Source organism: Ursus maritimus, unplaced genomic scaffold (genome assembly GCF_017311325.1).
Source record: "Ursus maritimus isolate PB19 unplaced genomic scaffold, ASM1731132v1 scaffold_33, whole genome shotgun sequence".
NCBI lineage: Eukaryota > Metazoa > Chordata > Mammalia > Carnivora > Ursidae > Ursus > Ursus maritimus.
Window position 1 is genome coordinate 10,409,859 of NW_024425897.1, and position 141,439 is coordinate 10,551,297.

General features: G+C 49.2%; 4 protein-coding genes and 1 long non-coding RNA gene across 5 annotated transcripts; 3 read left to right on the forward strand and 2 right to left on the reverse strand.

Annotated features, from left to right (window-relative positions):
- The first annotated feature begins 6,505 nt into the window (after positions 1-6,505).
- TCN2 (transcobalamin 2) lies at positions 6,506-21,104 on the forward strand. The gene is made up of 9 exons (XM_008710611.2): positions 6,506-6,945; positions 10,970-11,162; positions 11,857-12,026; positions 13,039-13,200; positions 14,313-14,485; positions 14,604-14,790; positions 15,625-15,790; positions 18,111-18,226; positions 20,509-21,104. The coding sequence occupies exons 1-9, from the start codon at positions 6,882-6,884 to the stop codon at positions 20,568-20,570; spliced, it is 1,293 nt and encodes a 430-aa protein (XP_008708833.1). The 5' UTR covers positions 6,506-6,881; the 3' UTR covers positions 20,571-21,104.
- An 822-nt stretch (positions 21,105-21,926) lies between these two features.
- LOC103681096 lies at positions 21,927-25,081 on the reverse strand. The gene is made up of 3 exons (XR_573236.2): positions 24,955-25,081; positions 24,332-24,451; positions 21,927-22,192 (listed from the first exon to the last, which is right to left on the reverse strand). It is a non-coding gene; the product is annotated as an uncharacterized LOC103681096 (long non-coding RNA).
- Positions 25,082-25,304: 223 nt separating this feature from the next.
- SLC35E4 (solute carrier family 35 member E4) lies at positions 25,305-31,917 on the forward strand. Its single transcript, XM_040619744.1, has 2 exons — positions 25,305-26,559; positions 30,948-31,917. Exons 1-2 carry the CDS (start codon positions 25,941-25,943, stop codon positions 31,379-31,381), a joined length of 1,053 nt encoding a protein of 350 aa, XP_040475678.1. The 5' UTR covers positions 25,305-25,940; the 3' UTR covers positions 31,382-31,917.
- A 12,216-nt stretch (positions 31,918-44,133) lies between these two features.
- DUSP18 (dual specificity phosphatase 18) lies at positions 44,134-50,178 on the reverse strand. Its single transcript, XM_008710610.2, has 2 exons — positions 50,040-50,178; positions 44,134-47,400 (listed from the first exon to the last, which is right to left on the reverse strand). The coding sequence occupies exon 2, from the start codon at positions 47,330-47,332 to the stop codon at positions 46,766-46,768; it is 567 nt and encodes a 188-aa protein (XP_008708832.1). The 5' UTR covers positions 47,333-47,400; positions 50,040-50,178; the 3' UTR covers positions 44,134-46,765.
- Positions 50,179-50,182: 4 nt separating this feature from the next.
- On the forward strand, positions 50,183-101,999 carry LOC103681120. The gene is made up of 6 exons (XM_040619412.1): positions 50,183-50,985; positions 53,301-53,409; positions 56,247-56,406; positions 60,653-60,836; positions 69,981-70,688; positions 101,612-101,999. The coding sequence occupies exons 1-6, from the start codon at positions 50,183-50,185 to the stop codon at positions 101,997-101,999; spliced, it is 2,352 nt and encodes a 783-aa protein (XP_040475346.1).
- The last annotated feature ends 39,440 nt before the right edge of the window (positions 102,000-141,439 follow it).

The window sequence follows — 141,439 nt, forward strand, 5'->3', positions numbered from 1 at the left end:
GAGAGAGAGCGAGCACAAACAGGGGGAGCGGCAGGCAGAAGGAGAAACAGGCTCCTCACTGAGCAAGGAGCCCAATATGGGGCTCGATCCTGGGATCATGACCTGAGCCGAAGGCAGATTCTTAACCGACTGAGCCACCCAGGCACTCCTTTTTGCCGTTATTCTTCAGATCCCACTCATTTTCAAAGTTTCTTAGGTCAGCATCCTTTCCCCCACGCCTTCAGTTGTTATACATTGGTAATACAGATTAGATTGCTTGTCAAATTCTGCATTCTATCCTGGGATCTCCTGATCTCCTCAATGATTTTTTAAAATTTGCATGCATTAAGTTCACTCTATATGCTGTAAAATTCTATAGGTCTGGACAAATACATAGTATTACATATCCACCATCTTACTATCATACAGAATAGTTTTACCATGCTAAAAAAAAGTCCCCTTTCCCCCCAACCTCTGGCAACTACTGATCTTACTATCTCTATTGTTTTGCCTTTTCCAGGATGTCCTATAATTACAATCATATAGTAGACTTTTCAGACTCACTTCTTTCTTCACTCATCAATATGTATTTAAGTTTCAGAACGCCTGTCTTTGGCTCAGGTCATGATCCCAAGGTCCTGGAATCAAGTCCCGCATCAGGCTTCCTGCTCAGCTGGGAGAATGCCTCTTCTTCTGCCTGCTGTTACCCCCTGCTTGTGCTCTCTCTCTTTCTCTCTCTGACAAATAAATAAATAAAATATTTTAAAAATATGCACTTAGGTTTCATTCATGTCTCTTTGTGGCTTGATTTCCCATTTTTTAAAAAGATTTTACTTATTTGAGAGACAGAGCATGAGTGGGGTGGGGCAGAGGGAGAGGGAGAAGCAGCCTCCCCACTGAGCAGGGGGCTTAATCCCAGGACCTCAAGATCATGACCCGAGCTGAAGGCAGACACTTAACTGACTGAGCCACCCAGGCACCCCATTTTCCCTTATCTTTTGATTGTTTTTTTTTTTAAAGATTTTATTTATTTATTTGACAGAGAGAGAAACAGCCAGCGAGAGAGGGAACACAAGCAGGGGGAGTGGGAGAGGAAGAAGCAGGCTCATAGCGGAGGAGCCTGATGTGGGGCTCGATCCTGGAACGCCGGGATCACGCCCTGAGCCGAAGGCAGAGGCTTAACCGCTGTGCCACCCAGGCGCCCCTGATTGTTTTTTAAATTTTTACCATATTTCATTATATATATGTATCAGAATTAGTTTATCCATTCACCCTTTAAAGAATCTCTTGGTTGCTTCCAGTTTTTGGTAATTATGAATAAAGTTGTTATAAAGTTTTACATGCAGATTTTTGTATGGACCGCCAGTTGGGTAAATAGCTAGGAGTATGATTGTAGAATCTGATAGCAAGATTATGTTTTGCTTTGTAAGAAACTGCCAAACTATCTTCCCAAGTGACTGTCCTGTATTGCGTTCCCACCAACAATGAATGGTAGTTCCTGTTGACCTGCATGCTCACCAGCATTTGGTGTTGTCAGTGTTTTGAATTTTGACCATTCTTTCATTCATTCATTCATTCATTTATATTTTATTTTATTTTATTTATTATTTTTTTAGAGAAAGAGAGTGTGAGCACGTGGTGGGAGGAGGAGCAGAGGGAGAGGGAGAGAGAATCCCAAGCAGGCTCCATGCCCAGCAGAAAGTCCAGCATAGGGCTCAATCTCATGACCCTGAGATCATGACCTGAGCCAAAAACCAAGGGTGTAATGCTTAACCGACTGAGCCACCCAGGTGCCCCTTAGCAAAATTTTTAAAAATTTTATTTATTTATGGGGCACCTAGATGGCTCAGTGGGTTGAGCATCTGCTTTTGGCTTGGGTAATGACCCCGGAGTTCTGGGATCGAGTCCTGCATCAGGCTCCCTGCTCAGTGGAGAGTCTGCTTCTCCCTCTTTCTCTGTCCCTCACCCCATCCAAGTCTGCTTCTCCCTCTGCTCCTTACCCCACATGTGCTCTCTCTCTCTCAATAAATAAAATCTTTTAAAATTTTTATTTATGTATGTATGTATGTATGTATGTATGTAGGCTCCACGGTCAGTGTTGACCCAATGACACTTGGATTCATAACCCTAAGATCAAGACCTGAGCTGAGATCAAGAGTTGGATGCCCAACCAACTGAGCCACCCAGGTGCCCCGATTTTTACTATTCTAGTAAGTGTGTAGTGGTATCATTGTTGTTTTAATTTGCAGTTTCCTAATGACATATGATGTGTAGCATATTTTCATATGCTTATTTGCCACTTATATATCATCTTTGATGAGGTGTCTGTTCAGGTCTTTTGCCCATTTTTTAAATTGGGTTGCTTGTTTTCTTATTGTTGAGTTTTAAGGGTTCTTTGTATATTTTGGATTACAGTTTTTTTATCATGTCTTTGCCAAATATTTTCTCCCACTCAGTGGCTTGTCATTTTACTTTTTTTCGAGATTTTATTTATTTATTTGACAGAGAGAGTGCACAAGCAGGGGTAGTGGCAGGCAGAGGGAGAGGGAGAAGCAGGCTTTCTGCTGAGCGGGGACCCGAATGCAGGGCTCGATCCCAGGACCCTGGGATCATGATCTGAGCCAAAGGCGGATGCTTAACTGACTAAGCCACCCAGGCGCCCCTTGTCTTCTCATTTTTGACTGTGTCCTCAGCAGAGCAGTTTTTAATTTTAATGAAGCTTAGTTTATCAGTTATTTCTTTCACAGACCATGACTTTGATGTTGTATCTAAAAAGTCATAACCTGTTCTAGAAATTTTAAGTTTTGTAGCTTTGTGTCTTATGTTTATTTATTTTTATTTATTTATTTTAAAGATTTTATTTATTTATTTATTTGATGCAGAGAGAGAGAGAGCAAAGCAGGGGGAGTGGCAGGCAGAGGGAGAGGGAGAAACAGGCTTGCCAAGCAGGGAGCCCAATGCGGGGCTCGATCCCAGGACCCTGGGATCATGACCTGAGCTGAAGGCAGACGCTTAATGACCGAGCCACCCAGTCACCCCTGTATCTTATGTTTAGTTCTCACTTTTTCATGAGAAGTATAAGGTATATGTCCAAATAGACTTTTTTTCTCACTTTTTTTCTCACATATGTTCTTCCAGCACATTTGTTGGAATGACTATCCTTTCTCCATTGTCAATTTCCTTTGCTCCTTTGCCAATATATCAGTGGAAAATTTTTGTGTGCCTCCATTTCTAGGGTCTCTATTCTGTTCCATTGGTCAACCCATTGATTCTTTCACCAGTTCTACACTATCTTGATTACTATAGCTTTGTGTAAATCTTGAAATTAGGTAGTGTCAGTCCTCCAACTTTGCTCTTTTTCAGTATTTTGTTGATTATTCTAGGTCTTTTGCCTCTCCATATAAGCTTTAGAATCAGTTTATCAACATCCACAAAATAGCTTGCTGGGGTTTTGATATCTGTGTCACCATGACATCTTAACAACATTGAGTCTTCCAGTCCATGGACACAGAATATCTATTTACTTAGGTCTTCTTTGATTTCTTTTATCAGAATTTTAGAGTTTTCTGCATATAGATCCTATACATTTTTTTTAAGTAGGTTCTACACCCAAGGTGGGGCTTGTCCTCAAGACCCTGAGATCAAGAATTGCATGCTCCCCTGACTGAGCCAGTCAGGCGCCCCAACCCTATACATGTTTTGTTCAGTTTACTACTCACATTGTTTTATCTCTGCCTTTTAGAATTCTTTGAGGCCTAGGTTTGAAGAACATTCTTAAACAGCTACCATTTCCTTCTGCCACACACTGAGATGGTTTTCCAAGCCTGTTTCTTATAGAACAGGACTGTAATACTGTACTCATAGGTTTCTCATTAGGATCAAATGAAGATGCTTGTGAAATGCGTGGAACAGTCTTATTAATGACTAACCATCAAAATCCAGGCAAGAATGCTACAGGGAAGCATTAAATGTCCACTTAGTGAATTTCCAATTTCTTTTTTCTTTTTTTTCTTTTAAGATTTTATTTATTTATTTGACAGAGATAGAGACAGCCAGTGAGAGAGGGAACACAAGCAGGGGGAGTGGGAGAGGAAGAAGCAGGCTCATAGCAGAGGAGCCCGATGCGGGGCTCGATCCCATAACGCCAGGATCATGCCCTGAGCTGAAGGCAGACACCCAACCGCTGTGCCACCCAGGCGCCCCTGAATTTCCAATTTCTAAAGGTCTGGATTCCAGCTTAGTAAGAGAAAAGAGCCTTGCACATGACATAAGACTATTAAACTATCTTAATCCGTGCAGTGCTGGGACACAACAGACAGTCTGAGTAATCCTGTCTGACAGCCTTTCCTTATTTTCCCTGAACCTCCTCCATCCTCAAAGCCTGGTTGTCCTGACCAGGACCTCTGGAGGGAACACAATGGATCCCTGCTGGTGGGTCCCAGGAGAACTTCTCAGACAGATCCTTAGAACTGTTTTGAATCTATAGGCTCCTCAATGGAGCAGAGCAACTGTGGGGGTCTGACCACACAAATGAAGAGGTTATTAAAGCATTTGGCTAAAAGCTGGGTTAGGTGAAATGTAAACCAAGCAGTGCTTTAATAGGCTCAATGCATTGCAGGGCTGCGTGAGAGGGGTCAACTTCAGATCTGGACAGCAAAGTGGACCCAGAGTCCTGTTCCCTTGGAAGCTACAAAGATAGGTGTGTAATGTTGAGTCCAGAAACTCCTGCCCTGAGGCTGCTTCTCTGTGTCCAAGTGACTTAGCTCCTCCAGACATGTTTCTTTCTTAAGGATTATGATTTCAAACAGCAAATGTATGATTTGGGGGAGGGGGAGAAATCTCAGTAAAAAAGTAATAGTCACTCAAAGAACATGATTATTGGGGCACTTTACAGCTGTAACGTGACCTTGGGAAAAGTAATGTTTCCTGTTAACATTGCAGCTGACCTCATCAGTACCTCTCCTGATGCATGGACAGGCAGACTTTCACTTCCTCATTCCAAGCTAATTTTCACACCTAAATAGAAATCCTGAACCAAACATTTTAGTCATCTTTCCTTTTTACTTTTCCTGACAGTATCACCTAAAACAGCCCAGCTTTGTCCCCAGTCGTTCTCTTCCTGATAGCTGTGGGAAGTGCACTTCTTCCCTGGTGGGTCACCACAGTACCTTTGAGTCCATGGGAATCAGAGGTGACCCTCCTGAAGGAAGCTGCTTCTCAGAGGCTGGGGAATGGGGAGCCCCTCCACCGTGGTCACCTCCTCCAGGCAGCCCTCCCGGAGGCGGCAGGAACCAGAATCACCACATCTGCCACAGACAGAGGGTTGGGGGGCCAAAGCAGTGGTGTCCTGGATCAAGGCAGCTCCATTGCACACAAATTGCAGAGACTCCCCTGGAGGTCCGAACCTGAGAATCTGCAGAAGTTGGGCTTCCAGCTGGCCTCCCTCATTCTGCAGAACCTCACCCCAATGGGCCACACCCAGCCTTCTTGCACCAGACAATCTAATTGTAACTTGTAAAGTACTTCTGTAAACAGATGCCTGTATCTGTATTTGTCAATGTGAAGAGCTTGACTTGTGGTAAATCAGGCACAAAACCAGATTATCTTCAAAGAATGAACCTTGGCAATTAGCCACAATATGACTGCAATAAAAATATCTCATTAGAGGAAATGATTAGAGGTATTTTAAGATGATAAGATTTTCACAGGTTGAGCTGGAAGGGAACTTAGTTAGAATGGTCTTGTCCAGCCCTCTCATCTCACACAGGAGAAACTATTTGAAACTCAGGGAGGTTAAGTGACCTGGAGAAGGTCACACAGCACCGCCAGGCTTAACTCTTGGACCTGATTTTCCTGTGAGGTAAGGCAAGGGAGGAATCCTTTGTTCTCTCTTCTCCTTACAGATATATATATATATGTATGTATGTATGTATGTATATATATATATTTATATATTTGTATATATATATTTTTAAAAGATTTTATTTATTTATTCGACAGAGACAGCCAGCGAGAGAGGGAACACAAGCAGGGGGAGTGGGAGAGGAAGAAGCAGGCTCCCAGCGGAGGAGCCTGATGTGGGGCGCGATCCCATAACGCCGGGATCACGCCCTGAGCCGAAGGCAGACGCTTAACCGCTGTGCCACCCAGGCGCCCCTATATATATATTTTTTTAAGATTACTTTTCTAGTCCTAACAAGAAGCCCCGCTACCCAAGGCTTTGTGTCTCAAATGATTAAATCCTGTTCCCTTGTTTTGTTTTGTCTGCGGGAGGCCTCCCGCTTTCTGGTTGGTTGAGAAAACTGGCCGGTCTGGTCCGGGTCCAGCCCCTCCCACCCCTGACGCCGGGCGGGCTCCGGAGGACAGCTGACACCAGCAGTCGCTCACGTGATCACCACAGCTCTCCGTTCCGCTCCTCGTCCCAGGCCGGGCTGGGTACTTCCAGGGACTCCCTCTGTTGGGGGGCACCAGGTAGGCCCCCCAGCCCTGCCTGTCCACCGCTGGAGCAGTGAGGGGGATACGATGCAGGCGCAGGTGGACAGGCTTGGGCAGATCAGATGTCAGACCCTCTGTGCCTGCCCAGCGCTCTTTAGGCAGCGAGGACAGAATGTGGCTGGCCTCAAGAAGTCTCACACCATTCCTATTTGTCTTCCCCCACCCCCGCTCCCTACCTCCAGGAAAACGACTCTGCCCTTCCTTCCTCTGTTCTTTGGCCTTGCTTTTACCTCAGCTACAAATCTTTTCCGCTTTCTCTCTGCTGATTTAGCAGCATCCTGCTGGGGGCGTGGAGGGATTAATCAGTGACAGGAAGCTGCCTCTCTCAGAGCAGTGACCGGCTGTGCAAGACCAGCCCTAGGAGTCTGTTGCGCTTCCCGCCCGCTGCTCACCCATCCGCTCCTGCCATGGGGCACCTTGGGGCCCTCCTTTTCCTGCTTGGGAGCCTGGGGGCTCTCGCTGATATCTGTGGTGAGTAACCAGATCTACCCTGTGCCTCTTTCCTCCTGGGGCCTCAGCGGGGAGGTCTTGTCCAAACCTCTCATTATGTAGCTGGAGAAAGTGAGGCTTGGATGTGTGGGAGGGTACGATTTCTCTGCCCCTTTGGGCTTCCACAGCAGCTGGGACTTAGGTGGACCTCAGTGTTTGACACACCGTGTTGAGATTACTTACAGTTGACCCTCGAACAACGTGGGTTAAGGCTGCTGGCCCTCCACGCAGTCCCAAATCCATGCATAATTTTTGACTCCCCAGAATTTAACTACTAATAGCCTACTGTTGAGTGGAAGCCTTACTAATAAGATAAACAACACATATTTTGTATGTTATATGTATTGTATACTGTATTCTTATAAAGTCAGCTAAAAAAAGGAAAATGTTATTGAGGAAATCACAAGGAAAACAAAATAGACTTGGGACACCTGCGTGGCTCAGTTGGTTAAGTGTCTGCCTTCAGCTCAGGTCCTGATCAAGTCTGGGCTCCTCACCCTACTTGTGCTCTTTCTCTCTCTCTCAAATAAATAAAATCTTAAAAAAAAAAAAACATTTAAAGTACTGTGCTGTATCAAGAAAAATTCACATATGAGTGGACCCATGTAGTTCAAACACATGTTCGAGGGTCAACTCTATATGTCTAACAGCCCACCAGACAAAAATGCTCCCATTAAAACAGTCATTGTTAATTTACTCATTCATCATGCATTGACTGAGGCTTCTCTGAGCCAGTGCAGCGTTGGACTTTGGGGAGAGAACAAAGAGCAAGACCGGTCCCATCCCGGTCCTCCTAGTGCATCTGTTCTAGTAAAGGGGACAGACAAAAGAAGTCAAGAGGCTAATCGGTGCTGTATTTGGGGGCTGTGGGGAGGGCTAAAGTAAGCGAACCAGGCAGAGAGGTAGAGAGCTGGGGCCAGTGATTCAGGGAGAGAGTTCAGGGAAGGATTTCCGAGGACCAGGCATGACAGGGGGATTAAGACCCAGAGGAAGAAAAGGAGCTAACAAGAAGTGGGGGGCATCCCAGGCAGAGGGAAGTGAGTATGCGGGCACCCTTAATGGAGACGAGACGAGTCTGAGAGAAGCATAGGGGCAGGTTATGGCACGGCATTTGTTTTATATTGCACATACAGGAGGCTGGGTGCTTGGATCTGTGTCCCAGTGTCCCCAGGGGCCTTTTGGGACCTCTTGGGACCCATCTGGGAGCCGGAACGCAGGCCTGGGGCTATTTGTGCACTGGAGATAAGCAGAAAGCAGAAGGCAGGCAGGGAAACCTCTGTGCTCTAGGGTTACCCACCTCTCCTCCCTCCTTGTATTCTGCCCACGGCCTTACGTGCAATATGCTTTCAGTCCTGGGGTCTCTTGTTATCTTTGGAGAAACCGAGAGGCAGGTTCAGTTATGTCCAGGTGACAGATGAGTCAGTCAAAGGTTGGAGGAGCCAGATGACCTGCTAAGGCACTCCAGCTTTCCAGGGCTTTGCTGGACTCAGTTCTCAGAACTTCAGGCCATGGTCTTCCCTGGGCACCAGGGGCTCTTGGTTCCTGTCCAGACAGTCCCCAGGGAGACCTGGGACCCAGTCCTCACCCTCACTGGGCGTGAATCATTCCGTAGTTGGCCCATAGACCCAACAAAAGCCCTGGACGAGGTTTGGGGGTGCAACCCCCACAGCTGAGCCACTTAGCTGCCCAGGCCTCATTCCCTGCCTTCCTGCTTGGTGTGGTACGGGGGATCCCACAGCTTGAACTTTACCAGCTCATACGGGGGATCCCACAACTCGAACTTTACCAGTTCAAAGCTCTGCGCAGTTGTGAAATTGACAAGGATGCTGCCGAATGCTTTCCCAGGGTGGGCTCCTCTGTTTCCGAGTGTCAAGGCTAGTCAGCTGGCAGAGCTGCGTGGCCCTGTGAGCAAGAGGCTTCATGGGGGGAGCTTGCCCTGGGCCACTTTTATGACTGAGGTGAATTCGCCTGGCTCCTTCCTTTTAAGGAGGCTGAATTGTGGTTATTAGCCTCTCTTTATAGCTCTGGCTCCTCTTGTTATCACTCCTAATCCCAGGGCTGACTCACTTCCTGGAGGGCAGAGCCTGGGGTCGGGGTGAGGCTCCCCTACCAGTATGAAGAAAAGGGAGAGGGAAAGAGAGGTAGAGAGGGACAGATGACCAGGACAGGCTGAAAGAGGTAGAGACTGAGACGGATCCAGACAGATAGGGGGGAAATGCCTACAGAAATGGGAGGCAGCCCCAGAAAGGCACTGAGGAAGAGAATGGAAAGAAAAGAACCCCTGTCCCTGACCCCCACCCCCTCGGGCCCCTTCACAGGTAGCAACAAATACCTATGACTTTTGGGGGAAGCAGGCATAAGATGGTGGGTCCTGTGGGGTGCCTGGCTGGCTCAGTCCGCAGAGCATGCCAACTCTAGATCTCAGGGTCGTGAGTTCGAACCTCACATTGGGCGTAGAGATTACTTACAGAAAAAGAATGATGGTGGGACCCAGACTAAGAGGGATGGGCCTGTTATGAGAGGAACCCTGTGCCTTGTGCAGGTGAAGAGCTCTGGCGGCAGTTCCTGTGCTCAGTCTCCTGGGAGGGGCAGCCTGCCCAGCATCCTGGGACGCCGCATAGCTGCAGTGGAGGCAGCTGGAGCCCTGCAGATAACTGGGAGGCAGTAAATGGGGAAAAGTCCAAAGTGCCTCCCAGGCCACCCACTGTCCTCAGGCTCCTTCCCTAAGGGAGGCAGGCGGGGTCAGCTGGGCCTGGGAATGCCCCCAAGGCTTCCCAGTATTTCAGCATTTCAGCATTTTCGTGGTTCAGTTTTAGGCAAAACCCAAAGCACACAGAGAAATGGTTGCAAACGATAATGGCTTTCTACCGATTCACCCCTCAGTCTCAGGTCCTCTTCACCTAAGCAGATGTGGCAGGAAAAGCATTATTTTAAGATCTGCACAGAGGAAGCTCACCAGACAGCCCCAGTTAGCCATGGGCAGCCTACAGTGGGTTTTTTTGTTTGTTTTTTGTTTGTTTGTTTTGGTTTTTTTTAAGATTTATTTATTTACTTTAGAGAGAGTGCGGGGTGGGGTAGAGGGAGAGGGAAAGAGAGAAAATCCTCAAGCAGACTCCCCACTCAGTGGGGACCCCCCCCCACCTGCGCCACGCGGGGCTTCATCCCAGGATCCTGAGATCATGACCTGAGCCGAAATCAAGAGTTGGCCGCTTAACCAACTGAGCCACCCACACGCCCCAGCCAGCAGTGTTTTAAAATTGGGGGTGTGACATGTTCTGTGTGTGGGTTGCAGTCTCGGTAAATGGATTTGGCAGAGCATGGAAGAACAGGGGCTTTGCAGGCAGGCTCATCCTTGGTTCTATAGCCTGTGTAAGAGAAAACATGACTTTGAACGGTTGTGCAAAGTGATGATGACAGTACCGATGCCACAGGGCTGGAGACCTGTGAGGACCAAGTGAGGTCGGGTGCAGTGCCTGGGGCACATCACAAGGCTTGGCCTCCACTGTCCGTTACTCCTGGTGGCAGAGTGGTTGTCTGGTACCAGCTTCCTCTGCCCTCGGCCCACCAGCTCTCCCCGGCCCACTCCAAGTGCTCTTTTTTTTTTTTTTTTTTAAAGATTTTATTTATTTATTCGACAGAGATAGAGACAGCCAGCGAGAGAGGGAACACAAGCAGGGGGAGTGGGAGAGGAAGAAGCAGGCTCATAGCGGAGGAGCCTGATGTGGGGCTCGATCCCGGAACGCCGGGATCACGCCCTGAGCCGAAGGCAGACGCTTAACCGCTGTGCCACCCAGGCGCCCCCCAAGTGCTCTTTTGGGATACCTGCTTTCTCCTATTTACCTGCTGCCTTTCATTACAGCCATATTTTCCCATACAAGTAGGATGTGTGCTAGATGGAGACGGAGTAGAGATGTTTATTCCCTGGAGAAGGCTCTAGTTAGGTAAAAGCAGTTCCTTGCTGGTGGCCTGGCTCTGCAACCTCACTTGGCCTGTTCTCTTTCCAAAGAAATACCAGAGGTGGATAGGAAGCTGGTGGAGAGGCTAGGCCAACGCCTCTTGCCCTGGATGGACTGGCTGTCCCTGGACCACCTGAACCCCAGTATCTACGTGGGCCTCCGCCTCTCCAGCGTGCAGGCCGGGGCCAGGGAGGCCTTCTATCTGCACATCCTCAAGCTCAACTACCAGCAGAGCCTCCTGGGGTATCGCTGTTTGCTTTCTTCTCCTTTCCCCTTGTCTTGCTCTACCTCCTAAGAGAAAGCAGACCTATGTTCTGGTTTGGGCTGCCACTGCTTTGTGGGAGACTTTGGGCAGGTTCCGTCTCCTTTGGCACTTTCTCGATCTGTAGAATGGGGTTGGCTTGACTAGACTGGAGGCAGATATCACTGATCCATGACCACAACCCACCCCCCCACCCCCGAGCCCAGAAACAGCATCTAGTGGCATCTAACTCTGTGCTCCCTTTCCAGGGGGCATTAAGGGGAGGCCTGTTCTGAGGCTCAGTGTGGGAGTTTGAATGAGAGGTGAAGGATCGGGACCACCATGAAGCATCTCCTGCTTGGACTCCCTCTCAAGAAGCGGACACAGGGCAGGGAGGGGGAGGAAAGGAAGACTGTGTAGGCATAGTGTGATCAAAATGGTGGGGGCAAGCATAGGTCACTTGGACGTCAGAGCCCTCGGGGCTTGTCCTGGAGTCCAGTTTTTTATCTTTACGAAATATGTGTGGCATGCACCTTACACTGTGCAGAGCTGACTCCATCTACTTTTGGTAGTTTTAGCAAAGTTTCTAATTGTTAGGATTCTTTTCACTTTATGATGTTGGTTGGGGGTGTCTCAATGCAGGCTTACCAGGGTGGCATTTTCTTACAGAAGTGTTGTTTACTGGCTTTGTCCTAGGCTTGCCATCAACGATGACAACAGTAACAACAAGGCTAAGCCCTCCATGGGCCAGTTGGCCCTCTACCTGCTGGCTCTCAGGGCTAACTGTGAGTTTGTTGGAGGCCACAAGGGGGATAGGCTGGTCTCACAGCTGAAGCGGTTCCTGGAGGACGAGAAGAGGGCCATTGGTGAGAGGACATGGTCTGCCAAGTGTCGGGGTGGGGGCCTCACCAGATCACATTCTCTAGGGAAGCATCTAAGTCAGAACTTTGGGTTTTTTCCCCCAGGCCTCTTTCCCACCCTCCACTCTGCCTGTCTCACTATCCACCTAGAGGCTTGGGCCTGCTGCAGTCGCCATCCTTGATCAAGCCTTTCCTGTACCCCACATGCGCTCTGTTGGCAAGTTCTTCTCAGCCACCACGACTGAACTGACTGTCTACCTCTGGGACAACTGCATGGCCTCCATACTGCTTACTCCTCAGCCTCTCTCTGCTAACTGTCCTGATGCCTGATTTGACCCACTACATGACAGCCAGGGCAAGCATTTTAAATATAAATTTGATCTTGTTAGCCCTGCTCAAACCCTGCACAGGCTGCTCACTACTGTGTCCACGGCCCCTCAGGCCCATCTGCCCCTTTCTCCTCCTCAGGACCTGTTGGCCCACCCCTGGGCACCCACGCACCTGCCTTTCTGGCTCTGGCCATGTGATTTCTCAGCTTGCAGATCAGCATCTTCATATATGTTCTCTCTGTCTGGAAGGCTTCCTTCCCCTTCTAGCTTACTCCCGCTCCACCTTAGCTCCTTCCCACCCCGACCTCCCCAGCATCACTGCCTTTTAGAGAATCCTGCCATGATCCCCCAGCTCTTCCAAGACCTCTACTGTATGGCCCCAGAGACCTCGGTCCACGTTTCAGCTTTAATCATGTTGTTGTGGCCGAAGGTTGTTATTGTTGGAGGGCTGGCCGGTCACCACTGGCTCGGTCACCACTCTGAGCACAGCAGCCGACACAGAGTGGATCCTCAGCAGGAACGGGTTGAGGGACTGAAGGAATGGAGGATCCCATGACCCAGAGGAGGGTGTTGGGAAGTGTGGGCAGTGGGGTCCCATGTGCTGGCTAGGCTGGTTGCTGGGAGGGGGCAGAGAGGGAACCCCTCAGGCCCGGCATGAAGCCCCTGCCCCATGGTCTTCTCCCTCCCAGGGCCCCATCACAAGGGCCACCCCCACACCAGCTACTACCAGTATGGCCTGGGCATCCTGGCCCTGTGTGTCCACCAGAAGCGGCTCCATGACAGCGTGGTGGGCAGGCTCCTGTATGCCGTGGAACACAGCCATCGTCTCCGCCACGGCCACCTCTCTGTGGGTGAGTGAGCGAGGCCCTGCTAAAGCCAGGCTGGCACTCCACCAGTCCCCAGCCCCAGCTGAAGGCCTCCTCCCCCTGCCCCATGCTCACCTTTCCTCGGGCCCCTCCTTATGAGTCCCTGAGGAGTGAAATGGCGAGGGCTCGTGTGTGTGTGTGTGTGTGTGTGTGTGTGTGTGTGGTGTGTACGGTGGCCGTGTTGGAGAGGGCCTGGGACCCTGACCCCAGCTCTGTCACGCGTTTATTGTAGGCCACCCTGGGCAAGTTGGCTGGCCTTTCTGGTTCAGCTTCTCCTGTAAAATAACCTCCCAGCAGTATCTTGATAGAAGATGCCTTATAAGTCAAAGGCTTATCATAGTGCCTGCCATGGAGAAAGTTCTGGACACATAGCTATGATCTGGTCATCACATGAGCTGGGAAGCCTGAGACCTGGATTCTGGAACTGCTACCTCACTGTGTTACCTTGGGCCTCCAGTGCCCTTTCTTGTCATTGTGATTCAGGGTCTCTTGTCAGTCTGGCATTCTGTGAGTAAGTGTGTGTGCCTCGCATAGGGTGGGGGTAGTGAGGGGAGGAAGTACCCCAGAGAGAAGGCAGCAGGGAGCTTGCTCTGCCTGAGGCTTGTAGAAAAAACACTGTGGACCCAGTAAATCACCTCAGGGCAGGGACTGGGGGGCTTCAGAGCGTCCAGGGCCCAGGCATCTTCCTGGACCTATGAAATCAGATCACCTGGGGATGGACCCAGCCATTGGTTTGTTCCAGACTTCCCTGGTGATTCCAAAGTACAGGCAGGTTTGGGAATGAGCAGTGTGGGATAAAGTCCTCTTGGGCCTCCCTCCTCCTGGTCCTCTCCCTAACCTCTAACACCTAAACAGTACACAGGGGTAGGGTGACCAACCATTCTTATTTGCCTGGACCTAAGGGACTTCCCAGGACACCAGACTTACAGTGGCCAAAGCGGGAAAGTTCTGGACAAACTGGGCTGAGTTGGTCCCCCTCACTGGTGAAAACTTTCTAAAATGCTAATGTGGCCATGCCCCTTCTTCAAGCCTCTGGTGGCAGCCCATTGCCCCAGGGCTCTGCCTAGACTGACTCCGATTGGCTCTGTCCCTTGCAGACACAGTGGCCATGGCGGGCTTGGCCTTCACCTGTCTGGAGCACTCCAACCTCAACCCCAATCAGAGACACCGGATCACCGTGGCCATTAGGACAGCACGAGAGAAGATCCTGAAGGCCCAGACCCCTGAGGGCCACTTTGGGAATGTCTACAGCACCCCTCTGGCTCTGCAGGTAGGAAAGAGAGCTTGGGGCCATAGTCCGCCCCGGTGTTTGGTGGGCGGTGGCCTGGGAGACCTGGCTCCTCCATCCCAGCTGACCCACCTTCTCCTCTTCCCCATTCTGTCACCAGTTACTGATGAATTCCTTCATGCCTGGAGCGAAGCTGGGCACGGCATGCCTCAAGGCAAGGGCTGCTCTGTTGGCCAGTATGCAGGATGGGGCCTTCAAGAACGTTCTCGTAATTTCCCAGCTGCTGCCTGTCCTGAATGGCAAGAGCTATGTAGATCTCATCTCCCCAGACTGCGGGGCACCAAGAGGTAGCTGGGCCTTTCAATGGGAGCCCTGTTCTTTTCAGTCTGCAGAGTCCTCCCTGAAGTCTGCAAGTCCCAGGGAAGGGAGGTTGCCTGGTCCAGATTTGCTAAGTCAACAGGGGTTTGCAGGTCCATGTGGGACACACTGGCAGCAAAGATGCAGTCATAGCTTCCAGAAAGTCGCAGTGTGGGTAGAGAGATACCAAAGAGAGAGCTCTCGGTGGGCCATGAGTCTGCAGCCCCTTGCGCGGTACCCAGTCCAGAAATGTTCGAATGGATGAATGGGGAGAGACATTTTGGGTAGTGCTGATACATCCTAATGAGTCCCAATTAGCAGCTGGAATCAGGGCTTCATCTGGGAGGACTTGAGTTGGCGAGTGAGATTTGCCAGTGGGGAAGAGCAGTCGCAAGGGCAGGGCAGAGAGGGGGCAGCAGGAACGAAGGTGCCGAGGTGTTTTATACCTTTTAGGCTGAAATTGGGGGGGAGGGTCTTACTAGAGAGTGGGGTCTGGGAGAATGAGCTAGAGTTGCAGGCAGGAGAATGAAAAGGAGGGGAGACCCTCGGAGGTAATGGGGGCAGGGGTGATATGAACAGATGCATGTTCGAGAAAGAGCCCTCTGGGGTGCTATGTGGCAGATAGGTGGGAAGGGGGTACTGGAAGCAAAAAAAAAACCAGTGAGGGGCCCAACCTTGGGCAGCCGGGGGACATGGGGGTTAAAGACATGGCAGCTGGTGGTGATGCTGGCTGAGACAGGCCACAGTATCTTCGAGGGAAGAAGGGACTAACACCTGGCCCCCTGCCCTCACACCAGCTACCTCTTCCTCTCTCCCTGGCACAGTCCTGTTGCAGCCAGCTCTGGAAACTACTTCACAGACCCAAGAGCTCATCAGTGTCATGCTGAAGGTCCCCAGTGTCTTGCCACCATACAGACACCCCATCTCTGTCTCTGCTGGGTCCTCTTTGGAAGATGTCCTTAAGAAGGCCCGGGAGCTCGCAGGATTCACGTGAGACCCTCGCCTCCCAGTCCTCACCCCACCTGACCCCACATCCCTGATACAGGACATGATTGGGATGGGGATGGAAGAGGAGGTTCCTCTGGGAGAGTTGCCAGGCCAGGCTCTGCTTCTTCCTTCTCCACTCCTGAATGGCCCGGGCTGTAGTGGAAACAGACAGCTATGGGCCAGCATCGTCAATGGCTCTGAGAACATGTTCTGGGGGCAGAGGATCCACATTGGAATCCCAGCTCCACCACTCCCCCACTAGGACCCAGAACCAGTTATTTACCTGCAACCCAGTGAGAGCACCAGCCGGGCCGTGCTCCTCGCAGGGCCTGTGCAGGGAGTCCGGGAATTAGCGCACAAATAGGACGTGGCCCCCCGCACTTAGTAAGCTCAGTACAGGTTAGCTTTCGTAAGAGAGTTATTATCCTCAGATGATCTTGGCCTCATCCCTGTGATGAAGTACCCTGGGCAAGTCCTCTGTAGAATGTGGAGGTTGGGCAACCTCCTTAAACTTGCCTTTCACCCTGACAAGATTCAACACGTCTGGGGCCAAGCATTTCTGGAGCGCTGCTCTCTGCCCAGCCTTGTCTGTGCCTGAATAACATGGATGGGATTCTTATGTTACCAGTGGGGAATCTGAACCAGAGGACTTGAGTGCCTTCCACCGGGTCACTCCGACCCCAGATGTCTCTTCTAGAAAGAAATGCCTCAGTTTGAGAGGGCCCCGATTTCTGTGCCTACCTGAGGTTCCCAAAGGACAGCACCCTGCAGTCAGGGAGGGCCCACAGCAGGTGCCTCGCAGCTGTGCGTCCCAGGGTATTTCAGGCCAGAGATGTACAAAGAACAAAATTTCTGTTATACTATGACTTAGATGTGTACTATTATGTTTACTATTAAAAGTCCCTTCTCTTTCTGGCTCCAGACCTCTCTAAACCCTAAACAACTTTGCAAATTAGATATGAAGTGTAAAAAGAATAACATTCAAATAAGGACTATTTGCTGAGAAGCAGGTGTACTTGGCCAGACATGGGATGAGCCTGATGCTCTCAGCTGCTTGGACCTGAGCTGCTGTCAAGCCTGAGTTTGTCCAGGCAGCTGTGACGTCATAGGCCCTTCCCTGGCTCCGAACACTCCATTCACTACTAAGCCCACCTCAGTTCTCTTCCCAGTCGCCTGCCGCGCATACAGCAGCACTTATGGGTCCCAGACGGCCCCACACAGCCCCAGACGGCCACACACACTGAGCACCTTGGCAGGCTGCCGTCCAGCAGACACTGAGAGTACACAGAGCCTGCTGGCATTTGTGTCTGAGTAATGTCATCAAAATGAAAAAAATAGAACTTCCCATTCTAATTCAGAACTCCAGGACCTCTGAGAAGACATCAGGGATACTAATCAGGAAACCGTTCTGTCAGTGGAAGTGGGTACCTGAACCGGGTGCAGAGGCCAGGCAGGAAGGTTATGTCTGCAGGCACATGAATGCCCAGCAGAGAAAGCTGGACTGCAGAAAGAGAGATCCAGGGAGAAAGAGGAGAGAGAGAGAAACACGTGCTCCAAGCAGCCACATGGATCCACAGAGTTAGGGAATGACAGGGTAGAGGGGGCTGCTCCATGACACCCTCTCAAACAACAGTTTCCCTTTGACAAAGTCACCCTGAGTGGTTTTGTCTCTTAAAACTATACAAACCCTCCCTCTCTAAGACAGAAACTTTGATGAGCCTTTTGGAGAGAGGAAGAACATGACTATGGACCTTTAAGAGGATCCCTCTGGCAGCCGTGTCCACATGGTTTGGAGAAACGCACAATTGGAAACAAGGAACTCAGGGAGGGGTTGGTGTGAATAAGGAGTCTCTTGGTTGCAAAGGCCAGAAACGCAACCCCAACCCTCTCTGGAGCATGGGGTGTATAGAATCAAAGAGAAGACTGAGCCACCGAGCCCCAAGAAGAGGGGAGTGCCACGGAGCCACAGAAACTTCCAGAAGCAGAGACCCACTGCCACCACCAGGTGTCTCCATCTTCTGCTCCTCAGCCCTGCAATGTCAGCTCCTAGAGAGGGGGCAGCTGCTGAGCCAGTCATGTAATAGGTGCCCCTTCCTGTAGGCCATGGTCCTGGTCAGTGCAGAGGGGTGGAGTCCCCTGACTGGGCAGTGTCAGGAGGCGGCAGAGGAGGGGCGGAGGTGAGGCCCGTGGCCTGAAAAGGATTTGGCTAGCGCCGGCCCTGAGAGAGAAGCCAGGACTTCCCTGGTGGGGGTACTTCTGCCTCTGCCCTCGGTTCAGTGGAAGCAAAAGTCACCTCTTCTCTCTCTGCCTCTCTCTTTGGTAGGTATGATACACAGAACTCCTTGTCAGGCCCGTACCTGACCTCCGTGATGGGGAAAGAAGCTGGGGCACGTGAGTTCTGGCAGCTCCTCCGAGCCCCTGACACCCCACTGCTACAAGGTGAGTCTGGTGGCTGGCTGCCTCTGGAGATCTCCCCCAGCCAGCCTTGTTGCTGTGAGGCTTCCCCGGATCCCCTCGGTTTCCCCCTGAACCTTTCTGGGCCTCGGCCTCGGATAATCACTGACGCTCAAGGTGGCATCTAAGTTATTGAACTGAACGCTTAAGAATTTTTGTGTAAGTTATTGTGGCAACTCTAGGAAATCAGATAGGCAAACAAGAAGAAAATTAAAATCACCTATCATTTGCTCCCCAGAAATTGCTTCTTTTAACTGTTGGTGTCTTTTCTTCCAGCTAGTATTTTAAATATGTGAGTTTTTTCAGAAAATGCTCGGTAGCAATGCTGTCTGACTGAAACTAAATGTGAGGCACGTGTAATTCTAAATTTTCTAGATGGTGACACTAATATTATTGATATATTTTATTTAACCAAATATACAAAATATTAGTATTCCGAGATATAATCAGTGTGAAATTATGAATGACATTTTTGCCTGCTTTTTTTGTTCTACGACTTCAAGTGCACAATAGCTGTATGTGGCTAATGTGAGCATACTGGGTGGTACAGCTCTGTATACTGTTTTGCAACTTTTTTTAAAGAAATTCTCTTTTTTAAAAAAAGAAACATTTTATTTTATTTATTTATTTTTTAAAGTAAGCTCTGTGCCCATTGTGGGACTCGAACTCACGACCGTGAGATCAAGAGTGTCCTGCTCTACCAGCTGAGCTGGCCAGGCGCCCGGCAGCTTATTTTTTTCATTCTTAACGTTATGTTAAGACATCTTTCTATGTTGTTATATGTAGATCTTCCCCTTCCTTTGAAATAGCCATGTAGAATATATCACTCACAAGGGTGTTTGGGGCTGCAAGTAACAGGAAACACAGTGCAAACTAGCTTCCACTGTATGACATCTGTTGGCTTGAATGACCAGGGTCAAGAGGGAATGAGGACTTCAGGGCTGGTGTAACCTGGGCTCTAGCCCTGCTCCCCTGTGACTCCATACTCCTCTTTTCGTTGGCTTCCTCACCCTTCTTGTGTCTTCCCAGGGTAGCTCCCTTTTAAAAGTTTGCCCCAAGCAGACAGAGGTGGAATTGGGACACAGGCACATTCCTGGACTCATTTCCGTCGTTAGGAGAGGGCCCAGGTTCTGCACTCACCATCGGCTGGAGAACAAGGATTGCCACACAACTGGCATGGGCCAGTCAGGGCCTGCCTCGGCCTGGGTGCTGCAGTGGGGCGTGGAGTGAGATGGGGAGGCTGCAGCTTCTTGATTCCTGCTAGATATTTAGGGTTTTAACTCCTACACCTCAAGCTGTCATGAGCATCCTTGTGCATCAGACTCTGAAGGGTTATCTGTCCCTGCTCTTGCTACCTGGAGCTTCTCTTGGGCACCTGTCCTATGCCGGGCATTCGGCCAAGTTTTTTCCAGGGTGTGGGCCTTTCTGAGGGAGCCTAAGAAAAAGGATTCTTCTTCTCTGCCTGCTTCTGAACAGATTGAGAAGTAAAACAAAGAGGGGGCAGGTGGAGACCCCAGATCTGGCCTCTATTACTGAGAAAGCTGGGCTGGAGGGGGTAGTCTGGGGCAGGAGCCCGATGGCCTCAATCATGAGGCAGATGGGGATCATTGCATCCTCCACCTCCCACCCCCTCTGCCCCTGGTCCAGCAGGAAGCCCACTCCCATGGGGAAAAAGGAGCACCTGGTTGTTGATACCATTATTGCCCTCATTTCAGAAATGGGAATGCCAGCACTCACAAATGTGGAGCAACTTGCCCAGAGTCACACCACTGATGAGTGCAGAGCTGGGGCTTGACCCCAGGTGCCATGCTGGAGCCTTGACTGTCTCCAGTGAGTGGAGGCCGTCTCCAGTGAGTGGAGGCCGGCTCCAGCGGACTTCACTAGTGGTCTTGGTTCTCCCTCCAGACCACACTGAGCAAGTCCCCTTCCTGATGGCTCCTCAGGGGGCCCTGAAGACAGTGACCCTGCCCATCACGTTTTGTCAAAGGTCTCTGGTTCCTTTCACCCCCTGTTGGTTATCCAGAATGCTGTCCCGGGCCCCCTCCCTGGGCGCTCCCCCACTGTAAAATGAGCCTGTGGACCTCAGGAGCCCTGAGGTCACAGCTGATTTCAGTTTCCAGACTGGCTCTGGACAGCTCTCATTTTCCCACCGCCAAGCCCTGAGTGGATCTTATAGACCCTGGCCTCAGGGTGCTTGTCCCTAAGAAGAGGTGGAGGGGGTTGGGATTCTCTGCCCTGCTAACCCCCTGCTCAACCTGTTTCTGCAGGTATTGCTGACTATGCCCCCAAGGATGGAGAAACCATCGAGCTGAGGCTGGTTAGCTGGTAGCCCCTGGGCTCACCCACCCCAGCAGCCTGGCCCACGCCCTGGGCCTCTGCCTTCCCTCCAAACATCGCTGTAACAGATGCATGCCCAACCTGGCTGCTACCTCATGTGTACTTGGAGCAGTGTCCCCTGGATTACCCAGCTACCGCCCTCACAAAGGTCCTCAGCCACCATCCACCCTGGATCAGGGAACCACCCACCTTCCTGGGGAGGGCTGTCTGCTCAAGTCTGGCCCCGCCTGGCCACACAGGCATCCCTTGAAGGCCACTCATAGTCTGAAGGGTCTAAAGCATCTCAGACTCCTCAACACAAGGAGAAGTCACCGGCCACTGGTGTTGTGAGTACTGCCCCCTCTGGGATTGGGGTCCTGCAAGGAGACCTCTGTGACCCAGGGGCTGTGTCCCTGACCCCAGCTCTCTACTCTGGCCTTCAGGGCAGTGGCCCCGGTGCTGGCCTTGGCAGAGGGGCTGGTGGGGGCTCTGCAGAGCCGCTCGAAGCCTGCCGCTGAAATGATTAAAGTGTTGATTGTGCCCCTGCCCCCGGCGTCCTGATGCCTCAAGCTCATGACTGAGTACAGGGGGGCTGGAGGACAGAAGGAGGAGCTCCCCCTGGGGCAGCAGAGGAAGGTGCGGGGGGGGGGGCATTCTCCGGGGGGCTGGGAGGGAGCGATGCTGGTGGTGTCAACGCTGATTACAGTTTAGGGAACATATCCTTGCTAGACACTTTCTCGCACAACTCTCAGGTTGTGGATATTTTTGTTCTCATCCCTACTCTGCAGATAAGGAAATTGCTACTCAACAAGGGCGTGTGACTCAACCACAATGTCAGGCAGGCGACATGGCTGAGGAGACACAGGCCTGGCCTGGAGTGGCCTCCTGGCTCTTCCACTCAAGCACTGAAAATTGGGGAGCTTCCATGGATGTTGGGGTTACATGGCAGAACCCAAATGCAACTGGAGGTTCAGAAGCCTAGAGCTTTTTTTTTCTCCCAACACACAGGGTACCACCCCAGGCCTCAGTGGCCAGGGGCCAGGGACCTTGCCTGTTAGTGGGAGGGCCCTGAACTCTGTGCTGACCTCTGGGAAGTGGGGTTCAGGCCAGGGAGGCACCCCACGTGCCCCACCTCACTGAAGGGGGGCCCTCTGATAGACAGCCTGTTACATAGATGCCTCTTCCTAGAGCTCCAGTTTCAAATATTTGGGGTCTCGACAGGGAGGGGAAGTAGGTGATTTAAAAAAAAATTTTTTTTTTTTTAAAGATTTTATTTATTTGACAGAGAGCAAGAGAGGGAACAGAAACAGGGGTAGTGGGAGAGGGAGAAGCAGGCTTCCCGCCAAACAGGGAGCAGGATACAGGGCTTGATCCCAGGACCCTGGGATCATGACCTGAGCTGAAGGCAGACACTTAATGACTGAGCCACCCAGGCACCCCTAAAAAATTCTTACACTGAAAGAAACGTCAGAGTATCAGAAAGCCACATGAAGATGCCGCTTGTTTTGAAGGTGAACTGTCTGTGCCCGGAACCCCAGAGGGCTTGTTCACTTGTCCTTCCCTTCCTTGGTCACCATCAGAGGTGCTTCTCAGGGGATTCAGAACCTGCTCCATGTCTGTGGTTCTTTTACAGTCCTGCCAAAGAAGGGTGGAGGCTCAGAGAGGTCTGAGGCTTGCCTCAGTTCACAGAGCCCAGAGGTGGCAGAGCTCAGATCCTCCCGCATGGACCCCAGCCCCCAGGTTCTTGCCACCGCAGTACCCGGCTGTCTCCTCACCTGCTGGCCGAGAGACACCAAGTGAGGAAGCCACAGCCCCCCACCCCCCCAGAGAGGAGACTGGCAGTGAAAGTTCTCAGGCCAGGCTCGGGAACTACAGGATGCCCCTGCACTTGGCTTTCGAGAGTGCACGAACTGGGTGTGATCTACCCTCCAAAGGGAGTATTTTAGTTGGGGTATGTTTGGCTCTGAGGAGCAGGAAACTACTGAATCCTACTCAAATCAAAGGATATTTGCTGCAAAAAACCCAGCCCACCAAACTCAGGGGCAGCCAGGGGTGGTAGGGAAACAGAAGCTGGGGCTCAAATTTCTATCACCTCCACAATGCTCACTAATCTCTGTGTCTTTCCCCTGTCAGCTTCTTCTGAGTGTGGCCCCAGCAGTGACTCTGTCACTTTCCAGTTCAATTCCCCAGCCCCGTCTCACTTCCTCAGCCTATGTCCCAAAGCCTACAGAGGGGGTCTGCCCAGCCCAGCCCGCCTGTGGATTCTGGGCCAGGTGTCTAGTCTGGCACAATCTGCTGGGACCCTGAGAAGGGGTGTGGGTGAGAGCACAGCATGTCTGGTGCAGGGCCCCATAGTGAGAGTCTGATACATAGAGGCCCTCCCTGGGGATTGGGGACCAGGTTTGTGTCTAGCTTGCATTTAGATCTGTACACCTCCAGACAGACCACTTCCCCTCTCTTACAGCTGAAGATGGCGCCTGGGTTTGCTTAGCATGTTCATGCCTGTGAGCTCATCATGTCACAGATAGGGAAACTGAAGCCCTAGCAGTGAAATGATTTATCTAGGGACATGCGGTGATGAGAGGTCTGTCCCACCGCCTCTGCAGCCCCAGTTGCTAGAAATGGGTTCTTCTGCTTCTGATGACTCCCAGAGTCCCTCCCTGGATCACCTACTTCCAGATCGGGGCCCCAAAGAGCAGCAATCGGACCTGAGGGATTTGGGAGTCTGTGGGCAAAGGCAGGCTGCTCTGGGCTGCTTTGGGCTTTTGGATGGACCCCAAGGACAGCGAGGGAGCCCCCTGCTCCCATTTTTGCAGAAGGGAAAATCCTATGGAGAGTCTTGCTGTCTACAAGTCAAGGCAGGTTAAAAACTGGGGCTTTGGACCCAGACAGACCTAGCCTGAATCCTCCGCCAGCACTCGGGCTGCTCAACTCCTGCTTTGAGTTGTGCGCTCAGCCTCTCCCTTTCCCCCCACCGCAGTGTGGGCAGCTCTCTCCATTGCATCATGGCCCACTCAGGCCTCATCTTGATAATCCTCTAACCCACCCGTTATCAGGCAGGGCCGGCAGGAGCTGCTTTGTGGCAGTCTTGGAGGTGTTGTAAACAGTTCCGACCACTAGGGTGTTTACTAGTTTTTAAATTATTATTATTTTTAATTAAAGGAAACTTCCTGGAAAACTGACAAAATCTCAAAAAGAATGTAACCCTTAGGGGCACTGATTCCTCTTCTTCAGGAAGTATGGGAGCAGGGAGGTTGCCCCCTTGGCTGGCTCAGTTTCTCTCCCACAACCCCTCCTGGAGAAACCCTGTCTAAATACCCCCTTATTTTAGTCCTTGATGTGGAAATCCCTTGCTCTACAATTTGGGCTATTAAGCAGCTATTTGCAGGCTCCAGCAGGCATCGGAATCACCAGAGGTAAATGTAAAAATGAAGATTCCTGGGCCCACCGGAGAGCGTCTGATTCAGCAGGTCTCCGGTGAAGCTGGGGGCCGGTTTCGGGGGTGCGGAGGACCCAGACGGTGCTAATCCTCGTCCCGTGATTATGATAGGGCTTGGGAGACGCTTGTCATTCCGCCGTCTGACCACGAGGGGGCGCCGCGGACCGAGCTAAGTGGTTCCCCTTTGAGGTCTTGCTTCTCCCGACAGGCTGCTGTCCTCAGGACTTGCTGGTCAGACAACAGGCTAAGGGTGAGCCGTGTTCCGGTGGGCAGCTTCCGCAGGGAAGGAAGCCAGACGTCAGGAAAGAGGCTCGCAGCTGGCAGTGGGCACCTACCTGCGCCAGGCGTTCCACCTTGGTTCTTGGGCGCTTGGACTCCGGGGCTCAGAGAATCCGGGGTCCAGCCTGGAATCCGAATCAGCTTGTTCTGCTCTGGGGTGGGTGGTTTCCCCAACCCTGAGCAAAGAGAGCATCCGAAAGCAGAGACCCAGTCAGGGGCAAGGGCTTAGTGGCAGCTGCTCTGGCTCCCCGCCCACCCAGGTCTCTTTGTCCTGCTAGGGTTGGGGGCAGAGGGTGGACCCCAGGAAATCCAGCTATGAATCAGTTCTGAGTGCCCAGGGGACGGGACAGGGGCTGCTGGCCAGGGGTAGATGCTGGCTGGTACCCCGCTTCCACAAATGTGGGTGGCTTTGGTGATTCAGTTTCCCTGTGCCTGCCCAGAGGGGCCGGCCCTGGGCTGGGAGGGGGAGGAAGTGCTGGAAGTAGGGAGAGGCTATGGAGGGGCCTTAAGGGGCCCAGTGGTCCAACTCGTCTGGATGCTGAGGTCCCATGGAATAACTGTGACCAGAGATCGGGTGGTCCCGAGACTGGTCCTGGGGTGAAGGTCCCTGGGTGGGGGTCCTTGAAGATGCAGTCTCCTGTGAGGCTGGGGGTTTTATCGGACTCCCTCAGAAAGGCACCTCATTGTCTCCGCCCTGCGTTGGTCTCTATGAGGGGCTTGCCTTGGCGCTGGGTGTGGAGGGGTCTGATCTCCCACTGGTAGGGGAGGAGAGACAGGCAGCCTTGGCCACTCCAGCTGGGGGGCTCTCCCGGTGGAGGGACTGCTGGGCGGATGGAGGAGGGGCTGTGAGCGGGCGGCGTGGGGGAGGAGCGAGACATCCCTCCCGGCTCCGGGGGCGGGGCCTGGCCAGGGGCGGTGCTGGGGGCTCATTTCAACTTTCCGGGTGGGGCGCGGGTGGCGGCGGTGGAGGCGGGGCCTAAGAGCGCGGGGCCTCGCCCGCCGGGCCGGCGGGGGCTGAAGCCTGGCGGGAGCTGCTGCAGGAGTCGGAGCCGCAGCCGCAGCTGCAGCCGCAGCCGGAGCCCGAGCCGCCGGGAACCGGAGCCGCCGGGAGCCGGAGCCTAGCCGAGTCGAGCTCGTAGCCTGGCACCGCGGGCCGGTGTGTCAGCTAGCCGCTGGCTGGGCCTGGGCGCGCTGTTGGAGGGAGCGAGCCGCGACCACCGGCACCACCGGGAGCCGATGCCCGGATAGCCCCTGCCAGGCCTGGGCCCGACCTGAACAAGCAGTAGGTCGCGGGGTCTGGAGCGAAGAGAAAAAAGGACGAGAATTCCATCTAATCGTGGAGTGCGCTTAAAAGCGGGAAGAAGAGTGGAGACTTCACCTGGGACTGGGCAGAGGGGCCCGCAGCTTACTAGGCCAGGCTTGAGCACCGGGGAGCCTGGCATGCCAGCCGCTCGGCCTGGGTTCTGCCCTGCCCGAGCCGGGAGCACAGCATAGCTCCGGGACCTTGCCTAGCACAGGCCTGGCACAAGCAGCAGGGCCCTCACCTGTCTGAGACTGGGCCCAGGATCTGAGGAACTGCGTTCGGGCCTGGCCCAGAGTGGGACTCTGGTGGCCCAGAGCTGGTCACTGGAGAGCTGTCCTCCTGCCCCAGACCCACTGGTACGGATGTGTCGCTGCCCGCTGGAGCACCATGACGGCAGGATGACCTCAGCGGAGGCAGTGGCAGTGGCTAGTGGTGCTCGGGTGGCTGGGTCCCCCGAGTGGCCCCCCGACACCCCCCAGGCCCTTGGGCGGCCTGGCCGGGCCCGGGTGGCCGTGGCAGCACTGGTGTGGCTGCTGGCAGGAGCCAGCATGTCGAGCCTCAACAAGTGGATCTTCACTGTGCACGGCTTCGGGCGGCCCCTGCTGCTCTCGGCGATGCACATGCTGGCCGCGGCATTGGCGTGCCGCTGGGGGGCACAGCGCCCCATGCCCAGCCGGACCCGCCGCCAAGTGCTGCTGCTCAGCCTCACCTTCGGCACCTCGATGGCCTGTGGCAACGTGGGCCTGAGCGCCGTGCCCCTGGACCTGGCACAGCTGGCCACCACCACCACACCCCTGATCACGCTGGCCCTGTCAGCGCTGCTGCTCGGCCGGCGCCACCACCCGCTGCAGTTTGCCGCCATGGGCCCGCTCTGCCTGGGGGCTGCCTGCAGCCTGGCTGGTGAGCTGCGGACACCGCCTGCGGGCTGTGGCTTCCTGCTGGCTGCTACCTGCCTCCGCGGCCTCAAGTCCATCCAGCAGAGTGAGTGCCTGGGTCACTGGCGGAGAAGGTGGGGGGGTGTATGGCCCAGATGGCCCTGTGAGGGGTATGGCTGTTATCCCATTTTCCAGATGAAGAAACTGAGGTTCATGACTTTGGAAGAGGCAGAAACTGAGGTTCAGAAAGGACCGACAGCTCAGAGAATTCCAAGCCCCAAACTTAGGCTCTAGACCCCAGCCGATATTTAATACTAGTTGCCATTGATCTGTGTCTCATGTTTTGTCAAGCCCTTTATCTCATTGCATCTCCATGCTGCCCTGATGAAGGAAGTCACTATGTTGTCCCCACTGACAGGTAGAGACTTGCCCTGGGTCATGTGGCCAGTGAGAAGCCGAGGCAAGATCTGAACCCAGGCAGTCAGACTCTGTGCTGTCCGAGTGATGTGGCGTGAGGCTGTGGACCCCGAAGGAGGCCTGATGGTGGGGACCCAGGAGAGAGAAAGAGGCCGAGACCTTGAGTTGGGATTTGGAAGCTGAGGGGTTTGGCTAAGTCTGGGAAGGGCTGATGTTTACTGGGAGCTGCAGTGTAACAGGCTCCATGCTGGGTGTTGACCTTGAATTGCCATGGCAACCACCACCTTCCTTCTCTTTAGATAGCCCATGGAACTGAGACCTAGAGGTTCATGATTTGCCCCAGGTCACCTCACCTCACCTCTGAAGAAGGGAGACAGGGGGGTTTTGGGCAGAAGGGGAGGCCTAGACCCTGCTAAATCACTGTGTCTGAGGGTAGGAGACGCCTTCCTGTCTCTCTCACCAAGGGGCATCTGAGTCACAGTCCCCACCCTCTCTCAGCCTCAACCTAAGGGAGATGTGGGGTAGGGCAGGGTGCCCACTTGGGGTGGGGAGGCCTGGGATCCAGCCACGCCTTTGCTTGTTACTTGCTGGTCAACCTTGGGCAGATCTGGGTCTTATCTGGGCCTCAGTCTCCCTATCTATTCAGAAGAGGAGGGTTGGAGTTGATGAAGTCCCAGGGGCCTCTTGCTGTCTCCCCCTTCCAGCTCTGAGATCTGTGACCCAGGCCTGGGAGAAGGAGGAGGGGGCTTCAAGGGTGCTAGGCTGGGGCTGGGGGCAGCCTGCAGGCAAGGGAAGGTAGAAGTCAGAGCTCAGCCCTGCCCTGGCATCTTCTGAGGCAGGACTCAGAGGCCCTGTCCCCTTCCTCCCGGGCGCTGAGGCAGGGCCAAAGCTCCGTTCTATTTTTGCCCTCGGGTTACATGAGAGCTGGTGCCCGAGCTTGGGCCTGAGCTCTGGGTATGAGTTGGCAGTGGGAAACCTGACCTCTTGCCCCCCCACCCCACCCCTCCTCACCCTGGGAAAGGTCACAGGGCTGGGAAGGCCCCAGCCTTCAGGCCCACAGCACGCCTGCTTCTCACCCAGGCCTCAGGCACGGAACAGCAGGTGCCTGGCATTGGTCTGTTTCTTGGCTTCTGCCAGCTCCCCTCCTCTTCCAAGCGTCAACCGCCTGGCCCTCGAGGTGGGTTGGGTGCTTCCTCCAGTCTCCCACAGCACCCTCTGTTTCTGCTGTCACAGCTCTGAATGTCCTGTATTGTAGCCACTTGGTCACCTGTCTGCATCCCACCAGACAGGAGCTCTGAGAGGGCATGAACTGGCTTTGGGCATCTCCATGTCCCCCAGCACCTGGCCTGAGGCCTGGCACAGGCAAATACTCCTTCAGTGGTTGGGTTGGCTCTGACAGCAGAATTGCCAGACTGGTTACGGTACACGGTTCAGGGTACTAAGGAGGGAATTTAGGAGGTTGGAGGCCCCACCAACCAAGATGGGAGGCTGGCAGAGAAGGGGAGGAACAGACTGGAGCCAGGAAGTGAGGTGGGTTTTGGACAAGAGGAGGTTTCTACTTCCAGGGGTTTCAGATTCAGACTAGAGTATAAATGGCAGGCTGAGAGCAGACTGGATGGAGTAGGGGTGAGAGTCCAGGAAGAGGAGCACCCAGGCAGCCAGAGGAAGGGCCAGTCGCTTCCTTCCAATCTGGGCCACTTGCAGGCCCAGGGTGGGGCTATGGTCCAAGAAAGGCTGGGAAGTGGGGTGCCAGCTTGCTGAACTTGCTTTCAGCTGTACCCAGCTGCATCAGAGAGCAGCCTGACCTGATCCCTTCCCGAGCTCTCAGGCTGGTGGGGAGATGCACTCAGAGGCAGAAACTACAAGGGCAGGAGAAAAGTTATAGAGCCAAGGTGGGCACAGGTGTGGGAGACCAGAGGAGAGGCCATTCTGGGAGTGGGAAGCAGGCCTTGCCAGGGCCCGGTGGCAGCCAGCAGGAGCAGCATGGGGGATCGTGACAGCTGCCATGGTGAGCCGTCGCCAACGGGCACTGGGCCCTGAGCTCAGGACCTTGCACACTCATGTGAGGGGGGTGTTGTCACACACGAGGCGACTAGACCTAGAGTGACTTGTGTGATATCGCAGAGCTAGTGACTGAGCAAGATGGGATAAGCCAGCAGCCAGCAGCACAGAGGGTCTAGCACGCATGTTTGTCTGTCTGGCAGAAGCCTAGCTGTGTTCAGATGCTGAAACAAAATTGCCTTTAGAGAAGGAGAGGCTGAAATAGAGGGTTTTGTGGGGCTAGCAGGGGAGGGGTCATTAAGGAGGTGGGACCATAGGCTGGCATTTGGGGGCCCTGGGTGGGGTGAGTGGCCTGTGGTGGAGGACCACTGCTCTTTCCCTGGGCTGCAGGGAGGGCAGGCAGAGGGCTGCGTGGGATGCACGATGGGCACAAGGGGCAGGGGGTAGTGGGGAGGTTAGGACCTTCCTGCCTGGCTACCTCAGGGAGGTGAAATTCGCCAAAGGTGAAGTTCACCTAAACACCTTCCAACGATGAGACCTTTAACGTACAAACCACATGCTGCTTGTAATGGTGCTAAATTTGGAGTGAGCAAGCAGGAGGCATTCCAATTATCTGTTCATTTCTAGAAATGCTTGAGCTGGAGGGACTGTTGCCTAGAGAACAAAGCCAAAACATCAAAATGAAATCGAACGCAAACTACGGTTTTCCTCTTCTGCTATGAGTACGCACCCCTGCGGCTCTCTGGAAAGCGTGTGTCTGAAAATGCACAGAGGCCCTAAGAGCCCTGGGAGGGGCCTCGATCAGTTACTCATCTCTCTCCACTAAAGCTTGGAAAAGGCCCCAAAACATCGCCGCCGGTGTGCAAATGCTGTCATTTCCCCCGAGCGGTGTCTCACTTTGACGACGGGCACTGCTTCCTTTGTGAACAGCTGGGTAGTAACATGTTTAAGCATGGACACACACGTGCGCGCGCACACACGCACACAGGCACACACATGTAAGCTAGTAGGATCTCTCTCTCTTTGCAAAACTGAAAGGTTTCCTCTTAGTCCTGGATTCATCTCGACAAGCCTCAGTTGGTAGCAAAAGATGCTGATTATCAGTTATAAACAGTGAGTGACAGCCAAGTGCAAACGACGACTTTCTTGTTCTCCCGTCATCCCAGGGGTCATAAGTGAATGAAGCAATGAATGAACCCGCCCTTTGACTCCCAGTTTATTATTGTAAAACTCTGTGTGTGTGTGTGTGTGTGTGTTGGGAAGTGGCAGAGCTGGGACCTGCCGCTGGCCCGTCTGCAGCTATGGTGGTGCGCACTGCAGTGGGGTAGTGGGTGGCTGGGTAAGGACTGAGACCAGGAAAGGTGGGTCCGGTCCCTTGGCACAGGGCCTTCCGAGCTGGTTAAGAACTTAGGGTATTTCTTGCCAGGGCCCGGGGAGTCCCCGATGATTTTTTTTTTTTTTTTTTTTGAGCCACATTTCATGTTTATTGATCGTTTGGCTGTCGCAGCAGATTATTGTTCCAGCCTGTGGAAGGTGGTTTGAAGTGGATGATAACAGGCTTATTTACTTACCTTTTTTTTTTTAAGATTTTATTTATTTATTTGACAGAGAGAGCAGAAGTAGGCAGAGCAGCAGGCAGAGAGAGGGGGAGAAGCGGGCTCCCCGCTGAGCAGAGAGCCCAACGCAGGGCTCATGGGATCCTGACCTGAGCCGGAGGCAGTCGCCCAACCAACGGAGCCACCCAGGCGCCCGATTTATTTACCTTTTTACGTTTCATGAGCACTTACCTTACAAAGGCTTTATCAGTGTCGTCTGTTGTAATCTCCACAACAGTGCTGCGTGTGAGGTGCTATCCCCCGACTTTGCAGGTGATACAGAGGTTAAGTGCCAGGTCACAGCTGGTAAGGAGTGGACACAGGTCACAGCCCAGGTGGTGTGACTGGATTCTGGACCGTTGTGTTACGGAGCAGGAGCGACTAATTCTGCCTGAGGGATAGGGGCAGGCTTCCGGGGTGATGGGCCCCGGAGCCCCCGCCGGCCCGGCCAGGGTGCTGATGGCTGCTGTCCCGGTTGCAGGTGCCCTGTTGCAGGAGGAGAGGCTGGACGCGGTGACCCTGCTGTATGCCACCTCGCTGCCCAGCTTCTGCCTGCTGGCGGGCGCGGCCCTGGTGCTGGAGGCCGGCGTGGCCCCGCCGCCCGCTCCCGCCAGCTCCCACCTCTGGGCCTGCATTCTGCTCAGCTGCCTCCTGTCCGTGCTCTACAACCTGGCCAGCTTCTCCCTGCTGGCTCTCACCTCCGCCCTCACCGTCCACGTCCTGGGCAACCTCACCGTCGTGGGCAACCTCGTCCTGTCCCGACTCCTGTTTGGCAGCCGCCTCAGTGCCCTCAGCTATGTGGGTATTGCACTCACCCTTTCAGGAATGTTCCTTTACCACAACTGCGAGTTTGTGGCCTCCTGGGCTGTCCGCCGGGGCTTCTGGCGGAGGGGCCGGACTGGCAAAGGCCTTTGAGACCTAGGGGAGCACCTGGGCTCCCTGGGACAGACCCAGCCGGAATCCAACCTTGGCCAGTGACCATGGGAAAAGCAGAGAGCCGGCAGCCACTGGGGCCATGGAAGAGAGAGGGGGGCCTTCTGGAAGGGCCGCCTTGGAGGCTGGAATGGGGATTCCCGGAGAAGCACCTTCTGTCCCTTGCCTGCCTCTCATCACAGACCTCACTCACCACTGGATGGTGGGTCCAGACCTGGCACAGTTGCTGTGCCCGTGGGACTGATTATTATGACGAGCGTCAACCACTCCAAAAATTGCTGGCCAAACTTTGAAAACCTCACCATGTTCTGAGGACGACGATGATTCTTGGCGATTGCACAATCCTTCCTCCAGGAAGTGGGGGAGGCAGCTAGGGGGCCCAGGGGAGGGCTTCTTTGTTGCTGGGATCCCCTGGGAATTGGGGTCATCTATGCCAACTCCAGGCAGCTGCTGTAGCTTCACCCCTGGGCCCCCCAATTTTGGGTCTTCCATCTTCAAATAAACTATTTTTGCTTGTATACATGTGTCATTCCTCACAGTTACAGCTAAGGAAGCATAGGGAGAGCCCTGGGCCCGCTGGCTGCTAGCTGCCCCCCCAGAAACAAGGACCTCCTCCCTTACCCACCATGGCCTGTCTGGGTCCCCTTCTCTAACTGGCCACACTGCCGTTGCTCACATTCTGCATGGTGGCAGGGGCTTCCTCCCTGCTCTGCTCTGGCTTCTCTACTCCGCCTTCCACATAGCCCCAGAAGGTTCTTTCTGAAACACACACCTTCTGGGGCTCTATACTACCGGGACAAAGTCAGAACTTCCTGCTCCGGGCCACAAGACCATAAAGATCTGGACCTTGCGGCCTCACCAGGTCCTGTCTTGCTTCTCCTCTCCTTGGGTTCCACCTTCCATCCTTACCAACTTCCTTCGGGCACCTGGCCCGGGAAGGAGAGGCGCAGGGTTTCCTGGCCCTGGCCTCCACCCAGGCTGGCCTTTTGGAGGGGAAGTGGGCCCTGGCTGAGTCACTCACTACGCACCCTGCCTGTGACTCAGAGATGCCGCCGGCCCAGCCCTATCCCTGTGCAGCCTGGGCATTTCCAGCCTCCATCCTGGGGCTTGGCCAGACAGGACAGATTAGATGTCTCTGGGCGAGCAGAGCCTCATTGGTACTCAGGACCCTTTCTCTTTCCAGGGAGCCCCCTACCATAGCAGAAGCCTCCCTGCAGCACCCTCGCCCTGGCCTTTAGACCCCCAGGGAACTCTTGGCTGAAGGGTGAGCCTACCCCAACCCCCAAATCCCATCAGATCAGAGCCAGCCCTTGGTGGTTGTGGGGACAGGGCAGGGGTGAATTGGAGCCCTGTTTGACCTGGGGGCTGGCTTGTCACCAGACTCAGGACTATCCAGCATTAAGGAGATACCCCCTCAAGGTCATATTTAAATCCCTCCCTATCAGAAAACCTGGGTTTGTATCCTGGCCCGGTTTCTCACAGTGTGACCCGTTTGGTCTCCCCTGCTATCCGTGTCATTGGGAGTGGGCAGTGAGGATTGCTGGGATAACCGGCGGGAAGGGCTCAGCGGGTGGTTCCCATCACAGCCCGCTGCCCCTCTAGGCTCTGCCTCTCACTAGCTGATTGCCTCGGGGCAAGTCTCTCCACCTCTCCAAGCCTCCATCTTCCTGCCCAGTCCCTGCGGGGAAGCCTTGTCCTCGGGATAACAGATGTTACCTTCCTTGGGGAGCTCTTTCCTACCCCTATGGCTGCCCTGCTCCATGAAAAGCTGAGTCGAGAGCACTCAGGCGGGGTACTGAGCACATCGACTGTCAGAACTAGTGTTATCACTTCTCTTCTCCACCAGACTGGGCTCTGGAAGGGCCAAGACTGCTGTCACCGCTGTCTCCCCAGCACCAGCAGTGCCTGGCATAGAGTAGGTGAAAAAGAACACTAGTCACGAACAGGGGTCAGACCTGGGTCCAAACCCCAGCTCTGGCATGTCTAAGCTGTGTGACCCCAGGCAAGGGCCTTCTCCTCCTGTGCCTCTATGTGTTAAGTGGGGGCAGCAGTAGAACCGAACCCTGGCTAGCTCAAGGGGGCTGCACTGGGCTTATGTGTGGCAAGTGCTTAGCAATAGTTCCCGAAACCTAATAGGTCCTCAAGAAATGTTAGCAGACTGATTCACAACAGAACGAACAGGATTCCTAGTTCCTCCCCAAGGCTTTTCATACTAGCCACATCCCCCCTCCTGGCCTTCCAGTGCACGTTGAAAGCCCCCAGGGCTTGCTCTTAGAGCGCAGTGGGAGGGATGCCCCAGCTCCCACCCCCTTGCCCTGCTTTGGAGGAGGCCAGGATCTGGGTCTGTGCTGGGCATCCTGCCATTGTGGATTCAGAACAAAGCTGCTGCCTTGTCTTAGCCCCAGCTGCGAGGGGGGCCCCTCCCTGCGTCCCCAGGGGGCCCTTGGATTGTCATTCCAGGGGCCAGAGCAAACAAGGGCTCTTCTTGCTCTCTGCTCTGTTCCCAAATCAGCTCAGGGATGCCAGACACTCCACCATCGCACTGCCCCTGCTCACTGGCCAGTACTTCCTGGAAAGAACAGAAGATACAATGGAGAGCCATGGGAGGTTTTGAGCAGGCAAGAGCCATGATGTTCAACAGACATTTCTTGATAGTGGCCCTTTAGTTTGGTCTGGAGGGGAAATGGAAGGGGAAATTGACAGGAGGTAGAGAGATCAGGGAAGACGTATTGTGGTCCAGAGGATGGTGGGGACAGTGTTGTGGGCACAGCACAGAGGACCATCAGTTGTATAGATTTGGGGTAACAAATTATCCCCAAACATAACAGCTTAGAGCAACACACATGAATTATCTGACAGTTTCTGTGGATCGGGTATTGAGGAGTGGCTTAGTGGAATAGTTCTGGATGTCGCCCAGAGCTGCGGTCGTGTGAAGGCTTGACTGGGGCTGGAGGGTCCACTTCCAAGATGAGTCGCCCACATGGCCGTTGGCAGGAGGCTTTGGTTCCTTGCTGCGTGGGCTTCTCTCCAGGGCATCTTGAGTATCCTTATGACATGGTAGTTGGCTTCTCTCAAAGTGAGTGATGAAGAGAGCAAAAAGCCACAATGTCCTTTGTGACCCAATTTCAAAAGTCACACTCATTTCTCTAATATCTTCATGTATTATTTAACTCTACTACTGTCATTTCTCTGATATCTTAGGTCAACCCTCTTCCGTATGGGCTTTCCCACCCTGGCTACCCTAAAGGCACGAATACCAAGAGGAGGGGATTTCTGAGGTCAGCTCAGGCTGGCTACCACGTGAGTGAATGTTTGTTGCGTCAGTGATTGAGGAGGACACAGCTTGGGGCCAATGGGGAGTGAGTCCCGGAGTCTCCTGCTCCACGTGGGATTTTGTTGGCACAGCTCCGAGTCCTCCCGGATACGATACTATACGATCCTGCCCACAGGGGCACTCGGCAAATGTTTGCTCAGTGAGGGCTGGGGGCTGCTTTCTCTGCTCCCACTTGCAGACAGGAGGAGGTCTGGGCTCCCTGGTCTGGTGTTTGATGCCCTGGACGCTCTGCTGTCTCCAAGCCCACTCCCCGTGATTCTTCCAGCTTGATGAGGCCACCCTTGCTGCCTGTGCCTGATGGAACCTTCCAGTATCTAGGCCTCCTTCGGCCCGCTCCTGACAGCCGCAACCATCATGTGCCCCTCCTCTCAGCACTGCCAGCATCCCAGCTGGGTAGATTCTGGTGCAGCAGTCCCTGCTGCCCCGACTGGGCATTTCTCTTTGTATGTAAACTTTCTCTGGTGTAAGAACCCTGCCCGAGCACCTTATGCCGGAGCCCAAGCTGAGGCGCCTTAGCTGAGCGAGGAAACCTCTCAACCCTGAGACACCTCTGCTGAATTTCCCACGAGCCCCGTTTGAAAGCCACAAATCTAGTTCAATCCTTGTCATACATACGAGGAAACTGAAGCCCAAAGAGGAGGCAGGACCAAGATGACGAGCTTAGTCTGTTCAGGAGGCAGGACCAAGATGCCCCAGGATGGGTGGCTTATAAACAACAGAAATTTCTTTCTCACAGTTCTGGAGCCTGGAAGTCTGTGGTCAGGCTGCCAGCATGGTCAGGTGTGGGGCCTCTTCTGGGTCACTTTTTTGTATCCTTACATGGCAGATGGGGCAACTAGTTCTCTGGGGCCTCTTTCATAAGGACACTAATCCCATGCATGATGGGTACGCTCTCATGACCTCATGACCTCCCAAGGTCCTTACCTCCTAATACCATCATCTTGGGCATTAGGTTTTCAACATATGAATTTCAAATATTCGGACCACAGCAAAAATCTGATGCAAAAGGGGAACAGCAGGGCTAGGGCTTTATCTCCTAATTTGGGGAATTCCTGCCATTTCCTGCTCCTGGTCCAGAGAACAGAGCCAGGGTGTGAAGGTACGGAGGTATGTAGGGCCTGGCCCAGGCTTACAGAAGTTGCCAGCCGGGTACCCCCCAGCCCAGTCAGCAAAACATATTTTTTTTTCTTCAGGGGAAAAGCATTACAAATGTTTTGCCAAGGGGAAGTCTAGAAACATTTGTGGCAAGAGGCTTTTACGTGTTGAAAGCTTTCTGCTTTTGGGTGTCTCTTGGCACCTCTGAGAGGTGGGGAGGGTGGTGATTTACTCTGGGTCCTCTGAGAAGCAGACGCCAAGATGGAAAGAAAAGTGCAAGGGTTTTATGAAGGCAAACATTTGTGAGAGAAAATGGGAAGGGAGCTGGGAAGGCTGGGAGAGCTGTCAGACCATGATGTAAGTCAGACTCTGAGTGGAGGACAGAGGGGAGTAAGGTTGCGTGGAAGTGTTCCTGACCAAGCTGTGGTCTAAGGAAGGTTCGGCATGGTCATCAGAGCCCTTGAGCCACAGAAGACAACCAGTAGAGCCCCACTTCTCCCAGGAATCGGTCTGCCTCAGTCTCCCTGCTGTGCTCAGGAACTGGCTAGAAGGAGTCTGAGGGAAGTCTGGCCTGAGCATAAACATGGTGATAGATTTCACACGGCCCTTGGTTGGTTTTACTTTCTGTAATTGTAGGTCTGTGGGACACATCCTTAGGGTCACCACAGATGCCATCGTGACTCCCAGTTTACAGAGTTGGCAGAATTCCAGAAAAATTCCAGGGTCTGCCTGAGGTCATAAAACAGGTTGAAAATCCACCTTTCGACTCTCTTTCAGGCTTCATAAGTGACACAGATCCTAAATCTGCAGGTGGAGGTTGATGGATTCTTAGGGCATTTGGATGTAACATCCCGGGATATAGGTAAGCAGGGCTGTGCGCTTTAGGGATCGAGAGCTACCTGTCCTTGGGGCTTGTAATGAGATCACCATCTTCACAGAGCTTGTGCAGGAAAATCCCCAGGGCCACTAGCGTGTCACTATTTCTCTGACAGAGTATTATGAACTTCACAGAAACTTCTTAAACCATATGTAATTTTTTAATTCATCATAAAGAAAGAAAGTAATTCTGGACTTTCATAAAATCACAGAGACCTGGAATCCCTGCTCCAACCATCCAGGATGTTGGGCTGCGAGAATCATTTCATTCTTCCCTGTTACAGGATTACGTGAAAGCGCCAATATGACCTACTTTTCCTAGGTGGTTTGAGTAAAGGGTCACCCTACCGAGTCTCAAGGAACAGAGCGAACTCTTTGGGAAAAGGACTTAGACCCTCCCAAGAGCCCTCAATCTCAACCTCTTCCACTTAGTATATGAAATCTTGATCCTACCACGACCAATTAGGAAAATAAAAAGAATAATTTAAAAAGGATCCAAAATTATATCTCAACTATGAAAAAAAAATGCATGAAAGGAAATATACCACTATACCAAAATGTTGACTTGGTTATTGCTTCAAGATAGTATTGTAGATGGACCATATTTGTTTTCCTTTTTCTGCAAATGGGCATATATTTTTAAAAATAAATTTCTTAGGGTTCCAGTTCTGAGTAAGATAGAGTAAGCATCATCTGTCCTTCCCCCAAATGCAACTAAAAACACTGGACCGAATGGAGCTGCTCTCTGAGGATTCTGAAAACGAAATGGTAGCAGGTGGTTTGGGGAAGGGAATCAGAACTGGAGTATAAACAATCTGGCGGTGAGCTTCCTGTTTTGTTTTTTGTCCCTGTGTCTCCTGGCCTGGTCTCAAAGGCAGTGTGACTCCGGGAACTGTGCACTGGGCATGGAAGGAAAATCTCCAAGAAGCCCTGTCTTCCTGGTCTGAGGAGTAGAAAGGAGGGCACCTTCAGGACAAAGTAAGGGAAATCCTCCCCCCCCCCCCCGCCCCTTTTCTCTTCTTTTGCCCTGCCCCCAGGCAAGCCTCATACTTAAGTTAAAACTCAGGGCAGCAGCAATGGCAGTGGCTGCTGGGAAAGCACCTAAAATCCCGAGGGGAATCCTTCTCTCTGACCAAAAGAACTGTGGCCTGAAAAGTGTGTATGGAGTGAGGGAGTGTGGGGCAGACGAAGCAATTTCCATTGCCTTTTCTCTCTTCATGCTGTCCACTTGGCTCCACAGCAGACCCAATCACAGAAAGTGTGTGCAGAGCAGGGAGACCAAAGGTCTGGATTTCCAGCTGGAGGACCTGGGAATGGGTGGCTTGAAAACCTGAAAATGTGTGTGTGTGGGGGGGGATCATGGAGAGGAGGGAGCTTGAGAAATGGATCCCATAAAGTTGCATGTGAACTGCTAGGCTCCATGCATGGATCTGACTCTAAACAGTATTCCAGTGACTTTCAGAAGTAAGCTAGGTAGACCACCAGATTTCAGACTGGCCCCCGGGTGGCACAGACTCAGGACAGATCTCAAGTACATTGCCAAAGTTTTGAAAATGAACTGACATTGGAACTATGGCCCTTTTAAAGACTTTTTTTTTTTTTAAATTTTATTTCTTTCTTCATGAGAGACAGAGAGAGAATGAGAGGCAGAGGCACAGGGAGAAGCAGGCTCCCCACAGAGCAGGGAGCCCCATGTGGGACTCAATCCCAGGACTCCAGGATCAGGATCAGAGCTGAAGGCAGATGCTTAACCGACTGAGCCACCCAGGCACCAGAAGCCATGGCCCTTTTAAAACACAAAATTCAACTGTGTCGATTTTATTTTTTAATTTTAAAAAATTTTTAAAGATTTTATTTATTTATTTATTGAGAGAGAGTGTGAGAGGGCAAAAGCAGGGGGAGTAGCAGAGGGAGAGGGAGAAGCAAGCTCCCCGTTGAGCAGGGAGCTGGATTCAGGGCTCGATCCCAGGACCCTGAGATCATGAGCTGAAGGCAGATGCTTAACTGACTGAGCCACCCAGGTGCCCCAACTGTGTAGACTTTAAATATCTTAGTGGTTTATTCAGTGATTCATGAATCTAGCAGCATCCAATCTAGCAGGAAGAAAGGAGCTCCAAGGAGCTGCGCAAAATGAAAGACTTTTATAAGCAGAAAGGATTAGGTATAAGGAAGTTATTTTAGGCAAAAAAGTCGGTAGGTTATTTCAAAGTTATTTCTCTTTAGGGAATGGCAAGGATGTGTCAGGCAGATTACCTAACTAGGGCTGATCAGGCAACTCCATTTTTTTTTTCTTTAAAGATTTTATTTATTTATTTTTGAGAGAGAGAAAAAAAAGTGAAAGAGTGTGCATGAATGGGGATGGGGTTGGGGAGGGGCAGAGAGAGAAGCAGATTCCCTGCTAATCAGGGAGCCCGATGCGGGGCTCTATCCCAGGACCCTGGGATCAGGACCTGAGCCAAAGGCAGACGCTTAACTGACTGAGCCACCCAGGCGCCCTGATCAGGCAACTCCTGATCGACTGGTTTAAGATTCCATTTCTGGTGGGGCCAGAACTGTAATTAATTTAAGTTTCAGTTTGGAGGCATGAGGCTTAGCATAAATGACTCCATTTTGTGCTTGTAGTCTTGTTTTTAACAGTCCACAAGGGGCAGATCAGAACTGAACCTCAGTGGGTCAACTGTCTCCTAAAACAAAAACTCATCATTTTCCATAGGATTTAACCAAGACCTAGAGTCTCATAACCATAATATTCAAAATGTTCAGGATTCAATCCAAAATTACTCTACATACAAAGAACCAAGAAAGTCTGAACACTGAGATGACCTGGATGGAATTATTGGAAAAGAACTTTACAAATGAAGAGATAAAAAGACTTAGCAGAAAAATAGAAGATACAGAAAATAACCAAATAGAAAATTTTAAAACTAAGAAATTATATTCATCAAAACTTGCAAATATCCTGGATGGTCTTAGTAGCAGAATGGAGATGATAGAGGGAAGTCTGTGAACTTGAAGACAGATCAATAAAAATTAACTGTGATAGGCAGAATGCCCATTCTTTCCAAAGATGTCCCTGCCGTATTTCCTGGAAACAGTGAATGTTATTCTATATGACAAAAGGGACTTTGCAGATCTAATTGAGGTTACAGACTTTAAAATCAGGATTATCTGGATTATTGGGCGGGCCTAATCTAATCACACAAATCCTTAAAAGCAGAGAATTTTCTCTGGCTGAATTCAGAGACATGGAACAGAAGAAAAAGTCAGAGGTATTCAAAGTGTGAGAGGGACTCCACCCCTTGGATAGCATTTGAAGGAATGTGGGCAGTTTCGAGGAGAAAAGACCAGCCTCCAGCTGATAGTAAGGAAATGGGGTCCTTTGTCCTACAACTACAAGGAACTGAATTCAGTCAACAACCTCAATAAGCTTGGAAGCAGAACCCTGCCCAGAACCTCCAGTAAAACAACAACAACAACAACAACAAAAACCCGCACGTAATTTCGGCCTTATGAAACATCTTGATTTTGGCCTGTGAGACCCTAAGCAAAAGATTCAGTTAAGCCCAACCAGACTTCTGACCTACAGAAATTGTGAAATATTAACAGGTACTGTTTCAAGCCACTGAGCTTATAGTTATTTGTTATAGCAGCAAGAGAAAACTAATACAGTATCCACTGAACATCACGGGGAAGTGGTTAAGATATTAATTCTAAATAGATTCTGAAAAGTTGAGTAGGTATAATATATTCTCTAGTGTAATCTCTAAAAAAACTACATAAAATTAAAACAGAATACTTTAAAAATATTCAATAACCCAAAAGAAGGCAGGAGAAGGGAAACAAATGGAAAACAGAGGGCAAACAGAAAACAAAATGGTAGACCTAAATCCAAATATTGATAATTTTGGTCTAAACACACCAATTAAAAGACAGATTAGATATGTAAAAAAAGCCCCAACTATATGGTGTCTCAAGAAACCCATTTTCTTTTCTTTTTTTTAAAGATTTTATTTGTTTGTTTGTTTATTTATTTATTTATTGACAGACAGTGAGGGAGCACACAAGCAGGGGGAGTGGCAGAGGGAGAGGGAGAACCAGGCTCCTTGCTGAGCAGGGAGCCTGATGTGGGGCTCAGTCACAGGACCCTGGGATCATGACCTGAGCCAAAGACAGATGCTTAACCAATTGAGCCACCCAGGTGCCCCAAGAAACCCATTTAGGATGTAAAAAAAATATATCATGCAAAGATTACTTAAAACAAAGCTGGAGTGGCTACAGGCATATCAGACAAAGAGACTTCAAAAAATTAAGAAAGGTGAAGAGACATTGCATATTGAAAAAAAGGGTCAATTTACCATAAAGACATAACAATCCTAAATATATATGTACCTAACAACAAAGCTTCAAAATACATGAAACAAAAATTAATGGAATTGGGGCGCCTGGGTAGCGCAGTCGTTAAGGCGTCTGCCTTCGGCTCAGGGCGTGATCCCGGCGTACCGGGATCGAGTCCCACATCGGGCTCCTCCGCTATGGGCCTGCTTCTTCCTCTTCCACTCCTCCTGCTGTGTTCCCTCTCTCGCTGGCTGTTTCTCTGTCACATAAATAAATAAAAAAATCTTTAAAAAAAAAAAATTAATGGAATTGAAAGGAGGTGTAGGCAAATCCACAATTTTAGTTAAATACTTCCAACACTCTTCCCTCAGTAATCAATAGAACAAGTAAACAGAAAATCAGGACAAGTATAAAAGAATTGAAACCACCATCAATTATCATCGATCAATAAACTGACATTTATTGACCACTCTATCCAAAATGTTTTTTTTCCCTCAAGTGCACATGAGACATTCACCAAGATAGACCACATCCTACATGGTAAACAGTAACAAATTTGAAAAAAATAAAATCATACAACTTATGTCCTCTGATCATAATGGAATTAAATAGAAACCAGTAACAGAGAAATGGTGGTAGAATTTCTAATATTTAAAAATTAAACTATACACTTCTAAATAATACATGGGTAAAGAAGAACATTTCGAGAGAAATTAGAAAATATTTTGAGGGGTGCTTGGGTGGCTCCGTTGTTAAGTGTTTGCCTTCGGCTCAGGTCATGATCCCAGGGTCCTGGGATGGAGCCCTGCATCAGGCTCCCTACTCAGTGGGAAGCCTGCTTCTCCTTCTCCCACTCCCTCTGCTTGTGTTCCCTCTCTTGCTGCCTCTCTGTCAAATAAATAAATAAAATCTTTAAAAAAAGAAAAAAATATTTTCAAATGAACAAAAATGAAAATGCAGCATATTGAAATTTGTGGGATGCAGGTCTGAAATCAGTAATCTAAGTTTCTACCTTATGAAATTGGAAAAGAGAACAAGATAAATTTGAAAGAAGCAGAACTGTGGAAATAATAAAGAACAGAAATAATGAAGTAGGAAAGGGAAGAACAACAGAGAAAATAAAAAAACAAGGTAGGTAGTTGTTTAAAAAGATTTCAAAAATTGATAAACCTCTAGCCCGACTAACAAAGAAATAAAGAGAGAAGACAAATTATCAGCATGAAGAATGAAAAGGTGATATCTCTGTGGCCCCTGCAGATAATAAAGATACTAAGGAATATTACAAATAACTCTGCATAAATTTGATGACTTGGATGAAATGGAGCTATTTCTGAAAAATCACAAGCTACCAAAACTTACCCAAGATGAAATAGGTAACTCGAATAGTCCTTTAACCACTAAAAGAATTGAACTCATTGTTAAATCCTTCTGAAAAAGAAATCTCCAAGTCCAGATGGTTTCACTGGTGAATTCTACCAAATATTTATTAAAGAAGAAATAACACCAATTCACACATCTCTTTCAGTAAATAGAAGGAGAGAAAATACTTTCCTACTCTTCCCTAATTTCCTTACCTTAATAAAGGGCTTCCTTAACTACAAAAAGCCTATAGCTAACATCATAATTAATGGAAAAGACTGAACACTTTCTAAGATCAGAAACAAAGCAAGAATGTCCATTTTCATCACTCATAGTCATCATCATACTGGAAGTCATAGCCAGTGTAATAAAATAATAAATCAAAGGCATTCAGATTGGAAAGGAAGAAATAAATCTATTTCTATTTGTACATGACAAGATTGTCTACATGTAGATTGCCAAGGAATCTACAAAAATGCTTTTAGTAAGGTCACAGGATACAAAGTCAACACACAAAAATCAATTGTATCTCTATATAGTACCAACAATGAACAATTGGAAACCAACATTAAAATTTTTTTTTCACAATGCTCTCCCTCGAATGAAATACTTAGGTATAAATACAGTAAAATATGTAAGATTTGTGTGCTGAAAACCACAAAACACAGATGAAAGACATCAAAGACCTAACTCAATGGGGAGACATACTATATTCATGGATTGGAAGATTCAACAGAGTAAAGATGGTAATTCTCAGGGGGTGCCTGGGTGGCACAGCAGTTAAGCGTCTGCCTTCGGCTCAGGGCGTGATCCCAACGTTATGGGATCGAGCCCCACATCAGGCTCCTCCGCTATGAGCCTGCTTCTTCCTCTCCCACTCCCCCTGCTTGTGTTCCCTCTCTCGCTGGCTGTCTCTATCTCTGTCGAATAAATAAATAAAATCTATATAAAAAAAAAAAAGATGGTAATTCTCCCCCAAACTGGCTAAAAGATTTAACATACTTCGAATTGAAATCCCAGTAGGAGTTTATTATCGTTGTTGTTGATATAGACAAGTTGGTTCTAAAATTTATATGAAAGGCAAAGAAAGTAGAATAACCCAAACAATTTTTTTTTAAAAGAAAATTGGAGGACTCACACTATTTGACTTTAAAACTTACTATAAAGCTATAGTAATCAAGATAGTGTGGTACTGGTGAAGAGAAAAATGCATATATCACACAGAATAGAGTCCAAACAGACCTATACAAAGGAGCAAAGGCAGCTCAATATAGTTGAAACCACTAGATATCTACGTGAAAAAATATGAACCTCAAACTAATCTTCACACCTTATACCAAAGGATCATAAAAATAAGTGAAAAACTTAGACCCTCAAAACTTTAACATCGGAGAAAATCTTTGTGATCTGGGGTTAGGCAAAGAGTTCTTAGACATGACACCAAAACAACAGTCCATAAAAGGAAAAAAATTAGCAAATAGCACTTCATCAAAATTAAAAACTTTGCACTGTAAAAGATACTTCGAAGAGGGGCGCCTGGGTGGCTCAGTCGTTAAGCGTCTGCCTTCGGCCCAGGGCGGGATCCCAGGGTCCAGGAATCGAGCCCCACATCAGGCTCCCTGCTCCGCTGGGAAGCCTGCTTCTTCCTCTCCCACTCCCCCTGCTATGTTCCCTCTCTCGCTGGCTGTCTCTCTCTGTGTCAAATACATAAATAAAAAATCTTAAAAAAAAAAAGATACTTCTAAGAGAAATAAAAAGATAAGCTAGACTGGGAAAAAAAATTTACAGATCTATTATCTGAGAGAGGAGTTGTATCCAGAATATATAAAGTATTCTCAACACTCAAGAGTGAGAAAACAGCCCAATTTTAAAATGGGCGAAAGAGTTGAATAGACACTTCACCAAAGAGGGTATGTGGAAGGCCATGAAGCACATAAAAAGATGCTCCACATCATTAGCCATCAGGAAAATGCAAATTAAAACCACAAAGAGCGAATACCACACACCTGTCAGGGTGGCTAAAACAAAAAATATCGGCAGTACCAAAAACCAGGGAGAAAGTGGATCTCTCACAGTGGAACGCAAAACAGTGTAGCTACTCTGGAAGTCTGGTCGTTTTTCATAAAGTTAAACATAACCTTTATCATATAACTGATCGATCCCACTTTCTAGGTATATACCTTGATAAATGAAAACTTCTGTTCACATAAAAACCTAAATACAAATGTTCGTAGCAGTTTTACTCAAAATTACCCCAGACTGGAAACAACCCAAATATCCGTCAATGGGTGATTAAAACTGTGGTCACCCACAATGGAACATACTTAGCTATAAAAAGCAACATGGAATGAATCTCAAAGACACACTCAAAGAAGCTAGTCTCCAGAGGTTACATCCTCTATGATGCTATGTATGTGACATTCTAGAAAAGGCAGATCTATAGGAACGGAGAACAGATTGGTATGTGGCAGAGGCTGGGGCAGGGCGAAGGTCTGAATACAAAGGGTGGCATAAAGAATTTTGTGGGTGATGGAACTGCTCTGTGTCCTGATGGCAGAGGTAGTTACACAAATGTGTTAGAATTGTACATGCAAAAAAGTTAATTTTATGGCATGTTAATTCAAAAATTTTAAAAATGAAAATGAAATATGTCCCAATCAATTTCTCTTTAAAAAGGCTATGAAAGAAATTTTCCATCTGGGTTTCTTCCAGAAATGCTGCTTTGTGGGGGCTCTGCCACACCGGCCCTGGTGTTTGTGGGTCTGTTTATTCGCCTGTAAAACGAGAAGTCAGTCTAAAGCAGGAATTTTCCTTCTCTCCTGCACCCTAAAATTACACCCCTGGGCATGCCCTCAACGGAAGTGTGGGGGTGGGGTAGGTTTGGAAGGAGAAGGCGTTTGGCTTCCACTGGCCTCTGGAGTCACAGAGCACTTGTTCTTTTGTCTGTCTCATATATCGCTCGTCCGAAAACCTCTGGATTAGAATAGTTGGTCTTGAGTCAGATCCTCAGGCCCCTGGGGGTTTTGAACCATCCTGGATTTCAGGGCCTATAGGTGGGGCCCATTCATTTGTCCCCATGGACCCCAGTGGTTAGCCAGCATTGGCATTAATGGTCAGCAATCTAAACAAGGTCTTTTGGGAGAAGCTGAAAGTGTGCTCCTTGCTTTAGGACCCCTGGTCACACATGGATGAAACACAATGGGAACTCTGAAAAGGCTACGAGGTCTAGGCCTCTTCCAAGGTAGGGTCCGAAAGGCCTCAAACCACTTTTTCCCCCCACAGGATGACTTTCTGGAAGAGCACTTTGTAAACAGTGAAGGGCTGTGCACAGATGGGGGAAATGCCACCATGAGGATGACCGCGCTGATCCAGACCAGCGGGGCCAAAGCATCATTCGTGAGGAAAGTTGCTACCACAAGCACGTACCACGGGCCAGGAGCCATGTTAAGGAATCGTTGAATCTCCATGACAATGCTGTGAGGAAAGGGCTGTCATTGCTTGGACAGATGAGAAAGCTGAGGTGCCAAGAGTTCCGGATCACGTGGGGAGGAGGTGACAAGGCTAGATTCCGGTCTGCAGCTCCAGCCTTTCAAACTGAGACCTGTGAGAGGAACCCCTGACGCCCGATGTCAGGCCTGCTCTCCACATGTGCCCCCAAGAAGGAAACGAATGCCACCTTTCATCGAAGGCTGGCAGGGGACTGCCAAGGGTACTTGAGACAACAGCACTCAAAATCGAAAATATTTTTAAACATTTTATACTGTAGAATGCTTTCTTTGAAAACTATGTCATGTGTAAATCAAATCCAGAAAACCAGAGCTGGGCCCCTGTGGGTCGCAGGCGGAAGCAGAGTTGGCCTGGGCCCCCAGGACTCCCGGAGCACCACTTGCAGGCCACTCACCTAGTGGGCTGGCGCGCTTACTGTGAACAGCACAGGAGGCACAAAGATGCTTAAGGCTCTGGCTTTGGGTTTGAAAGAATTTAGTGGAATTGTGGCTGACTCATTCCTGGGTTAGTCGGTCTGGGGGAGGGCAGCAGGATTCCAGGCTTGCCAAACACTTTAGGCCATTTGACCTGGGCACGGGCCTCACTCTCCCCTCTGGCCAGCAGCCATGAGCCGTCACTTACCAGGGTAGGAAACCTCTCTGCACCATTGTACAGTTGGTGAATTAATCTTTGAAGATATAGATAATAAGGTTAAAACACCTTTAAGGTTTACAGCACCTTTCCTTTTTTTCTGGCCCTTATAAAAGGTATCATCTGTTTCTTCTGTATCAAGGAAAGTGGAACGTTTCAGTTCAGATCGTGGTGGAGGGTCCACAGCAGATCTGCCCCTCTGACCTGGGTGCGGGGGCTGGCAGGACGGCTCACAGTGGAATCATCAAATGGACCTCCTTCTCGTAGATGTCAGGGATCGCGCCCATAGGGGAGCTGACCATGTGCACCGTGTTCTTGCCAAACAGCTGGAATTCGTAGTGGATGAGCTGCTCCCAAAAGCCACTGTTGGGGCGGATGATGGGCCGGCATGACTTGGTCCACGTGTGGGCGTCCAGCAGGGACATGGCGTGGTACTTCATGAGGTAGGCGAGGCAGAGGGCAGCTGAGCGGCTCACACCAGCCGCGCAGTGCAGCAGCGTGCGGCCCTGCTTCATCTCTACGCTGTGGATGTGGTCAGCAATGGGGTCAAAGAAGTCACAGAGACGCGAGATCGGTGTGTCGGCCACAGGCACCTGTATGTACTGGATGTCCTCGTAGAAGGTATTCACCACTTCTACCGACACGTTGATGACCGTGGTGATCCGGTTGCTGGCGAGCATAGGCCTGTTGTTGGCCGCCACCCCACTGCTGAGGTACAGGCTGCTGGTGACCTGCGAGAGGCCGCTGGCCGAGGGCTGCCGGAACCGAGCCGGAAACGTACACGGGGGCGCGGTCATCAGGCCGGTGGGTCAGCGGCCAGGAGGCACAAGGGCTACATCTTTCTGTCGGCCTGTGCCATGGAAGACTACAAGGAGGGAGAGAATGTTTAGGACAGCAGGAGCCCAGCTGGGCCAGAGAGCCAACCCCAGGGGATTTCTGGGAAATGAATGGATGGGTCTGTAACAGGATCCCCAAGGTGGTCCTCTGACCATCACAGCAGAACTACCCAGAGAACTTAATCTCCAAGTCTGGAAGTCAAGGCCTCCCTTGAGGGGCTCCACATCTCTAGCTGGGCAGGCTGACTGTGTCCATCACCTGTGCCCTGGCCTCTCTGTCTAGGTTCACACAGCCTTCTTCTCCCTCTAAGCGGGAGCCACTTGCACAGTCTTGCTTCTGTTCTGACCTTATGCTCAAATCATGAGACTCTGAAGCAGTGACATGAGGAGTCACTGGTGGTATAAGAGAGAGGAGGGTCCTAGCATCCCCCCTCCAAGAATCCCTCTGAAGAGACAGGATGTGCCCCTGTGAAAGTGACATCAAATTAGAGTCCCACATCATTAACCAAGCTCCTGCACCTTGCCTCTAAGGAGAGTGCCTAGGGAAGAAGGCGTCTGAAGCTTCTTGGAGGCCAGCATGAGCGGCCCCATAGCAGCTCCCAGAGAAGCAGAGGGGCATCAGGTGGACGAGCTATACCAGCATGACGCTGTACACAGCAGGGCTATGGCATGCACCCCAGGGAGGGGCACACCCCTGCTTTCTCCTAGAAATCCCAGGCCCTTTACGCTCCCAGTCTTGAACAAAGCTGCAAAAACAGCACATTTTCACATGTTCTTCTGAAACAGGAGTACCGGAGTTAGAGCACACTTCTCGAGGCCAAATGGCAGTCTTCATCAGGCAGAGACAAACGAGGAGCAGAGTTCTGTTCCCCTGCTTAATATATTTCACTGGCTGCCCACTGTCGGGATGAGATGGAGCCCCTTGGTCTGACTGTCCAGGCCATCTGTGGTATGGCTCCTTCCCATCTCTAGCCTCTTTTCCTCCACCCTGAAGGGCCTTGGCTAGGCTGAGTCATTTGCAGTGCCAGATGGATACCAAGTCCTCCCTGGCCCAGGGCCTTTGCTTTTGCTGCTCTCTTGGCCCAGAACAAGTCTATCAGATCCTGGTCTGTTCCATTCAGCAGAGGACTTGGGATCTTAGCTAAGGGTCACTTTCTGAGGGAAACCTCTTGGAACCATACCCCTCCCCCAGCTTTAATCAAGTCCCTGCTCCAGGCTTTCTGAGCCTTATGTGCTCCTCTTCCTACCACTTCCTGAAGATGTGGTTTCGTCTTGATTTGTCTGTGAGTTCTACTGGGATTCACTGTAACTATCTTTACTCCTACTGTATCACCAGTGCTAAGTTCTGTGTCCATATAAGTAGGTGCTTGATACATATTTGTTGAATGAGGAATGACGCCAATAACCACGACTCTGCCAGCTCAGAGATCTTCTGGAAAGCATGAGTTTTCTGGCCTTGTTTGTCTAGAATTTGGGGGAAGAGCTTGGTGGAGGTGAGCGTGGTTCCTAAGCTGCTGGAGAGGAAGGCCAAAGGCTACACAGGAAATCCTACCAGCCAATGCCCTAGAGTCAAATGCATCAGGCTCACCCCAGGAAGGCCAGATGGGGCTGTTGGTGCCAAGGGTCATGTGGGGGCAGAGAAAAAGCTCCCTAAAACTCAGTTGAAAGCCTAAATGCTAAGGGATGTTCCATCACCCAAAATGATGGATCCTTATCACCCAAAAACCCAGAGAAATGTGGACTGAGGATTCCCAACATTAGTGCCCAGTGGGCAACAGGAATAGAGGAAACTGCTATTCATCACAGTGACAAAGTGTGCAGAGAAGACACTTCTCTTGAAGGTGAGGGTAGTGATGGGAGGAGACACTTTTACATGCTAGTCAAGAGATTCAATATCTGGGGATATTGAAATGTACAAGACAGTCATGACCCCTCCTCTCACAGAGCTCAGAGTCTTGTGGGAGAGACACACATTAAATAGGCAATTACAGGCACAACAGAGCTGGAAAATAGGGATAACAGTGCCTGTCTTAACAAGGATCTTCTGAGGATGAAATGAGATAACCCCAGGTAAAGTGTTTAACACAGGGCCTGACACAGACTAAGTCCTCTATAAATGGTAACTATTCTTGCTGCTGTTAGGGACATTGAAATGTAGGGCTTATGGGAATGAAGAATAAAGGGATTTATTTCAGGCTCGGGGCGAGGGAGTTGCAAAGATTGCCTCAAGAAATGACACAAAGATTTGAAGAACATTTAGCGTGAGGGGGAGGATGGTGGTGATTAGTTTCACCATTTTATAGCCTACAAAGCCTTTGGCTTCCTTCATCTGGTTCGATCTTCAAGCCAACATAATAGGTGTCTGTAGTTAGTATCTCCATTTTACACACGGGAAAGTGAAGTAGAGAGGAGAAAAGGGCCTGTCTAGGGTCACAGAGCAAGGTCCGAAAGCTGGTCTTTCTAGTTTCATCACGTGTGGGAAAAGTCGGCAAACACCGCGGGGCGTTCATTAATCCTGGGTTATAAGCGTGGAACGAAGTCCACGGATTGACAAGAGCAAAGAGCCACTTCCAGGGGTGAGCCTCCTAGGTTTTCTGGGGAGTTGACGTTGTAATGGGCTCCCTCGCCTGCTGGATATTAAGACCCCCCCCCCCCCCCCCAGTCTTACCTCTCTCCCGTGGGCGGGAGGGCAGGTTCGTTCAGGAAGCAACCGCGCCCGAAGCCTCAGGTGAGGGTCTCGGGGAGACAGAAGATCGGTCACCAACCGGGAGCCACAATTCCCCGCTGCCCCGCGCTCTGGTTTCCATAGCAATGGTCCCTCCTCTCGGGGAGGAATCCGCAGTGCCGGGTCTTCGGAGAAACCCCGGCCTCGTCTCCGTTCCCTGGAGCTGCCCCGCCCGGCCTTACGCGGTTACCCGCCCAGCGATCACGCGGGGCCACAGGAGTCCTAGCGGAGAGGTAGTGTCAGCTCAGCTCGCGACCGCCCGCTCCATCTCGCCCAGCCCGTCTCCAAGACAACGCGCCCGCTGCACCACGGCGGCCGCTGAGGGACAATCTTGCTGCGTCCTCAGCCTCCTAGACTCCGCGCATACGTCCCGCCCCAACGTTCCACCTTCCGTCCCGCGTCTCCCGGGCAACGCGCCTTTGCGCGCCGAGTGGGCGCAGGGATTCACTCAGCGTCGGCGCGCTCGCCCTCCGACTTTGGCTCGGCCTCTGGCTCCCACTGCCCAGTCGTTCTGGAGCATGGGAGACGGGGCTGCCCGGCCGTTCAGGCCCTCGGTCACATGGGATCTGGGCTCGCCGTCGGTTTCTTCGGCTGCGGCCACCAGTTCCCGGACCCACCGGGCCTGGGCCTCCCCGCACCGGCCTCTGGCTCCCACTGCCCAGTCCTTCTCGATCATGGGAGACTCGGCTGCCCGGCCGTTCAGGCCCTCGGTCACATGGGATCTGGGCTTGCCGTCGGTTTCTTGGGCTGCGGCCACCAGTTCCGGCACCCACCGGGCCTCGGCCTCCCCGCATGTTAGATTGAGCAGCCAACCGGAAACCAACGTAGGGACCCGCCCGCGGGTCATCTTCCCGCCGCCGCGGAGCGCGCAGCCGCCGGTGTTCTTCAGGTGCGGCCCGGGTGTCCCGGGCTTTTCTCAGATCCCCGCTCCTCCAGCGGCCCTTGGGACCTCGGCCTTGGCTCTCCCAGAGCCCCGAGCTCTTCAGAGCCTAACACTCTGTTAAACCCCAAGAGAGCCTGGATTTCTCACGGATGCGAGCCCCAGCTCCTTCCCAGTCCAGCTCCTCGCACCCCGGGGGGCCCAAACGCCCTCAGCCCGGACTCTCGGGAGAAGGTGGAATTCCCATGTCCCACCTGCGTGTCTTCCGAATCTCCCCGGCCCTTTAGTCTCCCAGGCTTGACATCTTATAGCCCAGGAGTCTCCAGCGCCCTTTGGGCCAGACTTGAACTTCGTTAGAGCCTAGCGAGGCTCAGGTCCCCTCAGGCCTGACATCTCTCTCCTCAGGCTCTACGTGACCCAGTAGTCCTGGGAAAGGCCCTCAGCTCAGCCTGAGTCCCCACAGACCCCAACTTCCCCTCCCTCCCTTCCATTCCACCATCCCGGCAGCATCCTCTAGGCTCCCACAGAGACCTTGCGCTGGAAAACAATTTGGTTCAAAATGACCATTTATTACTTGAAAGGGGATGTTTACAGTCACTGCCCCCCACCTTTTAAAAATTTTCCAACAAGTATTGGTAAATCTGGTGCAACACTGAGTAGGCGAAGCGCGTTTTATGTGTCTTTAAATATTTTACTTTTTTTTTTTTAACAGGATATGGGAGACGTTTTTATGTGAGCATCTCGTTTTTTGTATGTCATCCTTTTTATTTTCATGCCTTTGTTGCCAGAAAAATGTAAATGGGAGACTGGGGACATTTGTTTATACTAGTCTGTAAGTGTAAAACCATTCATAAAACCATAGCTCCAAATTGGCTGAAAATGAATTAGAAAAAAAATTTTAATCCTTCACAATGTTTTAACCTTTATTTATTTATTTTTTAAAGATTTTATTTATTTATTCGACAGAGACAGAGACAGCCAGCGAGAGAGGGAACACAAGCAGGAGTGGGAGAGGAAGAAGCAGGCTCCTAGCAGAGGAGCCTGATGTGGGGCTCGATCCCACAACGCCAGGATCACGCCCTGAGCCGAAGGCAGACGCTTAACCGCTGTGCCACCCAGGCGCCCCTGTTTTAACCTTTAAATATTGTCTTTTTTGTCCTATCACAGTAGCATACACTTATAGGAACATAAGACAAGCAAGCAAAACGAATGGCCGCAGACAATCACTGTAAACATTTTGGTGTACATTTTTCCAGATCTATTTGTATATATGTCCTACAACATGGTGATACATCTTTTGGCGGAAAATTTTTTCACAAGAAATTTCACTGTTGTGTTCCCTACTCCCCCACCTAATGCACTATGGAGATCTGTTTTATTCATGACTGCAGAGTATTTTATTGTATGGCCTAATTACAATTTATTCCATTGCTTCCCTATTGTACATTTAGTTTACAAATTTTTGGGAAGAAAATAGGAACAATTATTTTGAAATGGGCAAAAACATTTTAGGGTACATATTTGCAAAACCGCTTCATGGTATAACTAAATTACCAAAAAGCAAAAACCTGGTGTTATCCATTCTTGACCTATTCTTCATTTTGGCCAAATTTTCATCCCTAGTTTCACCTGGAGCACTTGGCTCCGGTCCATACCCTGCTCCCCACCCCGACCCAACCCCTCCCATCCCATGTCCTTCCTCTCATCTTAGGAAGTCTCCTCAAACCTCTTTCCACCACAAACTTCCCTCACTTTTCTAGACTTTTTCCAAGACTTCTTCCCTTAGAGTTCCTTCTTCTCTTAGAATTCCCCTATTAACCAGCCTAACCTCCAACCCTCCTTTCCCTGCCTCCTCTGATCCCTCCCCCTGCCAATCTTTCTTAGACCTAGGCTCTGGAGCAAGTGCTCCCCACTTCACCCCCCCTCCCCAGATTCATCCCTCTTTACCCTACCCTACATCCCTCTTTACCCTACCCTACAACTTTTGCTCATCTCTAAGACCCCCACCTCCCATCTCATCCTATTTTTTCTCCTTAAGATGGCTGCTTCTGAGGACAGTTTTGAGTCCTGTTCACCCTTTTTTGTGGACTGCTCTGGGCCTTTCTGTCTTTCTCAGGATGACTTTTCCTCTCACCATCCAGAAAATACCCGTTTGGTGCACAGAAGCCGAGGCCTACTCCCTTGCTCCTCCAACAATGAGGACAGCTGTGCCTTTCCTAAGAATCCTGGGGAAGACTCAGTCACTCCCCTAGGACACCATCAAATCCGTCCCTGTCCTAGCCCTGGCCATCTCACCCCAAACTGCTTTTCCCTCCTACTTCCAGCTTAATGAATTCCAGTGAAGCAGCGGTGAAAAAATTGTTACCCAAGAGCAACTTATTCCGGGTGATTACTCGTGACAACCCCAACGCACAGCGAATCTGTGAGATGGAGGTAAAGTCATCAAAAGCTTTTGCATTAGAAGGTTTTAGTGGCTTGACCCATGTTCACTTCACCCTCCGCAATAGCCTGGTTGGGGGGTGGTGGGGAATCACAGATTTTAGAGGTGATAGGGAGCCATTAAGGTGCTCTAAAGCCCATTTTACAGAGGAGGCAACTGAGATTCGAGGTTACTGATTTGCCCCAGGTGTCACAGCTATTCCTGGGCTGAGGAAGCCAGGGAGAAGGATTCCATATTTCTTGGCTCTTGGGGCATTTTACTCCCTCCAATCATGCTATTTCTCTAGGAGATCGATGAATGGATTCCTACTATCTCCTGTAGAAAGAAATCTTGGGTCTTGGAGCTTGAAGTGGCATCAACACACTTTGGTCTGTTTTTTCCTTTAGGAATTCCCCCTGTTACCTGGAGGAGCACTGAGACCCTTCCCCTTTCTGCTTATGGACAAGTAGGGTTGGACCTGCTTCCCCAAAAGCCTGTAAAGAAGGGGAGGGAAAACTGTTGTCACCACACAGACTCAACTTAATTCATTAAATGCATCATTACGGACTACTTAGGACAGGCACTGTGTTGGGCACTAGGAAGAGGCTGGTGAACACGATGGACTGTGAGAATGTACTCATTTCTTCAAGTGGAGAGGGAAGCCCAGCATTGAATTGCTGCCCCCTTCTTGACTCTGCTGGCTTCCCTCCATGTTCCAGGGCCAAATCTAGACGGGCCTATGAGATTCTGACATTAAAAAGAGTAGGAGAGGCTCGAGAGATAGAGCTAAATCCTCTTAAAGGCCAAAGAGACCAAAAGAAGAGCAGGGGTCTGGGTGTGTCTCCCTCTGCTAAGCTCCAGCGGCACGGTGTAGTGGAAAGAGGGTGGACTTGGCAATGGACAAGCTGGCTTTGTGAGACCTCAGGGAATGACATTTCCTGCAGGACTCCCTTTTCTCATTTGTAAAATAGGATCTATTAGGATCCTCTCTGTTGCAGGTGACTCAAACTGAACTAGTACAAGTAAAATGGAGAATAATGTGTTTACGTCATCAAGGATGGGTAGGGCCGGGTCACTGACGTTTGGGCTGAGAGGAGCCGGGGACTCCAGTACCACGGGATGTGTCTTCCACTTTCCCTTTCCATCTCTTTTCCGTGTCTTTGTGCATGTTGGCATCATCGTCAGGCTGGCAGTCCCTGGGGAGCATGGCCACAGGAAGCCTAGAAACGAAATGGAGTGCTTCCGCTGTTGCTCACATCAGACAAATCCTGGGGAAACCTTGGTTGGCCCAGGGTGTGTCCCTGGCCCATCCTTGCCCCAGGCGGTGTGGCCAGGTGGTGTGGGCTGTTTTGACTGGCCCGGGATGGGTTGGGAGCCAATTTCGATCACCAGCGGGGGAGGGGATGTTCTGCCTTTGGCGAGTGGGGTGAGGATCTGTGAGATGTTGTAACTGGAGCCTCTCCTGAGGTGCTTCGTAGGTACCAGAGGACTGCGCCACCCTCCAGGCATCCAGAAGCTGTCCTTTTAAAGCTGTAGTGGGCCTTTATGTGTTCTAGGTATTCAATATCCATTATGTATTATGTGTTATTAATAGTTCAGGAAATCGAGGCTCAGAGAGACGGAGTAACTTCACTAAGGTCGCACAGGACATCGTGGTAGAGTTGCAAACCTGACTGACATCTTCTCTTAAGGCTGAAGACTGTCTTCTCCTTATTTGTAGACTTGCTACGGGCCCCGCTTGTAGGAGCTCAGTGGATTTGAGGCCTGAGTGGCAGCATGGCAGTGTTTCTGCTCTCCCCCGTAAACGTGCTCACGTGAGAAGAGGCAGCTTTGGCCAGCCACTGATTGCTCAGGACCTTGACAAGAACAGCTAAGCCCTTGGGTCTTGGGGGTCATCAGCGCACACTCTGAGAACCCACCCACTCTCCCTCTTCATCCCTTGTTCCCAAGATCCGCTCAGGTTCTTGGTTCATCCCTCGTTCCCTTTGCACAATAATCATGGCGTTTATGGAGTTTTCCTTTGCTTACGTTGTGCTGGGTTTTGAGACAGTGTCAGGGCTTAGAATCCCCAGGAGGGTTTGTGAACATGTCAGCTCCCAGGATCGCCTCCCACCTGGATCTGTTTTCACAGGCCCAACACTTCCCCATCCTCCAAAACCCAATCCCAATTTAGAAGTCAACCCTCCATGAGGCTTTTCTTGGTCTCTCCCGTCTTTGAGCTCTGTACTTCTTCGTAGGGCTGGGTTGTTCTCTGCCTCACTTAGAAACGTCTGGGCGTGTGCCCCAGCTTCCTGACTGTGTTGTAGTCTCTCTGAAGACCTGCGGCGGGTCTTTGCGTCACTTCACAGCTAGCTCATTGGAATAAGCAAATGAGCGAGTGAGGCAAATGCTGTGCCTTCCCAGAGCTTACAGTCTCGGTGGGGACAGGACAGAAATGATACCCTAGACAAAATCAGCAGAGGTCCGTGTGATGTAGGGGATGCCTGAGACAGTATGTGGGAAGCACTAAGTGACTAATAGGGACAGGGTGATAGGATTTGAGGAGGAGGAGGAACCAGCTGTGCCTTTTCTCCACCCTCCCCGCCCCCCACCTCTTTCTGACCAGTTTTCCAGTAGAGATGTTGAGGTGCAAATCAGGCTCCCGGGCTGCAGACTGTCAGAGATACCGTAGGGGTTATGCAGCTCAATGCCCGCGTGTTACAAATCGGGAAACTGAGGCTCGCTCTGAGTCAACCTGTTGAGGGAATATTGAGTCCAGCTGGCCCATCCCCCGCCCCCCGTCAGCTGCACAGATGTGTTCCCTTCTGTGCACTAACTTCTTCCCCCTAACATCAGCTCTGTTTTGTTTAAGATAAAAGCCATAGAGAAGACCAAGAAAAAGACCAGCCAGTTCTATGACCACCTGAAGAAGAAGTTCATGACAGACCAGCTCAGGAAGCTGGGGCGCTGGCGGCAGGAATCCATGAAAATCCAGCAGTACCTGGATAAGCTCCACATGGATGAACTCCAGAGTAAAAGGAAAAGCCAGCCACCCTAGTCAAGGGGGAATAATCTGCCCCTGGCCATGACCTTGCTAGGCTACAGGCAGAGGAAGGGCAGAAACTAGCCAGCCTACACCATCGTAGAACAACAATAAACTGAGACCGGTGGTCAGTAGAGCCCGAAAGCCCTCAGCAACTGTAATATTCCTTGCCCTGCCCCATCCCATCTGTTCTGGTGAAGGTGACCTGATGGGCCTGTGGCTGCCTGGTTGGGAGGAGGCTGAATTGAGCCGGCTTCCATGGCTAAAGCCAAGATCGACCTTTGGTACCCATGTGTCTGAAGTGAGATGCCAGGCCAAGTGTCCTGGGACAGTGAGTGGTACCTCAGGTGGGAAGGATTCAGTAAAGGCACTGCCTAGTGGTGAGGGGGTCAAGGTGAGGCATTGGACAGACCTAGGTTAAGCGCTATATCTGCCACCCGTCAGCTGTGTGACTTTGTAACATCTCTGAGCCTCTGTTTCCTTATCCAAAACAATGGGGTGGTAGCCAGGGAACCTGCCTCCAGGAATTGGTGTGAGGATGTGGACGGCTTGGTCCAGGGCCCATCATTGCCGATGGCTCTTATCGTGATGGTTCCCTGATGGCTTCCGGCCTTGCCGGTCCCCACTCCCTGGCCTGCCTGCTGTCCCGACTACACCCTGACAGTCCCCACTTTGTACCTTTACATGCACAGGCCCCTCATCCAGAATACCCCTTCAGCGCCCCCCAGGGCTCTCAGGAAACTCATCATCCTTCAAAGCTTATCTCAATGCCATTTTCTGCAAAACTCTTCTGACCTCCTTCTGCTTCCTGCCTGTCCTTCCCCCCCACATCCACGGCCTTTGCCACATGGGTTTCCTCTCCCCTCTGAACTTGGATTACACAGGGTGGCTTAATTCTGCCTTGTGTGGTAGCTATTTGGGCATTTGTCCTAACCCCTGATTAGATGGGACAGTCCTTGAGAGCAGGGACCAAGGATCCTCCCAGATCCAGTCCAGGCCTTTCCCGTGACACTTCCCCACCGGGCCCCAGTAGAAAAGGCCACTCCTTCCTGTGCCCACACCTCTGTCTGCACTGAGTGTGTGGTTGGCCATTTCTTGTTTGCTCACTGTCTCCCTGGCCAGACTGTGAATGTCTTAATGGCAGGGATGCTAACTTACTCATCTGTAACCACAATGCCGAGTAAATGGAGTCGTCCCTCGGTGTTTTCTGAATAAATGACTATTCCTCTTTGTATTATAGGTTTAGCACAGTGCGCAGAACAAGGACCTAGTATATCTGTTTTTCAGTCAACCAAGTCCCCTCATTTTACAGATGAGGAAACTGAGGCCCAGAGAGGTGATTTGATTTGCCTAGGGTCCTGCAGCAAGTCAGGGGCAGAGCGCTAGAAGCAGGTTTCTTGACTGCCATGGAGTGGTCATTCTGCATCACGACACCTGCTGGTAAGGATGTCAGACCTCTCGGGGGCTTTTGGAAGCCTTCCCCAGGAAGTCCTCCTCACTCATCCTCATCCTCATCCCGCCCCTCTCCAGGCTTGCTGCCTGGCAGCAGGCCTTCCCCTAAACTGAATATCCGGGAGCCTGCTCTGGTTCGTGATGTTTCTTTTCCTCCTTGTTGGTCTTCCTTTGAGAACTGGAGCGAGCTACTTTTCAGTTGGGGGTGAAAATAGTCTTTTTCCAAGCTCTTGTCTGTTTTCTTGGCTGATCACAACTGATTAGAATAATTGACTTTAAATATTTGAAATTTATCATACAAACACTATGACCACATTTCCCAAAAACCTCTTCTGTTTGATCAACCACTGCTAGCACTTTGGTATCTTTACTTTATTTGGTGTGTTTGTTTCCTTTCAAAAATTTTTTTCTTGCCTATCAGCCAATGTGACTGGAAAGGGGAAAGGCTTTGGGGATCTGGAGTCTTCAGAGGGCCCACAGAGCAGCCCCAGCCTTTCTTCCTCTAAACTGTCCCTGGGGTCTCCCTCCCTCCAGGATCTTGCTTAATGCAGCCTCCCCGAGCCTGACTCCAGTCTAGCCTCCAGCCACATGCACCCTCCCGGAGGGCTGGCCTTGGCTGAGGGTTTTTGCACGCTCATGCTGTGGCCCAAAGAACTGGGGGAATCCCTGGGAGTGAGATGGCAACCTAATGAGTCAGTTTATATTGTTCGAGAAATAGAATCTTGAAGCTAAGGAGAGGTTTAGAGATTCTTTAGTTCAGTGGCCACACATACACATGTGCGCATGTGCAGAACTCTCAGTTCAAATGTAATCTCACCCAGGGGCGCCTGGGTGGCTCAGTCGTTAAGCGTCTGCCTTCGGCTCAGGGCGTGATTCTGGCGTTATGGGATCGAGCCCCACATCAGGCTCCTCCGCTATGAGCCTGCTTCTTCCTCTCCCACTCCCCCTGCTTGTGTTCCCTCTCTTGCTGGCTCTCCCTCTCTCTGTCAAATAAATAAATAAAATCTTTTAATAAAGAAAAAACAAATGTAATCTCACCTGGAAGCGCATTCCAGTGATCAAGCCTATCGCCATATTAACATTTATTCAGCACTCCTGTGCCAGGCACAAGGCTCAGCTCTTTTCAAACATGATTCATTGAATCCTCCCCACAACAAAGTAGGTAATTTTATTAGCCCCATTAGGGGCCATTTATTAGCTCAGAGAGTTAGAATCCTTCCCTAAGGTTGGGCAGCCAGTAAGTGACAAAGGCCACCCTACACCTGTCTCACTCTGGAGACCATCTGCTAACCACCATGTGTTAAGTTCTCCATCTTTATTACTCTAGTTGGAAGTGGAGGGCCTGGGACCTAGAGCCTTCTGGAGCATGATTTCACAGATGGTGTTGCAAGGGCCTCAGCTGTAATGTCAGCTGGGCTAAAACCCAAGTCTCCCTTCTACCAGGTGGCTAAGGAGACCTTGTCCGTGATCCTGGGGTAGATGTAGGCTGTTTAGGGAGAGTTAGGCTGGGTTAGGGAGATCTAGATGAGGGGAATGAAGTTGGGCACAGGAGTCCCTCCTACTGCCCATGAGCTGTGAAAAGATGTTCCCAGTTTCACCCTCAGGAAATCTCCATGGAATATCCTTTGTGTCTGAAGACCTATGCTGAGGACAGGGACAGATGAATGACACTCTTTTTAAAATAATTTTTTTAGGGGTGCCTGGGTGGCTCAGTTGGTTAAGCATCTGCCTTCGGCTCAGGTCATGATCCCAGGGTTCTGGGATCAAGCCCCACATCAGTCTCTCTGCTCAGTGGGGGGCCTGCTTTTCCCTCTCCCTCTGCTGTTCCCCCTGCTTGTGCTCTCTCTGTCAGATAAATAAGTAAAATCTTAAAAAAATTTTTTAAATTCAGTTAATTAACATAAATGTATTGTTTGTTTCAGAGGTAGAGGTCAGTGATTCATCAGTCTTATTTAACACCCAGTGCTCATTACATCACGTGCCCTCCTTAATGTCTATCGCGCAATTACCCCATCCTCCCACCCACCTCCCCTCCAGCAACCCACAGTTTGTTTCCTATGATTAAGAGTCTCTTGTGGTTTGTCTCCCTCTCTGATATCGTCTGGTTTTATTTTTTCCTCTCTTCCCCTATGATCCCCTGTTTTGCTTCGTAAATTCCACATATGAGTGAGATCATATGATAATTGTCCTCTGATTGACTTATTTCACTTAGCATAATACGCTCTAGTTCCATCTACATCAAGATTTCATATTTTTCATGGCTGAGTAGTTTCCATTGTGTACATATATACACCACATCTTCTTTATCCACTAGATGAATGATACTCTCTTTTAAAGGGATCAAGTCTGTTTGAGCATACCTTTAATTCTTGCCGAAAATACATTTCTTTCCCTCCTCTCCTATCACCACATTCATGTCACTACTTTAGAGAACTTGGAAAAACCTCCCAGTTTAGAAAACTTGCTCGGGGCACAGCAGACCTTGTTTTCCTTCCCTCTCCAGAATTTCTCCATGACGTGGAACCAAAGGAGGGAAGTTCTATTTACCGAGCACCTGTTACATGCAAGGCACTTCATATCTCACCTCATTCAGTCCTCACAACACTTGTCAGGTATTATGCCCATCTTACAGGGAGAAAACCGAGGCACAGAGAGGCTAAGGAACTTGCTCAGAGTCAGTAGGTTTGAGCCAGGCAACAAGATGCATAGGGCACACTTTTTCCTTATCATCCAGTCACTCCGGTGACCCTCGGCCCCATTGTGAGCACCAAACTCAATTTCAGCCATTAACGGCAGCAGAATCGGCTCTGTGAGATGTACCCGTGCTGTGGGCCTGTTCATGGCCCTGGCCGCCGACTCTCCTCCACAGAGGTCGGTGACACGGCAGGAGGAAGTCTTGGATGAGGACTCATTCCCCTCATGGCAGGTCCCAGTCAGGCAGGGCCAGTGGCTTCGAAGCCCTAGCAGGTGAGTGTGGATGGGGCTGCTGAGGGGCTAGGCAGCTAGCATTCCAGCCACAGCTTGTCAGGGAGCAGGGGAGGCAGCTAGCTGCTCTAGGAGACACAGAGTTCTTACGTATCCATCCCATCAGTCCATCCATCCACCCATCCACCCATCCATCCATCCATCCATCCACCCACCCAACTCTCCACGTGGCCCTTCACGCAATCAGAACACAAAGGTGAAGGAACTAGTTTTCTCGTTTGAGGTGATCCTCTCAGTTTTCTGATCAGTGTGGGGGCGTGGGGTGACCTGCCCACTGGGAGTGCCTCTGTCTGGATTCACTCTGGCCTGGGGCAAGTCCCCTCTCCACTCAGTTTGTGGGGCTGAAAAAACCTTAGAGCTGCCTTGTACAGGTCACTTGTGCAGGTAAAGAATTCGTGATGGATTTGGGACTGGATCGCAGGACGCTGCCACTCATTTGTAAAGTGGGAGTGGGACGCCTGTCACTCCTTGCCTCGTGGGATTGTAGGGAGGAGCCCACGGGTAAGTGGTGGGGAAGCGTTTGGAGGCCAGAACGTCCCGGAGGAGCAACCGAGCCCTGGCTACTGGGCCAGGACAGATCCCACGGTGACCACAAGGGGTCAGCAGACACCAGTGCGCTCTGGAGGATCTGCTGGAAGGCGCAGGCTCGTGTGCTGGGGTCTGGGAGGGAGGCCGAGTCCTTTCATTCACGGGTACCCATAACACGAAGAGGTGGAGATATATCCCAATCCGGCTCCTTGTGGAACCGAGAAGTGTTACTCCGGGGGTTCCGGTACAGAGCCTGGTCCAGCTGCTGACTTTGGAACTCTGCCGGGCTCTGAGGGCTGAGGGGGCAGAGCCAGGAGCAGGCCTGGGACTCCCTACCTCCCCAAGTAACCTTTCTTTGGGCTTTAGCTTTCCCTCCTGCAACTGGTGGCTGATCTCTGCACTTCCTTTCAGTTCTCAGATCCTGAGATGTGGCAAAAGGCTTTGCACACCCAATGCTCCGTAAATACCTGCATTTGATGGATGGGGGAGGACTCCTGCCCTGGGCAAAGCCAGGCTTATACAAAATGATAATTTGGGGCGAGTTTTGCTCTATTAATGTATTTATCACTTGGCAGAATGATTCCTGATGAGATCATTTTAGCCAGTCTGCTCCTCTTGGGAGCATTTTCAAGGTTCTGTCACCAAGTCACTCTCAGGGGCTGGAATGACCCCTCACCGAGCAGCTTTGTGTGATGGTCTTTCTCAGCTCTTCCCGTGGCTCGCCAACATTTACCTTCCACTTCATTCAGCATGTGTGTACTGAACCCCTCGTACGGCACTCTCGTAAGTGCTGAAACAAAACTGACTCAAATTCTCTGCCCTCGTGGAGCTTACATTTGAACAGTCCCTAGGGGGGAAAAATGAATCAGAGGATAGACCAGTGATGGGTAGTAAGGAGGGCACGTATTGCATGGTGCACTGGGTGTTATACGCAACTAATGAATCATCGAACTTTACATCAGAAACCAGGGATGTACTGTATGGTGACTAACATAATAAAATAAACATTAAAATTAAAAAAAAAATGAATCAGAGGGAAACCCTGGCTGTTGGTGGCTGCTGCTTCCTTTGGCTTCTACAGGGAGAACTATTTGGGCTGCATTTGCCCTGTTCAACCCTTTGGCTGCTGGAAATGCCGCCCACAACCCTGGAGGGGTGCATGTGTCCTCATTCCTTGCTGCCGCAGAAAGGTCTCGTTCACCTGATGTATGTGGGCTCTGTAGCTGGACGACCCGGAGTCAGAATCTCAGCTCTCTCAGGAGTAAGCTATTTTACATCCCCCTGCAACCCTTGGAGCTTGAGTTCCTCATTTGAAAATGGGAATAATTGTGGTACCTACATTATAGGCTTGCTCTGAGAACTCAGTGAGCTAATGCTCCCATGGGAGCCTGGCATGAGGCCTGGCCCCTCGTCGGGCAAATGTGAAGGGGGTTGTGGTGTAATTGTAATTGTTGTGATGTACTTGGAGTTGACATGTAAACCTCGAGAGGCAGTCTGGTTCAGGAGAGTGAGCCCCTCAGTGTGAGCTGAGACCTCGGGCAGCATACATCCCATCTCTGGGCTTTGCTGGATTTCTCTCTTCCCTCGGATTTCAGTTAGTCCCTCAGGAGGAAGAAGGCGGACTGAGATACACCCATAATCCCTTCGTCAGTGAGTCCCTGGTGGGCACGTGGTCATGGCGCAGTGGTCAGTCACGAGGGCCCCAACCAAGCCTCCGTCTCATTTGCGGGGCCGAGTACACAGGCTGTAGAGGATGGAATGGTCACAGGGAAAGATGGTTCCTTAGCTTTGTTCAAAAGGCAAATTAGAGGACTGGGAGCACCTGATCCTCTGGAACCTAGCTCTCCAACCTTATTTTCTGTACTTCCTCCCATGAGCCAAACCTCATGAATTCTCTCTCTTCTCCAGAGGGACCTCTTGATTTTCCACCTGGAACCTTTGACCCTACTGTTTACCCTGTGAGGAATACCAGCCCTCCCTCCTCGCCTCTTGAAATTCAGCTCAGATCCTTTAAGGACCTGGTTTCTGGTCCATCTTCATGAAGCCCGCCCTGATGTGAGCTGGACTCACCCCATCTATCTCTCCTACCTGGTGTTATCGTCCTTCACCATATGCCCTTCATTCTCCCATGGGACCGGGAGCTCCCACTGGGCAGGGGCTGGACAGAGGGAGGCTTGGCTGCCTCTTTCTTTGGGAAAGTTGCATCATGTACCACCAACCATATTCTCTGGAACTCCTGGGTCATTTCCAATATGTTTTCTATTTCCTTCTACTGCTTCAGAGATTCTGTGTGCCCTGTCACTGAGGAATCATTGACTATCCAGAAAGATTTTCAGACACAACCTAGGATTTCTATCACCCTGAGCTGAGGGCAAAACAGAGGCTGCTAACCAATAGTCCTCCTGGGGTTGACCGTGGGGGTGTTGAGTTTGGTCAACTCCATGTTTTCCATGGGCTTGAGGTTAAGCCCTCTGGGTGGGGTGTGCAAGCTCCAATTAGCAACAGCTTCTGCCAGGACTATTGACCTAAAGCCAAGTGCACTTACCTCCCTGGCCCCTGAAGACATGTGAGTTTGTGATCACCCCAAAGTGCTAGAACATAGGTTCCTTTAAAATATTTAACTAGTTTCTACGATTTTAAACTTGCACTTTATACAAAAGTGAAATGTACAGTATATGTAATGAAATGGGAACTCCCCTCTTGCTCTTCTCTGGGACCACCAAGTTAACAGTTTCTGTGCAACTTTCCAGAAATGTTCTAAGATCACAGGTCCTTAAGATGAAGTTCATGGTCTTCATAAATTGTATGTAAAATTTTAGATATAAATGCTAATTTGTATATTCTCTAGGTTCCATAGTCATCTGATGGGGGTCCACGAGCCTCCCCCACACCCCCCCCCCACATTAAGAACCACAGACTTTGAGACTTCTAGTTCAGGATGTTTGACTAGCACCCATGTTGGCCTCTCATCTTTCTTGAGACCCCACCGAAATAGAAGTATAGAAAATTCAAAAAGTGCTAAACACTCAACAGCACAGAGAACTAGAAAGAAGACCTTATTCAACAAATATTCCTTGAATTCCTATTACATGCCAAGTCGTCTTCTAGGCCCTGATGGTAGAGCAGTGAAAGGAGTCTGACAAAAATTCCTGCCATCCTGGAGCTTACATTCTAATTAGAGGAAACAGAAATAAACCAAATAAATCCTTTAGAAGGTGACAAATTCTGTGGGAGAAAAAGAAAACAGCCGTGGGGGCTCGGGAAGGCCACGTTTGGGATGTTTTAAAGAAAGATGGATCGCCGGTGAATGAGAGATTTCAACAAGTGCTTGGAATATGGAAGAAGACGAGAGCGCCTGATGAATGGAACAGGTAGAAGCAACAGCTAAGAACATTCTCTTAGCCAACCAAGGAGGAGATGGGAGTCAGCTGGCTTGAAAGAACCCGGGGAGACTTTGGGCTCAAAGTCAACAGGTTATAGAGGAAGGGAGGAGGGAAGAAAGGGAACGAAAATAGGGGATTTTTCCTCTTAAGCTAGTTAGTAAGCTCATGGGTGTCACTTGTATTGTTATTTGAAGGCCCTACACATATTTCTACAATATTCTTTGTATCTACTTAGTATATAATAAACTCACACACAACCTGGGGCAGATGGGCGTGTGGGGTGGTGGGTACCTTGTCCGACCCACTGTGCTATCCTCCTCTACGCTCAAGTTTCCAAAGTGCAGGTAACATTTCTCCCAGGCAGAAAACACTATGGCTTTTCTCTAAAGAAATGGAATTCAGTATCTCAGGTCAGCTAGAACTTGCAGTGTGGTTGTTGGTACCACAGGATGGAGGCCTCCTGACTCTATGATTCTGCCCCACATAGGGCTTCTAGCCAGGTATTCTCATTTAGCAAAAGGACCAGAGGTAAACCAGACCTGATTGTGTAATAGCAGAAGAAACCTACACCACCTCATTTTACAAGGTACTCACTAATGGGCATACGGCCAGAAAGCAGCCAACCTGGGATCTGAACAGAAGCCTTCCTTCCAAACTTGCATTCTTAGTTCTTAGCTCATACATATCATTTCCTGGGTAAACTAAGACACAAACTCTTGACAACATTTCTATCGTGCCCACAGCTTATGGGAGAATCTGTCTGAATTTTGAAAGAAGACCAATGGGAACAGAAAGGCCTGGGTTTGTTTTGTTTTATTTAATTTTTAAAAGATAGGCTCCACACCCAACATGGGACTTGAACTCACAGCCCTGAGATCAAGAGTTGCATGTTCTACCAGTGGAGCAGCCAGGTGTCCTGAAAGGCCTGGGTTGTTACCCGGTTGGGCTGACCTCCGGTGGAAGTGGTGGCTGTGACCAGCTGTGTGGCGGGAGGCTGGGTCAGCTATCCCTGAGTCTTCCCACCCATAAGGGCCTTCACTGATTATCACTCTTAAGCTTTTCCCACTTCTAAGGTCCGAAGAGGCAGCCTGGCAAGGCTTCTTTTGAGGGCAGGAGGCAGGCATCTAGAGGCAAATGTCTGTGTCTCTCTTCTCTTATGACGCAGGTGGATAGGCTTTGAGGCTAGAGAACCTTCTGTTTGAACTCGGCTCCCCATTTGTCCATGGTATGACTCTGGGCAGGCCTTTAGCTCTGTGCACCTCAATTCTCTCTTCTACGGAAACATGGGGGAACTTACCTGGTTGTTGGAAAGTAGGAGGTGAGGTTTGTAATAGGCCCAACATTTGTAAAATAGAAGGTTTTCGTGGTAATTGGCAAACCTACACAAAAGCGAAAGCAGAGAAAACAATATAATGTATGCATTTGTGCCTGTCACCTGGCTTGGACACTGTCACCCCCTGGCCATTTGTTTTTCATCTGCTCCCCACCCACCTCGTTTTTTAAAAAGCTGTATTATTTAGTGTCCTGGGGCGCCTCAGTTTTTAAGCGTCTGCCTTCGGCTCAGGGCGTGATCCCGGTGTTATGGGATCGAGCCCCACATCAGGCTCCTCCGCTGGGAGCCTGCTTCTTCCTCTCCCACTCCCCCTGCTTGTGTTCCCTCTCTCGCTGGCTGTCTCTCTCTGTCAAATAAATAAATAAAAAATCTTAAAAAAAAAAAAGAAATATAGATTTTCTTATTTTGTGAATTTGACTGATTGACTCCTTGGGTCACTCTGCATGTTTTTCTCTGTCGCCTGCATTTCTTTTATACTGCTCAGGCTACAAGCTGGATTAGATGCAGGTTAAGGGGTTCTTTTGGAGGTAAGAGGAGGGGAGAAGTAAAAATATTTCTTTTTTTTTTTTTAAAGATTTTATTTATTTATTCGACAGAGATAGAGACAGCCAGCGAGAGAGGGAACACAAGCAGGGGGAGTGGGAGAGGAAGAAGCAGGCTCATAGCAGAGGAGCCTGATGTGGGGCTCGATCCCATAACGCCGGGATCACGCCCTGAGCCGAAGGCAGACGCTTAACCGCTGTGCCACCCAGGCGCCCCAGAAGTAAAAATATTTCATACATGTTTCTTCCTGGGTTACATCCAGAGGCACATAATGTCCTGTCATTGCGCTTTTGGTGACGGAAGATCGATCTGTAGATTCAGCTGACGTCAGTCTGATCAGTCCTTTATGAAGTTCCCACTTACCCCCACTCACTAAGTTCCATCACTTAGAAGCTTTGAGGATCATTGCCTGGACCCATTATTTCATTTGGGGTTGCCAAAAGATGACACTTTCTTCTGATTTTATTATTCCTTCTGCATTTATTAGCCAATTCTTTTAAAAGATTTTTTTCCCTCATAAACTCTTTGGTTACTATAGAGTTGGTATAAGGAAGGAAGGATACAGACTTAATATCAGTTTTCAGAATAATGAATTGGTGCAGGTCATCAAAGGCAACCAATGAAATTTTGTTTGTTTTGTTTTTCTTTACGTAACTTTAGGAATTTGTGGTCTAACTTATGGATCTCCATATATTTGATGTTTTGACCCGTTGCAATCATCATTTTTTTGGATGTTCACGTTGTCCCATTCTTGGCCCGTGGGAGCCCCTTTAAAGTTGGCTTCTAAGTCCTTAATGGCCTTTTTCCTTTTTGGGGGTGACAAAATGTCTCCGGCAGGCTCATCTTGCATATTTTCTGCCCCAGGCTTGGAGATAAGCATTTCTCCAGCAGGTGGAATCTGGCACTTTAAATTTAAAAAACCTCCCAGGAGATCCCCAGTGCCCACTTTCTGTAGGATATAGGGTATTCCTGATTGTGTGGGGTCCACCAAGCTCCTTGTTTCATCTCCTGCCCTGCTCTTTCAAATATGCCGAGCTCTTTGTTATTTCTCAGACAAGGTGTTCGCTCCTGATTTGGGGCTTTGTGCATGCTGATTCCTTTGCCGTGAATGGCCCTCCACTCCCTGCCCCTCGGACTCAGTGCAAACCTTGCCCTTTCCGTGATACCTTCTTCACTCACTCTGGCAGCTGACTTAGAACCTATTATCCATTTATTGCAGCAGCCAAAACATATCATTAAACTTTTAATAGTTGGCTTCCTTCCTTGGGGTTGCAAACACATCTGGCACATACATAGCCAGCCCCGAGCTTTTCCCATTGTTGTGGCTGTTTTCCAAGCCTATTAACCTTGGTCTCATCTCTTTCTGCTCTGGCCTCGGTTTAATTCATTTCACGAAACATTTCACAGAGCACCCCCTAGTTGAACAACTAGAGAATACTTCCCGAGCATCTACTATGCCAAATGTGCTTTACATACATGATGCTATGACTCTCAGCTGGTGAGGTACAGATCAGCATCCTCATTTTACAGATGAGCAAGAGGAAGCTCAGTGAGGTGGCCGAAGGTCCCATAGCCAGGGAGTGGCTGGGCTGGGATGTCCATAGTGGATCTGACGCCCAGAGCCCAAGATTTTCCCTTCATATCACTGTCCATCAAAGCGTGGTCAACGATCCACCCACATCAGAAACCCCTGGGGAGCTCATTAAAATGCATGCTCCTGGACTCCACCCCAGATCTACTGTCTCAGGATCCCAGGAAGATGCAGGTGGAAAACTGAATTTCCAGTAAGCCTCCTTGGGATGAACTGAAACACTTATTATTTTTTGAATAGGTGAAACACACAGTTAAAACATTCAAAAGGTTCGAATGGTATAAGTGAAAAGCAAACACCCTAACTCCCTTCCCCAGTTGCCCAGTTCTCAGAGGCAACCACTTTTCCTTGATTCGAATTGAGACCATCTTCGTATTTATGTGATATACCGAGATAGGCAGGTCTCTGCACTCCCGAGCTCCCAAAAATCTGCAGGTAAGACCACCATTCAGGGGCAAGTGCCACAGGAAAGGGACCCAGAGTCACCAGCAAAGATGGCAAGGAGTTCTGTTTGGGGAGTGCCTGCACCACCTGTTTCTAGGACCTTCCAGCCTGTTTGGCTCAGGCTATCACTTTGTCTAACAGCCTGGTCCCTCACAGGCAGTCTTGTCACAAGCAAAGATCAGCAAAGAACAGTGGGCAAAGGGAGGGTAAGACACATTAGGCTGAGCAGAGGGGAGCCTGCACAGAGGTCTAGAGATGGAAGGGTCTGGGTGGGAGGCCCAAAGCCAACGTTTCCATTTCTATTTCCCATTATTTGTGGTAACCATCGACCCTTCCCTTTAGGGCAGTCTTTAAAATATTTAACCTTTCTGGGATGACAGATTCCTTCGGGAACCTCATGAAAACCATGGACCTTCTCCCTAGAAAAACGCACGGACAGATAAAACTCTGCAGATGTTTGCAGAAGCTTCACAGACTGCCAGCCAGGATTACCCAGGGATATCTAGGAGGTCCATGTTAAGAACTCCGCTTTTAGATGTCCCTCGTTATACTTAAAACGCCCAGTTTACAAAAACTCTTTCTATATTCGTTTTGAGAGTCTGAACTATGTCGCCACTTGCAGCGAAGCGCCGAGGCGGGAACTAGAGGCCAGCTTGCTCAGGACGTGGAGGCGTTGGTGACTTTGGCCACTGAGCCTGATCGTCGGGGTAAGGACCCATAGACGGAATGGCTCCCATGGGGGGCGGTGGGCGTCCTCCTCAGCTTTCCGCGTCATCCGGCTGGGCCCCACTGCTTGGGGCGCATTTCGTGGTTTCTGAGCGCGGCACCTGCTCCTCCACACCGCGATCTCCTGGGTTTCGGGGAGCGAACCCACCCCGGACGCGGGAGCGCCGGCGCTGGGCCCGGCAGGCAGAGCTGCGCTGGGAGCCGGCGGGCTCCGCATTCATCATTGTTCCCCCAGCGCCTTGGCACGGGTTGGGGCGCAGGCAGCGAGGGTGGCCTAAAGCGCACCGTCCCTTCGGCGTCGCCCGCCCGCGAAGCTCTAGCGCCACAGGTGTTTCCAGGGCGCCTTCCAAGGGCCTGACCTGAGCCGGGCTCTGGCGACGCAAAGGAGGGACAGAGGTCCACGTCCGGGCCGCTGCACGCGGGGAGGACAACAGTCGGCTGGCGCTGGCGGCTCGGGGCGCACGGGGCCGCGAGGGGACCTGCGCGCGCCCCCGCCCCCGCCCCGCGCCGCGCGCTCGTGACGGCGCCCCCGGCCCCGCCCCCGCCCCCGGCCTCCGCCTCCCGCTTCCCCCTCCCAGCGACTCGGCCGCGCTCGGGTCGGCGGGCTCTATGGGGAAAGCGGCCGCTCTGTGCCGAGGCGGCGGCTGTGGCGGCCGCTCCCGCGGACTCTCGTCGCTGTTCACGGTTGTCCCCTGCCTGTCCTGCCACACGGCGGCGCCGAGCATGAGCGCTTCCACGCCCGGCCCCGGGCCGGAGCCCAAGCCCCAGCCCAAGCCTCAGCCCCAGCCAGTGCCGAAGCCCGAGCGGCAGCCGGTGTCAGAACAGGTGTCGGAGCCAGTTTCTGAGCCGGTGCCAAGACTGGAGCCCGGGTCTGAGAAGACGTCTGAGCCAAGGCCAGAGTCCAAACAGGGAACGGAACTGCTGCTGGGTTTGGGGCGGGGGTCAGGGCCCGGGCAAGAGTTGGGCTCAAGTGTGGGGGCTGGGCCCTGCCCCAAGGCCTCATCAGAACAACTGCCGGCACTGGGGCCAGTAGTGGGGAGCTCGCCCTGGACCAAACCTGAGCCGGGGTCGCTGCCGGCATCAAAGCCCCCACCCCTGCTGCGACCCGGACAGGCGAGGACGTCTCTTGGGGTTCCAATGTCAGGAACTGGCACGACCTCCCCTGCGCCCAAGGTCTTACTGCCTCTGGACAGCTTCAAGGGCTGGCTGCTCAAATGGACCAACTACCTGAAAGGCTACCAGCGCCGTTGGTTCGTGCTCAGCAATGGTCTGCTGTCTTACTACAGGTATGGACGTGTCACACCGGGGCATCTGAGGTCGGAGGGTGGCGATGCTGCAGTGATGGTGACAGAGGGTGTCTGGGGTTGGAGGACACTGCCACTAGCCTAGGGATGTTTGGGAACAGGGACTCTGTTCCAGGAGAAATAATATCTCTGACCAATCTCCAAGGGCTGGAGGCCCTGACCTCTGACAGGGGAGCCCCCTGTGGACAAGAGTCTGACCAGCCCGGGTTAAAGGAGTGAGTGGGGAGGTGGAGTGAGAGAGTGATCTGGGGCCTCAGGGCCCCACTGATCTTGGTGGCACTGGAGCCTCGGGCAGCCAACCACTGTCAGTTCCCCCAAAGTCTTTGATTCTGGTTCAGGAGCTAAGGGCGCAATCACCTTGTTCAGCCCTTGGGACCCACTGTGGGAAGGACTGCTTGTTCCCCCCCTCAGCTGGTCACTTAGTTTATTTCCCACTTTTCCTGACACCCTTGGTGGTCAGGCCGTGGGAGGGGCCCAGCAGTATGTATCAGATACATCACCTGAATTTTAGGGGCCCATCCTAGAATTCTGTGGAGAACTAGAAGCATCCCTCTGTCGCCTTCCTTACTGCAGAAGCAGCATGGGATTCAAAACTGAAGCCCAGTGGTGAGATAGCTAACACTGTCTGCCCGACCAAAGGGAGGAAGATGCTGGAGGCTTCTCTCCTTTCTTACGGGCTAGTGCCTTAGTATTTTTCCTGGGGATGGTTGGATCTCTCCGTGCCATTTGTTGAAACCTGAGCCGACATCAGAATTCCCTGAAGGGCTTGTTGAAACACAAAGTACTTGCCTCCCTGCCCAGTTTCTGATGCGGTGGGTCTAGGGGAACCTGGGCTTTGGCATTTCTCACAAGTTCCCAGGTGCCGTTGCCCCGGACTACAGTCTGAGAAGCACTGCTCCATTGTCTTTGCGAACAGGAGGGCCCTGCCTTGCTGTTTGGTGAGACTCAGGTCACCTCGGTCACTTCACTTGGCCAGGCAGTATCCCTTCAGGTCACTCACATGGGGTTTGTAGGATCCTTCCTGGCCTTTTTGGAACATGGCTTCTGGAGGATGGTTGAGTCTATGATGCCTCTGGAAATTGGGGAGCTCCACCGAATGTAAGTGATGGTTCCCACTCCAAAATGGGGATCACTGCCATTAATTCCTGGAAGGGAGAAAACTGACAAGTATTTCTCGCGTGTCTTTCTCATGTGGTATCTTGGTGCCCCTCAGCCCACGCGGCTGCGCCCTCCAGACCACACAGAACATAGCGTTCGTATAGTTAGGCAACCAAACAAGAAATGATTCTTTTCCAAATGGTGTTTTTATCCCACTTACCATTCTCTGTCAGGTGTGTAAACATTTCACCAAGACACGCAGTGATAGGGATCATCAGTGATTTCCCATAAATGTGTCACCGTCCACTTCATCCTCACAGCCACACTGTGAGGTGGGTTCCAGGATTGTCCTGTTGTAAAAAAAGGGGTTCTGAGGTTTGACAGAAGATGTAGCTTGTCAGAAGTCACTGGCCCCATCGGCAATGGAGAGAGATTTTGACCTGGGCCTGCCGTACTCCACGGTCGGTGACTGTCCCAGATCTGTGTACTAATGCCCACTCATGCGCGCGTTCGCATGGTTGAGTTATCTGTGTTTACCAGGTACTACTAACCTAGAGGGGTCAAGGTGATGTTTATGAGTATAGGGTCCCACAGAGCTGGTGGAAGCAACATCTGAGCTCATGCCCTTTTGTTTCATTCTCATCGAAAGAACAAAGATGTCCCATTTTCTTTTCTCTAAAATAACTGTGTGTAGACAGTTGGCATTTCAAGGTTATCTCAAATGTGCAGATTCTCTGGGCAGCAAGAAAAATTCTTATTGCTTGCTGATAAGGTTGTGGGGACAGATACTGGTTTGGGGGGAGGACGGGGGTGGGAGCAAGTTTCTTGTGCGTGTGCTTGCACAGTCCACCTCCGTAGCTTTGTTTTTGGGCATTTCTAGACTCCAGGGTGGGCAGAACCGTTGCTTGACTTGTCTGGGTGGAATGAATGATTCCTGACGTTAGGACAGCCCTGTGCCATCATTTAGTCCTATGTGAGTCTTTCCAGGAATATGTCTTCATTCTCATTTTAGAGGAAAGGAAACTGAGGCTAATAACAAACCTTCAGTGGCTCGCCCAGAGGCGCCTCACTTGTGTGGCTGGCGCCCAAATGCCAAGGGGGATGGGTGAGCCTCCAAGTGCAGAAAAGGAGCTTCCAAGGTGGAGCCCAAACTGCCACTTCTTCCTTGCACTCCTGTCGTGCCTTCTGGAAAACCCTTTGGTCCGCCCCTCCTTGTGCTTCTCAGCACTTCAGATGTTCAACATCGTTCTCCTGTCCCTGCTTCTGGTCTGAATCCCGCCTTCTAGCCCAGACAAGGCCATTCTGCCTGCTGGGGTCAAGGACGGAGTGCCCTCTGGGTCTATGGTTCATAGTCCTGAGGGCAGCAGGGTGGCTTATGGGGCTCTGTCTGTGCCCGGTGCTGTACACATGTGTTCTTTTCTTACCCTGCCTGGAACCCCAGCTCTTAGTGGTTTTTTTTTTTTTTTAAATATTTTATTTATTTATTTGACACAGAGACAGAGAGAGTACAAGCAGGGAGAGAGGCAGGCAGAGGGAGCGGGAGAAGCAGGCTCCCCCTGAGTAGGGACCCTGGGATCATGACCTGAGCCGAAGGCAGACGCTTACCCGACTGAGCTATGCAGGTGACCCTCTCAGTGGTTCTCCAGGTGTGTGTGGCTAGAAGAGAGACAAGATTCAAGTGCTTGTGAGCTGAAGACAGAGTGAGAGAATTTTTATTCGTGATCTCTCTCCCTGAGGGGCCAGGTAGAGCCAGCTTTAACCTGTTAGGGTGATACGCCTGGTAGAGAAGGAATCAGAGCCCTTTCTCTCACAAGCTTCCCTTTCGGAGAGACCACTCTAATTTTATTTTACTATTCTTTTTTAATTAAGTGAAGCCTGGTGTTCGGAGAAATATCTTCAGAGAAAATGTGGGCACCTATTTCTTGTGCTCCCCTCCCCTCTCCCATCCTCCAGCCCGCCCCACTCCGAGGTCATCACCATCCCAAATTTGGGTCATTATCCTTCTTTCCTATTTATTCATTTTTATCTCATCTATATGCAGTTTTAAAAGCCCCACATTTTTCATTTCAACCATTTTTAACTTTATAAAAAAGGATATTGTACAATATATGATTTGGAGGGACTTATTCTGATGGCTTTATAACAGTCCAGGACATGAGCGTGTCATTTTTTTTTTAAAGATTTTATTTATTTATTCGACAGAGATAGAGACAGCCAGCGAGAGAGGGAACACAAGCAGGGGGAGTGGGAGAGGAAGAAGCAGGCTCCTAGCAGAGGAGCCTGATGTGGGGCTCGATCCCAGAACGCCGGGATCACGCCCTGAGCCGAAGGCAGACGCTTAACCGCTGTGCCACCCAGGCGCCCCACTTAAGCTTATTCTAAAGGAGAAAGTTCCTAGTGCCAACAGCTGGGCTTGGTAACAGTCCTATTCTCAGAATTAAAAAATGCTCTTTGTAAATATTGTCACATATAGAAACAATTTCCGGGGAGTATTGGTAATTGTTGGCAGGTTTTTACTTCTTTCCAACAATGTGCTAGGAATCTGAATAAATACAGGAGATGAAGTTCTTATTCCGTTGCTGGGATGCTTAATCACATGTCTGTTTGGACACAAACAGAGAATATGGTTTGTGCTCAGCTTTTTTTTTTCTTTTGATTGTTAGTTCCCATTTAAAAATTTTTATTTATTTTTTGTTTGTTTTAGATTTTATTTATTTTATTTGTCAGACAGAGAGATAGCACAAGCAGGGGGAGTGACAGGCAGAGAGAGAATCAGGCTCCCAGCCAAGCAAGGAGCCTCACGTGGGGCTTGATCCCAGGACCCCGGGATCATGACCTGAGCCGAAGACCTTCTGAGCCACCCTGGCGCCCCTCCCATTTAAAAGATTTTATCCCCAGTTCTCATCTCTTAGGGAACATGCGATCACATGAAATTAAGGAAAAGTTCCTAAGTGATGTGGGATTTTCAAAGGTATCGCTTCAGCCAGTCCTTAGGGCAAGAGTGTTCTATGCATGAGCTTTCTCCACATTAATGATAAAATTGATTTGGTTAAGCAAAATTCTGTTCTGCTTATACCAGTTGCCTGTCTGGCGACACTATAAACGACATTTGTTTCCCGGGAAACGATTTCAAACAGAAGCATTTGTTTTAATTTATTTGTCGTGCAGGTAGGCATGGCTAAGCCAGTTAGCAAGGAAGGTCTCGAAGAAATTAGCCTGGGTCTGTAAGAAAGAAGGCTTCCTTCAGTCAAGTAAGAGTGAACTTGGAAAGTCTTCTGGCTGAGGAAGACCACCGAACATTCGGTGAGCTGGGCCCATTGTGGGGTGGTACCAAGTCAGATAAGAGAAGACAGCACACCAAGACACCTTTGACTCTAGAATGGATCCTGTACTCCTTCTTCCACTGAGGCCACCTCTCAAAGGCAAACTCTCGTGGAGACGGGGGGGGCCAGGAAATAGTAGTGTTCTCAACGTCACTTTAGATAATACTCGAAGGACGGAGATGGGAACCACTCTCCAGCTGCGAAGTGTCCCTGAGGATGCAAGTCTGCGGGTTAAGCCGCGGGGGTCTCCACCCTAGAACACGGTGGCCTTATCATATTGGATTCAGCTTTACTTTAAAATATCACCCGGCGTTTCATACTGTAAGACCATCAGGAGGCTGAAGAGGAATGCACAGGCCGATAACGCGTCCACATTTGCTTGAAGTGTATTTTCTTAACATTTGGCAGAAGGGTGTGGTGAGGAGGTCGTGAGTGGACTGGCAGCATACTTTGGGGGAACGCAGTACACACCAGTGTTCTTTGCAAAGTCTAGTGACAAGAATTGTAATTTTCCCCACCAAGCCCGCTCCTCCTGCTAACTTTTCTCTTTCTATGAATAGCTGAAAACCTCTGAGTCATGCTTGCTGCCGCCTCCTCCTCTATTCTGATATCAGGTGGAATTGTGAGCCCTCCCTGTCTTTCTCCTCTAGTCCCTCCTCTCCGTTCCGAGGGCCGCATTGTGGTGCAGGTCTGCCTTCCTCTTCCCGGGTGTCCCCGCTTCCAGGCTCGGCCCTGGACAGCACATCCCCACTGTGGTGCTGGCTCCCCCCGCAACGGCCCTGGAGTTGCCTCGTCTTCTCCAGGCTGCTTTTTCAACGGTTGCGTCCCTTATGTTCATACATCCGTGCATTGGTTTTCTCCTGTTTGAAATACCCACAGTGGCCCCTGACTGATCCAGGGGCACACTCGGGGTGCCTGTGCAGGCATCTCCACAGACAGCTTTTGTGCCAAAGGAACACCGTGGCCAAGTTCGGCACCTTCCTTGTGTTCCGCGTGGAGCCTCGCAGGTGCCTTGCCGCGGAAATGTTCTCAGTAGCCTGGCTAATCTGAATGGAAGCGTGAGTGAATGAATGAGAATTGCCTGCGATTTTATGAGATTTCAGAAAGCCAAGTATGTTAGTGCCAAACTTGGGTTTTTCTTAATTTGTTTGCAGTTTCAAAAACTTGTTTGCTGGAATGAGATTGTGTCGGCTGAAGCCTGGAGTGCCAGAAAAGCTACAGTGAGGCAATGCAGATTATCTGGATATGTTATGTTGACAGATTGGACTGCGTTGAGATAGGCTCTTCAGTGAACAGTAGCCTCCCTCTGTGGTCCTGGTCATATTTCCATAGGGCTGCAAGTGTTTGCGCACATGGTCTATACAAACCTGGGAGGAATGGGGAGCAAAGGTTAAGCTCTTAAAAGGGCTTTTCTCGGTCTTATAGCTCCTTCAACTAGTTTCACGCGCACCAGAAGTTTTGTTTTGCATGCCCTCCACGTGCAAGACCCTGTGGGAAGCAGGCCGTGGATCAGAGGTGACGCCTCCACCTTAAAATGTTAGAGCCAATCGAATAACAGGCCCTCCTGTTATTCTGTGGGGTTCTCTGCAGGTGTCGGCAATTTCCAGGTCACGGTTTCAGTGAGGCGTGCAGGCCTGGAGCGTTGTTCCCCTGTGTGGAGGAAGAAGTGGGAGTTCACGGATGGCGCCAGGGGACAGCTCATGGACTCCACCCATCTCATGGTGGGGAGACCTCTCGCTGGGGTCCTGTGTCGGGATCTCCAAGACTGAACCCTCCAGGTTCCATAAGGAGCCAGGAGGACTCCTAGGACTCAGCATTTATTCGTGTTCACAGCTGTGCTTTATTACAGCGAAAGGAGGCAAAGCACCATCAACTAAAGGAAGAAGGGCCTGGGGTGAAGTCTGGGGAAAGCACGTGCAAGGGTCTGAGGGGCCTTTCCCAGTGGAGTCACACAGGACATGCTCAGTTCCTCCTCGGTGAGTTGTGACAACACGTGTGAAGTGTTGCCCGCCAGAAAAGCTCATCAGAGACTCAGGGGCCGTGGTTTTTACTGGGGGGCTGACCACATGGGCACCGTCCGCCTGGCACATACCCGCAGTCCAGACTGCCAGAACGAAAGCAGGTATTCAGCATAGACCGCGATTTTGTGCGAGTAATTTAGGCACAGTGAGCCACCTTAAGCAATTAGTGAGTTGCCCCCAAATCCAGACTCCCAGACGCCAGCCCAGGGCAAAGCTTTCAAAGGATAAGTGGTCTCAGGCCCGCTGTGTTACTTCTTTGCTGCATAGCTCCGACCTCCTTCCTCCCTGCAGATTTCAGTGATGTCAGGCGGGGGTAAGGGCCAACACCCACCCTGGTTCAGGGAGAGTGAGCGCTTACATTTGGTGTTGAGTGGCCGAGTGGCTTTTTACTGCCTGTCAGAGAAGACACATGCCCATCTTGCAGGGTCTGGGCATGGCCTGCCGCCCTGTGTGCTTGAGGGCCTTCTGTAGGGAGCCTCTGGCCACGGTGGTTGTCCCTTTATTGTTTCATAGACACTTTTGTCATCTACACCTTCCCTGCGAGACCCTTTGGTGACTTGATTTTGCGTCTGACTAGGGTGCACTCGCCACATGTTCTTCCTTCCTCGGCAAGTGCTCTTGCGCCTTTGATGGAATGTCTGGTGTGAGTTCTTCAGCTGCTACTGACCCTTGTGCCTTCTTCAGGGAGGATCTGTTAATCCAAGATTGGGGTCCTGATGAGCAGTCTGGAACATTTGTGACAGTAAGCATATACCAGCTCTGGTTGTATCATTTATGGAGGGCCAACAATCTATAAGGCAGTGTGGGAGACGGACATGCATCATAAAACCACTGTGTGAAGGAGGAAGGGGAGGGGGAAATCCAGCCATTCGGTAAAAGGCCAGCTGGCTCAGACACAGTGCTGTGGGGGAGCTCCCAGGGAGCTGGGATTCAAGTGTGCGGCCCCCATGCCTCCTGTCGTCTTCTGGGGTCTAGTTGGCAAACTGTGTCAGCGAAGAAAGACAGGTCTGTGAAAAGGGTGTGGGGCTCCTTAACCCAGATCAGTGTCTGCTTATCGTAGGGGGAGAGAAATGCACTCCACTGTAAACTGACATACAGAGAGTAGGAGATGGTAAGAAGCACCCTGAACAGAATTGAAATTGGCAGCTTTGATGTGTGGTGAATCACACATGCCAGGTGTCCCCACACAGAGATGTGGCTTTAAGAGGCTCCTTTCATAATCAGACACATGAAGCAAACTGTCGATGAGTTTCAGGGTCATGCGGGGTGCTCTAGGTTTCTTTCTTTTACACGGGACTCCTCCCCACGTCTGTTTCCATTTTTAAGAGTCCCGATCACTAAGCTCCACTCGTCTTGACACCTCATCCCATGCTCAGCCACAGCTCCTCGCATTGAAGGCTGGTTTAACAATCTTGACTCACACCATTTGATCTGCATTGCTGGGCCATTGCCTAACCCAAGAAGAGGGCATATGGCATTGCTGAGCTCGCACAGGACACTGCCAGATTGTGTTCTCCTTTGAAGCTGCTGTAGGTACTGTCTCCCCGAAATACAGTGTGTGGCCTTCCTGGGCTCACCCCTCACTGCCCTGCCCAGCTGGGTGCCCCTTCCCTCTCTCCCTCTCTCTTGATCCCTGGGCCTTGACCCATCTCCTGCCTCGCTTGCCTTAGTCCCCCTCTGCACACCACATGCCCTTCAGACTCCCCTTCGAATTTCTGTAGTGGCCAACGTCTCAGCCAGGAGCTCCCCTCTTCATTGCTACAGACATCCTAGCTGACAGTCTCAGTTCCAAGTCATCTCAGAGTGAACCTGCCTACATTCCCCTGCCATGGGCTGAGCTGGCAGAACCATCTTTCCTCTGATGCGTCCTGTGCAGTATGTCCTTTGGCCGCGCACCCTTAGTAGCAGGATGTTGGTTTGTCTCCCTCCTTTAGATTAACACCTGGCTCCTCCCCTCCAGAGCCTGGGGCTGTGTCTTCTCACTGTAGTGTCCCCTGGGTGCTGGGCATAGTGCCTTCTTCTTAGTAGATCCTCAAATTTCAGTGAATTCTTTTTTTTTAATAGAAGATACTTTGTCATTTTAATCTTTTTGCATGTTATAAAGACCCAACATACAGCCTGGACTATTGCAGTGGCCCGGGGGGAGTCACTAAATTGCCAGGAGAATCAAGTGACCACAGAAGCTACACATCGCCCAGGTTTTCAGCTCCTTTTCTGAGGCTTAGCCTGAGCCAAGGATATGTGACAGTATTGACAACTCATGGTACTCATTTGTATTTAAAACTCTTCGGTATGAAGAATTTTAAACACATGTAAGAGTACACAAGAGTGTATTAAACCCCTGTGCACCCGTTACCCAGTTTCAACAATTATTAACTTTCTGGCCAATCTTATTTCATCTCAGTCCCCACCTGGCAATACCAATTCATTTTTTAAAAAAAGATTTTATTTATTTATTTGAGAGAGAGAGAACATATCCACAATACCATTGTTACACTAAAACAAATTAATAATAATTCCTTATTATCATCAAAAATCCAGTGTTCACAGTTTCAATGGTCTCAAACGTCATAAAATGTTTTTTTGATACATTTGTTCATATCAGGACCCAAGTAAATTCTACCCACAGAATTTTCCACAGTCTGGGTTTTGCTGACTGCATTCTTTTCGTGTAGGTTAACATGTCCTCCGCAGTTCTTTAATTTGACAGATGGATCTAGAAACTTGATCAAGTGATGATGTGTTCTTTCATCAGGAACTCATAGTGTCTGGTGGCTTCTTGGTTTGTGATGTTAGCTGCCGGTGACAATCAGTCTTTGATTAGTGTAATTCTGTCACTTCTTATTTATCAGCAGGAATCCTTCAGAAAGAGAAACCTCCCCTCATCTAGTCCTCTGGTTACTCAGGGGGTATAGTTCACACAGGAAAGGCAGAATAAATTCTCGACTCTTTCCTTTTAATCACGAGCTCTCAAAATCATGAGGTTTTTTTTTTCTTTTTTAAAGATTTTATTTATTTATTCGAAAGAGAGTGAAAGTGAGAGAGAGGGAGAAGCAGACTTGCTATTGAGCGGAGAGCCTGATATGGGGCTCGATCCCAGGACCCTGGGATCATGACCTGAGCCAAAGGCAGATGCCTAACCGACTGAGCCACCCAGGTGCCCCCATGAGTTGGTTCTTATCTTCCAGTGGTGACCAGTCTGTTTTGCTTTCTCAAAAACGCTATCATCTCATGGATACAAACATGTTTGCTATGTTTCAGCCCACTGTTGTATTGCCCTCTGTGATGCTCATATTCTGCCTTGCCTTCGCCCTCGTGGGGGCTTCTTCAGTTGGCTCTGGAGTCTTTTGGATAGGACCCTGATGGTGTGGTTTCCTGTGTCTAGCTTGAAATCATGTTCCAGGCTCTTCTTATACTGTCTTAATCCAGCCCTGGAGTCAGTTAAGGTGCCAATTTCATCCTTTTTGGTTTTGTTTTTTTTTAAGATTTTATTTATCTATTTGAGAGAGTGAGTGAGAGAGAAAAAGCTCACAAGCTGGGGAAGAGGCAGAGGAAGAGGGAGAAGCAGACTCCCCACTGAGCAAGGAGCCCAATGCGGGGCTCAATCCCAGGACCCCGGGATCACGACCTGAGCCGAAAGCAGACACCCAACTGACGGAGCCACACAGGCGCCCCCTCCAATTTCATTCTTTTGCATGTAGACGTTCAGTTTTCCCAGCACCATTTGTTGAAGAGGCTGTCCGTTCCCCACTGAGCAGTCTTGGCACCCTGGCACCATATGTACAGGGGTGAAAATCAAACCCACTTAAATAACATCTGTACTGATTGGATAGGACACTGTGCCATTTTCAGGGTCCACCTGCAGCTCTGTCATCTGGGACCGTGGGAAGTTAATCCAAGAAGACAGACCTCTGAGTTCCTTTCCCACATCTCTAGGCTTCGGTAACTGGCTAGTAAGTCCTCCACTTACAAAACGAAGGATTGTGATAGCCTAAGAGAAGGTGGATGGAAATCAAAAGCAGGTTGCTGACAAAGACTGCTGACATGTACCTGCATGTTGGCACAAGAGGCTCCTTTTCATCTTCGATTTGTCCCAAACACATACAACCATGCTTATCCTCAGGGCCAGCCTCATCTCTGCCTTTCCAGGAGCACCTTCTGGCTTCTTCCTCCACAGTCACACCCCAGCGACAGCGGGCTCTGTGTACATCCTAATAGGGGAGGAGGTAGACGAGAGTCAGAACTGGATCCTCAGCTCACTTGTGCTCCTGGATCAGGCAGCCCCCAAGTAAATCACCCCAAAGTCAGAGGTTTAAAGCAAGGTGGTTTATTCTTGCTTGCATGTCTGCAGATGGCTGGAGCAGCTCTGCCTCCAGCAGTGGCACCTGGGACAGTCCTCTGCCTTGAACAAGTAGGCTGGCAGAGTCCGTCTTCTCCCCATGATGGTAGAAGTATAGTAGGGTGAGCAGAACAGGAAGCACCCTGGCTCGAGCTTGCACACCTTCACTCTGGCCCATATTCCATTGGCTGAATGAGGCACATGGCCCCATCTAATATCAGTGGGGCAAGAGGGGACCTACTTCCCACTGTAGTGGATGATCTGAAGTCCCATGATGAAGGGTGTGGATGGACATGTAATTGTAATTCAGGGGACACATTGGGAATTGGGACAAATACTTCGGTCTATCCCAGCCTCTACCCTTCCTTCCAATGATCACACTCTTCATCTATAAAATAAGGGGGCTGGACTGGGTGATCTGTGGGGCTCCTTTTAGCCCCAACTTCCTTGAGAATTTGATGAGGAAGCAATTGGAAGAGGTTCGGGGGAGAGATGAGCTATCAAAGATGATCTCTGCCTGGCACTGGGCTTGGCACGGAAATGTCTATTGACTTGGCAGTTTGGAGATCAGAGTCCAGGCAGCAGGGAGGCTGGTGGCTGACCCTGTAGAGAAAGAATGGGCTACACTCTTGCCGAGCCACGGATGGGTGAATGCTGTGTTCCCGTTCCCGGTTTTGGGAGACGCGCAAGCCAACTAAGTGTATGTTGGGGGGAGGGGTCACCGTCTTTTGCTGCGTTGTTCACATGTCGTGACAAGAAAGACACCTTCCTTGAATTTTCCATTTTTAGAAAACAAAATTATTTTGCCAGTTGCGGGCACGGAAGTGATTTTCTTCTTCTGAGTCCTGCCGTTCTCCTAAGTTTACATTTATTTTGCCTGCCAGTTTACTGAGTCATTGCCCTCTGGAGATGGGATTAGGGCACTCTTAAGCCCTGAGCAGATTCCCAGAGTGCTTTCTCTCTCACTCGCATTTACTTGAGTGCTTCACAGCCTACGCTGCCTCTGCAGCCTTCTAGACAGTAATGGCTTCAGGCTGCAGGCCTCCTGCCTCCCGTCCCCTATCAGCCCTGGTTTGTACTTGGTGGCGATATGTCCTTTGTGTGCACATGCATCTGTTTGAGGGTAGGACCAGTAGCTCATATATTGTCTGTTTCCTCCCAGAACAAATCGGTTTTCTTTTTCTTTTTTTTTAAGATTTTACCTATTTATTTGACAGAGATAGAGACAGCCAGTGAGAGAGGGAACACAAGCAGGGGGAGTGGGAGAGGAAGAAGCAGGCTCCCAACAGAGGAGCCTGATGTGGGGCTCGATCCCAGAACGCCAGGATCACGCCCTGAGCTGAAGGCAGACGCTTAACGACTGAGCCACCCAGGTGCCCCACAAATCGGTTTTCAGTAACTTAGCCAGATGCACACTGCTCAAGCAGGTCATCAGAGCCTGGGAAGCTGGGGAGCAAGATTTTCCAGCTCCCTGGGTAAGTTGCACAGTGTGGAAGAATCTCTGGTAGGAAAGGAATTTAAAAGTCATCCGATCCAACCATTGACTTGAAGTTCATTGACTTCTTCCTATGACATCTTTACCCCATTAGCACCAGCCTCTGAGCAAACCTCTCTGGTGACAGAGAGCAGACCTTTATCTCCCAAGACAAACAGGTATTCCTTAGATAACTCTGACTGTTAGAAAGTACTTCCTCTGTTAAGCTGGGTTGGGTTTCCAGGCAACCTCTGTCTTCATTGGGATGTTTCTCTGTCCCACACCACTGGACTTATCCCTTCCTCACAGCCATACTCTCCATCCTCAGAGAGAAGGGCTCAGTGTCCCTGTGTGTTTTCTTTCCCTGTGTAACAAATCAGCCTAAAATTTAGTGGCTTAAAACAATAACAAACGTTATCTTATGGTTTCTGTGGGGTCCAAATGCATGAGTGGGTGGTTAGTTGGGGGTGATTCTAGCTTGGGATGTCACATGAGGGCTGCACTTACCTGAAGGCTGGACTGGGACTAGGGGCTCCACTTTGAAGGTGGTCCACTTATGTGCCTGGCAAAGTGATGCTGGCTGTTGGTAGGAGGCCTCAGTGCCTCCCTCTGTGGGCCTCTCCAAAGGGCTGCTTGAGTGTCCTCACAACATGGCAGCTGCCTTTTTCCAGAGAGGGTGATCCAAGAGAGAGGAAGCAGAAACCACAGTTGGTTAGTTGGTTGTTTTTTTTGTTGTTGTTTGTTTTGTTTTGTCTGTTTGTTTGTTTGTTTGTTTACCTTTTCAACTTTTTTGACTCTGTCATTTCAGTTACACAATCAGCCCTGCCAATGTGGGAGAAAGTCTCCAAACCTCTGTGGCCCCCACTTTTATCATCTATAAACAGCCCTACTTGGCTGTTTGAAACAAACCATGAGGAAGGACTTGGTTAATGCTTTCATAACGGAAAGGGATGTTTTGAACGTAAGGATTTTGCTAGTAGTAAATGCTTAACTAGTGAAAAGCTCCCGTTTAACCTCACACTCCTGTTTAACACGTATAGTCAAGCAAAGCAGAGCTGGATTTGCCAGAGAATGAGGAAGACATATTTGAGGGCTCTTCTGGGTATAGCCAGGCTGTGGTCCATCCTTCTGGAGTTCAGGAGCCCTTCCACAGGGAGACCCCTCTGTGCTGACGGGGCCCTTCCCTTGTTCGGTCCAAATGGTGGAGGAGAGACAGAAGGTCTTACATTCTTGTTGGATTCTGTGGGGGCCCAGGAGAGTCACCACCCCATGGCAGAAGCCTGGACCTCGTCTGTTTTCTTCACTGGTCTGAACCTAGTGCCTGGCCTGTCACATTGAGTGAAACAGTGAACATGACAAGCAGGGGTGACAGTTGTTTAAAGCAGTCTCTGTTAGGGAAGTCTGTGACTGCCTGTGGTGTGAGGCCTTCAGTTTTGCAGGCTGCTGTCATGTTGTGATAGGAGTTCAGCTGCCATTTCTGCTTCGCTTGAAACGTGGTGGGAGTCACTTTTACATAAGATAATTCCATCTAATATTAATATCAATGTGCATAAGACTGGAGGCCATGAAAGGAAGAAGTAGAATTCCTGAATAAATTATATGCCTCACCCTCAGATCTGTAAGTTTGTATTGTAATCTGTGCATTTAAATTTGTAATTGGCCTCGGTGTGTTAAGATTCCATCCAAGTGTTTCCTTAATTGACTTCTAATTTGTGGCATTTCAGTCTTTTGCTTGGCTTGCTAACTGGTTTTCTTTTTTAGAACCTCCTTTGCTTAGTGTAGTATTTTTGGGGGTATGTTTTAGTGCTGCTGAAATTTTAAGCTAACAGATCACTTGTAAAAGGAAGAATCTAGGTTGCTGGAACATTCTGTAGATTGTGGCTACAGCTAGAGAGATTGTGTGATGATTAAAAAAAAAAAAAAACAAATCTGTTCAACCATCCTGAATTGTTCTGTGCCCGTGACTAGGTCTTGAAATAGATCCAGCCCTGTGCCCTGAGGACCTGTCATTTTTATCTCCTCCTGAGACACTCAGTGCACAGCCTCATTCCTGTGCCTGGCTCACTGGGACTCAAGGGGTCCCCTTCACCATCAAAGTAGTTCAGCACCGGGGTGCCTGGCTGGCTTAGTCGGTAGAGCATGTGACTCCTGACCTCAGGGTCGTGAGTTCGAGCTCCATGTTGGGTGTAGCGTTTACTTTAAAATAAATAAATAAAATCTTAAAAAAATAAAAAAGGTAGTTCATGGGACGCCTGGGTGGCTCAGTCACTTGAGTGTCTGCCTTTGGCTCAGGTCATGATCTCCAGAGTCCTGCGATTGAGCCCCGTGCCGGGCTCCCTGCTCAGTGGGGAGCCTGCTTCTCCCTCTCCCTAAGCCCCTCCCCCTGGCTTGTGTGCTCTCTCTCTTTCTGTGTCTCAAATGGATAATAAATAAAATCTTAAAAAAAGAAAGTAATTCAGCACTGTTGTTGGTCATCAATACACACAGGGAAGAACTTAAAATGCAATGGATTTCAAATGGATTTATTTTTTATTACGGGAAATTTCAAACATGTTAAAGTAGAGATGTTGGTATGATGAACCCCATGTCCCCATCACTCAGTGTGAGCAAGTCTTACCTTTGGGTCAGTCTGTGGCCTCCCCACCCTCATTTTAATTTGAAGCAAGTCCCAGACATCTTTAACCTAATTTTAATAATTACGTTAAAAAAATAATTTTAATAATAATATTTATAAATATTTCAGTATGTATCTCTATAGAGATGAAGGTTTTTAAAAAAGCAGAATCAAAATGGCATTAATATGCCTAAAAGTTTAGTAACGATTCTTTAATATTATCAAATATCTAGTCAATATTAAAATTTCCCCATTTTACAGTTTCTAGAAATCAGGATCCAGATAAGGTCCATTTATTGCAATTGTTGATATTTATCCTCAGATTTTTTTTTTTAAGATTATATTTATTTGCCAGAGAGAGAGCACAAGTGGGGAGAGCGGCAGAGGGAGAAGCAGGGTCCCCGCTGAGCAGGGAGCCCAATGAAGGACTGGATCCCAGGAGCCTGAGCCGAAGGCAGACTCTTAACTGACTGAGCCACCCAGGAGTCCCCTCCCCAGATTTTTTAAATAAACTGTTTGTTTTGAAATAATTTCAAACTTAGAGGAAAATTTCAAGAATAGCTCAAATATCTCCTACATACCCATCCCTCAGATCCCCCAATTGTTACGATGCTCCATTTACCTTGTCATTCTCTATGTTATATTTTATATAATATTTCTTATGATTTTAAGAGTAAGTTTCAGACATGATGCCTATTACCACTTAGCACTTCAGCGTGTATTCCTTAAAACAAGGGCATTCCCCTATATCCACAGTGTAAACATTGATACGATGCTGTCATCTAATCCATGGACCCCATCCAGATTTTACCAGTTGTCCCAATAATGTCCTTTAGAGGTACAAGAGCCGATCCTGGGTCACTGATTACATTTGGTTGTCTTGTTACTGTTTCAGTCTGGAACAGTTCTTCCATTTTTTCTTGTCTTTCGTGACCTGGACATTTTTGGTAAATACATGTCAGTTGCTTTGTAGAATGTGCCTCAATTTGGGATTGCCTAGTGTTCTCTTGCGCTTAGAATCAGGTCCTGCGCTTGTGGCAGGAATACCACAGGATACACTGCTGTGTCCTTCACAGGGCATCATCTCAGGAGGCACGCCATGTTGATTTGTGCTCCTATGAGTGACGTAACTTTTATCATCTGTTTAAGATGGTGCCTGCCAAATCTCTCCACTGTAGAGTTAACTTAGAGTTACTAATTACTAAGTAATTGGTCAGAACCAACTAATAAGTAATCAGAAATAAACAATTAATTGGAATTGTCAGCAATTAGAATCAATAAGTAATTGATTAGAATTAAATTATAATTTAGTTACTTGGAATAATGAATTAGAACTAGAATATAATTAATATAATAATTAATGTATAATTAATTAGAATTAAATTAGAATGTATTTTTACGGGGAGACACTTTGAGGCTAGGTAAAACACTGTTCTTTAACAAATCCCACTAGTTTTTAGTACCTTTTGGTTATTCTTGGATGAATCAAATAAGTTATTCTTTTTTTTTTTTTTAAAGATTTTATTTATTTATTTGACAGAGAGAGAGACAGCTAGCGAGAGAGGGAACACAAGCAGGGGGAGTGGGAGAGGAAGAAGCAGACTCCCAGCGGAGGAGCCTGATGTGGGGCTCGATCCCAGAACGCAGGGATCACGCCCTGAGCCAAAGGCAGACGCTTAACCGTTGTGCCACCCAGGCGCCCCCAAATAAGTTATTCTTTTGATAGCTGCCAGTTGGCAGTTTTTCTTACAACACCATTCTTTACATGTTTGTTAGAAGGCATTTACTAGAAGCAGCAGCTTTCTTCTTACTTATGTGTTCATATCAATATGACCTCATGGAGTTTTGTTTCATCCAGTGGGTTATTATCAGTAACTCTCATTTATATTAATACTCAAACTTTCCCAGCTTTCGGTAGGAGGAGTCTTTTAAAACTGGCTCCTGTGTCCTTTTGACATTACCCATCACTCTGACCATTTCCTTACTTTTGGCACAACAAAATATTCCTGGTTTATCTTGTACTGGAATGTGCATTTCTCTGACGAACCCCAGTCCCTTTTAGCAGAAAATTTAGAAGCCAAATTCTGGATCCTGGCTGTGCTCACTGTCATTGGGACGTCATTGCTTCTAGGCTCTCTCTATGGGTAGAGATAGTTTTTTCTCACCTTCCCCTTCCATATTTCCAACTTCAGACTCTGGCAATAAGAGCTCTGGCTCCCACTATTCTCAATGTAGTTACGTATTTGCTCAATTTCCCGTATGAAACTACTCTCTCAGCCATGCTGACCAAATCCTGTCTGTTCCTTCACACCCAGTCATACTTGTTGAATTTTCTTTAAGGATTTTATTTATATATTTGTGAGAAAGAGAGAGGGCATGCGAGCGCACAAGCAGGGGGAGAGCAGGCAGAGGGAGAGCAGGTTCCCCGATGAGCAAGGAGCCCGATGCGGGACTTGATCCCAGGACCTAGGCGTCCCAACTCGCTGAATTTTCTTGACCTTAGTGTTGCTGATCTTGCTGGTGATGCCAGCCAAACCTCTCTGCCTCAGGGTCTGGCTGCCCCGATGCTGCTGGTAGTTCTGTCTGAATCCCCGTGGCTGAGCACAGCCTGGGAAGGGGGAAGGAGCTCCCCAGTCTCTTTTGATTTATAGGTTCTCCTTCTCTCTTTTTTCCCCCTTTGCAATTTATTGGCTGAAGAATCTAGGTCAGGAGCGCCTGGGTGGCTCAGTCGGTTAAGCATCTGCTTTTGGCTCACGTCGTGATCCCAGAGTCCTGGGATCGAGCCACGCATCAGGCTCTCTGCTCAGCGGGGAGCCTGCTTCTCCCTCTGCCTGCTGCTCCCTGCTTGTGCTCTCTCTCTGACAAATAAATAAATAAAATCTTAAAAAAAAGGAAACTAGGTCATTTGTTCTGTAGTTTGCCACAGACAGGATTTTGCTGATTGCATCTCCATAACGTTGCTTATGATACTCTTCGATCTCCTTTGTTTCCTGTAAACTGATAGCTGGAGACTCAGAGTAAGAGTCAATTACATTGGCAAAATGATTCATAGGTATATTGAAAGGGCATGCATATTGTCTTGTTCTCTCTCTCTCTCTCTCTCTCTCACACACACACACACACACACACACCAGCGCTATTGTGGACAATTTCCTAAACCCATTAGTTCACTACAGGTTGCAAAATGATGATATTCTATCATTCGTTTTGTAGTTATTAGAAGAAATATTTCTATAAAGAGAAACTTCCCCTCATCTAACTATTTGGCTACCCGATAGTTTTGCTAATATGCAAGCGGTAGGAAAATACTCCACACTTTCCTTTATTCACCAGTTATCAGATAAATGAGTTGGACTTCTAGCTTCTCTGCAGGGTGACTAATGACTTATTTTTTCATATCATTATGAACTTCTTGACTTGATGCCTTTCAGTGTATTGCAGTTGTTCTTCTTCTCATATGATTCACATACTGTGCAAATCATCCATTTAAAGTATACAACTTAATGATTTTTAATGTATTCACAGATATGTGCAACCACCACAATTTTAGAACATTTTCATTACCTCCAAAACAAACCCCATACCCTTGAGCCATCGCTACTCTGCCCATCCCTCCGCCCCCAAATCTTCCCCCAGCCCTAAGCAACCACTCATATACTTCCTGCCTCTATGTATTTCCTTATCATGGACTTTCACATGGATGGAACCATACAGTGTGTTGACTTTTGTGACTGGCTTCTGTCACTTAGCTTAGCGTTCAAGGTTCATCCAAGTTGTAGCCTAGACCAGTACTTTGTTCCTTTTTATGGCTAAATAATATTCCATTGTTTGACTACGATTCCATTGTATCATATGCCAGTTTTTTGTTGTTCATTCATCTACTGATGGATATTGGGTTATTTCCACCTTCTATGTGGAATGCTGTTGTAAAAGTTTGTGTACAAGTTTTTGTGTGGACATGTGTTTTCATTTCTCTTGGTTTATATATCTGGGAGTGGAATTGCTGGGTCATAGGATAACTGTATTTATTTATTTATTTTTAAAGATTTTATTTATTTATTCGACAGAGATAGAGACAGCCAGTGAGAGAGGGAACACAAGCAGGGGGAGTGGGAGAGGAAGAAGCAGGCTCATAGCGGAGGAGCCTGATGTGGGGCTCGATCCCATAATGCCAGGATCACGCCCTGAGCCGAAGGCAGACGCTTAACCGCTGTGCCACCCAGGCGCCCCGGATAACTGTATTTAATTCTACAGTGTTTTTGAGTATATCTCTCTGGATAACTTTTTTAGTGGTTTCTCCATATATTGCATTATATATACATGACTTATCACATCTGCTGGTGTCGTTTAACCAGTTTCAACAAAATATAGAAACTTTACTTCCCTGGAAGTTCCTTTACCTGCCCCCATTTATAGTACGGTCTACTCTTAAACTTTCTTCTGTATACATGTAGAAACACATCATACAGTGTTTAAAATTTTGCTTCAACCATCCAACATAATTCAGAAAACTCAAGAGAAGAAACAGCTATTGTCTTAACCCATATTTTTGCTTATCATGTTCTTTCTTCCTGATGTTCTAAGATTCTTTCTTTTTATCGTTTCCTTTCTTTTTAGAGAAACTTTCTTTTGCCATTCTTTTAGGGTAGGTCTGCTGGTGACAAATTCTCTTTGTTTTCCTTCATTTCGGAACGTCCTTCCTTTTCTGTCATTCCTAGGGGATATTGTCACTGGATTCTGGGTTGACAGCTCTTTCCTTTCAGCCGTTGGAAAATGTTGTGCCACTTTATATATCAAACTTCATCCTAAGAGCAGGGGCCGGGGGGATTCTTTCATGCCAGAGGAGGTGGCAATGGCTAGTTCTCAAGGGTGGGAGAGGTAGCAGAGCCAGGGAACAGCAACATCCGGTGCCCAGCTGCCCGCGTCTCTCCAGGACGTGACGTTGGACCAGGGATCTGGCTGCCCAGCCTGCCTCGTTCTGTCCCCCCTCTGCGAGCCCTGTCGTTCTGCCTTTCCAGGGATCCTATGAGCTCCTGAAGCTCCTTCTAGTAAAGACGTCCTTTTTTTTTTTTTAAAGATTTTATTTATTTATTTGACAGAGAGAGACAGCCAGCGAGACAGGGAACACAGCAGGGGAGTGGGAGAGGAAGAAGCAGGCTCCCAGCGGAGGAGCCTGATGTGGGGCTCGATCCCAGAACGCCGGGATCACGCCCTGAGCCGAAGGCAGACGCTTAACGACTGAGCCACCCAGGCGCCCCAAGACCTCCTTTTTTGCTTAAAATATCTGGAGCTGGGTTTCCGTTGTTCTTGACTAAGAACCTGCCAGTCCGGGGGCGCCTGGGTGGCACAGCGGTTAAGCGTCTGCCTTCGGCTCAGGGCGTGATCCCGGCGTTCTGGGATCGAGCCCCACATCAGGCTCCTCCGCTATGAGCCTGCTTCTTCCTCTCCCACTCCCCCTGCTTGTGTTCCCTCTCTCGCTGGCTGTCTCTGTCAAATAAATAAATAAAATCTTTAAAAACAAAACAAAACAAAAACCACTCATGCGTCAATTCACGCAGCCAGCCCACCATCTCTGAGCTCTCAGCACATGTCAGCTCTGAGCTGGGCGGGGATGAGGGAGGCCAGGTGGAATTTACGTTCTCGTTTGCAAGCGGCAAATACAAGCAATGACCAGATAAAGCATTATCTGGTTGGATACCGCAGGATTCTCCGTGGAAAGAGCTCTGTGCTGGTGGCAGTTCCAGCCTGGCTTTATCGTTTTCCAGTTTTATGGACAAGGGTGCATGATTTATCTTTTCCTGGCCTCCTCCCCTTTCTCGGCTGTAAAATGAGGCAAATTCCCTCCTGCAGGTGCCTGCCATTTGGAATATACTGGGTAGATATTTGCTAAACAAATCAATGTCTACTTTGCCCACTTTGTGGGTTCTTGGGAGGATTAAAGGAATCATGGTTGTGACAGTCTCCCGTGGGAAGTGAAGTACTGTCTAGATGTAAGTTGTATGGGTAAGTGTGTGGCCTTTCAAAATTACTGTCACCCTCCATTTGTGTAAACGTGCAGTGATGTGAGTTTCAGTAACTGGAGAATGGCTCCCAAGTCTCCGTTTTTATTTTAAAAATTACATTAGAAATGTCCTTCCTGTAGAGTTTGTAGCAGCATTTATTTAACATTTCCCAAGGGAAGTTTTAAATGGAAAAGAATGAGGCCAGAAGCAAAGCGAAACAGTGTCAGGTCTCGTGGTGACAGTCTCATCTACGCAGGAGATGCTTCTGTTTGGCCGTTTCTGACAGCTGTCATATTGGGCATTCTCTGGATGGCGCTATTTAACCATCTTTGATGACTACTGAGAGTAGAAATGAAACTTGGGGGACAAGTCCGTGCACCCTGTGGGTAAGAGGCAGGGCTGCAGGTGGATGGGTGGGCCTGCCTCTGGGACCTGCAGTCAGCTGCCTACAAAGCCAAGCGTCTCAGCCTCTGCATCTGGAAAGGGAGGTCACAGTCCTGCCTTTCCTATCGCATCCCAAGTGGCTAATCCATGTGAGACACTTCTAAGGCACGCCCTGGGATGTGGTCATTAGAACGAATAAGCTGAGCTTTGTTATTAGACCTGGAAGGGTCCTAACAGCATCCCTGTAGCCTGAGAGGTAGGAGATCTGAAATGCACTGTTTCTCCTGCCTGTGTCTCTCGTACGACCTTCTTCACTGTTCTGTCTGACCTCTGACGTCCCTTCGGTGGCTGCTGCCGCCCCCCCCCCCACGAGGGTGTCTCACTGTGTCCCCTCCGGTCATTGCTCCCCAAGGGGACCTGCTGCCTTGACTTCTTGCCCCAGAGCTGAGTTTTGCCTGTTACTGTCCTTTCTCTAAGTAGACTCACACAATACGTTTTCTTTGTGTCTGGCTTCTGCTCAGCATTTGATTTGTGAGGTTTTCCCAGGCTGCTTGTGTAGTTCTCGCACATTTATTCTCAGTGCCGCGGCTACCCCACCACTTGCATAAGCCACCATCCGCGTGGCCGTTCTAGCAAGGATGGACACGCGGGTTGGTGCAGTTTGGACCTTTTAGGAAGCGTGTGGCAGACGTTCCGGTACACGTCTTTGATAACCACATGTGTACGTACACCCCTAACGGCGAAGTCCAGGAGTGGAACTGCTGGGTCATGGTGCACACGTATGTTTGCTGATCACCGATGAGGTTGAGCACTTTTTCATATGTTCGTTAGCCATTTGGAGATCCTCTTTTTTGAAGTATCTGCTCACATCTTTTTGCCTATTTTTAAATTGGGTTGTTGGCTATACATTTTGCATCTCTAGACCCAGATTTTAAAACCTTTGCAAAACCACCCCCCCCAAAAAAAAAGCCCTCTGCAAACATGGGATTGGCCTGTGCGTGCCTTGGTTGCCAGAGATCCCAAACAGCACACGTCAAACCTTATTTGAAGTCACGGGTGTTCACTCTGAGATGACGCAGCCTCTGGGAAGGTGCCTCGGCCAGGACACAGCTGCGCGTACCAGAAATGACTCTGGCTAGTGTCGGGGTGAGGTGGCTTCCTAGTCCCTGGGTGGGCGGGAGCAGCAGCTGCAAGCTGAAAGTTAGAAGCATCACGAGTCCCCAGACTCTCACTAGCTAGGCTGGGAGGCGACCGATGCTGCCGTGGGGAGCCACGGAATCCGGAAGCTGATGGCTCCAAATGCCCGCTCCCTCTGTCACAGCTCCTGCCACCACAACGGATCACTTTCCTTCTGCTCACTTCCCTCCTTAACTTGCTTCTACATTTAAGTCTCGTGTTAATGCATGTCCTTGGTGGAATCTGAATCCTTGGAATCTTCGCTGAAGGCCATGCTGGGAGCTCCAGCCTCAGTGGAATAGGACAAAGGGAAAGCTCTGGGCTGCGATGGGTAGTTCTGGGGCAGGGCTGCTCTAGGAACAAGAGGGCCATATGGCTGTGTGGTGACTGAAGGTTCTAGGTGGGGCCTGTATGGAAGGGCGAATGCAGCTCCGTGGTTGATAGGTAGAAAGAAACCAGCTCAGCTGCATGGGAGCTTCTAAAGGCCATTCCTGCGTTCATCTGTTCAAACATCAGGTGTCGTGTCCTCGGGATACTGTAAGAAAGCACCATCCACTGGGTGGCTTAAAACAGTAGAAATTAATTTTCTCACCGTTCTGGAGGCTAGAAGTCCACAAGGAAGGGGTTAGCAGAGCTGCGCTCTCTCTGAAGCCTCTAGGGGAGGTTGTGCTCCAGGCCTGGCTAGCTTCCGATGTTTGCCGGTGATCCTTGGTGTTCCTTGGCATGTAGATGCATCGCTCCCCTCTCTGCTGCCCTGTATCTCTGTGTCTTTCTTCCTCCTCTTAGAAGGACACCAGTCATACTGGATTAGGGCCCACCCTCATGCCCTCATCTTAACCTGATATATATCTTTAAAGACTGTATTTCCAAAGAAGGTCACACTTGCAGGTACCAGGGGTTAGGACTTCGACATGTCTTCCTGGGGGAAAAAGTTGAACTCACAACACCATCGTCAAGCCAGGCCATGTCTGGACCTTCTCCTTTGGCTGCTGTGGGCTTTCCCGGAGCCACCCCCACCCCCACGACCACTGCTCTGGGTTGGTCTGGCTTTCCGGCTAGTTTTTGACTGGGCAGAGTCCCCTCGTTGTTTGAAATTCTGCTCCAGTACACCTCCTTGATCTCTCTAGGACGGAGAGGGTCATTTTGTCTCCTGAGCTCCCACCACCGGCAACCTGTTCTTCCATTCTGAGTTTGTTTTTAAAGCAAACTTTTTATTGACGATGGCTACGTATGGAACACACAATATCCTGTGTATGTGTAACATACATGCAGAAAAGTAGGGAAATTAAAAGGATGCAACTCAGTGAACTTTCGAGAAGTGAATACTCCATTTTGAATTTATTTTTTCTCTGCCTATTAAATAGTAGCTTGCCGTTTACAGGCCTGTCTCTTTCACAAAACGGAATGTTCTTTGAGACCAGAAAATGTGTTTTATTTATCTTTATATTTACCCCCTCTCCAGTTTCTAGCACAATTCTATATATAGTGACCCATAGGAAGTACTTGCTGAATTTGGATTTGGAAGATTGGAGTGGAATTTGCCAGTGAATCAGACTCAGCTTGAGCCAGCATTGAATGAGGTCACACACAAGGCTAGGTGCTTTGCTCCAGAGCGGTGCCATTTGTCTGTCTGGGATCTGGATTCAAATTTGCTGCTTGTTAATCTTTTTTCTTGCCTGTGGACATTTTTTTATGACGGTCCTCTCGAAAACATAGCCCGAGGCAAGGATTAAAGAGCTGACACTGCTTTTTATTAAAGATCGACTTATTTACCTTAGAGAGAGAGAGTAGGAAGAGGGACAGAGGGAGAGGGCGAAACAGGATCCCCACTGAGCAGGGAGCCCGATGCCACACTCCATTCCAGGAACCCAGGATCACTCCCTGAGCTGAAGGGAGACGCTTAACCAACTGAGCCACCCAGGCATTCCAAGAGGGGACACTTTGTGTGAGAGATGCAGTTCCTGGGTAGAGACGCAGAAATGGGAAGTGGGAGGATGGGTGTCACATCACAGTGAGCTGCACAGAGACGGAGCAGGTCCGGCACATGGACTTCTCCAGAAGATACGCAAGGAGAAAACATACCTCTGAGCAGTCTGCGGAAGGAAGAGTGCAGAGGGGGAGTTTATCTGCCCCCTTTGATTCCACCTCCTGTTTCCCACTATGGCATTTCATGCAAGTCCAGAAGTAAAGGGACAATTGGGCCGAGACGAGGTACCGACCGAGAGAGACAGAGAAGGAGGTGGTCGAGGGAATCTGAGAAGGTGCACAAGGTTTGTGTCCAATGCGCTCCACACCTTGCGCTCCTCAGGTCCGCTCGTGCCCTCCCATGGTGTCAGCTCTCCTCCTACGATGTGGGGACCTCCATTCTTCTGAGAGAACGAAGACATCTTTACCCCTTCCCTGGGAGGGGAGGTGCAAGTCCCATCAGTGACAGAGTCCCCTTCCTGGTGGCCAGCGGGGGTTGCCTGGAAGACAGAAGCAAGAAGGCCATGAAACAAGCTCATTTGCCGCTGCTGTGTCTGTCCCCACATTATAATAGATATTTATTATCTTCCTCCGCCACCGCCTGTTCCACACCCTTTTCACTCTCTGATAGCACTTTGGTTGGTCTGTGATGTCTGTCCTGAGGGGTCTGAGTTCCTTGTTGCCTTGCCCATTAATGGCCATTACCAGACATGGAAGTATTAAGAGATTCTCCAGGGAATCCTCTCAACTCCATTCCAGACCTTCCCCTCCCATCCCCGTATGTGCCACTAACCTAACTCTCCGTGGTGGTTAGCATGAGTGAACCGCAGCAGTATTGTCACTCCCTTCTTGGTCTGTTGGTCACTGTCATGAGGAGCAGAAAGTGGCCAGGGAGTAGTGTCAGCTTCCGATTTCAGGGAAGCCTTATTGTGATGTGTTTCCTCTTTCCTTGGAAGTAGAACTTCTAACCCAGCAGAGCCCAGCCGACGGGAAGCACAAACCCTGCAAGGGGTCACTGTGTGTAGTGGTGAGCAGGGCCGCTCCTGGACCCGTCTTCTGTAATTAGACAGGACACAGCACCGGCTATCAGTTGTTAGTTCAAGGCAGATACTTCATCCTGGAGGACAGACCCTCGAGCTCATGATCCATCTGCTCAGTAGATGCCCCAGCTGAGCCTTCAAGAGTGGCCAGTCCACTCCTCCGTCGGGCGGGCTGCTCCTGCGTGACGACAGGGTTTCAGTGAGGTCAGTGGACTCCAGTCAGGAGTCATTCGTTCACTTCCTGGGTTGAAATGGGTGACTTAGTCTGAGGCTGTGTCCTATGAGAATCCAGGCCAGCAGATGAGGATTCAATAACTGTGGGCCGTAGTGCTGCCGAAGGCAACCCCGTTACCAGAAAACACGTGATTCCAGTAAGGAAAAATTGCTCAATCCTGTCTCCCACCCCCACCAAGGTGAACGTGGTCTGATCTCGTTGGTGGCTGTCTTATTCTCCCCAAGGAGTGGGTCACGCCGTGGAGGTTTAGCTTTGGTCCCTCCCGCTGGCAGGTTGGACACTCAGCAAGATGGGCCTTGGTGATGAGGAGTCAAAAAGGTAAAGAAAGGCCAGGGGAAGATGCAAAGTGATGTGAGACTTTAATGGGCTGGCCACCACTTCCCAGCCAACTGCAAGGGTCACAGACATTACTCATGTTCTCTGGGCTCATGGACTTCTCCAGAAGGTCTGTGAGGATAAAACATACTTTGGAAGGGTCCCCTGAGGGGAAAAATGAGAATTTACCTTCCCATCTATTTCCCACTTCCCATTGGTCATTGTCCGGCCATGTGAGGTGCTAACCTTTTTACATTAGTGGGTTGCAAAAATCCAGTCTCTTGATAGCCAATCAGGAAGCCAGATCCCATACTCAGCAACCCTTCCATGTCCAGAAATGGAGGGGTGACTCAGGCAAAATGGGGTGCCAAGAGAGGTAAGAGAAGAGGTGGTGGGGGGACTCTGAGCTGGTGTATAAGGTTTGTACTCAATGCAGGTAGGGTAGTCACTAGTGCTACGTTAACTATTCCTGGCTTCCCAGTTCTGATAGCTGGTAGCGTATTCTCAACTCTGGCAAGGACGCTGGCCATCAGAACTGGATGAATATTATTTGGTTGAGAGTCAGCGTGACCCATTTAGAAGGATGTTAGTTATGGTTAACCTCTCTTACAGTTAAGTTGAAGGCAAGCGTTCCATATTTTGTCTCTACTTGTTCTAAATACTTAAAATATCCACAAAATGTAAAGTAATGCCACAGAACATGTTTCTTTTAAAAACTGGCAGAAGAGAAATGATCACGTGTGCTGGATATGAGCTCTGACATAACTGGCAGGCCCTAGGCCATGGCCTGGTTTGTCTCGAGGCACTGAAGATGCCCAGGGTTCAATGAGAATAGATGGTTCTGGGTTGTTGCACACCTGCAAAGCTCCCCTCCCAGGAAAGGCAGGACAGGAGTTGCCACTGCAGCTTGCAGACCCAAGTCCACGGTGTGCTATGAGTGGGGCTTTAACTTTTCCACCATCTGGGCTGTTGGGTGGCCCTAGAAGGTCGACTCTCACAGGAAGGGTTGCCTCAGCCGGAACTCACAATGGAAGAAACAAAAACTTTTATATACAATATGGATAGGTGCACCACTCCCCCCCAAAAAACAACCTGCATTTTAGGAAATGTCCCCAAATTTTAGACCATTTTGGGACTTAATTTGAAGGCACTGAAATTTTAAAAAGCTGAGTAACAGGACAAAAAAAAAATATCTCTTTGGCTACTGGTGGAGAATGGATTGACCACAAAACATTTAAGTGAAAGAAAAAAGAACAGAGTTAAATTCCACGACAAGAAAATGTATTGGACCTTGATGATTTTAATGGACCTTTAATTCCTAAATTCACATGTGCCTCTATATAATTTCTTCCAATAATGCAGAAAAGTAAAACTGAAAAATTAACCTCCTCAAGTCTTTTACTGAGAAGTAGCTCGGGGTGCCTGGGTGGTGCAGTCATTAAGCGTCTGCCTTCGGCTCAGGGCGTGATCCCAGGGACCTGGGATCGAGCCCCACATCAGGCTTCTCCGCTAGGAGCCTGCTTCTTCCTCTCCCACTCCCCCTGCTTGTGTTCCCTCTCTCGCTGGCTGTCTCTCTCTGTCACATAAATAAATAAATAAATCTTAAAAAGAAAAAAAAAGAAAAGTAGCTCTACTTACAGAGCTAAGATTAAATTTAGATGTGGATGCTGGGTGACTGGTAAAGTTTATCTGCTATATTTTCATTTGCTGAAATGCTCTTATTAAGTTTTCATGTGTGCTTGTTCTTGTTTTGTTTTCACCGGCTTTTGTTTCACAAATTATTGCTCTTTATTGATGTTATTCCTTCATCTTTGAGAATATTAAGCCTATTTATGTTCATTTAAAAATGTTGTTCTAATAGATCCATTTTTTTTGTCTGAAGTGATTCATCTGCCGAGCATTTGACTTATTATTATATAATAATAATAATATAATAATTATATATAATATATATAATTATATTATTTTCTTCGTTAGCATTGATTTTCTTCACAGGTTTTGAATTTCGGTTTTCAGTTTGTCCTGACTGGGAGATTCTCCCTCCCTCCTTGAGCCTTACCCACCACTCTACTCTTCTCTTTCTAGTGATTTTTAAAGTGCCTTCACCTCACTCTGTGTAGAGCCTAGTCCAGAACCAGAAGTTGTGATGGGGGCTTCAGGCTTCGGTCCTTCAGTGACATTGGGAATATCTCTAACCCTGTCACTAAGCCTGAGGGCAAGTGAATTCGGGCTTTGGATACAAGATTTCATATCAGCTGTGGTCCTGGGCAGAGTGTGATGGCAATATTAAAAAAAATTATTTTTAATTTTGAAGTAACTTAGACCGCAGTTTGGAGAATTTCCAGGTTGGTGACTGTGTGGAGATCTGGGGACAGTGGCACGTTCAGAGAACATGGAAACCCCATACCCTTTCCCCATACCTTATCCTATGTATCTCTTCCATCTGGCTATTCCTGAGTTGTGTACTTTTATAATAAACTGGTGATCTACTACTAACAAGATGAAAAAGAAAAGAAAAAAACTCAGACTTATAGAAAACTTGCAGGTACAGAGAGTTCTCACATACCCTTCATCTAGCTTCCCCTCGTGTTAACATCTTACCTCAGCAAAGCACAATTGTCAGAAGTGGAAAATTAACATTGTACGATACTATTAACTAAACCGCTGACTTTATTCATACTCCACAAGTTTTTCTCTAATGTCTTTTTAAAAAATTTTATAATCTAATCCAGACTCCCACATTGCAGTCAGTGATTTTCTATTTCTATGATCACGTCTATTTTTATTAAGGAAAATCTGTCCCTTTCCCCCATTTATTTATCCCTTCGACTATTTACTTACATCCGCATGGACTCAGGAGTATTTATTTTAGTCAACGGGTTGTAATCCAGTACCATATCCACTGGGTAACTTCCAGCCCAGCCCTGATACCCCACAGTGGCCAGGCTTGCATATCCCATCTCACTCTAGGTACTTCTGTTCCCCATTTTCTATAGGAATTTCTGTAACTCTTGGCCATCCCTTCTCTTGGCATGAGGCCCATGAGGCCCGCTGTTTTAGTTTTGAGATAAAAGTCTAAATAATTACCTTTGGTCCCTACACAGTTTTCTAGCTTCATCTTTCTCTCATTCACTCTGTTGTTCTCAGTGCTCCAGCCACATGGAGCTTTTCCCTATTCTCTGAAAGCTGTAAGCTCCATTTGGCCTCATGGTCTTTGCCTCTTCAGTTCCCTCTGTCTTGAACAGTCAGCCCCCCTTCCTTTTTGAGCTGAGCCACATGGCATTTTTGGTTAATTACTAGACTGTTTAACATGTGAACAGGTCTAGTCTAAAAGTGCTTGAATCTCAAAGGGTGAGCTTCCAACAGGCATGCCCAACCTTGCCGGTTTCATAAATTAGAAGTAGTCTCCTTCAAGTGGAAGACGTCAGCACCTATGAGCTGGACCTTTCCTCAGATATAAACTACTTGATCTTCTCTAAGGAATGTAACCAAAGCAGGAGGGAATTAGAAAAGGCGGCCACTGTTCACACGAAAGCTGAATGTTTTACTGAGTGTCAAGTCATTTGACTTTAGAACTGGTAGAAGAGGGGCGCCTCAGTGGGTTAAGCATCCTGACTCTTGATTTTGGCTCAGGACATGATCTCAGGGTTGTGAGCCCAGCATTGAGCCCCACAGCCAGCCCCCTTGTTGGGCTCCATGCTCAGCGGCGAGTCTGCTTGAGATTCTCTTCTCCCTTTCCCTCTGCCCCACCCCTGCTCACCTGTGTGTGTGCTCTCTCTCTAAAAATCCATCAGTCAATCTTTAAGAAGATCGAACTGGGAAAAGAATCAAGAGAATAACTAGATGAGGAACAGCTGGGGGAAATGAGGGAGCATCAAAGGGCAGCAGAATCGCCAAATGAGCTCCTGTCACCGGCAGTGTTACATGCTGACCCATGGCTCTTCCTTTTCCAACACTCTCTGTGGAAGGAAGTTTCGTATGTCATGAGGGTCTGAATTTCCTTTGGGTGTGTGAAGGAGTGAGCTAAGTAGATCCAGTCATGATGGCTGCATCTCCGTTTTCAGACATTGGCCACAGCTGGAAATGGCCCATGTTTCAGCCACCTCCGCTTTCCCTTACTTTGGTACCATTAGCTCCACAATCTTTTTTTTTTTTTTTTTGAAGATTTTATTTATTTGTCAGAGAGAGAGAGCGAGCGCACACACAAGCAGGGGGAGCGGCAGGCAGAGGGAGAAGCAGGCTCCCCACTGAGCAAGGAGCCCGATGCAGGACTCGATCCCAGGACCCTGGGATCACGACCTGAGCAGAAGGCAGATGCTTAACTGAGCCACCCAGGCGACCCTAGCTCCACAATCTTCTAACCAACAGAGAGTCAGTCCCTGTCATGAGGTCCCACTGTGTTAGGCCAGCCATTGCCTTCTTCTCAGTTGGTGTGGTGGCATCCTGGCTCTGCAGATCTCTGTTCCCAGGTCACTCCTGCCAGGGTGTGCCTCCAAGTTCGTCCCCTGAAGCTCCAGGTCCCTAATCTCATTTTTAAGTGGCAGATTTCCATCCTGCTCCAACGCCGTGGTGCTGAGACTCAGTGGAAGGAGGCTGGGATGGACTTAGAGGTCTAGACTGCAGGACCCTAGACGGTCATTCTTCTCCATCTCCTGGTGTCTGCAAGGGCTCAGCCCCCTGCAGGCATACCCTGCAGTTGGCACTGATGCAGGCCTCCTCCCTCTGCCATCTCCCTGCTGAGCACCCCTCAGCCAAGCCCCTTCCGGTCAGTCCCGTCAGGCATCATCTCCCAGCTCTGACTCCAGGGTCTCTCCCAGCTCGAAGGGTCTGAGATTCTGAGGACTTGCCTTGAGGCTTTCTTCAGTCTAGAGCTATTGAGTTCGGGAGCCTCACCCCGTACCTTCTCTTGCATCCTACAGAAATCAGGGTGAAATGGCCCACACCTGCCGTGGCACCATCAACCTGTCCACCGCGCACTTTGACACGGAGGACTCTTGCGGTATCGTGCTGACCAGTGGGGCAAGGACCTACCACCTCAAGGCCAGCTCGGAGGTGGAGCGGCAGCAGTGGATCACCGCCCTGGAGCTGGCCAAGGCCAAGGCCAAGGCCGTCCGCCTGATGAGCAGCCACTCAGGTAGTGAGCCCTTGGTGAGCGGGTGCACGCAGCGTCATGGGTCTGGAGAGAGTGGGAACGGAACGTGTTTGGGGGGGGTGGTGGCCGGGAGACCCAGGCTAGTCCAGATCGACCCTGGAAAGTGGAGGTATGTGTTCATCCTTCCATTCAGCTCCTTGTATCCTCAGCAGTGAGGGGCTTAGGTGGTCGAAGTGGGCTGGCAGTTCTTGGGATAGAAGTATTTGTGGAGAGCAGGGCTGTGTGTGTCTTTCTTTGGACAAGTCTGGTTCCTGGACTTCAGCAGACCCTTCGGATGCTGCGTGGGTGCGATCAGAGGCCGCAGCAGGGGTGGGAGTCCAGGATCGTGCACCTGTGCCTGGGGCCAGGCTTTTGCTCAGGCCCATTATGGAGATTGAAAAACCGTTTTGGGGGCGCCTGGGTGGCTCAGTTGTTATGCGTCTGCCTTCGGCTCAGGGCCTGATCCCAGCGTCCTGGGATCGAGCCCAGCATTGGGCTCCCTGATCCACTGGGAGCCTGCTTCTTCCTCTCCCACTCCCCCTGCTCGTGTTCCCTCTCTCGCTGGCTGTCTCTCTCTCTGTCAAATAAATACATAAAATCTTCAAAAAAAAAAAAAGAGAAAGGAAGGAAGGAAGGAAGGAAGGAAGGAAGGAAGGAAGAAAGAAAGAAAGAAAGAAAGAAAGAAAGAAAGAAAACCGTTTTGCCAGAGCTGCTGCCTTTGCTGAGGCGGAAGGCCAGCTCAGATACCCGGAGCAAGACATTTAAGTGTTTACTGCAATACAGTCACTTTCTTAATATGTAAGGTCTTTATATGATTCATAAGCCAACAGTTTCAAAAGCACATGCAATGACTCGTGCCCTTGACTCTTCGTTCCTAGCCACCCACCCTTTGATCCCTCCAGAGCTAACCTGTGTCTTTTACGTGTATATTAAAATTGGTATTTATTTTAAACCGCATGCCATCTTCCACCTTGCTCTCTTTCCATTTAGCAATATATCTTGGAATTTTTTCCCTATCAGTACGTAAGAAGCTTCCTCCTTGTTTTTAGAACAGTCTAGCGCTTTGTTCTATGGATGTATCATGGTTTATTTAACCCAGAGCCTGTTGATGAACATTTAGGTTGTTTATTTTGTTCTGACACACTGCAATGAGGAACCTTGCATTTCGTTTCACATTTGCGGAAGTATAAATGAAGTATACGTTCCAGGGGGCGGGTTGCTGGGTCAACAGGAGCGTGCCTGTGTAATTCTGAGAGCTTGTCAAGCTGCCCTTCGTAGGGGTCGTACTATCAGATGCCTGCAGCAGGGTGTGAGAACGCGTGCCGGCCACAGGCTTGTCCACCTAGAGTGACAGCACATGTTTCGGAGGGGTGAAAACTAGGTCTACCCACACACGAGGAGGAGAGATTGGGAAGCTATGATTTTTCTGACGCTAACACAAAATGGTGTGTGTTTCCTTAGACCTCTGCAGGGTGCTTTTAGGAAGGCGGGGCTCCAGGGGAGACTGAGTCCCAGCCTCTGCTCTCAGGATTATCACACAGGCTGGCTGGGGAGACACTGAGTCATGTGGAAGGAGCTCTAGCCCAAAGCAGGATGAGAGGGGCTATGCTATCAGTCACCAGGCCCTGTACCTAGTCTTACTGTGTTGGGGTCTCCCCGAGCACTAGCTTCTCAGTGCACATTGAAGGTCATTGAATATCAGTCTGACCTTCTCTTTTGGTCTCACACATTTGGAGCATGGATCCCCCCTGACCCCTGGTGACTCTTCCTTGGGGTCAGCACTCATGTGATTCTGGTGTGTCAACAGTGCTGAGCTTGGCAAGGGGTCCCCAGGGTACCACTCCATTTCCCAGTGGAGGAGGATGTTGGGGCCATCTCAGGCAGGGGCTATGCTGAGACCCCCAGTAGGACCTGCGCTGTCTGTTTAGAGGCCTATGGAAAGCCACTGTGGTAAATGCTTGTTAACTCAGCTGGGCAGTGCTACGAATTGCTGAGCCTGGAATTCTTCTAGGGGACGTTGGAACCCCAGAGGGAGCTACCTCAGGGTCACCTTCCTCCATTTCATACCCCTTGGCATAGTCAGGGGCTGGAGACACAGCACTGTCTTGTGTTCCCCAGGGATTAGCCTCCCAGATAAGGATACAGGACAAACATTCAGGTCTAATTCAAGGTAGCACTTGCTATATGTTGATTAGAAATGGTAGGATTCCTCTCCTTTGGGTATTTTGAAACATAAATGAACTAATGTATGTGAAAGAGAAGCCTTTTGGAAGGTGCTATGGTTTTATAGAAAGGTTATTTCCTGAAAAAATAGGTCTCGTGGTAACGTTCTCTGCAAGGCAACACCCTTCTCCCACTATTCTCAGGCTGATGTCGGAGAGTTGTGGTTTGCAACTTTTCACATGGAATCAGTTTCAGGTAACCCTGAATGAGGGAAGGCAGTCTGGGGTGTGTCTCCTTGATTCTGGCTGATAGTGACCAAGCTAGGTCAAGGGTGCTTCAGAGAGATCCCCTGCAGGTCATCCCAGGGCCTGTCCGTCCCTTCCTAGACTGTGGACTGTCTCTCATCTAGCAGGAAGCCTGCTTCCTACCTCTGCTTACTTCTTGAAAACATCTGCTACTCTCCAGCTTTTCTGCCGGCCCCCAGTCCAGGCACCATCCCCTCTTACCTGGATTTCTGCAACAACCTCCTCACTGTCTTCCTGTTTCCAGTCAGTTCTCCAAATCACAGGCATATTAAAAAATGGGAATTTAATCATATAACTGCATTGCTTAGAATTCTTGGGTGCCCTAAACCAACTGGACTTAACAGACATATACAAAACACTCATCCAACAAAGCAGAACACATACATTCTTCTCAGGTGCATGTGAAAAATTCTCCATGATACACTAAATGAGATAAATGAAGTAGAGAATAGAAAAGCAATAGAGAAAAATTAGTGAAACCAAAAGTTGGTTCTTTGAAACAATCAGCAAAATTGGCAAAGCTTTCGCTAGACTGATTAGGAAAAAAAGTGAGAAGATTCAAATTAGTAAAATCAGAAATGATTTTACTTACGGGGCATTACGGGGCACCCGGGTGGCTCAGTCCGTTGAGTGTCTGCCTTCGGCTCGGGTCATGGTCTCAGGGTCCTGGGATCAAGCCCCACGTGGGGCTCCCTGCTCAGTGGGTTGTCTGCTTCTCCCTCTCTCTCTCATCCTCCCCCCTGCTCATTCTCTCTCTCTCTCAAATAAATAAATAAAATCTTTAACAAAAAAAAGAAAATGAGGACATTACTACTGACCCTACAGAAATAAAAAGGATTATGAAACAATACTATGAGCAATTGTATGCCAACAAATTAGACAAAATAGATGAAATGGACAAATTCCTAGAAACATAGAAGTTACGAAAACTGACTAAAGAATAAATAGAAAATAATAAGTAAAGAGATTGAATCAGTCCTCTGAAATCTCCCAAAAAAGAAAAGTCCAGGACTTTTGGAGTTCACGAAATTCTACAAAGCATTTAAAGAAGAATTAATACCAATCCTCAAACTTCCAAAAAATGAAGAGGAGGGAAACACTTTCTAACTTACTCTGTGAGTCTGACCCTATACCAAAGCCAAACAAAGACATCACAAGAAAGGAGAACTATAGACCACTATCCCTTAAGAATATGATGTGTAAAACCCCTCAACACAATATCAGCAAACAACATGCAACAGCATATCAAAAGGCTTAGGTACCATGACCAACTGGAATTTACCCCAGGAATGCAAGGATAGTTCAACATAAGAAACCAATCAGTATAATACACTAAATTGATTGAAGGAAAAAACACCTCACATGATCATCTCAGCTGATGCCTAAAAAGGATTTGACAAAATCCAACACCCTTTCATGATAAAAACATCAGCACAGTCAGACTAGGGGGTAACTTCCTCAACATGATAAAGGGCATTTATGAAAAACCCACAGCTAACATCATATTCAATGGTAAAAACCTGAAAGTTTTCCCCTCAGATCAGTAACAAGACAAGGATGCCTATTTTCACCATAGCTATTCTACATTTTATTGGAAGTTCTAGATAAGAAAAGGAAACAAAAGGAAAAATTAGAAAGGAAGCAGAAAAACTTTCTATTAGCAGATAACACAATTCTATACATAGAAAATCCCCAAGAATACACATTCACACACATACAACTATTAAAGCTAATACACAAATTCGGCAAAGCTGCAGGGCACAAGATCAACAAATATCACTTGTATTTCTCTATACTCACAATGAGCAACCCAAAAAGGAAATGAAGAAAATAATTCTATTTAAATACCATCACAAATAATAAAATGCAAAGGAATAAATTTAACCAAGGAGATGAGTTGTTCACTGAAAACTTAAAAAAAAAAAGAAGAAATTAAAGAAGACCTAAGTAAATGGAAAGACGTGTTTATGGATTGGAAGACTTAATATTATTAAGATAACAATGCTGCCCAAAGCAATGTATAGATTCAGTACAATCTGTATCAAAATTCCAATGGCCTTTTTTCTTAGAAGTAGAAAAAACCATCCCAGGGGACCCAAAATAGCCAAAACAATCTTGAAAAAGAAGACAAAGTTAGAGAATTCTTGCCAATTTCAAGACATACTATAAAGCTACAACAATCAAGGGGTGGCTGGGTGGCATACTCAGGTAAGCATCCAACTCTTGATTTTGGCTCCAGTAGTGATCTCAGGGGAATGAGATCTCAGGATCATGAGATTGAGCCCCGCATTGGGCTCCACATTCAGCACAGTCTGCTTGAGTTTCTCTCTCCCTCTCTCTCTTCCTCTGCCCCTCCCCTTAGCATGCTCTCTCTCTAAAAAAAATAAGTGAATCTTTGAAGAAAAACCTACAACAATCAAAACAGTGTGGTACTTGACCTAAGGATAGACATGCAGATCAGTGAAATAAAATTGAGAGTCTAGAAGTAAGGGCAATGGATTTTCAACAAGGGTACCAAGGTCATTCAACAGGGAAAGGATAGTCTCTTCAACAAATGGTGCTGAGATGACTGGATGTCTACATGTAACAGAATGAAGTTGGACCTCTACCTCACACCATATACAAAAACTTACTCAAATGCATCAAAGACCTAAATATAAGGGTTAAAACCATAATACTCTAAGAAAAAAAAGGAGTAAATCTTCATGACCTTGGGTTTGGCAATGGCTTTTTATTTTTTTAATTTTTTTTTTATGAATTTTTTTTTTAAAGATTTTATTATCCATTTGACAGAGATAGAGACAGCCAGCGAAAGAGGGAACACAAGCAGGGGGAGTGGGAGAGGAAGAAGCAGGCTCATAGCAGAGGAGCCCGATGTGGGGCTCGATCCCATAACGCCGGGATCACGCCCTGAGCCGAAGGCAGACGCTTAACCGCTGTGCCACCCAGGTGCCCCTGGCAATGGCTTTTTAGATATGACACCAAAAGCAGAAGCAGCCAAAGACAAAAAATACTTGAATTAGACTTTATCAAAATTTAAAACTTCTGTGCATCTAAGGACACTTCCCAATAAAGGGAAAAGACAACCTGCAGAATGGGAGAGAATATTTGCAAGACATGATTTGATGAGTCTAGAATCTCCGATATTAACGGACAGAGTACTTAAATAGACATTTCTTCAAAGAAGGGATACGAATGGCTAATAAACACATGAAAAGATAGTCAAAATTGTTAGTCATTAAGAAAATGAAAATCAGAAGCACAAGATGCCACTTCACACCCATTAGGATGGCTATTATCAAAACAAAAATCAAAATACAACAACAACAATGGAAAGTAAGTGTTGATGGGGATGTGGAAGATTAGAACCCTCAAACAGTGCCAGTAGGAATGTAAAATGGTGTGGCCACTGGGGAAAATGTTTTAGTGGTTTCTCACTAAGTTAAACATATCATCACCCATATGACCCTAGCAAATCCTGGGTATTATCCTGGCTGTATACCCCAAAGAATTGAAAGCAGGTGTTCAAACAAAAACTTGTACGGGAATGTCCACAGCATCCACTATCCACAAGAGCCAAAAGGTGAACCTAGCCCTAATGTCTGTCATCAGACGAACGGTTAGACCGATGTGGGATAGCCATGCAATGGAATACTAGTGAGTGATGAAAAGGAATGAAGTACTGATACAGGCTACCACGTGGATGAACCTTGAAACCATGTTTCGTAAAAGCGGCCAGATACAGAAGGCCACAGGTTGTGTGATTCTGTGTATATGAAATGTCCAGAATAGGCAAATCCAGAGAGACAGAAGTAATGGTTGCCAGGAGCTGGGGAGAGAAGGGATGGGCAGTGTCTGCTTAGTGGGTACAAGTTTTCTTTTTGGGTGATGAAAATGTTGTGGAACCAGAGGTGATGGTCGCACAACATTGTGAATTATATGGAATTATACACTTAAAATGGCTAACATGTGAAATTTTATGTGTACTTTATCACACACGCACATACATACCCCCCTCAGGTGGCCCGTCAGTGCTCTCAGGGTAAAATCCGAGGTCTTTACGTTGCATGACAGTCTATGGCCTTCTTCCCTCGCTCTCTCCCTGCTCATGGTACTCAGCTTCTGCCTCAGGACCTTTGTACTTGCTGGCCTCTCCTCTCTGCCTAGAACACACCTGCTCCTACTCTTGGCCTGCCTGGCTCTCATCCGTCAGGTTTCAGCTTAATGACGCTTCAGAGTGTTTTAAGTTGTTCCCTTCTCCTAAGACAGCTCCGTGATAGCATCCTTATTTTCTTCCCTGCGATCTGCCATCATTAGTGGACTGGCCTGTTCGTTACTTATTGCCCATCTCTTCCATAAAACCTTAGTTCCTCCAGGGCAGAGAGATCCTGTGTTGTCTTATTTCCATGGTGACCTCAGGGCCCAGCACTGGGCTTGGCATTGGGGTTGGTGCCCAGCGAGGCTTTGTTGTGGGGTCAGCATGCAGAGAAGCCAGGACACCCTCGTCTGTGTTCGGATTGTCCTTGGAGAGGAGGATTGGGGTGTCACCACTGGAGCAGATGAAGGAACTCATGACATTTAATGTGGGGAAAGGAAGGCCAGGCTCTGCTCGTACTGCAAGTTTGAAGGGTCAGAGCATATGAATGAGAATGCAGACCTGTTTTTTGTTTTGGGCTTTTGTTTTTGTTTTTGTTTTTGTTTTTTTGGTTTATTTTGTGGCCCTGGGAGACACCAGCAGAACCAGCGGTGGAAGGGGTGAGACCGATTTCTGCTTAGGCCGAGAAACAAACCAGCGTACTACAAAAGGGAGGGGGATGGTAGGGACATGATGGGAGGCTCCAGCAGAGAGCTGGGCTGGGGGTGGAGGTCCCAAGGATCCTTCAAGGTTCCATTGTTGTCATTCTGGGCTAACTGTGTTTCTTTGCCATTCACTTTCCAAATTCGGTAGAATGTTCTGTGGTACTATGGACAGGGTGTTGAGCCAAGGAGGGTCAGATCTGACCTTGGGCAAGTCACCATGTCAATTGGGAGCTCAGTCTCTTTATCTATAAAATGGATAGTTAGCAGCGAGGCTTCTCACTGAGCTCCCACCAGCTCTGGGGCCTCAGGCAAGCCAGTGAATATTTCCGAGCTCCAGATTCATCTTCAGGACTCCTGCTCAGTTACGAGGAGGATTACATGATGGTACATGATGGGTGCAGCCAATTCCATTCATCCCAGCACTGTGGTTGGGGAGTGTGGCCCGGCACTCATAAATCATCCTGCCCACAGCTGGTAGCAGGTGATAGGACAGAATCATCCGCAGAAGATAAGTACCCAGAGGGTTTGAAAAGCGAAGGGAAAAAATGCTTTTACTCTTAAAATGACCTACCTCCACCAACACGTATTTCCCTGAAATGTGGCACGGCGGCTCCAGAGGGCTGCCTCCCCCGGAAAGGCAGCTCCTCTCCCCTCTGGCTGGGGACGGGCCGCTGGTGGGTGCAGGGGGACGAGTCATGATCATCTTGGGGCTGTGTCTACACCGCCTGAAGGAGTGTCTGGGTCAATCAGGGGTCTGGGTCCCTTCCCCTGCCAGTCCTGCCCCAGCTGTGGGCCTTCTGCAGAGCCCAGGACCTGGACACGCTCCTGGTCCCCCGCCCTCACCAGCCCATGTCTGCCTCTGCTCTCTTGCAGACGTGAACTGACCCCTTGGACACCTGAAACTTGGCCTTTTGAGCTTTACAGTTTTATATTGGTGGCCTTGACTTGCTAGTTGTCTAAACTGGGCCAAAAGAAGGAACCACCTATTTCCAGGCCACAGTGGTTTTTATCATATATATAAAAACGCCTAGTAGATCCCCGCACAGTATGTGACCTTGTACATTAACCTGTCAGGGGGAGTGAACGTCATTCAAATGGCACGGTCCTCCATGAACTCAAACTCCACGAACGAGGCGTGACAGTTCCCACGGAGGTTAGAATGAGTTGCGGGTGAATTAGTGCAGTGTAAGGTAGGAGGCTGTCACCACCGGGGTGGGTGGGAGAGGGGAACGACGTCAGGGAAAGCTACTTATAGGAGCTGAGACCTGAGGTGGGCTTTGAGGGACAAGAAGGATTTGGAATATGGAGATGGAGGTGAGGGGGGCAGGGAAGAAGGAAGACTCTCCAGGCAGTGGGGATGGGAATGGCTAGAGCAAAGGAATGGATGTGTTCAGGGACAGTGGGGCTTCTGTGTGGCTGGGGACACTGCGTTGAGTTTGGGCTGCATCATCCCTCAGCCTGGCAGTCACCAAGGGGAGACTGGGGATCAGTCTGGTAGGGGTGGCCTTGGCAAGATCTGGGGCTAGGGCCGCCACCCGGCTGGGGGCACAGGGCTCCTGGAGGGAGGATGGTAGCCAGAAGGCCTGACTGGTTCAGCAGCCACCTGCCCGTCCCGGGAGGCCCCAAGCACACTTGGTCAGTAGCAGAAGTCCCCACACAGCAGAAGGACCTCCTTTTTTGCCCAGGGACCTTGCATCAGATGGTTTGAGCACCTCAATTATTTGGACCTCTTTGAGAAGGAGTTTGCTTAACAGCTGCCGTTGGGCTCTTCCCCAGGAAGGGCTGATTTGCCTGCACCGTTCAGAGAGAAGCGAAATGCTTACACATATTTCAAATTATAAGGATTTGAAAGCAGTGAAGCATCACGTCCCGTCAAATGCCCTATAATCCAATGGCCTTTGCTCCAGTCAATTTGCTTAGCAGAGACCCCCAGATTCCCTCCTACCTATGTATTTGGGGTGTGGGCTTGGGGTTCCTTGCCTGAGTTTACTTATCCTTATTTGTTACACCTAATTATTATGTCACGTTGATCAGGCCCCGAGAGATCAGAAGCACATAGCACTTACAAAAATGACATTGACATTGTTGTCAAATCTTTCTTTCCACTACACGGGGGAAAAAGATCTTTCTTTTAACTTTCTTGTAAATAATCACTAAAGAAAATGAGTTTTTAGCCAAAAACTGGCAGACTTCTCCAAGTGCACGAGGGGATGTTCAAACTCCCTAGATGCTGTTTTTTCATTTAATGCTCCCTCTGTTTATGGTTGCTTTTTATTGTTGGCACTAGGCTGCTTTTCTGTGAAAGAAAGAAAGCAGTCCGGCAATGTGAGGTTGCTTGAAGCCGAAATGTTCTTTATAAAAGTAAAGTGCATGCATATGTCCCGAAGGGCTTTTGATTAGTGTCCTTTTGTGTCCGGGAGACTGAGCCGTGTGTGGGGAACTCAGAGATGAGCAGGCGCAGGCCTGGACCCAGCCTTGGAGGAGATCTCTGGTGGGGGTTGAGAGTAGGCTACCTGGGTGCCCCTGACCCTTCAGAGGGTGAAATGAGCTATGCTGAAGTGGAGTAAGAGGCCAAGGACACAGGGACATGGGCCCCAGAACCTGTCGCGGGAAAAGGGAGCTGACATTGGACCCAGTGGCCGCCCAGCCCAGGCCAGTATTCCCACAAGGAGGGGGCAGAGGATATGGGATGAGGGGGGCAGGCTGAGCCCCCCTATCAGACGGGGCAGGTTGAGGGGACTTCCACAAGGGAAAGTGGAAGGAAGGATTACAGGACATGGCCCCAGTCAAGAGGACCCACTGGAACTGAGAGCGATGGCAGGCATGGATGTGGGGTCCACCGTGATGATATACACTGACCCCTGCGCTTCACTGACTCCAGGCCACGTGGCTCACTTCTCTCCAGCCTCTGCTCTCTCATCGGGTCCTGTCCTCCTGGCTGCTGTCCCTCGTCCCTTTGGTCTGCGGTGCTATAGGCAGCCAGGCCCCAAAGCTGACCATGACTTGTAGAGATGCCTCAAGGGATGAGGTCAGCAGGCCAAGGCTGCGTGGGACCAGTTCTTGCTAGGTCTGGGGCTGGCTGCCCTGGTGCTTTGGGAAGGCTTGGAGTCTGTCTGCAGCCACTGTGTGCTCTGATCCACAGGACCCAGAAGTGCTCTTGGCCTCCATGTCCGCTTTATGGTGAGGAGGGCGCTGCTCATTTTGGCAGCTACCTTGTTTGTTGTTGGTTTTATTTTTTACTTATTTACTTTTTAAATTTTATTTTATTTAAATTCAATTAATTAACATATAGTATGTTATTAGTGTCGGTTTGTTTTAAATGAGGTTCTCTTTTCCTTATTTATCATCCTTACTGCTTCTTAGAAAGAAATGAACCCACCTGTCCCTACTCTCCTCGGCCGCGTCTTCTGTTCCCCCTCTCTGCCAGAGGGCTCCTCCCTCCCTAGCCTCCTCCCTGTGCTCCTCACTCACACCCCACCCTGTTGTGTGGCCAGCCCTGCTCCCCTCCCCCTGTCCTTTGTTCTTTCTTGGAGGTTCTCTTTCAGCCTCCTGGAAGCCTGTCTCTGGTGCTGACTGGCCCCAGGTGTACCCGACTCCCTTACCTGGAGCTGTTCTGCAGGGGTCCTGCTGCTCATCTCTGACCTCCTGCAACTTCACTGGAGGGGAGGTTGGGGAAGGGTCTAGATGACCTGTCCAGCCCAGAGCAAGTTCTTGCATCGTCTTTGGCCACCTCCTAGTGCTGTCCCCTCTCCCTCTTCCCGCCTCAAGGAAGCCTTCTATCGACATGTTGCCACTGCTGACCACATCTCGCTCCCTCCATCACTGATTGTCCCCACATCTGTCTTCAAGCTCCTGAAGTCCCTTGTCCCCTGCTTTCTTCTGTCCACCCAGCCTTCCCACTGTGCAGCCTTCCCTGTGGGTCCCCTGTGTGGCCCCTACCTTGCCGGGCCCTTCTTGGCCTCTTGAACTTTTAGCACACCCACCTGTGAAACCCAAGCTGTGATCATTCTGCTTGTGTCCTCCCGTGAGCCTCTGCCCAGATGCCACGGAGCGCTGGAGACAACGTCTGCACCTTTGTAGGCCAAGCTGCCGAAAGGTCGTGCTTTCTGCCCCAGGCAGTGTGCCAGGCCTGGGGAGCCCAAGAGCAGCGAGCATGCAGAGCTCTAAGAGGCTGGTGGCTGGGGCCTCTGGTGAAGTCCTGGGAGGCTAATTAGGGGACATTCCAGCGGGGCTGGAGATGGGCAGGGACCCATGTCACCAGAGAGAGCAGATTCACCAGCCTTTCAGGACAATCTTTCTTTTGTCTCAGATTTACAAGATTTTTCTCATGTGTTATTAGAAGAATCTATGTGAGGGAGGGTACGGAATCTTCTGATATTCTGACGAGGAGCCAGGCAACCCCAGGGCTAGATGATTTACTCTTTCAGCACCTTCTGAAATGTGGGCCCCTTCTGACAGTGGAAGGCTTTATCTAGGGTCTGCAGCTGCCATCTGGTGGCTGAATCAAGGCCCTTCGGAGGTTGTGCTGGGCCTGCTGGGGCTGGCTTGCTCATGTGCCTTTGCTCACTCACTTGTCTTTTTAAAAAGGTCCCTGTGGGGTCATCAGAATGTGGTACCTTTGGGGAGAAGAACACCAGGAGAAATAATTTATATTCAGGTGGCCCCCTGCTCTGAGAGGGGCAAGGGACCAAGGCCAGGGTCATGGCCACCTTCAGCATCGGCCTCCTCCCCGTGCCACTCAGTCATCCAAATCTTGTCATCTTGGTGCCCCAGCTGGGATTGCTCCCCACCATCTCAGCCCTCAGGTCCACCAGGGCCCTCGGCCATGGGGCTTGTCCTCAAGTTCCCGGGGCTTGTCCTCTGGTTGGCACACCCTTGCGTCTTCAGCTGTGCCTTGATATCACAGATCCCATCTCCCTCCCTCACATAGCTACCTCTGGACCCTGGGGCTCTGGCTCAGTAATTCGAAGTCCAAGTCTGACCCCTTTTTGGCTGCCACAGCAGCTACCCTCTCAGTACCCTACTAGACCTCTGGCTCCTCCTCTAGCAGCTGCCTTCCCTTTTCTTATTCTCCTTTGCTTGGCCTGGCCCAGGGTCTGTCCCCCAGTCCCTACTGAGAGGGGTCTTCCCCCCTCGCCTGATTGTCCAACTTCCATCCACACCCACATGTCCTTCGCCAAACCATGGGGCAGCCAGGGAAGCAGACAACCCTTGGCTTGAATCCCAGCCGTGCCATTTACTAGCTGGGTCACTTAGGCAAAGTCGCTTGACCACTCTGTGCCTCGGTTTCCTTACCCTGAAAGTGGGTCTATTGATAAAGACCACCTAAGGTTGTCTTAAATCATATTACAAACTGCTCAGCTCAGCAACTGGAGCGTGGCTGCTCAGTTGACAGCAGTGAGGCCGTTGCTTTTTTGGTGATGACCCTTCGGTTCTGCACATTCTGCCTTCAGGCGGGAGTAGTAGGGCCCCTTCCCTGAGCCAGGGTACGTATGTCACACAGCCAAGCTTTGGGGGCAGCCCTTCCCAACCGCATAGATCAGCACACCCTCAAACCCAGGGCTTCTGCTGGGCCCTTATCCATGCCTGCCCCGCTAGTGTGGGTCCCCTGACAGCTTCCTTTCCCATCTTCCAGTGGCTCCTGAAGTCCTTGCCACTCTACATACCCTCACTACCCCAGCAAAACACCCTGCCTCCTTCTCATTCCATAGAACAAAACAGTTCACCTTCTGGACCACCTCAGCTCTCTACCATCAGACTTAGCAACCTCCCTGCGTCCACCCCTGTGTGACTCCAGTGGGACCTGGTTCCACTGCTATTCTCCTTTCTCTCTTATACCCTCAGCTTCTCTCCTGGCTTCTTCTCCCTGTTCCACCTGACCCACTGCCCGCTGCCTTGAAACTGCCCTCATCATAGTCTTAGGTTACCTTCCAGACCTGGAAGTTGGACCAGTAGTAAACCCGAGAGTCCTGTTTACTCCTGCCCTCCGTCGCCTCTCATGTTCAGCTGTCACAAGATCCTGTGAGCGCCAGCCCTGAACAGTTTTGCACCTGCCTGCTGCCCTTCATATGCATGGCCTCCGCCTTGGTTTGGCCACCTGGCCTCCCAGATTCTGGACTCCAGAGTCTTCCATTAGAGACTCTCCAACCGTCAGAGTGAGTCTTCTAAAATGCAATTCAGCTTGATTCCAGTCCTCGCTAGGATGAATTGAGAACACTTCACTTTGTTCAGCTAGGAAATCTGGACAGAACGCATGGGGCAGCTATTTAAGCACCCTGGAAATTAAGTAGCCACAAGCAGATTGGAGAAGACCATTATTTGAAGTAACAATGAACAGGTGGCAAGTTTACGACCTTTTCCCTTCCAGTATTTTCCAGTCTGGACTTGGGGGAGACTCATGAGCACGCAGACAGAGAGAGCTCCAGGACAGGCCCTCTTGTTCAGGCCCAAGGAGCAGGAAAGTTCTCCTGGCAGTGATAGTAGCAGCAGGGGGCTGCAGGTGCCCAAGGCTTTGAAGGAAATCCTGCCCTCCAGGAGAAAGTGTTGTGGTCCCAAGAGGGTGAGTGAGAACCCCTGTCGCATTCTTCTCTTTCTCTTCCCACCCACTTGGCCCCAGATGTGGGTGCAGTGATGGGAAATGGGCAGTGGGGATAAGTAAATAAAGCCCCAGTCTTGAGCCAGAGGACAGAAAGAAGGAGCTCTTGGGAACTGGAAAATACCAAGATATCACAGAGAGGAGCTTGGGAAAGTGACCCTGTAAAGTTGTTTATGAAATCCTAGGTTCACGTCCAAGATGCACGTGCATGAATCAGATTCTAAACAGCATATTTGGAGAACTGAACTAAAAGCCACATGAACACCAAGATCCCAATGGCCACTGACTGGCATATAGGAGGGAGAGATTCAAATAGCACTGCAAAGGCATTGAAAAGGGAACTGATAATGAAACCATCAGCAGAAGAAGGTTGGTCAGAACTCGTGGCTTGAACCCAACTAGGTCAATTGCCTGCTAAAATGAAAATATTGAAGTACCCACATCAGGAATGAAAGAAGCAATTAGCCGTATAGTTCCATAAAATAATAAGGGAATACTACAAATAACTCTACCCACAGTTCTGACAACTTAGATGAAACAAATGGATTCTTCAAAAATCATAAACTCCAAAATGCACCCAAGATCAAGTGTATAACCTGAATAATCCTATAACATTAAAGAAATTGCATTCATAGTTTAAAACCTTTCAAAAAATAAAAAAGAAGAAGAAGAAGAAGAAAGAAGGAAGAAGGAAGAAGAAGAAATAATATTCAGGCTCAGGCAATTTCATTGGTGAATTCTACCAAACATTTGAAGAAGTAATAACACCATTTGCACAGCCTCTTCCAGAAAACAGAAAAGGAGGAAACACTTCCCAGTGCATTACCCTGATATCAAATGGGACAAAGATAGTACAAGAAAAGAAAACTTTGGACCAATATTTCTCATGAACATAGATGAAAATATCAACAAACTATTAGTAGTTTGAATATAGCAATATATAAGTAGAATAATACACCATGATTGAGTGGGATTCATACTAGCTGTGCAATATGGGTTCAGTATTTGAAAAGCAATCAGTGGAATCACCATATTAATGGTCTAAATAAAAACTACATGATCATGTCAATTAATGCAAAAAAAGCACTTGAAAAAATTCAGTATCATTCATGGTAAAAAAGTTCAGCAGGGGTGCCTGGGTGGTTCAGTTGGTTAAGTATCTGCCTTTGGCTCAGGTCATGATCCCAGGGTGCTGGGATCAAGCCCTATATGGGGCCCCACATCAGGCTCCCTGCTCAGCGGGGAGCCTGCTTCTCCCTCTGCCACTCCCCCGGCTTGTGCTCTCTCTCTCTCCATCAAATAAATAAATAAAATCTTAAAAATAAAGAAAAATAAAAAAATAAAAATGCTCAGCAAACTGGGAATTCTTCCAAGTGAAGGAATTTTTCCACCTGATTAAGAGTAACTTTACTGGTGAAAGACTCCTAGGATCATTAACAAGGCAAGGATGTCCATTCTCACAACTCATATTCATCCTGATACTGGAAGTCCTAGCCAGTATAAATGCAAGAGAAAGAAACCAAAGGCATTCAGATTAGAAAGGAAGAAACAAAAACCTATCCCTATTTGCAAATGACATGATGGCTACGTAGAAGACCCTAAGAAATCTATAAAAATACTCTAAGACTAAGTGAGTTTAGCAAAGTTACAGGATACAAGATCAATACACAAAGACCAATCATCTCTGTCTCTTTTTTAAAAGATTTTATTTATTTATTTATTTATTTATTTATTTATTTATTTATTTGAGAGAGTGCCAGATCATGAGTGGGGGGAGGGGCAGAGGAAGAGGGGCAAGCAGACTCCTCACCCAGCAGGGAGCCCAACTTGGGACTTGATCCCAGGACCCCAGGATCATGACCTGAGCCAAAGGCAGACACTCAATTGACTGAGCCACCCAGGCAGCCCAAAGACCAATCATATTTCTATGTGCTAGCAGTGAGCCTTTAGAAACCAAAAATTTTAAAAATTTATAAAGCACCCCATGAAATGCTTAAGTATAAATATCACAAAACTTATATAGTATCTGTATACTGAAAACTATAAAGCAGATAAAAGACCAAAATAAATGGAGAGACATACAATGCTCATGGATCAGAAGATTCAACAGAGTAAGGATGTCAGTTCTCTCCAAATCGATCAATGGATTTAATGCAATTCAAATAATCCTTTGGCAAGAGATTTTTTTCAATGTAGGCAAGCTTAATATAAATTTATATGGAAAGACAAATGAACTAGAATAGCTAAAACAATTTTGAAAAACAGGGATCAAGTTAGAGTAATTACCCAATGTTCAGACTCATTATAAAGAAGCTATAATAAATATAGTGTTGTGTTGGCAAAAATTAACTCAAAATATAAAACACATACGAAAGTTAACTCAAAATATAAAACACAAAACTATAACACTTTTAGAAGAAAACATAGGAGAATACTTTTGTGACCTAAAATGAAGTAAATACTTCTTAAACTTGACACCAAAGCATAATCCATTAAAGAAAAAAATTGATAAATTGAACATCAAAAATGTGAAACTTCTACTCTGTTTCCTCAAAATAAAATATTTAAATATAAATCTAACAAAATTTGTACAGGATCTATATACTAAAAACTACAAAATGCTGATGAAAAGAAATTCAAGTTCTGAAGAAATGGAGAGGCATACCATGTCCATGGACTGCGAGACTCAACATAATAAAGCTGTCAGTTTTCCCAGAATTGATCTATATGTTTAAAATGATTTCTATCAAAATCTTTTCAAGATTTTTTTGTAGCTTACTCTAAATTTTATATGGAAACACAAAGGAACTAGAACAGATAAAGCACTTTTGAAAAAGAATAAAGTGGAAGAACTCACTTTACCTGATGCTAAGACTTACTGTATAGCTAGAGTAATTGAAGCAACATGATATTGGTGGAGGAACAGAGACCTATAAATCAATTTAACAGAAAAAAAATCCAGAAATAAACACAAATACACCAAATTTACTTTTTGACAAAGACACTTTGATGCTGGAGTCTTTGGACATCCGTAGGCCAAAAAAAAAAAAAAAAAAAGAACCTCAACCTAAGTGTCAAACGATATACAAAGATTAGTTCAAAATGGAACATGGATTTAAATGTAAAATCATAAAACTTTTAGAAGAAAACATAGAATACCTTTGGGATCTAGGGCTAGACTAAGTGTTCTTAGACATGTCTAAAATATGAGAAGCACACTCCATAAGAGAAAACATTAATAAATTGGACTTTATATTTGAAAACTTTTGCATTGCAAAAGACCCTATCAAAAGGATGAAAAGACAAAGTACAGACTGAGAGAAAATATTTGCAAATTACTTGTCTGACAGAGGACCAGTATCTGGAATATATAATGAAATGTAAAAACTCAACAATAAAAAGACAATCTAAATATAAATGGAAAAAAAACACAAACAGATATTTCACTGAAGGGAAGATACACGCGGCAAATAAGCACATGAAAAGGTGATCATTATCCTCAGCTATTAGAGAAATGCAAATTCAGATCATTATGAGATTACTACACACTTATTAGAACCACTGAAATAGGGGCGCCTGGGTAGCGCAGTCGTTAAGCGCCTGCCTTCGGCTCAGGGCGTGATCCCAGGATTCCGGGATCGAGTCCCACATCGGGCTCCTCTGCTGGGAGCCTGCTTCTTCCTCTCCCACTCCCCTGCTGTGTTCCCTCTCTCGCTGGCTGTCTCTCTGTCACATAAATAAATTTAAAAATCTTAAAAAAAAAAAAAAAAAAAAAGAACCCGTGAANAAAAAAAAAAAAAAAAAAAAAAAAAAAAAAGAACCGCTGAAATAAAAAATAGTCATGATACCCAATGCTGGCAAGGATCTGTCCCGTACATTGCTGGTGGGAATGTAAAATTTCACGGCTACCCTGGAAGGTAGTTTGGCAGTTTCTTATAATACTAAAGATGCAGTTACCACATGACCCAGCAGTCACACCCCTGCACATTTATCCCAGAGAAATGGAAACTTGAGTTCACGCAACAGCCTGCACACAAGTGTTCAGAGCAGCATTGGTTTCAATGGCAAAGTACGGGAAACTACCCAAGTGTCCTTCAGCGGGTAACCAACTGAACAAACTCTGGTCCACAACACAATGGAGTACCACTCAGCACTGACAATGAGTAAGTTACCCATACATACGACAACTTGGATGAATCTCAAAGGTATTATGCCAAGTGGAAGGAGCCATTCTCAAAAAGTCGTATGTCTCCATTTATCTAACATTCTGGAAAAGGCAAAAACTGTAGCGATGAAGGACAGATCGGTGATTGCCAGGGGTGAGGGCTGGAGGGAGGGCGTGATACAAAGTTATACCACAAGGGAGTGTTTTGAGGGTGATGAAACTGCTCTATGTCCTCGTGGAGGCGTGTTATGAAGCTATACATGTGTTAAAATGCATGGAACTGTATGACAAGAAAATAAGATTTCCTGTGGATTAATTTGAAAACAAAATGCAATTTTGACTTATTTTCCTTCTTGGCCTCTCCCCTGCCCTCCAGATCTACCTGGCTTCCCCTCTCCTCATCAGCACACTGTCTTTCTGCCAGGCATGCTGAACCTCTTACTTGCAAACCCTCTTCTCTAGCACCCAGCCCCTTCCCACACCCAGATTCCCCTTAGGTCTGCTTCTCCTTCAAGCTCCCTGCAACTTGGCTTAGCTCCTTGTGCACGGTAGCTAGTGGTTAATGTAAATATGGACTTCCCAGAGCCTCAGACTCCCCATGTGTCAGGGTCCTTGCAGTGCAAAGATTTCTAAGCCAGTGGGAGCCAGTCTCCCACTTCCCAGCTCCCTTACTTACCAGCTGTATGACCTTGGGCAAGTTGCTTGCTGTCTTATGCCTCACTCTTTCTTCTGTACAATGGGCTTAACAATAAACCCACCTCTTAGAGGTGCTGTGAGGATTAACTTAGAGAATGCATGAAAAAGAATTTAGCACTTGGCTTGGCCGATGCTCAAGAACAATTAGCTGTAATTATTGATAATCCCCATCTTGGCAGCTTTAAAATACTACAGGTTCCCAAGTCCCCCTGCCCTGATCAATCTGAATGAATGAGAACAGTGCTGGGTGGGGTGGGGTGGGGTGGAGGAGTGTACCTGCCTTAAAAAAAAATTTTTTTTTTCCTTAGGTAGAACTGCCAGATTTTGCAAATAAAAATACAGGTCACCCAGTTTAATGTGAACTTCAAGTATGCAGCAAATAATTTTTTAATAGAAGTATGTCCCATGTAATAGTTGAGACATACACCGAAATTTATTTATTGTGTATCTGGAGTTCAAATGTAAAGATTGTCCTGCATTTTTATCTATCTACATTTAACTGTATTCTGAGGGCCCTTGACACTCCGCTCGCTTGGGAGCTATGCTCCCGACTCCCTGGGTAGGGTCCAAGGTTGAACCTCCCAGTCAGAAAATAGAGAGTATTTTTTCACTTGACACAGGAGGGAGCTAGAGGATGGTTCACTTTCTTTGCTCCTGAACTGATGTCTAAGGAAGCATGGGCAGGTTGGCTGGCTTGCACCTTACCTATCAGTACTTGTGAATCATTTTCAGAAGATCTGCAGGTCTGTGTCCCAGCGGGGCTCTGAGGGGCTATAAGAAGTGAACACAAGGCTAGCCACCTCTCTCTCTTGGTCTTAGTTGCAGGGGGGCTAATCCAGCCCCTCAGGGGCTCCCTCTCTTCTGCCCTGCTTCCCCAGGCTGGCCTACTCTCACATTGATATCATAGCCCTATTCTGACATCACAGCCCTGTGCTCCGAATTATCCCAGGCAGCCGGATTCTGTCCTTAGAACAACCAAGGCTGGCATCTGAGCAGGGGGTCAGGGGATTTTGGGTGGCCGGCCGGTGGCCCTAGGGGTTGACCCTAAAGAACATCTGGGCAGCCTGCCATTCAATTGCTCCAAGATGAAAATCCTCTAAAAGGTAGGACTTCAGAGGCTTTCCTTTTGTCCCTGTTGACTGTGGTCCCCAGAGGCGGAAATAAATTTCTGGGGAATGTGAATTTGTTCTGACTCTGTAAACACCTCCAAAAAACCTGCTGCCTTTGTGCCTTGGGATGCAAGTGGCCTGGAGAAATGCTGGTCTCTCCTTGATCCACTCAACACTCTTCTCTTCCCATTTGAAGGAATGGCTTCCTGAAATGCAGAGTTTCTTACGTGTTGCAGGGGAGTTGTCCCTTAGCGTTTAGAGAATGTCTGCACGTACTGAGTGGTGGCGGCTTCTTCCGTGGCTACCTCCTCTGTCTTCAGTCCCTAGAGGCTGCGTGGGGATAGGGCTGTGCCCTTCTCAGCACAAAGGGAAAATGCAGCCCTGCTCAAGCTATTCGCTCTCAGATCCCTCAGTCCCAAAGCGGGAGATCACCGTCTGCCTGGCTGGCCAGAAGGTGTAGTGAGGTCTCTTGTGAGCTTATTAAGTTAGTAAAACATTGACTGGCATTGATTCAACAACACAATTAAAAAAAAACCCTGAATAGCTTCTCTTTAACTTTGATAGGTGGGCATGAAGTCCCCTGGGATGAGCACGTTAAAAGTCTTAGGGGAGGGCCCCCAAGATTCTGACGTGATGGTCATATGGTGCCTGGGAACCCCACTTTTAACAGGCGCTCCATGCAGGGTTCATGCCGGCCCCCGTGGATTTCATTTTAAGAAGTGTCATCTGTTCAAACTGCCTGGATTCCTTGCCACAGCTGACTGGCTTCCCCCATTTCCAAATTTCATGGTTTCCTTTGAATGGGGATTTAATTCCATTTTACTCGCACATATTTATTTAATGCACTGGATACAGAGAGACAAAAGAGAGCGTCAGGGCGATCACCAGGAGCTTTCGTATCTGAGTTCTTGGCCCCTGTCTTCCAGGTGTAGGTGCAGCCTTTTCTCTACCTGGCAAGAGGCATTGTGTCTGTATTGGGAGTACTGTACCCTTTACTCATCAGACTCTCTTCATGGTCCCCCCCTGAACTGAGAGAGTGGGAATATGGGTGTGAATTATTGGCTATTGACATTGACCATGCTGAAGCGTATTGCTGACTGAAGGGATTGGCTTCTGTTTCTGTGGTGGCCCCAGGATGAACATGTCACAGTACCCGGGATGGCAGCCATTGCTCGTGGATAGGTGAGCAGCTCAAGGTGGGTATTCCTTCCCCACTTTGGCTGTGAATTCAGGCTTCCTTGAGAATGCCACACAGACTTCTTTTTTTTTTTTTTTTTAAGAATTTTATTTATTTATTCGACAGAGATAGAGACAGCCAGCGAGAGAGGGAACACAAGCAGGGGGAGTGGGAGAGGAAGAAGCAGGCTCCCAACAGAGGAGCCTGATGTGGGGCTTGATCCCATAATGCCGGGATCACGCCCTGAGCCGAAGGCAGACGCTTAACCGCTGTGCCACCCAGGCGCCCCGCCACACAGACTTCTGAACAAATCAACGTGTCTGTGCCTGGTTTGGAAGGGAGACCAGTTTCTGGCTTGGAGCTCTTTGGATGAGACAGTTTCCCACGTCCAGGTCTTTAGGGCTGGAGCCCCTAGTGGTCTCAGTGCTTCTGTCTATGCTTCTGGGCCAGACGGGAGGCGGAACGTGTCCTGGCCCTTGTCCTTTGTCTGTAAGTTGCGGGACAGAGCGGTTGGCCTCACCCAAACCCTCCAAAATGTGGATGGGTCGGCCTCTCGTTCTCTGCAACGCTTGTCTGCCCTGACCCACACCTGGGCCACCTCATCCAGTAGGGGTGAGGGAAGAACAGGAGGAGTTGGTAGACCCTCAGTGATGCCAGGACAAGAGGGCGGGCTCACTGCACTCCGTGTGGCCGAGGAAAGGGAAGCCCTGACTGCCCACCCTGGTGCGGGGGAGAGAAAAACCAGTGCCCGATTTGAGAAATGAAGCTTTGGGGACTTCGTTAAAATAAAGGACAGGACTGTGCAGGACAGGACAGCATCCTGGGGGCTCCTTGCAGGTGGGGCCAGTCACCTGTACTCTCCAGCTTTAGCGACACCTGGAGCATAGTCATTGCTCGGTAAACACGCGCCAGTGGAAAAGGATGCGGATAAAGGCTCAGTGGGACAGTTGGACTCAAGGATGCTACAAAACCCTGGGGATGGGATTTTATAAAGCCTTTTTGTGTTGTGGAAAATTTAAGACCTAAGGAGAAGGGGATAGAAGAGTCTCAGGAACCCACACACATACGTGCCACTCCGTTATCACCTCAGCCTTGTCTCTACACCTCCCGCCTCTTTCCCCGTCATTTTTTTTTTTAAAGATTTTATTTATTTATTCGACAGAGATAGAGACAGCCAGCGAGAGAGGGAACACAAGCAGGGGGAGTGGGAGAGGAAGAAGCAGGCTCACAGTGGAGGAGCCTGACGTGGGGCTCGATCCCACAACGCCGGGATCACGCCCTGAGCCGAAGGCAGACGCTTAACCGCTGTGCCACCCAGGCGCCCCTTTCCCCGTCATTTTGAAGCCAATTGCAGACCGTATATCATTCCACTTGTCAATATGTCAGGACGTACCTTTTAAAGAGTAAGGATTCATTCTTAAAAATTGAACATAACCAAAGTACTGTCATCACACCAGAAAAATGAATAGTGCTTTGGAACGAGGTTTATTTAAGGGAACCGGCGCTCTCTCTGGTGTCCAAGAGGGCATGAAAGAGCTGGAAACAGGAATGCAGTGGCTGAGAAAGGAGGGCGGGCCTGTGCTTCCAGCTGAGAAGGCAGGGCTTTCGTCAGAGTTTGAAGAAACCAAAGAGGAAGTTAACATCCCTCCACTGGGGGAACATTCTGGCCCTTCACAAAGAAGCAGGGCGTGGCGTGGCTCAGGAGGTCATGGAAGGACGGAGACTCCCGTTGCTTTGGCTTTGCCAGGAGCCCCTGCAGGGTAAAGAGCAGGGCATGAGCTGGAGTCAGTTCTCAAGTAGCAAAGGCAAGAGCTGCCACGAGGGAACTTAGCAAAGCAATGATGTTTGTTCTGTAGGGGATGATGGCAGTTGGGATTTAGATGTGACCCTGTGACCCATACAGATGGCAGCAGCTTACCCCTGAGGCACCAGTGACTCCTGTAAACCAGTGCTGGCTGAAGGAGGCTCAGGGTAAATGCGTCACCAGCAAGGTTGAATGTACGGGCACGATTGGCAGAGATTGATGTTCAGGCCTCAGAGAAATCCAGTCGGATTTTCACAGTCTTCTGCGTCGCTTCTGACTTCAGCTCTTCCCTTAGGACCCTCTGCCTGCCCGCTAGGCCCAGGAGCCAGCCAAAAGATGGCCCCCTTATTTCAGTAGAAAATAGGCATTCTAAGATGTGTTTGCATTGGGAGGTGGTCATTGTAAGATGATTAGTAGGTCAGAGTCATTGACAAAAAAAGTAGATGAAACGGTCACTGTCTACATTTAATATAATCTCGCCTTCAGGACGGTTTAAGCGTCATTTTCCTGCCAGGGCAATTACCTTGATTACTAATTGCTTTCTTTGCAACTACAGGACATAATAGCACTTCCCTTTGTAATTATCAGATACGTAAGGCTTATGCTTTGTTACCATTCAGATGTTAACCTGCTTGTGTATCTGTGGGCATGAGCGCCAAGCTCTGACGCAGACCGGTGGGGCTGTCAGCTCATCACTTCGCCAGACCCAAGGCAGAGGGCCCTGGGGGCCAGGGCAGAATCTGTGACCTAAACCCATGGCATACTGGGCTGGGACAACTTCCTGGATTCCTCCTGCACCCAACTTTGCCAGTTTGAGCTTTGATTTGGAGGTAAACTTTGAAAGGTCAAGGCTAGGTAGTCTGGGCTATAGACCTGGAAGGCTGGGCTCCCCTGAATCTCAGTTGCGAGGCGGTGTGAGGAGTGTGGCTTAGTAAAAGGGGTACAGCATTTGGGATCCTGGCTTTGCTCTGAGTCACTTGTGACTTTGGATGAGCCCTTCAAAGCCTCAGTTTCTCTGCCCATCAAAGGGAAGAATAATGGCCGTATCACGAGGGGGTTATGAGGCTAAGTAACAACAACAATAAAAGAATACACAACAGCTCTAGGTGAGAAGGAACCATGTACTCAGCTGACGGTGCCAGTCATTACCACCACCCACCGGCCCTGACTCTTCAGCCCGTGTCCCTACTTGACGGTAGAGCTGCGTGGGATGGTCTCGTGCATGTGGGGATGTCTCGTCACTGCCCTGGAAACACCTTTACAGAAGGGACCTATTTACTGATTCTTAAAATTATGATTTTGTCATGGTTTTCTATTCAGGGTCAGTTAGTGGCAGGAAATGAAAACCCAAACTGTCTTTAGTAAAAGTAGAGAGTTACGCTAGGAGTGTGTCCTGCAGGGACAGAATGTGTTGCCATCTGCTCTTGATTTTCCCCTTTCTGGTTCTCTCCCGGTATCCCCTCTGTTTTCTCTCCCTCTGCAGATGGGCTTCTGTGTTCTTCTGTGACCTCGTTCTGCCGGTGGGGCTGACCTGCCCTGGCTGTGCCCTCCTTTGTGCTGCTGTCTCTGTGCCCCAGTTTCGAATTCTTGGGCGAGAGGCCCCAGAGCAGCTAGGAGCAGGTACCCAGCCCTGGTCCCATTAGGTGCGGCCAGGGGAGGCAGGATCCTACCTGAGGGCAACCTGAATGTGTTTAGTCAGGGAGAAATCCTGCCCCCTCTTGGGTCCTCCTGAGATGTGACCGCTTCTGCAGACCCTACCCTGACCACCTCCAGCCTCCGTCCAGTGGTCTCTTGCTGTCCCCTCAGGAGCAGGAGGAGCAGAGGCAGGAAAAAGAATAGGAGGGCAGACAGCAGATGCCCCTTGCCCACATCCAGCCCAGACCTGGGAACCATGGTGAGCTCACACCCAGCTCTGGAGGGAGGCCAGGCCAGCAGGTGGGTGTGACAACCATGAATTGTGGAAGAGAATCACTGGGGGAGAAGACAAGTCCCCTGGAAGCAGGGACAGGAGTCATGGAAGCTTCTGGACGACCCTCACAAGTGGGCTGTCTTGTCAGGGAGGGCCTTGTGAGCACGGGAAGAGCTGGGCCTGGTGGAGGCTGGCTCTCAGCGGCACGGTACACATTTGGCCCGTACCTGGGCACAGGAGTAATTCCTGCACCTTGTGTGTGGGGCTCTGGGCTGGCCTCTTCCCACTCTGTCAACCTAAGTAGCTTCCCTTGTTCTGTGTCTAGTGGTGTCTGGTGAAGGACATCTGTTTGAAAAATGGATTCCACTACAAAAGGTTTGCGAACCACTGGTCCAGAGCTGTCACCTGAGGTCGGCATTAGCTTTGAAACCAAGGCTGAACCTGAGCGCGGCCAGGGCTAGGGCGAGGGGTGGGGCCGGGCCAATTTCATGGTCTCCCAAAAGAAGCCTGTGGGGGCAGCTCCCTGGAAGTCTTCACAGAACTTGGCCCGAGCTCGCCCTTGCCCGTTTAGCTGGCATTGCTCTCCAGGGGCTCCCACATCAGGGGTCCTTTCTCCTCCCATGGAAAGGACAAAGGCTGTACCGATGCGTGGGCCTTTATTGCCTGGATGCAGAAAGAATATTCTGTCCAGCACTCAGACGTTTGGTGTGCACAGTGCCGCATGCCTGTAGGCTGCCTTAGTCCAGATGGGAGCAGGGAAGAACGCAGCCGGGCCAACGGGCAGCCACGAGGCCGGAGAGCCAGGCTGAGTGTGGCCACCTCTGGCTGCCCAGGCAGGAGTTGGCAGCTCCTGCAGCCTCGGGCGCAGCCCTCTGTAGAGAGAGAAGAAATCGCCCTGGTGGGTTCGTGCGGGGCCAGGATGGAGACTGCAAGCCGGGATTCTGGTGGGCGAGTTCTGCTTTTAGATGACTGAGGGGTGGATTTTCCTCTCCTGCCAGCACCACCTTACATTCTTCTGTAGAAGACAGCCGGAAACACTCGTCTGCTCAGAGAGGGGGTGGCGTCTCTTGAGGAACGGCATCTTCATTTTAATTAGGCTCTCGAGTCATGGTGCCGGCCCGGGAGGAGTTGCAGCTACCATGAGCCCGTCTTTCCTCCTCTCTGTTCAGCGCTGGAAGTGGGGAGGCCAGACTGGTGCAGGGACGGCTTGTCATTGATGAGGCAGCTCTGTGTTTGCAGAGAGCTCCCATTCATAGCTGTTTGTGAGCTCAGCCAGAAGAGTCCCCTTGAGGCCTGGCCACAGAAGCCCAGAGCCCCAGCCGTGCTCCCGGCAGGCCTGTGACTGGTTTGGCCTGGCTTGGAGACCACTCTGAGGTCCGGCTTTCCCTCTCTGCAGCTGAGCACTGTCCTCTGTTGCCTTTGCCTCTTTGGAACTCAGGTAGAGGGAAACAGCGAGAGCCCCTGGGCAGTTACGTGCGAGCCACACACACGGGACGGCTGTTACGTCGCGAGTGTTCTTCTGCAGGGACACCTTCCAGTCCAGCCCCTGCCCGGCTGCTTCCCACCCCCCGGTGGGTGTTCTCCCGCCCCCGGTGCCTCTCCTTCACAGCGCTCACCTCAACTGTGGCTGTTATCTACTTGTGAACTTACCTGTTTGACGTCTGACTTCCCTGATAGCCCCGGTGCCTAGGCCTTCCTCATCTCAGAGGACGCATGTGGCAACGATTTGCTGGGTGGATAAAGGGAGGGGTGGAATGTAGGTGCTCTGGCCAGGCGCAGTGGTTCCTTTCATTCATACTTCTGGGTGCCGAGGCTCCAGGCCATTCCGATAAGTTGCATGGGGACCCTCACAGAACCGAGTTTGAAGAGCATGTCCTTCTGAAGGGCACTGCCAGGAGCATGGGAGATGTGGAAGGACTCTCGGCAGCTGATCTAGAGAGACCGCAGGGGGCATCGGTGTCCTCAGCAATGGGCAGTGGGGCGAAGGTGACCCTATTTAGCCCTCCAGCTGCGGCTGCTCCCATGACATGCAGTAGGAGCTGGAAACACTTGGCTGTGAGTGATAACACAGGGGCTAGGTCTTGCTCCTTTATGCAAGATCAACGTGTAGGGCTCTTTACCTCCTGAGTGGAAGACTGGCCTCAGCCCCCAGCAGCAGGGTCCTAGCAGAAGGGGGTGTCCACGTGGGGGTGGGTCCTGCCTGGGCTCCGCAGCTGGGGTACTGGCTGTAGCGTCATCCTCTCTGAAATAGGACAGCGTCAGTGCTGGTCCAGCTGACCCCACAGGGTGACTGTGAGACTGGATGAAGGTGTGTAGGAGAAAGAGTCGCCAGGGGTCACTGTTGGGGTTGTCATTGGCACAGGTAGCTGACAACAAAGTTGGGCCATCCGCATCCCCTCCATGGGGTAGACAGTCACGGTCGGTGAAGCAAGTGCCAGGTGAAAGGGGGCTTTTGTGAGGAACGTGCCGTTACAGCGGTCCATTCAGCCGGATTGCTGGAGGTGAAAAGGCTGTTTCTAAACATGTCAGCCTTTTCAGAGAAAAGCTTTATTATAAAACTATACTCCGTGGAAAAAGAGAAGAGTAAACCATATCGAAAAATGGTTAAAAGGGAGAAAAACCTCCTCAAATCTACTAACCCAGAAATGATCACTGTGGAATCTTGTACCGAGCAGCATTACAAACCTTTCAGTTATGCACGGATGCGCCTGGAAACCTAGGCACATACTTCCACATCATCGGGGGGGAGTTCCCAGTGCTCAGTGCTGCAACTGACTCATCAAACCCAGCACGCTGTGGACATCCCATGCTCGCAGACACGCATCTGGGCACCGCTTAGTATGGAAACTTGGTAGCAAGTCATGGGCACACACACACACACACACACACACACACACAGTCCCCCATTGTAATCACTCACGTTTGAGCAGTTCTCAATTACAGCCAATCTTAGCTCATCTCACCCCATCTTCTACACCCTGTTATTATTTTTTATCATGATAACCACACATAACATAAAATTCACCATTAATGGCATTTAGTACATTTACAGCGTCGTGCGACTATCACCTCTATCTAGTTCCAGAACATTTTCCTCACCCCGAAGGGAACCCCATATCCGGGAAGCAGTCACTCCCTATTTCCCCCTTCCCTCTGCCCCTGGCAACCACTAATCTGCTCCCCTCCCCAATTAATTAATTAATTAATTATATTTTTAAAATTTAAATTCAGTTAGCCAACTTATAGTACATCATTAGTTTCAGATGTAGTGTTCTATAATTTATCAGTTTCATGTAACACCCAGTGCTCGTCGCATCACGTGCTCTCCTTAATGCCCATCACCCAGTTACCCCATCCCCCCACCTACCCCATTATTTTTTTAAAAAGCCCCATCGCAAACATTTTACTGTGTATCTCTAAAAAAAATAAGGACTCTTGTAAAAGCATAAATTCAGGACCACTTACACACCTGAAATAGCAATTCTTTAATATTACCTGTTTGAATATCAAATTATAATGTCATTTTTAATGGTTCATGATATTCCACTGAATGGATACAACATAATTAAATTAATACTTTTTAGCCATTTAGGCTGTTTGCAGTGTTTCCCTATTATCAAAAAAAAGTATCGGCACAAGCATTTCTGTGCTTTTTGGGGGGGGGGGCAGTAGCGCGATTTCCGAAGGGTAAATTCTTAGAAAAGAGATTACTTGGTGGGGCGCCTGGGTGCCACAGCGGTTAAGCGTCTGCCTTCGGCTCAGGGCGTGATCCTGGCGTTCTGGGATCGAGCCCCACATCAGGCTCCTCCGCTGGGAGCCTGCTTCTTCCTCTCCCACTCCCCCTGCTTGTGTTCCCTCTCTCGCTGTCTCTCTATCTCTGTCAAATAAATAAATAAAATCTTTAAAAAAAGAGAGAGAGATTACTTGGCAACTGATACTGTTGCCAAGTTACCCACCACAAAGCTTCCAGTTTACACTCCCCTTCGTAGAAAACTGATGGCTTGGTTAAGAGAAGGTGCTCCCTGGAAGTATTTGCATGTTAATCCTTTGCGGGAGCTCAAGTAAAAGTGCCAGTATTTTCCCCATTTGTATAGAAATGCTCTGTCTCACAGGTGGAGGGGTCTCCCAGACGCCACCGTAGCTCAAGGCCCCTCCACCGTAGCTCAAGGCCATCAACTGATAAGCAAATGCAGGAGAGAAACGGCGTGGTGTGGCATCCACAGTGACAGCCCACAGGACCTTCAGCCAAGGAAGGGCTCAGAGCTGTCTGGGGAGAGAGATGGCAGCAGCCTCGGAGAGCAGGGTGGAGGAGGCCCCATTCGTGGAGCTAGAGGCAGGTTCACAGATGTGCTCATCAGCCTGGAAGCTGGTGGGGGAGAGGCTGGTGGTAGGAAATCTATACTCTTTGAGAAGAGAGGGAGGAAGAGAGAACTGGTGAGAATAATCATCTTCTTTTTTTTTTTTCTTTTTAAAGATTTTATTTATTTATTCGACAGAGATAGAGACAGCCAGCGAGAGAGGGAACACAAGCAGGGGGAGTGGGAGAGGAAGAAGCAGGCTCATAGCGGAGGAGCCTGATGTGGGGCTCGATCCCATAACGCCGGGATCACACCCTGAGCCGAAGGCAGACGCTTAACCGCTGTGCCACCCAGGCGCCCCATCTTCTTTTTTTTTATAATAATATTTTTTATTATATTATGTTAGTCACCATACAGTACATCCCTAGTTTCTGATGTAAAGTTCGATGATTCATTAGTTGTGTATAACACCCAGTGCACCATGCAATACGTGCCCTCCTTACTACCATCACCAGCCTATCCCATTCCCCCACCCCCCTCCCCTCTGAAGCCCTCAGTTTGTTTCTCATAGTCCATAGTCTTTCATGCTTCATTCCCCTTCTGATTACCCCCCTTTCCTTATCCCTTTCTTCTTCTACCGATCTTCCTAGTTCTTATGTTCCATAGATGAGTGAAACCATATGATAGTTGTCTTCCTCTGCTTGACTTATTTCACTTAGCATTATCTCCTCCAGTGCCGTCCATGTTGCAGCAAATGTTGAGAACTCGTTCTTTCTGATAGCTGAGTAATATTCCATTGTATATATGGACCACAACTTCTTAATCCAGTCATCTGTTGAAGGGCATCTCGGCTCCTTCCATGGTTTAGCTATTGTGGACAATGCTCTATGAACATTGGGGTGCATGTGGCCCTTCTCTTCACTACGTCTGTATCTTTGGGGTAAATACCCAGTAGTGCAATGGCTGGGTCATAGGGTAGCTCAATTTTTAACTTTTTAAGGGACCTCCACACTGTTTTCCACAGTGGCTGTACCAACTTGCATTCCCACCGACAATGTAGGAGGGATCCCCTTTCTCCACATCTTCTGCCATTCACTGGAACTTGATTTCCTATGCTATCAAAGACATTACCGTGGCCTTGAAGGACATTGAAAAGAAGAAATGAAAGCAGGGCCGTGATTGCAGTCATGGCCATGCCTTTGGGGCCCCCCTCGTATCTCCCCCTCCCACCCCATGCACGCATAGCTGAAGTTGCAGCAAACACCACACATTCTCATTTCCCTCGGCTTCACAGCATCCGTATTCGGCAGCACCGCAGCCTTGGTTGTCGCTTCTAGTGCTAGTTTTCATACCCTGCCGTCCTTTGGCTGGACACGAGCAGCCTCCGGTTATGGCCTGTTATAAATAGAGTGTCCATGCATGCCGCTGGCCTCTCTTCTGTGATGCTTTCCTAGGAAAAGTTGTGGCGGGGGCAGGGGGAGGGGGACGTGCAGGGAGTATGGTGGCTCTTGATTCCACTGTCGTCCAGCCCCAGTTGTCTTTAAGAAGACGATGCGTGCCCTGCAGGAGGGCACCAGATCATAAACGGTTAAGTCAGGTAGTACAACATGTGTATCATCTAGAAACAATTGTTCATCTACTGGGGCAAATGATCAAACTTCTTTTTTTTTTTTTTTCGGATGAGGTGCATAGTCCTAACAGCTTGGACATCTGGCTTGAGTTCTTTGAGGACCAGCACCACCTTCTCCTCACTCTCTGTGCCCACGGCCCAGCACAGAGTGGCATTCCACAGACATTTGGCAAAACTTCCAGAAGGGGGTCCCGGGCAACGCTGCCACCTGACCCGCTCCTGAGTGGCTGGACTTCAGCTTATCAGGAAACGAATGCCTTCCTGCCTTAACTGCCTTGGCCTCCCTGCACTTCCTACGCACACTTGTTGCTGCAGTAGTAGCTGGACAGAAGTGACTCTGGGTGACAGCAAGCAACACATATCCTGCCCTTCCCTGGGAAGGCTCTAGAAAGGAAGCACCTTTTTTTTTTTTTTAAGTATCCCCCGGTCCTTTCCAGAACGAAGTTGCAATAGAGCTAAGGGAACAAAGGGTGGGTTCAGTCTTGTGCTTGAGTGGCAGGGACCAGACTCGAGGCAGAAGGACCTTGGCCCCTTTGATGGCTGCGTCTTCTTTTCTCTGGTCCTCGCTACCCACCCTGGCCCACCTGGCCGGCCCTGAACTTTGCTTGTCCTCTCTCCCTCCCGTTTGCTCCCAGCTCCTCGGTTACACAGAAATCCAGCTCATCCCCACCCCTCAGGCTCTCCTCTTACTCTTCAGTATTTCTTGGCTCATCATTTTTCCTTTTAGAAGTGCCTTTCAGGCGCGCCAGTCAGATTCTCATTCAACGTGAAGCAAAAACTTTAATCTATCTGTAGTCTATTTAAAATCAGACGAAGGTGCCTGAATTGAAGGATTTTTTCAGGCTGAGCATTCGGTCCCTCAGGGCCTCACAGCCCTGGGGGAGCAGAAAGGCACAGTTCTTCGGTGTTATTTGAAAAGCGTGAGTCACCCCGTATTGTTTTCTGCATGCCAGTGCCAAGGCTTTTGCAGTAAATATGCCACAGTGATCCATTTCTTCTTAAAACAACGAAGTGTTATCCTGAAGCAGGTCCTAGGGACACATTCAGGCACCAGTGAGTGGAAAAGCAGCTGAAAATCTCATCAGGGAGCTTTACTCAGCCCCTACTCTGTGTGGCAAACCAACGCTTGTGAAATGCCAGTGGTCTGTGGCTCTGGCACTTCCCACAATCCCTGGGCACTAAGATACCGTTACATCATTTTCATTGACTCCCTTTGGCATTCGTGGATCTAACTTCTGTCAAGTCACCTTCCCATTCCTTGGGGCTTTGTGCACTCGTTTCAAGCAACCCAAAAGTAAATGCCGTATACTCATTTTATTTTAATATTTAAAATCATCTTCTTCAAAAGGCGGCCATTCCTGCATTTTAACTCTGTGGTTCCCGCGACACACAGAGTCATCCATCCCTTGGCTCAGGCCTCAGCTCAGAGTTGGGGGTGTGGAAAGGCCAGTGAGGAGCCTGGGGGTCTCTTGGCCAGGACATCCACCGTCGACCTCTCCACTTCTCCTCTGGAGCCTGCACCCCCCAGAGACACACTGATGCTTTGTGTCTCTCTGTGTAAAATGCCCCTGCAGTAGGTTGAAGCATTCTGACCTTGGACTGCTCGGAGGGAAGGAGACATGAAGGGGTGTCCTTTCCCTGAACCCAGGTACTGAGACTGACCATAGGTGGTGCTGGGTCCTGTGCACGGCATGTCTGGGGCACCGTCTCAGTGAGTCAAGCAGTACCATTGAGAGGGAGGGAACACTTTTCCTGTTTATGGAGGAGGACCTCGGTGCCTTTTTAGAAATCGCTGTTAGGAAGTAAGGATGCTTTGATCGACATCTAGCAGCTCAACTAGACCGTCTCCTTCAAGAAGAGTGCGGAGGGCAGGGCCTGCCACACGGGAGATGCTCAGGAGAATGTCAGGTGAACGCATGGTGGCACCAAAACCCAAAGAGAGACCTTTGCAGCTTCAAAGCTAGGCCTTGTTGCACCCCCTGGATGAGAACGTAGTGAAAGTCAGGAGCAGAGGTAAGGATGATTTTATTTGTGATATGTAGTCGGGGACACCTAGGAGTAGGGACATTTGCTCAGTAGATGGCCACGGAGCTCTGCAGGCTTAGAAGAGTTAATGTAGGTTCCTAAAAGTCCAGGTGCTCTCCTGCTTTTCTGGAATAGCGGTTTTATTACACCAGACCTCAGGGAGGGGGAAATAAAGCATGTGGGTCGGATTTTTATTAGCTATAGTGCTGGTGTCCTGCCTGAAAGTAGCTTGAGAAGGCGAGCTACGGTCACAAATTGAATTCTGTCAGAAGAACACCTCTTCCTCCTGCAAAGGTCCTAGCCAGTTAGGGGGAGGATTCCCCTGGGAACGTGAATGGTGGCCCTGCATGGATGGCGGACCATGCACTGCCTTTGTGTGGGCTGACTAGAGAGGGGTGCCTGCCTGGCGAGGGGGGGAGGGTGGCGCTGAGAGCCCCAGTGAACTGGGAGATCCAACAACAGGAAGGTGCCAGGCCTCCTGGCCTTGGTGGCTTGTAGCAGCTGTCCCAGCTGGAGGACAGGGGGGAACACAGGGCTGCTTGATGGACAATCAGTTTTCTTTTGTCTTCAATGCATGTCTTCAACAAAGTCTTTGCTGAGGTATAACTGACATGCAATGAACTGCCTATATTTAAAATGCCTAATTTGGGGGCACCTGGGTGGCACAGCGGTTAAGCATCTGCCTTCAGCTCAGGGCATGATCCCGGCGTGATGGGATCGAGCCCCACATCAGGCTCTTCTGCTATGAGCCTGCTTCTTCCTGTCCCACTCCCCCTGCTTGTATTCCCTCTCTTGCTGGCTGTCTCTATCTCTGTCGAATAAATAAATAAAATCTTTAAAAAAAATAAAATAAAATGCCTAATTTGGTAAGTGTTGACATATGGAGGCACCCATGAAACCATCACCACAATCAAGATAATGGACATATTTGTCCCCCCCAGTGTCACCCCCTGCCCTTTTGTAATTCCTCTTCAGCTCTTCCCACCTCCCCAGACAAGCATTAATATGCTCCCTGCCGTAACAGATTAGTTTGAATTTTCTAGGGTTGTATACAAATGGAATTGTACAGTATACGCTTTTTCTATTTGGCTCCTTTACCCAGCATAACTATTTTGAAATCCATTCACATTGTGGCACTATCACTAGTTTGTTCCTTTTCATTGCTGGGTGACATTCCATTGTTGAATGGAATGTCTGCTGTTGCCGGTTGACGGACATTTGGGTTTTTTCTAGGTTTTGACTGTCACCGGTAGAGCTGCCATAAACATTCATGTCCACGCCTTTGTAAAGACATGTGCTTTCTTTTCTCTTCGGGAAATACCTCAGAGTGGAGCGGCGGGGCTCTAAGGTGGTAGATATGTGCTTCACCTTTTAAGAAACTGCCAAACTGTCTTCCAAAGCGGGGGTACTATTTAAATGCCCACCAGCAGTGTGAAAGGGGTCAGGCTGGGGGACACCGAGTCAGCCACCCCAGGACAACCTGAGGCAATGTTGAGCACAGGTTTTCTTGATGAACAATCATTTTGCCTTAAAAATATATGACTGTATTTTTTCTCAGGCATTACAGTGTCTTATACGTTTTCTTTGCTTCAAGGAGTAGGGGCCCCGTGCACCTATGGTCCTAGTCATTGGCACCCCCAGGGGAATCGGTGAAGGCAGCTTACTGAAGACAGAGGTTCCTTCTGTTCTCATTCCCCTGGGACATGAAATACCACATCTCAGAGGCAGGGAGGCGTGTTCAGAGAGCATGAAGGTCAATGAATAACTGCGAACACTCCTAATACTGCTGTTCCCCTAATCTGACCGATCACGTGAAACCTTTGCCTTTGTGAATGTTTACATACGAATGCAATTCATGGAGAGTCTTTAGTTTGGAAATAGAAAAACTGGCACCTTGATGCAAAATGTGACTTTTCTCTCCAGCTGATGTTCCTCACCAACATGGCCCATGAGCCCTGGAAGCTTCCTGGAGCTCTGCCTACTTGGGTCAGGCAGGCAGGTGACAGAGAGGAGAGCATGGGTCTCAGAAATGTCCACTGTAATCACTCAAGACTGTGTTCATTGAAAGTTGTCCTCGGACTGTAACTGCAGAATGACTATTTCCTCCCGTGGAGAGCCTTCGGAAGCAAGGACAGCATTTTCAGAAGTGGGCATAAGTGTCCACGCTCTGGTGGGTAACCTCATAAAGCTGAGTCAGTGGTTGCTTATTAAAATGCCATAGGTGGGGGCGCCTGGGTGGCTCAGTTGTTAAGCATCTGCCTTCGGCTCAGGGCGTGATCCTGGCATTCTGGGATCGAGCCCCACGTCAGGCTCCTCCGCTGGGAGCCTGCTTCTTCCTCTCCCACTCCCCCTGCTTGTGTTCCCTCTCTCACTGGCTGTCTCTCTCTCTCTCTCTGTCAAATAAATAAATAAAATCTTAAAATAAAAATAAAAAATAAAATAAAATGCCATCGGTGAAAATCCTTGTTTTTCATTCTTAAAACCAGAATGGCATCTCCAGAAATAGATTTACGTATTTATGGGAGTTTATCACCTAGTGATAAAGGTCCGATCAAATCACTTGGGAAAGGAAGGACAATTAACAAGTGTGTTTGAAGTTATATCCTTCTGGAATTTGTTTTTATGCAAGATATGAGGTAGGGGTCTAATTTTATGTTTTCCAAAAGTATATCTCATTTTTCCCAGCAGAATTTATTATTCTCCATCGATCTCTTTATCATTCCCTCTGCCTGTATCCCACAGTTAAGTCACTGTAGCTGTATGGTAGAGTTTGACAGCTAGTTGGGTAAATCCTCCCTCACTGTTCTTTAATTTTAAAAAGATATTGGGATTTCCCCCTTCTATGTACATTTTAGAACTAGCCTAAGTTTTACTTAAAATACCGCATTGGGATTTTGTTTAGAGTTGCATTTTAATTGTAGATGACTTTTTCCTTTCTAACCATGTCATGGGTGGACCACGTTTTGTTCTTTGAATAATTTTAATCATGTATCTAAAGCAGTGTTTAATATTTCTGAGTCAGGAAACTTGCTTCCTTGCTAAATTTTAGAGAGGTTAGTGTACTTTAAGTCAGTATACAACAGATATCTCCTGCGCACCTCTCTGTGCCAGACGGTGCTAGCAGATGAGGATTTAATGGAAATTTAATGGAAAACAAAACCAGTCACTGCCTCCAGGGACCTCACCGCCGGCTGTGAGGAGGCAGATGCAGAAAATCACAGTGGCCAGTGTATGATGCTACACCCCGGCAAAGGAAACACGAGGAGAGGCACCTTGCCCAGTTTGGAGGGTCAGGGAAGGCTGCCTGGAGGAGGTGATGTGTAAGCTGAGGCCTGAAGGTTAAGGAGGAATTTGCCTGATGAAGTGTAGGGAGTGCAAGTGAAAATGAGGCCAGAGGTGGGGAGGAGCGTGACCATGTGGAGAGCTCCAGACAGTTCAAGAGTGGCCCGGACAGAGAGGGCTGGGATGGGATGGGCCTGTCCCAAGATGGGGCTAGAGGAGCCAGATCATGGATCGTGAAGGGCCTTCCCAGTCACATTCCCCACTGGATCCCAAGAAGGGCTGAGTCTCTCAGAAAGGTGTTACCCTGGAGCCTGGCACTCTCAGATGTGCTCTCCTGGCTGCAGGGTAAGCAGTGTGTCAGAGCGAGGCAGGGCTGGTGACAGGACGTGCTGGCAGCAGGGAAGGAGAGAAGCCCTGGGATTTGAGGGCTTCAGGGGGCAAAGCCGAGCTCTGTGTCCTGTTTGTTCCTTATGGTGTCTGCAGAACCAAGAAGCCAACCAAACTTAAGATCTCAGCTGTGTCACTTTCCAGCCCCGTGACCTGGGACACATGATCTAACCCAACGCCCCATCTTCCTGAGCCCCGGTTCCATTATTTGGAGAATCAGGCTGTTGTGAGGATGTGTAAAGTGTCAACACCCTGCCCGGCCTGTGTAGCACCAACATGAGTGACAGTAACGATGGTGATGATGGGGACAGTTTGATCAGCTGCGAAATGTCCCCTTGTATCCATGGTTTCCCAGATGCCATGTCGATCACTCTGAAAATACAGAATCCCACCCGGTTCCCATGGGAGATCTGCCTCCAAGGAGAAGCCTTCTGCAGCATGGAGAGCTGGTGGTGCATGGTGTGCTCAGAGCCGGGCCCTGACCCTCTAGCCGCATTATTCCCCTTTCACTCAGGGCCCTCCGTCAAAAGGCTAAATGTGCTCTGGGGTGACTGACAAACCAGCCAAGGCCTTTGGTATGATTTAATCTGACAGATTCAGAGAGGAGCATAAAATGATGTTGCCGTGGCTCAGACTTGCAGGGCTCCCGCAATTACACATCTCCTTTCATGTAAAATTAGATTAGCACCGTGGATCCAGTGTAATGAGTCTCTAATGCCAGGGACCGTGTTAATGAATACGTTGTAAATGTTGACTTTTGATTCAGACCTTCTTTGGGGGTGAATAATTAATTTTTAATAGCTTTGGGCAAATCTACATGCAGTACTGTGAAAGGAAAAAATGGCTTGGCATGAGCCCGTCGACATATATGGCCATCTCAGAGACAGTGCCTTAAAGGAAAAACGAACATGAAATGTTTGCTCCTGGCATTGACTGGTAAAACATCAGCTTTTGATTGTTGCACCCTCTTGCAAAGAACTGTGCTATTTCTTAGCTTAAACGGAGGATCTTGGAAGGTTTACTGTTCCATCTCTGAGATACATGTTTGAGGTTGCGGGGAGGGGCTCTGGAGGGAAGTCCTGACCAGAGAGGAGGGCCTGAGTCTGGCCAGCAGGTGGGGACTGCGTCCTCTGTGCATTCAAACACCAGGACTTCAGGGCAGTGAAATCTGCTTCCTCTTAGAAATGATCTGGCCCATCTTCTTTCCAGATTGCACATCTTCCAACCAGTTCCAGGAGCCAGTAGCGAACACGAGTGAATGAGGTCTCCCTTCCGTTGACCTACCCATTCAGCTCAGATACTTGCAGAGAGAAAAACCAACTTACAGGGCACTCAAAAATCAGAAAAAACAACAACAACAACAAAAAAAACCCCAAAAAACCAAAGACAAAACAAAACCAAACCCAAAAGAGCTCCAGGATAACCCAGACCCCCTCTTTGGGGTTCACCACATAGAAAAAGCATTGGCTGAGGCTCCCAGGTCCACTGGAGGCCCCCCAAGTCCAAGTCTCCCCAAGGGGAAAGAAATGGTGTGATTGGAAGCGGTTTGGATGCAGCCTTCCAGAAGGCAGCACCAATGACCAGAAGGTGGACAGACTTCGGTTCTAACCCCAAGAGCACAAGGCAGGATGAACTTTTCTCTAAGAACGGGGTCTGCCCTTGAGATTCTTTCTCTGTAACAGCTTTGCCTCCTCTTCTGGTGGGACCTCTGTTTCCATTTGAGAGCAGAGCTTCATTCTATTTTGTGCCATGTTATCTGGGGGTAGGAGGGATGTGAAGCTCAGTGAGAACACGTGTTGTTTCTTGTACATCTCTGGATGCGACAATGGCTGTCATCAGAAAGAAGCAGGGTGGCGGGGGAAGGGGTGACTCTCTCTCCATGCTCCAAGATGACCGGGCTTCCGAAGAAGGACACGGGCCCCTGAGATTGGCAGACATGTAGTTCGTTGCAGTGGCTGACGGGGTGTGGGCTCCTGGGGCAGGAGGCAGTGGTTGGCCTGATGACCAACAGGGGTTAGTGTCTCTGTCCTTTCAAGTGGCACCCTCTGCCTCCACATACTCCCAGGTTCAGGAAAGACTCTGAATAGGCAGCCCCATGAAAGTAGGTTGCACTGCTGTTTGACCCCCTTTTCAGGGAGAGAAGGGATAAAAAAGATTTGACAATTTGAAACCACATCACCCACTTGTAGGAGTTTGGGTTGCACGTCTAATTTAGATACTCATGCATACATGATCCGTGATGGGTTTCGAGGGAGATGGGAAGGAGGACAAAGTCAGAGGCTCCACGTTGGTCTTGAACAATCAAGGAGATCTCAGTTTGGGGACTGGATTGAGAGACAGAGAGAGAAAGAGAGAGAGAAAGAGAGAGAGAGAGAGAGATTTTGTGTGCGTGTGTGTGTGTGTGTGTGTGTGTGTGTGTGTTCCAGTTTCTATGGCTTTCAAGCACTATTTCAGCAAGATTCCTAAGACATGCAAAAGCAGTCCCTAAGGGATGTAGCAAACTCTTTACAAGAGAGGGGAAGGGGAGGGAGGGAGAGAGAAGGAGAGAAAGAAAGGTAGGGGAACCCTTGAGAAGTTAAATCATTTGAGCTGTGGTAACTCACTGAGAATCCATGGGCAAATGTAGTTAAGGGTCATTGCAAGACAGATAAGCTCTTGGATCAACCATTTAAAAATCAGTTAAGGGGTGTTTCTTCTGTTATCTCCGTGCTTGCCCCACTTATCACACGGATGCCCTGAAACCAAGGGGGATAGGATTTGTTTCATTGATTTTTAAATTCCATTGCTTGGAAGGTCTTTGACAATCAAGAGCAACAGGATCCCCGTTGCCAACACTGCCCTTCTTCAGGTCCCAAGAGCTTACAGATGCTAGGGAAGTTTAGATATGACCAGTCCTGTCTCTTACCATATCTGTGCCACACTCTTGTGAAATACGCTGTCAATCGTAATCTCACTTTGTCGATAGAGAAAAAGAAATTATGGACTGGCAGAGTGCCTTAGCTAGCACAGAGCAGTGAGGCTGAGAGGGTCACAGTCATGTCCCAGGGCTGGGTCCAGGCCAGTGGGGATTTCAAGAGCCTTTGCAGTAAATAGTTTTATTAAGAACCCAGCTAACCTCCTAGCCCGTCCCCAAACAATGAGCACATAGATAGACATCACCAAAATATAGAAATAGAGTCAAAAGACTCATGATTAAAAAAATCCATAAGCATTTATCAACAGCAGAAAACTAAGGATTTAGGAATCATGTACAGAAGCTTCGATCACCATG

What these genes read in the sequence shown, in the direction of transcription:
- TCN2 (XM_008710611.2), top strand. Translation starts at nt 6,882, where the DNA reads ATGGGGCACCTTGGGGCCCTCCTTTTCCTGCTTGGGAGCCTGGGGGCT. An exon ending in AGACTGCGGGGCACCAAGAG is followed by an intron (nt 14,791 to 15,624) that starts GTAGCTGGGCCT and finishes TCCCTGGCACAG; the next exon opens with TCCTGTTGCAGCCAGCTCTG. An exon ending in CGGGAGCTCGCAGGATTCAC is followed by an intron (nt 15,791 to 18,110) that starts GTGAGACCCTCG and finishes TCTCTTTGGTAG; the next exon opens with GTATGATACACAGAACTCCT.
- SLC35E4 (XM_040619744.1), top strand. Translation starts at nt 25,941, where the DNA reads ATGTGTCGCTGCCCGCTGGAGCACCATGACGGCAGGATGACCTCAGCG. An exon ending in CCTCAAGTCCATCCAGCAGA is followed by an intron (nt 26,560 to 30,947) that starts GTGAGTGCCTGG and finishes TCCCGGTTGCAG; the next exon opens with GTGCCCTGTTGCAGGAGGAG.
- DUSP18 (XM_008710610.2), bottom strand. Translation starts at nt 47,332, where the DNA reads ATGACCGCGCCCCCGTGTACGTTTCCGGCTCGGTTCCGGCAGCCCTCG.
- LOC103681120 (XM_040619412.1), top strand. Translation starts at nt 50,183, where the DNA reads ATGGTCCCTCCTCTCGGGGAGGAATCCGCAGTGCCGGGTCTTCGGAGA. An exon ending in CAGCCGCCGGTGTTCTTCAG is followed by an intron (nt 50,986 to 53,300) that starts GTGCGGCCCGGG and finishes TCCTACTTCCAG; the next exon opens with CTTAATGAATTCCAGTGAAG. An exon ending in GGTCTGCTGTCTTACTACAG is followed by an intron (nt 70,689 to 101,611) that starts GTATGGACGTGT and finishes TGCATCCTACAG; the next exon opens with AAATCAGGGTGAAATGGCCC.